Genomic DNA, 139,335 nt, shown 5'->3' with positions numbered 1-139,335 from the left:
ACGTAACTGCTTGTCCTCACCTCATTTCAGTGTGTATTCTAATTAGACCATGAGTGTGCAGGAGCCACCAGAGCAAGCACAGCTCTTAGCACCGCTATGATCTTAGCCATAGAGCCAAGAACACAAATGAACAGGAGTTAAAAAAACAGACTATAGAGTACCTGTTGTACCATGTCCAGATTGTCTGCCATCTTGATTCCTTCTTTTCCTTAGATATGGTTCTCAAAATGCAGACTACATTTCCCATGGTGCCAGAGTCTCACCACCATGCTCTTGTCTAATGGCAGCCAATGACATAGATCTTTTGGCCCCTGATATATACCCAGCAGAATCTCGGTGTATCCATCCTAAGTGATGTATATCCAGCAAAGTCTCGGTTTCCTGCAATGTATATACAGCGGAGCCTCAGCGTCTCCCATGTGATGTATATACAGCGGAGCCTCAGCGTCTCCCATGTGATGTATATACAGCGGAGCCTCAGCGTCTCCCATGTGATGTATATACAGCGGAGCCTCAGCGTCTCCCATGTGATGTATATACAGCAGAGCCTCAGCGTCTCCCATGTGATGTATATATAGCAGTCTCAGCGTCTCCCATGTGATGCATATGCAGCAGTCTCTGCATACTCTATGTACAGTGGGGAAAATAAGTATTTGATACAATGCCGATTTTTCAAGTTTTCCCATCAACAAAGAATGGGTTTCCAATTTTTATCGTAAGTACACTTCACCTGTGACAGAATCACAAAAAAAATTCCAGAAAAATCACATTGTATGATTTTTACATATTTCATACAATAAAATGCAAATTAATTATTTGATACAATAGAAACAAAACTTAATATTTGGTTCAGAAATCTTTGTTAATCATTACAGAGGTCAGACGTTTCCTGTAGTTCTTGACCAAGTCTGCACACACTGCAGCAGGGATTTTGGCCCACTCCTCCATACAGATCTTCTCCAGATCTTTCAGGTTTCGGGGCTGTTGTTGGGCAACATTGAGTTTCAGCTCCCGCCAAAGATTTTCTATTGGGTTCAGGTCTGGAGACTGGCGAGGCCACTCCAGGACCTTGAAATGCTTCTTACGAAGCCACTCCCTAGTTGCCAGGGAGGTGTGTTTCAGGTCATTGTCATGGTGGAAGACCAAGCCACGTCAAATCTTCAATGTTCTTACTGAGGGAAGGAGGTTGTTGGTCAAAATTTCACGATTAGTGTTGAGCAAGTATGTTCTGTCCGAGTATTTACAGCTGCTCGGTGATATGTTTGAATCACTCCTGTGTGCATGATTTGCAACCGTTTGACAGCTTTATTACATGTGAGGAATGTGTAAGAAATAGACATTCCTCACATGTAATAAAACTGTCAAACAGTCACAAATCATGCACACAGGAGTGATTCAAACAAATCACCGAGCAGATGTAAATACTCGGAGCTCGGCCCGAGCATATTCGGCGAAAGGGTTAACAGAACATATTCGCTCAACACTACTCACGATACATGGTCCCATCCATTCTCCCTTCAATATGGTGCAGTCATCCTGTCGCCTTTGCAGAAAAGCACTCCTAAAATATGATGTTTTCCCCACCATGCTTCATGGTTGAGATGGTGTTCTTGGGGTTGTACTCAACCATCTTCCTCCTCCAAATACAGCGAGTGGAGTTGATACCAAAAGAGTTCTATTTTGGTCTCATCTGACCTTCTCCCATGCCTACTCTGGATCATCCAGATGGCCATTGGCAACTTCAAACAGGCCTGGAAATGTGCGGGCGTGAGCAGGAAGACCTTGGGTGCCCTGCAGGATGTCAATGACGGTATAGTGTGTTACTAACAGTAATGTTTGCGTCTGTAGTCCCAACTCTCTTTAGGTCATTGACCAGGTCCTTCGGTGTAGTTCTGGGCTGATTCCTGACCTCTCTCAGAATCATCCTTGGATCCTGCAAGGAGCCCCAGACCAAGGACGATTGACAGTCATCTGGTATTTAAATTTTCTAATAATTGTGCCAACAGTAGTTGCCTTCTCACCACCAAGCTGTTGTGTGGGCCATCCCAGCCTTGCCAGGTCTACAATTTTGTCTCTGGTGTCCTTAGACAGCTCTTTGGTCTTGGCTATGGTGGAGAGGTTGGAGCATGATTGATTGTGCGTGGACAGGTGGCTTTTATACAGGTAACAAGGTCAAACAGGTGCTATTAATACAGGTAATAAGTGCAGAGTAGGAGGGCTTCTTAAATATAAACTAAGAAGTCTGTGGGAGACAGAATTCTTGCTGGTTGGTAGGTGATAAGTTACATGAAATAAGTATTGTAATTATTTAAAAATCATACAAGGTGATGTTCTGCTTTTTATTTTTAGATTCTGTCTCTCACAGTTGAAGTGTACCTACGATAATTACAGAACTCGCCATTCTTTGTAGGTGGGAAAACCTTGCAAAATTGGCAAAGTGTCAAGTACTTACTTTCCCACACTGTATATATGATATATACGGCTGAGTCTCAGCAACAGTACTAACTGTCTGCTTAGAACTACAGCAGCACGTTGGTCACTCACTGGAGGTAGGCTGAGAATGGAGCAGTGGCTGTGCTCTAGCCTTATTTTCATCATTTGTAAATTGGATTTCTTCACATCAAAGCAACTTTTTTTGCGGTAATAAAAAAGGTAAAGATTCATTTCATATAACCCGTTTGTGACTGCTATGAGCAGAGAAGAGTTTTTCTTTTCACCCACATCTTTAGCTTGAATGAGAGAAAATCGAGACATGGAGAGGGGCGCGGAAGGGAAGATGAGAAGTCCCATAGGTGTTAGGAGAAATTTGAAGTCACTTTGAGGGGTCTATATGACAGAAAATACTCAGTGACAACTCTAACTGCACGCCTCAAGATGCTCAAAACCGCATTCAAGAAGTTTATTAACCCTTTACATGCATAACGGGAATTAAAACAATGTGGAAGGGAAGAAAACAAAAAAACCCCTAACATTTCACTTCCCCCCCCCCCCCCCCCCCACAAAAATCTTGCATTAGCCCCTAATGTCTCACTTTTTCCAAAAGGTAACACAAAAGAATGGACCCCACAATTTGTTACCCACATTCTTACAGGCACGGCCATACCCCACATGTAGTTAAAAAGTTCTCTTTGGACAAACGGCAGAGCTCGGAGCGGAAGGAGCAACATTTGAATTTTGGAACACCAATTTGGCTGAAAGACAGCGAACGCCATGTCACATTTGCAGAGCCCCCCCCAAGATGCCTAAACATCAGAAACTCCCACAACTGACCCCATTTTTGGAAACAAAATCCTTCGGGGGGTATAATCAAGGGGTATAGTGAGCATTTTGAACCTAGAGGTATGACAAAATTTGATAATGTCATTAATCTTGAGCACAAGTGCTCGCTACTTGAGTTTGCATCGGGTGCTCAGGTACACGCTTGAGTCCCCGTTGCACATGTTTTTTGCAGCTGTTAGACACCCAAAAGAAAAAAAAAAAATCATGTGGGGATTGCCCATGTATGGCAGGTAATCCTCATGTATTTTTTTGGCTGTATAACAGCCATGAAACATGGGTCGGGGACTCAAACTTCTCACTCGAGAACCCACGATTCTCGATGCATACCGGAGCACCCGATGAAAACTCAAGTAGCGAGCATTTGCCCTTAACATTAGTCGCCATATTGTAGTCTTTTTTTCTTCTTTACTTTTGAAAAAAATCTCTACTCTAATGGCAAAGAATGGAGAAAAAAAAAAAGGGGGGGGGGGGATTTGATTCATTATTTCTTTTGCTTTTGATCACTGAGAATCAATTCCATCACAGTGATCAAAAGAAACGAATAGAAAAATTTCCCTATTGTTGCCGGGTAAGGGGTTTACGGATCCGGTACCTAAAAGGTATCGTGGGGTGGCTCAGGGACCCCATTTCTCTCTTCTCAGATATGTTAGATCATATCAGAGGAGAAAGAAGTGAATTTTAAATCTGACTTTTTTGTGATCGCCGTTATTTGGTTAATAACGGCGATCACATGACAGGGGACCGTTAAAACCGGCCCTGATCATGTTCTCCGGGGTCTCTGCTACCCCTGGTAGCGGAGACGCTGAAGATTTTCCGACGCTGGGGGGTGCTACACTGTTATTCCTCAGAAGCGTGAAAGCAGTGCTGAGGAATAAGTACTCTTAACAGCCGCCGTGAAAATGCATTATGTCGGTAGTTAAGGGGTTAAACAGCCAATTCATGCTGCCCAAACTACAAACAGAGTCAATCAGTCTGGCATGCAAGACTGGTGCTCCTTATAGTTACAAACAAAAGGGAGACCTGTGACTCAAGGACAGAGGGGGTGGGGAGAATCCAAAGGGTACTGGCCTCTTAGACTTAAGACCCCAGCAACACAGTCTCCGGCAGCTTTTAAATATATGTTATGTATGAAGCACTGCAGCTTCACTTCTGTTGGGAGTTGTTGCTTCACCTGGGCTCTTTCCAGCCCCGATTACTGAATCCAAGACAAGTTCTGCTTTATAAATAATCCATTTATTTATAGCACTAGGTGAAAAAAAATAAAACCAGAGCAGTCGTGTGACTGTGGCAGAGTGCAGCCTCAGAGGGGACAGGTGACCCCACATGCCTCCTTCCCCACTAAAAAGGTCACACGAGAGCTACCCGATTGCAATCAGTGCAACTCCAGACACTCTGACCTGAATGAAGATCTGCAATAGGAGAAGTCAGTCTGCCTGGTATTAAATTTCTACAATACCAGACAAGAGTGGTGGGGGTCCAGAGAGGAAGCAGACACGATTTTAGCCCCTTCCCTGACTAGTGGAGCTAAAGAAGACAGCGTTGACAAGGCTTCGGTTAACGGTGGTTAAAACTGCATGAACAGTCACAGGATGACGTTTATTACAAAATTACATTGTACACTAATTCCCCCCCCTCACTTCCCCCCCAAAAAAAGCGCATTTAAAAAAAAAAAAAAAAAAAAAAAAAAAAAAAAGTTAGAAAGTATTTACATCACCCTCCAGCACATTCCCCGTATATAGTACATAGTTTTGTTTTTTTCCTTTTATCCTTCTGCCCCAATATTTTTTTTTTTTTACCATTGGACAAAATGGCATTTATGAATGCAAAATACGTAAAAATGTGAGCTACCAGGCATGGACATCACTTCAGCGGCTAAATATTAAACCGGTCTGAGAACTTAGGAGTTTTGGGCACAGTCAGGGGAACATCACTCGTCTTGACTTCGACCTGCTTGAATTTTTTGACTGGTTGAGCTTTGTGAACCTAAATGGGGGAAGAAGAAAAAAAAAAAACTTACATCCTGATCAGGAACACTCAACCCAGAGTTTCTGTATGCACAAAGCTCCCCCTAGTGTTCAGCCATCATATTTGCACGTGCCCGCAGCAGACACGTTCCCTGTGACATCAACAATGCCGCAAGTAAACAATTGTCAGGGATATGCCTGCCTCGGCTACTTTTTTGGAGGCCACATACCAATTCATGTCTTAGTCTGTTGAGCTCTTCCTTTTCCTGCTCTTCTTGCTGCAGACGTTCTTCCTCTTTCACGAGGCATTTTTGAGCCTCCATATCTGCAAAGCGCTTTTCGAATTCCTGCCTTTCCCTGGCACGTCTTTCTGTAGCCAGCTCAAAGTTTTCTTGAACTATGGAACCAGAAAGGCTCTCTAAGTTTGGAAACAAAGGAGAGAATTGGTGCAAAAAGGAGGAAGGTGAAAGGAGAAATAGCTGGAGGGTCAAGGGCTTCAGGACGCATTCAGTCCCAAGCTTGGCCTGCCAGTGGTGCCCAGTGATAGGACCAAGAGCTATGGTGCAACTCGGTGGAGAAGATACTTTTCAGGACATTTTGTCTTCAGTTTAAAAAAAAAAAAAAAAAAAAAAAAAAAAAAAAAAAAAAAAATTCCCTTCGATGTGACAAGTCTTCAAGAAAAAGTATGCGTACCCCACTCTGAATAGACGTTTTGTGATGGCCGAATAAAGTAGTGGCTGCAAGCATTATTACGGAACACCCATTGAAATGAATGGATGACATTCTCCCCGAGTTGCTCCCCGTGCAGGCTTATAGTTAGATCCACCCATTCGATAACATACATATAGACAAGGGGTTGTGCATGTGGCCATTACCAGTGACCATACCTGACAACATCCGGCTGTCTTTCTTGGGCACAAATGGCTCCTGGTTAGTCACAGTGTTGGGCCGAGCCTTAAAAGAGGTCATTTCCTTTTGCTGCTTCTGCTCTTCTTTAATCTGGAAATGGGAGAGATCGTTATGCTAAATCCAAATTAAACTCTTCGGGATACAGAGGAGATCCTCACCTGCTGCTTCCACCGCTGCAACTTCTGCTCCCCACGTTTATCTATCTGCAAATTAAAGGGTTCTTGGGACGTCACCTCCTTCACCTTCTTCTCGGGAAGGGCGATGTGGTCAAATTGAGGCAGAGGCTGAGCCTTGAATTTCGGAACCTTGGCAGATCACAAGACAAAAAGGCTTAGGATAGTTTCAGACCAGGGAGCAATGATCTCTCACAGGGCCCACACTTACATCTGGATTTCTGAGCTGGTCTAGTTTCTTCTCCTTTTCTTCCATCCTGTGCCGGTCACGCTCATTGAATGAGAAAGGGCAAACCTCTACTTGTTTCTGCTCTACCAACTTGGGCTTAAAGGGCACCCCGTAATGGGGCATTGGGTTGGCTTTTATGATTGGTGGAGGTTCATCCTACAAATGGCAACATATGTTTGGTTATTACAATGCCTATTTCTACATGGGTCAATACATTTTTGCACTGAATAAGTCCTGTATTCTTTTTGTAATTTTTTTATAGTGGTTGTTTGGTAACATGTGGGCTGACACCACTTGCTCCACTACTATGCTTGTGCTGCCTCATTTTCTGTGGTTATTACAATATACAAATTGATGACACAGAAGAGTCCACATGGTTTCTACCAGTAAAATGTTTATGGGATACATAAGTGAACTTGCCTTCATCTCCTCCCAGGTTTGTACACGCACTCTGTTCTTAAGTGCAAAAGCGGGAGACTGCGGCACAGTCGGTGGCAGGGCCTTTTTATCAGGAACCCCCTGAAAAAACCCCCAAAAATATTGTATCAGAAGTTAAAAGCTACAAGGTAATCAAGCAAAGCACGGCAGCTGAAGACCACTGACCACTACGTCTGCTAGGATCTTGCTGGGACAAGGTTTGGAATGGAAGGTGAACGGCTCTTCTTCCTCGCCATTTTTCTTCTCCCGCTGCAGAATTCGCTTCTCAATTTCTAGATTAAAGCCTACAGGTTTGGTGGGTTCTTTGACAGGGGGCTTCTTTGGAAGAAGAAGAGGGCCACCTTCCAAGATCTTTGTATTGAGCTCTTGGGCTTTAAATTTATATCTTAATAAGAAAGAAAAGAAAAGAAAAAAAAATAAATAAAAGATTTGGTGGCATCCTACAAACTGATATTAGAGGAATCTGCTTTTTTTTAATACAGGCGGCTTATCACTAGGACAACACATCAATATTAGACTGGGGGAAGGAGGGGGCCCTAGAGTCTTGTCACATCTGCCAAACCGCTATTTGAAGGTGCAATGTTACATTGTGCCGTCTACTTAGAAGCAGAGCAGCATATTGCAGCATTGTCATATTGAAGCGAATGGGACAATTTTGCAATATCTCATTTACTGGTGTTCAGGAGGATCCCAAATAATTTTTCGAGTCTCCTCTACCATCCATTTAGTGAACCATCAACACTAAAATGGGTCATAATATAAATGCAAGTTCTGACCTATCCACAAGATGGGTGATAATTTGAACGTGCTGATCGGGAGGGGGGGGGGGGGTTGGAGTGCCCCATTTCAATAGAGCAATTGAATAGAGTATTGGTCATAAATGTGCGCAAACAGAACATTGCAGAGGCTCATTCTTGGAATGGTTAGTGGTCCTTGTGGAAAAGTAATATTTTGCATTTATGGACCTCTTCTTAAAAGGGATGGTGTTAAGTTTGGAAGTTATGCAAGAATAAAGATAAGAAAGAAATTCCAAATTGCTGTGTCCGAAGCTCAGTGAAAACTTGACCTCCACTCCAGGGGTTCACAGCTATTGGTAAGTTATCCCACATGCATAGGATTGGGAGTAATTTCCAAATCTAGCAAAAACCCCCTTTACCATCACCCAAACTTATTTTCAGTAATATATACTGATATTGGAGATGGCAGGATATAACATGGGGCAGAACATCCTCCAGATTACTCACTGCTGCAGTTTTGCCAACTCCTCTGCTTCCACTTCTGCAGAACTCTTGCAGGTGACTGGTCTAAGCCGCTGCTTGGTCGTTAATATAGGGGTCCTTGGGTTTGTAATCTTTAATTTCACATTTTTCACAGGCGACGGACCTGTAACAACATTATCATTAAACAGAAGCCACAAAAACATTTAATAACCTTTTAAAACAACTTGATTGCCCGATAGTCCACCAACCTTCCAGCTCCTTCTGCCGGCTTCGCAGGTGGAAGCGTTCCGGTGTCTTTCTGCTGAAAGCCAGGACTTGCTCAGCTGTCGAGACATATTCCCCAGTTGTCTCCTCGTGTTTCCTTTTGTTACTCTGAGACAGGTTAAAAGGTTTGGGAACGGTGCGACCGCCTTTTGGTATATGGGCCTGAAAGAAAGAACAGATATAGTTCCAGTTAACTCAAGTCATGGTGGATATGCGGAACTTCTGTTCTTGAGTTTTTATTTTGTAGGAAGATATTAGTGGGGAGGTCTGTGGATGGGGACATTGAACAGAAAGGCATTCATAGAAGAACAAATTTACTAATAATCAGATTGTTTAACCCAGGTAATCCTCTCACAGAAAAGTCCCTGAAAGGGAAAATTTTGCTTTCCTAAAACCCGGTAAGAGCTGCAAGCGGCCACTATACGAGATATATATTACACGTACGGCATTTGGGGAGGTATTCTTCACATTTAATATGAATCCTCAGATAAAGCCAATTTTCTTTTACTGACTTTACATGTATGCCAAGTCCACTGCTATGTATGAAATAAATGCTTTCATAAAAGCAGCTTGTACCCGCAAGGTTTCCTGTGAATACTTACTGGAGAAGGAGGGTGTTTGCGGAGCTCGGAGGTAAAGTCCACTTGTTTGTACTGCTCCCCACTTGTCTCCTCTTGATGTCGTTTCATACGGTCATCAGTGTGAAAGTGAATGTCTACAGGCTTAGTGGCTTGAATAGGCACCTTCTTCAAGGGCTGACCTATAAGAGTAAGTGAAGAACTTTAATACAATTATTTCTTCAAGTGCTCCTAGACTGTGACACATGGACAACAGCAGGTCCATCTTTGAGCTACTGCGAGTTCATTCCTGCACCTGCTCCAGCCAAGGCAGCTTTCAGGGACTCCTCATTCTTCTTAAGTCTATCAGCAAGCTCCTGTTGAAGCTGTTGCACCTTCTCCAGTTCTTGTTCCTCTGAGTTCTTTACTCTTAAGGGCATATTTCTTCTCCTAGACAGACGAGATACCAGGTTACAAAGCAGAGCTTCTTAAAAATGCTTCAACATCCAATGTGGTCAACAGATATCCCAAATTTAAGGTCAGGCCTTGAGTGGGCAAATATTATACCTCAAAAGATTTGGGCAGGTCTCCCCACGACCACACAGAATGTAAACCAGCTAACCTATCTATACCCATCAATCAAGAGGTTGCTATGGACATACTTGAGTACTGTGGGGGTTGATGGTAAATTCCGCTTGGAGGATGTGTCAGACACACTCTTGGAGTGCCCTTTGTTAATGGTGGAGTCTGCGGATTTGCATTTGACAGCATTCCTGGAAGAAAAATCCCACGTTACAGGCACGGATCACACGAATATAGAATTTTCTTACTGGGTTCCAGGTTTCTGATGGTGGCTAGACACTTACAACCTCTGTCGTTTATAGGGTGGGTGAGCTTCCTGTTTAGAAGGGACCTTCTTTCTTTCGGCTCTGATCTTTGCCATTTGCTTGGTCCTCTGTTGTGCAGATAGGCGTTTCGATGACCTTATGAAAAATACAAAAAAAAAACAAAAAACACACAACTTCATAGCAGAGTCTAGTTTGGTGCATTTTCCCTGCACGGATACACCAAAGCAGCCTGCAGACAAGAACTTTCCCAAATGTAACAACCTGAAACTGAAAGGAAGTGTTAGGTCTGAACATAGACTAAAGTGTTTAAATATGCTGGCTGCAAGCAGAGGTGCAGAGACTGAAAGATTAAAAAAGTTCTAGAACTGCTCAAAGGGAATCTGTCACCAGGGTTGTCATGTAATCTGAGGGCAGCATAATGCAGGGACAGAGACCCAGATTCCAGTGATGTGTCACTTACTGGGCTATTCACTGTCATTTTGATACAATATCCGTTTTATCTGCTACAGAGCTCCCAGTTCTCTGAATGCCGAGCTCTGTATAACCCACACCACAGAATAGCAGCTTTCTGCCTATGCACAGATCTACTAGTCCTTTAGGGATAATTTCCTGCTGATATGGAATTCCTAGCAAAACTAAAGCAATTAGCCCAGTAAGTGACATATCACTAAAATCAGGGTCTCAGCCTCTACTATGCTACTTTCAAATTAGGTGACCAAAATCTGATGACAGATTCCCTTTAAGGCCAGATTAACAGTATTGAAGGAGACAACAACCCTCTTACAGTGGAATTATGTTGTACATGACAAAACATTGTGGAGTCCTTGCAAATACACAGTGAGCTGTTCACTCACAACCAAAGCACACACAGAATGCATTTTTTCCATAGTCATTACCTTCTGGGCTGTGGAGTCTTCTGCTGTTTCTTAGCATCTCCTGGATAACTGCTGCTGACAGCAGCCTCCTCTACAAAAATAAAAAAAGATACATGAAGTACAATTTGATTAGGACTCTAGCTGGCAACCTTTTTTCATGTACTTTTAGGGCAACTGTATGCCACCCTATGGCAATCTGAGAAGGGAACAATCTAGCTGCACCTATGATCTGAAAGGCCATCTACAGTAGCCAAAACTCCAAAGCAACCTCTCATACAGGGTACCTCAACCCCATGGAGTTTATTGAAGAGTGCACCAATTAGGTATATCCTATTAGAACACTAAACTGCAACAAGCAGGTCCTGCACTGGCCGACTCCATTAGTACGGACTCCGACTACTAAAAGCAGAATAGTGAGTGCAGCTCTGGAGCATAATACGGTATGTAACTCAGGATCAGTACAGGATAAGTAATGTATGTACACAGTGACTCCACCAGCAGAATAGTGAGTGCAGCTCTGGAGTATAATACAGGATGTAACTCAGGATCAGTACAGGATAAGAAATGTAATGTATGTACACAGTGACTGCACCAGCAGAATAGTGAGTGCAGCTCTGGAGTATAATACTGAATGTCCATCACTTGGGCTCAGTACCGGAAAAGTAATGTAATGTGTGTACACAGTGGCTCTACCAGTAGAATAGTGAGTGCAGCTCTGGAGTATAATACCGGAGGTAACTCAGGATCACTACAGGATAAATAATGTAATGTATGTACACAATGACTCCACCAGCAGAATAGTGAGTGCAGCTCTGGAGTATAATACAGGATGTAACTCAGGATCAATACAGGATAAGTAATGTATGTACACAGTGACTGAATTCTCTAGGTGAATATCTACACTAATTGTAATATGCTCAAAATGCAGACCCTTTCCATTATTACCTGCTTGTGCCAAAGTTGTGTCCCCAAAGGCAGAACCCTCTGTATTCTGATCTAATGCTGGGGGGACGTTCTCGCCATCAGTCACTTGATCTGCAGAACGATAAAAATTTGACGTTAGCACAGTTTGTTCACCCTTATTTGATTCATAGGCGATGGCCCCGGTTTTAATCGCCTACGAAACCAGGGGAGTGGGCTGAATGCAGTGGAGTGTTTTCAGTATGAGAGTATAAATGTTAAATTAAAAAAAAAACAAAAAACACTACACTCACCAAACCAGGAATCTGCATTATGATCATCATCATGGATAGTACCAAAGTTGATATATGTGGAAGGAGCATCATAAGAGTAGCTTTCCGGTAAGCCCGACATGACCTGCTCCTCCCCCGATAACACGTCTTCTTGGAATCAGTAGCGCTGTATTAGATTATTATCCTGGATGGTAAAGAGGGGAAAAAAGTTCAAATACAATACGACAGTCTCTCCATGGAAAAAAGGAGTGACAGATGTTATAGACTTATTCAATTCAAATGCATCCAGATCCTTTCCAAGAGGAGAAACTCCTACAACCAGTCACTCCCAATGAATTGTGCATCTCAAAGCCACAATGGGCCCCACTCTACCTTTAAAGCAACCCCCCCAAATTCATACACATATCCAGTACTACTGGTGTGCTCATGTATCCCATCTCCCCCTACACGGTCTTCATTTCATTCCTTTTAATACGAAATTTTGTGACTCCCCTTATCCAAAAGTCATCGCCACTACGAGTCTGAATACCAGCACCACAAGTACACTGCTCAAAAAAATAAAGGGAACACTAAAACACAATATAACTCCAAGTAAATCAAACTTCTGTGAAATCAAACTGTCCACTTAGGAAGCAACACTGATAGACAATCAATTTCACATGCTGTTGTGCAAATGGAATAGACAATAGATGGAAATTATTGGCAATTATCAAGACACCCTCAATAAAGGAGTGGTTCTGCAGGTGGGGACCACAGACCACATCTCAGTACCAATGCTTTCTGGCTGATGTTTTGGTCACTTTTGAATGTTGGTTGTGCCTTCACACTCGTGGTAGCATGAGACAGACTCTACAACCCACAGAAGTTGCTCAGGTAGTGCAGCTCATCCAGGATGGCACATCAATGCGAGCTGTGGCAAGAAGGTTTGCTATGTCTGTCAGCGTAGTGTCCAGAGGCTGGAGGTGCTACCAGGAGACAGGCCAGTACACCAGGAGACGTGGAGGGGGCCGTAGGAGGGCAACAACCCAGCAGCAGGACCGCTACCTCCACCTTTGTGCAAGGAGGAACAGGAGGAGCACTGCCAGAACCCTGCAAAATGACCTCCAGCAGGCCACAAATGTGCATGTGTCTGCACAAACGGTTAGAAACCGACTCCATGAGGGTGGTATGAGGGCCCAACACCCAGAGATGGGTGTTGTGCTCACAGCCCAACACCGTGCAGGAAGCTTGGTATTTGCCACAGAACACCAGGATTGGCAAAGTCGCCACTGGCGCCCTGTGCTCTTCACAGATGAAACCAGGGTCACACTGAGCACATGTGACAGAGCCTGGAGACGCCGTGGAGAGCGATCTGCTGCCTGCAACATCCTTCAGCATGACCGGTTTGACAGTGGGTCATTAATGGTGTGTGGTGGCTTTTCTTTGGAGGGCCGCACAGCCCTCAATGTGCTTGCCAGAGGTAGCCTGACTGCCATTAGGTACCGAGATGAGATCCTCAGACGCCTTGTGAGACCATATGCTGGTGCGGTTGGCCCTGGGTTCCTCCTAATGAAGGCAATGCCAGACCTCATGTAGCTGGAGTGTGTCAGCAGTTCCTGCAAGATGAAGGCATTGAAGCTATGGACTGGCCCGCCCGTTCCCCAGACCTGAATCCGATTGAGCACATCTGGGACATCATGTCTCGCTCCATCCACCAACGTCACGTTGCACCACAGACTGTCCAGGAGTTGGAGGATGCTTTAGTCCAGGTCTGGGAGGAGATCCCACAGGAGACCATCCGCAACCTCATCAGGAGCATGCCCAGGCGTTGTAGGGAGGTCCATACAGGCACGTGGAGGCCACACACAATACTGGGCCTCATTTTGACTTGTTTTAAAGACATTAAATCCAAGTTGGATCAGCCTGTAGTGTGTTTTTCCACTTTAATTTTGGGGATGACTCCAAATCCAGGCATCCATTGGTTAATAAATTTGATTTCCATTGATGATTTGAGCAGTGTATATCCCAAGGTTTATGCCACATCAGGAATCCACAATATACCTCCACCTACACAAATGCAGAATTCCATCATCCCACCCTAAAATCTAGTGTAGCCCCTGACTGAAAGAGCATAATACAATGCAGTACTGTCCCCAATAAGCCCCCAACATTTAGACTGAACAGGTCCACAGCAAGCACCCAGCGTACCAAGGCAAGTGCTGAGGACCTCAAGAGCCCATACATGCCCAGCAGATGTGTGCACTTTAAGTATGGAGTGGGGTTAGGAGCCGAGCATGTGCCATACAGTTTGGATCCAGACTAGTCTAGCTAGCTCCAATCTAAGCAGTTTAACCGCTTAGATGCTGCAGTTAATCGTGGTAGTGGCATGTAAGAGGTTGGAAAATTGGGGGTGGGTAGGTCCCTTCCTACAGCCATCACCCTTCAGCCGCAATAGGACTGAAGGCTGCCAATGGCATCATCATGTTGGGCGAGGAGAGAATAAGTGGGCCTATTGGAGGCACACCATGTCTGTAAACCTATAACACCAAACCTGTGCCTGGAGATCAGCAAATTGTCTGAAAAGGAACAACCTCTTCAGTGTTTTGTCCTGGCTGCAGTAAGTTAAACAAACTGCGCTTTACTCACCTTCCCTGGGTCCACTGGCAATTCTCAGCCACTGCTCCAGGTGACTGGCATTGGCTGCGGCGCCAACGTCACACCAAAAGCATGGCAGTGAACTCAGCGGCTCTGCCGGTATAGACGAATATTTAAAGCATTACTCTAGCGGCGTTTCTAACCTAAGGTCCCTGCTCCTACTCATACTTACCTGCCGCCAACTTCACCTTATTTCAGCACCGCTCTGGTACGGTAGTGCCATCTTGAGGCCATAACTTTTGACTATCTGGAAGTCAGAAGTAATGGTAACAAGATCTCAGTGCAAGTCTATAAGAACCAGAACAAGGCTAGAATGAGGCTCCTATAGACCTGCACAGAAAAGTGACCTCCAGTTAGTTCCAGCAAGTCACAAACTGCTGGAGACCGACCAGAGAAGCGGTGATAGAAGCTGAAGGCAGCAGCAGGTGAGTATAATACTCGGGTCAGGGACCTTAGTAAAGAAGCACCACTCCAGCGTTGCAATAAGAAAACACTAATAAAATGCTTGAGGGGTGCATTAAAGGGGGGAGTCCACTACTAGGACAACCCCTTCTCAATCTGAAGGTTTGCCCCCATTAATATAAAAAACACTTATACTCACCTTCGGTTCTGTTCCAGGCGGTGTCAGCGCTCGTGTTCCTGGGGGTCAAGTGAGGTTATGTAACCTAAGATCTGCACCAGTGTCACTGTCTCCGCCTTCGGACTTATTGAACATCAACAGGAAGTCAGGACTGCGGCTGCTCTGACTTCCTGTTCATGTTTGATTTGTCTGAAGGCGGAGACAGTGACACCGGTGCTGAATGGGGGCAGATCTCAGGTAATGTAACAACCTCAGGTGAGCCCCAGGAATGAGAGTGCCGACACAGCTGGAAGGGCACCAGAGGTCAGTATAGGTGTTATTTTAATGGGAGCAAACATACAGATTGAGAAGGGGTCATCCTAGTAGTGGACTCCTCCTCAGGGCTGTGGAGTCAGAGCCCATTTTGGTGGAATAGGAGTCGGTATAAAATGGGCCGACGCCGACTTCTAAAATATATAATAAATTGGGTACAGCAGTTTGTGGGGAATATTTTTTTCATAAGAATTTGTGAAATGTCCTAAAGATGTCTGTCCTATTCCTGATCTAAGGGTCTAGACTTTTAGCTGAGATGAATCTGTGCTACAGTAAATTTATCACTTAAACATGACCCATGTATGAGGGAGTCGAAGTCATGGAAATTGAGGAGTCAGGGGTTTGGCTTACAGACTCCACAGGCCTGATCACCCTTTAATGTCGCTCTTTCTCCCAGAATCTCTCCCTCCTCATTCAAACACACCATTACAAACCCTATTTAAAAAAAAAAAAAAACTCACATGCCTCAACCTTAACTGCACTGCTAACTACAGACCTGTCTCTAATCTTCCTTTTATCTGTAAACTCCTGGAACGCTTGGTCCACTCCAGTTTAATCCGCCATCTCTCAGATAACTCTTCTTGATCATTTACAATCTGGTTTCCGCTCCTTACACTCCACTGAAACTGCCCTCACTAAAGCCTCTAATGATCTACTAACAGCTAAATCTAATGGTCACTACTGGTGATTCTCCTGGATCTCTCTGCAGCATTATACTCCATGGATCACCAGCTCCTCCTCACTATCGCCCTTGAGTACACCATCCTCTCCTGGTTCTCCTCCTACATCTCAGACTGCTCCTCTTCCTGTCAGGATTCCTCAGAGCTCAGTCCAAAGCCCCCTCTTCTCCCTATATATGACCCCACTGGACAAACCATCAGCAGATTTGGATTCCAGTATCATCCCTATGCTGATGACACCCCACACATCTCCTGACATCATCCCTACCTTAATACAAAATACCAGGAATTGTCTGGCTGCTGTCTGACACCACATCCTTACTCTATCTGAAACGGAATATATCCAAACCGGAATTTCTCATGTTTCCTCCCTCCACTAACTATACCAAATTTTGTTCTCGTCTTGGGAGGGTTCAACCAGGGCTGTGGAGTCGATAAGCCAAACCACCGACTCATCCACAGCACGGACTCACTACTGAGCATGTACATAAAGTGCAGCAGATTCATTTCACCTAAATCATTAGATCAGGAATAGAACAGACATTTATAGGTCATTTCACAACTTTCCCAAATTCTTATGAAAACATTTACAGCACATCCTGCACTTAACTATTGAACCCAATTTATTATGTATTGCCGGAGTTGGCAGATAAGGTAATATTTATATCCAGCTGCTTCACCGATGCCCCCACCTTGTACGAGTCATTGCACTGGTTACCCATTTGCCACAGAATACAATATAAACTTCTCTCACCCACAAAGTGCCCCACACTATACAGTGCATTTTGAAAGTACTTGGCCCCCTTGAACTTTTCTACCTTTTGCCACATTTCTGGCTTCAAACAAAGATATTAAATTCTAATTTTTTGGGGAAGAATCAACAACAAGTGGGACACAATCGTGAAGGGGAATGAAGTTTATTGGATATTTTAAACTTTAAACAAATTAAAAACTGAAAAGTGGGACATGCAATATTATTCGGCCCCTTTACTTTCAGCGCAGAAGTTCAGTGCGGATCTCTGAAGGATCCAATGTTGTCCTAAATGACTGGTAATGATAAATAGAATCCACCTGTGTGTATTCACAGGTCTCATATAAATGCACCTGCTCTGTGATAGTCTCAGGGTTCTGTTTCAAGTGCAGAGAGCATCATGAAGACCAAGGAATACACCAGGCAGGTCCGAGATACTGTTGTGGCGAAGTTTAAAGCCGGATTTGGATACAAAAAGAATGGTTCAAAAATAAACGTATTCAGATGTTAGAATGGCCAAGTCAAAGTGCAGACCTGAATCCAATCGAGAATCTGTGGAAAGAGCTGAAAACTGCTGTTCACAAACGCCCTCCATCCAACCTCAATGAGCTCAAGCTGTTTTGCAAGGAAGAATGGGCAAGAATTTCAGCCTCTCAATGTGCAAAACTGATAGAGACATATCCCAAGCGACTTGCAGCTGTAATCGCAGCAAAAACTGGCGCTACAAAGTATTAACTCAAGGGGGTCGAATAATATTGCACGCCCCACTTTTCAGTTTATTAAAGTTTAAAATATCCAATAAATTTCGCTCCTCTTCACGATTGTGTCCCACTTGTTGTTGATTCATTCATCATACTTACACCTTGGGCCAACCTCCCCATGTGATAACTCCAAGAACCCCAATAGCCTTGTAGAGACCCTCAGTTTACCCCCTCACCCCAACCATTCATACACTTCAATTATTCAGTGACCCTCAGAGTGGAGCTACGATGCCTGCTTCCCAGAAGTTAGAGCTTTATCAAGCCCCCCCGCTTATATCAGCGCCATCCCATAATGTCGCACCCTGCGACCCTTCAACCTCCTACGCAAAGGCGCGTCCTCCCTGATAGGCCCGGTACTGCCCGCATTGTCGTTACGCTCCTCAGGCCCTGTTACCCACCGGCTCCGGCCGCTTCCCCGGTCTCAGGAGCTCCACAACGCTCCAGCCGCTGCCGGTGACCAGCCCGCACGTTATCAATTTGAAACTACTCGCAAATTCCAAACTGACCAATCAGAGCGTCCTACGTCAGTGTCTTTTCTGATTGGATCGTCAAATGGGGAGTCGCGATTCCGTGGAATCCTGGGAAATGTAGTAAATGGTTACATGTATAGTGGCTGATGAGACCCAGGAAGAAACTACACGTCCCACAATGCACTGTGATAGTGTTGCGCTTTAGTCAAACAAAGTGTAGACAAGTGTTATGTAATACGCATCATGTACACAGGACACACACACACCACACTTCAGCTGCTGCAGAACCTCTATGTGAAGAGCATTTGCTGCAGCGCTTTCTACATCAAAAGCCAGAATGTTGGCAGGAAAAACGCGTAAGGCTGTGTGCCCACGTAGCATTTTTCAAGCGTTTTTGATGCGGTATTTCCGCAGCGGAAACGCTTGTAAAACGCTTGGTAACACGCACCCCATGGTCCCCAATGGGATTCCGCAAGTTCTATGCACATGCTGCGGATTTTTCCGCAGCGTTTATGCTGCGTTAAAAAATCCGCAGCATGTCATTTAATTTTGCGTTTCCGCAAGCAGAATTGCCTTTGTTCAATGCATAAAAAACGCAAGGCAATTCCGCATGTGGAAAACGCATGATAAACGCGCGAAAAAAGCGCGATAAACGCGTGCGGAATTCCGCATGCGTTTTTCCGGGAGAGGACTTGCATTTATGCAGCAGAAATTTTCTGCTTCATAAATGCAACGTGGGCACATAGCCTAAAATACACACTTTTTTTGTGCAGTGCGTTTTTACTTGTGTGAAAGAAGTGACATGGAAAAAATGCTTTGCTGGTTCAAAGCCGCAAGAAAAAAAGCAGGTATGCAGGAGATTTCAGAAATTCACTTTGCCGGTACAGGACAGCGCAGAGTTTATTACCAGTGAAAATCGCCCTGAAAAAAAAAAAAAACGCAGCAAAACTGCAATTTGTGACCAAGGAAGGAGAGTCGTCCCAACGTCTGTCTTTTCTGAATTGTGTACCATAAGGTTCAGCATGAGGTTATGAGGTTCTGTAGCAGCCGAGTGCACTAAGATGTTCTGCAGCAGCCAAAGTGCAAGTTCTAAGGTTCTCCAACAGCTGTGACGTGTTATGAGGTTCTGCAGCAGCTGTGCGTTATGAGGTTCTGCAGCGGCTGTGGTGTTCGTTATGATGTTCTGCAGCAGCTGTGCTTTCTGAGGTCCTTCAACAGCGGTGGTGTGTATTTAGAGGTTCCGTGGCAGCTGAGGTGCAAGTTCTGAGGTTCTGCAGCAGCTGAGCTGTTCGTTATCAGGTTCTGCAGCAGCACTGGTGTTTGTTATGAGGTCGTGCAGCAGCCATGGTGCGAGTTCTGAAGTTCTGCAGCAGCAGTGGTATTCATTATGAGGTTCTGCAGCAGCTGAGGTATTCGTTATGAGGTTCTGCAATAGTTGTGATGTTTGTTGGTTCTGCAGAAGCTAAGGTGCAAGTTATGAGGTTCTGCAGCAGCTAGGATGTGTGTTAGGATGTTCTGCAGAAGCCACGGTGCGTGTTCTGAAGTCCTTCAACAGCTGTGGTGTGTATTATGAGGTTCTGTAGCAGCTGACGTGCAAGTTCTTAGGTTCTGCAGCAGCTGGGGTGTTCGTTATGAGGTTCTGCAATAGTTGGGGTGTTTGTTATAAGGTTCTGCAGCAGCTAAAGTGCAAGTTCTGAAGTTTTATAGGAGCTGTGGTGTTCATTATGAGGTTCTGCAGCCGTATTGTGCTTTATAAGGTTCTGCAGTAGTTGTGGTGTTCGTTATTCGATTCTGCGGAAACTGCTTTGTGCAATATGAGGTTCACCAGTAGCTGTGGTGTTCATTATGGGGTTCTGCAGTAGCTGTGGTGTTCATTATGAGGTTCTGCAGTAGTTGTGGTGCTCGTTATGAGGTTCTGCAGTAGCTGTGGTGTTCCTTATGAGGTTCTGCAGTAGCTGTGGTGTTCATTATGAGGTTCTGCAGTAGCTGTGGTGTTCCTTATGAGGTTCTGCAGTAGCTGTGGTGTTCGTTACGAGGTTCTGCAGTAGCTGTGGTGTTCGTTATGAGGTTCTGCAGTAGCTGTGGTGTTCGTTATGAGCTTCTGCAGTAGCTGTCGTGTTCATTATGAGGTTCTGCAGCAGCCAGGCTGCATGTTTTCAGCTTTGGCCGTTATGTGCGTAATGGGTTCTGCAGCAGTTGAAATGTGTAATATGAGGTACTGCAGCAGCTAGGGCACAAGACTGTATAATTAATCTTTTGCACTTTATGTCAATCAGACATTGAACTTTCTGCAGTAGTGATCTGTTTCCAACAACTTGTGCAGGAAGAGATAAGCGGTGCCCGTCCATGCCACTCTCTGTATAATACCTGGCATTGGATGCTTGGACAATTATTCGGTGAGGTTTATTACAATGTTCTGTATACACAGAGGGGCCACGAGTGTGTGTCCTCACTGTCACACTGTATGCACCATGTAACCAATCAGATTTCATATTTTATCTTTCTAGTGTAGGTTAGAAGATAAAAACTGACTTCTAATTGGTTGCTACACCTGTCATTCTGTGCTGTATATACAGACCTGTCATCAGTATATATCCTGCACATTACTCAGGTACTTACATATGGTGAACAGCATATTACATGGCATCAGTTTATTTCTTGTCCAGTAATTTTCATCATTATTATCCGTGACTCATAACTTATGATCTGTATTTCTGATATGTTTCCCTTTTTATTTATTCTTAGACTGAATTGCGATGAGAGCCGGGTGTGGTTCTTGTGCTGTGTACGGAGGACAGATAAGTGACTCAGCCGATCCGCTACGTCTGCCGTCCTCGCTCGCTTTCGTATGTACTCTGTAATGTTTCTCACAATGTGTCCTTCCTGAGAACGGTAATGGAGGGTGTATCCAGACTGTCCTACAGGGCAACTCCACCTGTCAACTATGACCCTGCCCCTTATTATGTTGTATTATGGCAATATCCTGACCTGTACAGCCTACGATTTAAGCGAACCCATCTTAGATCACCAAAATACGGTCATGCAATAATCTAGTGGCCCCATATGCATTGGCCCGAGTGGGGTCATGATGCATGGACTGGCCACAGGTCTCCTGACCCAAACTTGACAGTCTCATACTGTATATGCCTATGAAGCTGTCGAGACCCTCGGTCGGTCCGTACATCACGGTTTGTACACAGACAATGTTACACGGAAGTTTGACAAACCTGCCGATTTCTTCGGGACTGACTGACCATCTGATGTGTGTGGTGGTGTCTTCCGACTCTCCCCTGATATCATTTGTCAAGGGAGAGAATTGCAATTTCAAGGCCCAATCCTTTTATTTTCAGGGACGAAAAACCTCTGGCAGGGGCTTCTCCTCATTAAAAACATCTAAATGCTCGACCAATCCCATTGTGTGGGGAGGATGGGAGCTGTCAGCTGTCTGAACGTTCATCCTATCTCGTGTATGGCGTTATTTCAGTCCACTATAACAACAGTGTTTTTGGCTTTTGCACCCAGAGTATGACTGTCCCAATGAGGCGTCAGTAAGATGGATATTGTCATAGTCACATCCATTAACCCCTTCGCCCCCCAAGGCTGTTTTCACCTTCCTAACCAGGCCAAATCTGACCAGTGTCACTTTATGAGGTAATAACTCTGGAATACTTCAAAGGATCCCCCTGATTCTGAGATTGTTTTTCCGTGACATATTGTACTTCATGATAGTGGTAAAATTTGATTGATATTTTTTGAGTTTATATGTGAAAAAAAATGGAATATTGGCAAACAATTAAAAAACTTAATTTTTGTGTCCTTAAATCAGAGAGTTATGTCACACAAAATAGTTCATAAAATAACATTTTTTTTTGTTAGGAAGTTATAAGGGTTAAAAATTGACCAGCGATTTCTCATTTTTCCAACAAAATTTACAAAACCATTTGAAGTGACTATATGACAGAACATACCCAAAAGTGACACTATTCTAAAACTGCACCTCTCAAGGTGCTCAAAACCACATTCAAGAAGTTTATTAACCCTTCTGGTGCTTCACAGGAATTTTTGGAACCTGGAAGAAAAAAATTAACATTTAACTTTTTTTTTCACAAACATTTTACTTCAGGCCCACATTTTTTTATTTTCACAAGAATAACAGGAAAAAATGCACCCCAAAATTTGTTATTCAATTTCTCCTGAGCACGCCAATACCCCATATGTGTGGGAAAACCACTGTTTAGGCGCCCGGCAGGGCTCGGAAGGGAAGGAGCGCCATTTGACTTTTTGAATGCAAAATTTGCAAGAATAATTAGCAGACGCCATGTCGCATTTGGAGATCCCCTGATTTGCCTAAACAGTGGAAACCCCCCACAAGTGACACCATTTTGGAAACTAGGCCCCTCAGGGCAGGGAGCTTATCTAGATGTGTGGTGAGCACCTTGAACCCCCAGATGCTTCACAGAAGTTTATAACAGAGTTGTGAAAATAAAAAAAAATCACATTTTTCCAACAAAAATATACTTTTAGCACCAATTTTTTTGATTTTCCCAACGGTAACAGAAGAAAATGAAACCCAAAATTCATTGTGCAATTTCTCCTGAGTATGCAGATACCCCATATGTTGGGGTAAACTACAGTTTGGGTGCACGGCAGAGCTCAGATAAGAAGGAGTGGCGGTTTGGAATGTAGACTTTGATAGAATAGTCTGTGGGTGTCATGTCCCATTTGGAGAGCCCCTGATGTGCATAAACAGTGGAAAACCTCCACAAGTGATCCCAGTTAGGAAACTAGACCCCTGAAGGAATTTATCTAAGTGTGTGGTGATCACCTTGAACTCACAGGTGCTTCACATAATTTTACAACGTTAATCTGTGAAAATGGGAAAAAAATATTTTTCCCACAAAAATGTTGTTTTAGCCTCCAATTTTTTTCATTTTCACTAGGACAGCAGGAGAAAATGGACCCCAAAATTTGTTATGCAATTTCTCCTGAGTACGCCGATACCCCATATATGGGGTCAAAAAATACTTTTGAGGCACGGGGGAAAGTTCAGAAGGGAAGGAGCGCCATATTAGAGTTCATATTTTGCTGGACTGCTTTGACGATGCCATGTCACATTGGCAGAGCCCCTGAGCTGCCAAAACAGCAGAACCTCACATAAGAGACCCTATTTTACAAACTAGAATTCATCTAGGGATGCAATGAGCATGTTGACACCACATGTGCCTCACAGAGTTTTATACCAATGGGCAGTGAAGAAAGAATAATTACATTTTTACCACCAAAGTTTTGTTTTTAGCCCCAGATGTTACATTTTCACACTAGGAAATGGATAAAAATGGCACCAAAATTTGTCCCACAATTTCTGCTGAATGTAGAAATATCCCAAATCTGGCTGTTCAGTACTACTTTGCCACACGGCAAGGCTCGGGAGTGCTATTTGCCTCCTGGAGCGCAGATTTTCCTAGAATAGTTTGTGGACTCCATACACAGAGCCTCTAAGTGCAAGAAGAGCAAAATCCCCCCTCAAGTGACCCCACTTAGAAAATTATACCTCTTTGGGAATTTATCTACAGATGTGGTGAGGATTTTAACTCCATGGGTCTTTTCCAGAAACAAGCAGCAGTGGATGTTGCTGAGTAAAAATTGCAAACTGCCGTTGTAGTGACCAGTACATTGTAGTGACCAGTACGTTATGCTCAGCTCATGCTTCTGGAGACATGCACCTGTAAATTAGGCGGGCTCTCATCGCTACACAAATGCCAAAAAGTGGACACTAACTGCAGTTTAGGCACACTGGGGCTCAGAAGGGAGGTGGGCATTTGGATTTGGGAGCACAGAATTTTCTAAATTTCTTTTTGGGGAGCAAGAGCCATTTTGCTTTTCCAGAGCCTTTGTGCTATCAGTAACGTGGAAGTCCCCTATATTTCCGTTAACAGATGACAGACCTGAGTGGGGACTTGCATTTTTGTGGATTGAGTCGAAGCTTTTATTGTGATCTAAAATGTTATGTAAAATATTCCCATTTATCCTGTGCTCTACGCTGAGCACTGATATTGGGGTTTCCATTTAAATCTCTGAGTGACGTAATTCAGATGAAACCCCCGAGGGAGCAATTCACTATAGTGAGGCAGCAGAGTTACTCTGGAGACCTTTGTTTTCAGAGGTGCACAAAACTGAGGCCAACGGCACTTTTATGCACGCCTAATAAAAAGACGGACACCGTGGGATCACAGGCCAGATGGCGTCTACAGTGCCTCCATCTGCCTCATTATATGGAATCATCTGCCGGAGGCTCCTTCTGAATCACTTATTTCAGAGATTTACACGGAAACCCCAGTGTAGAGCGCAGGATAAATGTGAGCCGAGCCATACTGCGATCTTTGGGAGGCAGCATTGTAGCGCTGGCGTCCCTGCCCTCTGCTAGGCAGGGACGCTGCTCCCCTCACCGCTCTGCTCCGTGCCCGGCGTCCTCTCCCCGCTCTGCTGTCAGCGCGCGCTCCTTCCCGGCGTCCTCCTCCCGCTCTGCTCTCAGCGCGCGCTCCTTCCCGGCTCCTGTGCTTAGGGCGCGCGCGCGCGCGCTCCCCTCCTCTTAAAGGGGCCGCGCGCGCCGTCCTAAGGAGTCCCCGGCCAATGGCCGGAGGACTTCATCATATATAAGGCACCTCCTCCAAAATGGAGGTGCCCGAGCAATGTTGTTTGCACCTGTGTCTCACCTGTGCTTCAGCCCTCAGGTCCCGTTGCCAGTTACCTGCCAGTTTCCTGCTAGTTACCTGCCAGCTACCTGCCTGCTTGCCTGAGGTCCGACGGTCTGCCTTACTACTCCTGTCAGTCTGTCTAAAGGACCAGCCTGCCCGCTCACCTGGGAGCGCACATCAGCTACCTGCCTGCTTGCCTGAGGTCCGACGGTCTGCCTTACTACTCCAGTCAGTCTGTCTATGGACCAGCTTGCACGCTCACCTGGGAGCGCTTCTCCGTTATCTGCCTGCTTGCCAGCCCGGAGGCTCCGTTGTCACGTGCTGTGACCACCAGCTATCTCAGAGACTCTTGCCCGCTCACCTGGGAGCGCATCTCCGTTACCTGCCTGCTTGCCAGCCCGGAGGTCCCGTTGTCACGTGCGGTGACCACCAGCTATTCCAGAGACTCTTGCCCGCTCACCTGGGAGCGCTTCTCCGTTACCTACCTGCCTGCCAGCCCGGAGGTTCCGCCGTCACGTGCCGTGACCACCTGCTATTCCAGAGACTCTCGCTTGCTCACCTGGGAGCACACATCTACCATCTGCCTGCTAGCCTACCCGGAGGCTCTGCCATCACAGGTCGTACCTACCCCTTACCCAGAGACTGCCCTGATCACTTGCCGTAACTCCCTGTCCGTTCACCCAGAGACTGCCACCCGCTCCCTTACAAGGGCCGCCCCCTTGTATAGTAGCTCAGAGGTTCCGCCTCCCGGACCCGTTACAGTTTGTTCGGGCCATGGAACCCGGTGGCACCCAAGCTCCCTCGCTCACGGACCTGTGTCATGAACTGTCCCGTCAAAGGTCCCAACAGGAGTCCATCCTGGGTCACCTGCGGAATGTCAATACTCGCCTGGACACTCTGACTGCACCACCTGCAGCCACTGCCAGTACCATGACTCGCAACCCGGCAGCTCCGCTACCCACTAATACCATGGTAACCTATCCCGGTCCCCGGCTGTCTGCACCTCCTCGCTTCGGAGGCGACTCCGTCCAGGCTCGGGGCTTCATAAATCAGTGCACCCTGCACTTTGAACTTTTGTCCCATCAGTTTAATTCCGACCGGGCCAAAATTGCCTTTATCATGTCCCATCTCACCGGGGAGGCCCTGGCCTGGCTAAATCCTCTATGGGAGAGAGGAGACCCCCTGGTGTCCAACTTGCCTGCTTTTCTCTCGGCTTTCCGGAAAGTCTTCGACGAACCCGGACGGAAGACCTCATCCGCATCCTCTCTGCTACGCCTCCGTCAGGAGGGTCTCACCGTGGGCCAATATGCCATACGGTTCCGCACCCTTGCCTCGGAGCTGGCCTGGGATAACGACGCTCTGGTATCCGTCTTCTGGGAGGGTCTGTCCGGTCGTATTAAAGATGAACTTGCTGGTCGGGACATTCCTACCTCTCTCGATGATCTAATAACCCTTGCCACCCGGATTGACCTACGGTTCCAGGAGCGTGCCAAAGAGGTCACCCGTGAGAGAAGGATTCCACGTTTAGCTCCTACTTTCCAGAAACCCGTCATTTCCTCCATCTCTCCCCAGGTACACTCTCCTGAGCCTATGCAGGTCGACCAGACCAAGATGGTCAAAACCCGTCAGGACTCACGCCGTGCCGAGGGGAGCTGCTTCTACTGTGGCAGTAAGGAGCACCGGATCCGTGCCTGCCCGGAGAGGTCGGGAAACGCCTGTGTCTAGGTTCGCTCAGAGAGGTCCACCTAGACAAGAATAAATCTTCTCCATCCCTGCTGTTGTCAGTTTCGATCATCTACGGGGAGAACCGTTATTTCGAACTAGCCCAACTTGACTCTGGAGCAGCCGGGAACCTTATTTCACAGTCCCTGGTTGAGAAATACCGCATCCCCACCAAACCTCTGGCTGTACCCTTGTCTGTCGCTGCCGTGGATGGGGGCCTCTTACCTCGCCCCATTCAACTCATCACCGAATCCATTACCCTGCAGGTGGGAATGCTGCATTCTGAAAGTATCTCCTTTCATGTTCTGCCTGGACTCTCTCACGCCCTCTTGCTAGGTCTGCCCTGGCTCCAGAGACATGCACCCGTGCTAGACTGGCAAACCGGAGAGGTCCTTCGCTGGGGACAAGACTGTCATAAAACCTGCCTGGTTCCCGTCCATCCCGTCCGTCCCTCTCCTACCCCAGCTAATCTACCTGGACTTCCGATTCCTTATTGGTCTTATGCAGATGTCTTTAATAAAAAGGAGGCAGAGACATTACCACCACATAGACCATACGACTGTCCCATCGATCTGCTACCCGGTACTACTCCTCCCCGTGGGCGTATCTATCCTTTATCCGCTGCTGAGACCCGGTCAATGTCCGAATATATTGAGGAGAATCTGGCCAGAGGATTCATCCGGAAATCTACCTCCCCGGCGGGAGCAGGCTTCTTTTTCGTCAAAAAGAAGGACGGCTCTCTCCGTCCCTGTATAGACTATAGAGGCCTAAACCTGATCACGGTGAAGAATAAGTACCCCCTTCCGCTCATTCCAGAATTATTTGATCGCCTGAGGGGGGCTAGGATCTTCACCAAACTGGACCTTCGTGGGGCGTACAACCTGGTTCGTATTCGTCAGGGGGATGAATGGAAGACGGCATTCAACACCCGGGACGGCCACTATGAATACCTGGTAATGCCCTTTGGTCTCTGTAACGCTCCTGCCGTCTTTCAAGAGTTGGTCAATGACATCTTCCGGGACCTTCTCTACTCCTGCGTAGTGGTGTACCTGGACGACATCTTGGTCTTCTCTCCGGATCTCCAGACTCACCGGAGGGACGTTCGTCAGGTCCTGCTCAGGCTAAGGCAGAACCATCTCTACGCTAAATTTGAGAAGTGCCTCTTTGAGCAGACCTCGCTTCCGTTTCTGGGCTACATTATCTCTCAGACCGGCCTACAAATGGATCCTGAGAAACTGTCTGCCATCGAGAAATGGCCCCGACCGGAGGGGTTGAAGGCCATTCAGCGATTCCTGGGCTTCGCCAACTACTACCGCCTCTTCATACCACACTTCTCTTCCCGGACGGCCCCAATTTCTGCGCTCACCCGTAAAGGTACTAATCCCAAAGAGTGGCCACCCGAAGCAGAGGAGGCCTTTCTTTCCCTTAAACAGGCCTTCTCTTCCGCCCCGGTGCTGCATCGCCCAGATGGCAACAAGCAGTTCTTCCTGGAAGTTGACGCCTCCTCCTCTGGAGCCGGAGCGGTACTTACTCAAAAATCATCTTCCGGGAGGATGGTAACTTGTGGCTTCTTCTCTAAACTCTTCTCCTCCTCTGAGCGCAACTATTCCATAGGAGACCGAGAGTTATTGGCCATCAAACTGGCATTGGAGGAGTGGCGTTACCTGCTCGAGGGGGCTCTTCACCCGGTAATAATTTACACTGACCACAAGAACTTGGCTTACCTCCAGCATGCCCAGAGACTTAACCCGCGCCAAGCCCGGTGGTCCTTGTTTTTTGCTCGTTTTGATTTTGTCCTTCATTTTCGCCCGGCTGACAAAAACGTCAAGGCGGACGCCTTGTCTCGGTCCTTTCTGGTGTCTGATCTCGAGGAGGATCCGAAACATATCATCGATCCCGCCAGAGTAATGCAGGTGGCTCCCGTGAGTCTAAATCGTCTTCCTCCTGGTAAGACGTTCGTACCAGTACCTGATCGGGAGAAGATCCTACACTGGGGTCATTCGTCTAAACTAGCTGGCCACGCCGGTCAGAAAAAGACCCTCCAGCTTATTACCCGGCACTACTGGTGGCCTAACCTGCACAAGGATGTAATAGACTTTGTTTCTGCCTGTGTGTCCTGCGCCCGCAACAAAGTTCCGAGACACCTGCCGGCCGGCCGCCTCCTACCTCTGCCAGTACCTGCTGCCCCCTGGCAGCATATAGCGATGGACTTCATTACTGATCTACCCGTCTCTGCCGGTTGTACGGTCATTTGGGTGGTCGCTGACCGCTTCTCCAAGATGGCTCACTTCATTCCACTGCCAGGTCTTCCGTCTGCACCCGAGCTGGCTAAAGACTTTATCCGCCACATCTTCCGTCTTCATGGCCTGCCCCGTCACATCGTGTCGGATCGTGGGGTACAGTTCACTTCCCGTTTCTGGAGAGCCACTTGTAAATTGCTGGACGTCACCCTGGACTTCTCCTCCGCTTACCACCCACAGTCTAATGGTCAAGTGGAGCGGATCAATCAGAACCTGACCAGTTACCTTCGGCACTTCGTTAATGCCCACCATTCTGACTGGGTGGATCTCCTGCCATGGGCCGAATTCTCGTACAACAATCACGAGAGCGAGTCTTCCTCCAAATCCCCGTTTTTTGTAGTCTACGGTCAGCATCCTCGGATCCCGTTTCCCGTCTCCACCTCGGCGGACAATCCGGCTGCGGAATCTCTTGTTAACAAATTTTCCTCCATATGGGAGAGTACCCGGTCCGCACTCCTTCTGTCATCCGAGCGTATGAAAAGACACGCTGACAAAAAACGTCTGGACCCTCCTCAATTCCGCCCTGGGGATAAAGTCTGGCTCTCGTCCAAATATGTCCGGCTCAAGATCCCTTCCTATAAGTTAGGGCCTCGGTTCATCGGCCCACTGGAGGTCATCAGTCAGATCAACCCGGTGGCCTATAAATTGAAACTCCCGGCCAACTTACGGATCCCTAACTCCTTCCATGTGTCTCTCCTCAAACCTGTGGTGCTTAACTCTTTTTCCAAGTCTACAGGTACGCCTCCTGCTCCGGTTTCTGCTGAGGACGAGTTTGAGGTAGAGAACATTCTTGCCACCAAAAGGGTAAGAGGAAAGACCTTTTTTCTGGTAGATTGGAAGGGGTTTGGTCCTGAGGAGAGAACGTGGGAGCCCCGGGAGAACATCCATGCCCCTCTCATCCTAGCTAAATTTCTGTCTGGCCTAAAAAAGGGGGGGCCTAAAGGGGGGGGTACTGTAGCGCTGGCGTCCCTGCCCTCTGCTAGGCAGGGACGCTGCTCCCCTCACCGCTCTGCTCCGTGCCCGGCGTCCTCTCCCCGCTCTGCTGTCAGCGCGCGCTCCTTCCCGGCGTCCTCCTCCCGCTCTGCTCTCAGCGCGCGCTCCTTCCCGGCTCCTGTGCTTAGGGCGCGCGCGCGCGCGCTCCCCTCCTCTTAAAGGGGCCGCGCGCGCCGTCCTAAGGAGTCCCCGGCCAATGGACGGAGGACTTCATCATATATAAGGCACCTCCTCCAAAATGGAGGTGCCCGAGCAATGTTGTTTGCACCTGTGTCTCACCTGTGCTTCAGCCCTCAGGTCCCGTTGCCAGTTACCTGCCAGTTTCATGCCAGTTTCCTGCTAGTTACCTGCCAGCTACCTGCCTGCTTGCCTGAGGTCCGACGGTCTGCCTTACTACTCCTGTCAGTCTGTCTAAAGGACCAGCCTGCCCGCTCACCTGGGAGCGCACATCAGCTACCTGCCTGCTTGCCTGAGGTCCGACGGTCTGCCTTACTACTCCGGTCAGTCTGTCTATGGACCAGCTTGCCCGCTCACCTGGGAGCGCTTCTCCGTTATCTGCCTGCTTGCCAGCCCGGAGGCTCCGTTGTCACGTGCTGTGACCACCAGCTATCTCAGAGACTCTTGCCCGCTCACCTGGGAGCGCATCTCCGTTACCTGCCTGCTTGCCAGCCCGGAGGTCCCGTTGTCACGTGCGGTGACCACCAGCTATTCCAGAGACTCTTGCCCGCTCACCTGGGAGCGCTTCTCCGTTACCTACCTGCCTGCCAGCCCGGAGGTTCCGCCGTCACGTGCCGTGACCACCTGCTATTCCAGAGACTCTCGCTTGCTCACCTGGGAGCACACATCTACCATCTGCCTGCTAGCCTACCCGGAGGCTCTGCCATCACAGGTCGTACCTACCCCTTACCCAGAGACTGCCCTGATCACTTGCCGTAACTCCCTGTCCGTTCACCCAGAGACTGCCACCCGCTCCCTTACAAGGGCCGCCCCCTTGTATAGTAGCTCAGAGGTTCCGCCTCCCGGACCCGTTACAAGCATGAACAAATCAACAGCAGGTGAAGAATAGGTTTTATTTATTTTTTACGCCGTTCCTCGTGTAAGTGATTAGATGACCTTTTTCTTCGGGTCTGTGCGATTACAGCGATACCAGATCTATAGTGGGTTTTTATGTATGGCTGCTGTCACACACTAAAAGACCCTTTTTTGTGCAAAAAGTATTGCCATATTTTTAGAGCTATAATTTTTCCATATTTCTGCCGACAGAGTCATGTGATGGCTTGTTTTTTGCATGACGAGTTGACATTTTTATTGGTATCATTTTCGGGCACATGACATTTTTTCGTCACTTTTTATTCCGATTTTTGGGAGGTAAGCGAAAACCAACAATTCAGAAATTGATTTTTTTTTTTTTTATGCAATTCCGCCTGTGGTAAAATTGATAAGGCAGCTTTATTCTTTGGGTCAGTACGATTACAGCGATACCACATTTATATAGTTTTTTTATGTTTTGGCGCTTTTACACAATAAAAACTCTTTTGTATAAAAAATAATTTTTTTGCATCGCTTTATTCTGAGAGCTATAACTTTTTTATTTTTTGGCTGATGGAGCGTTTTCAACAATACGATTATTATTTACATTAATCTTTTTGAGGCTATGTGCCCACGATGCAGAAATGCTCAGGATTTTTTCCTGAGCGTTTCTGCATCTCCCTGGCAGAAAAAACGCATGTGGATTGTACATGCGAATTGTACATGCAGATTGTACATGCGGATTGTACATGCGTTTTCCTGCCAGGGACATGCGGATGTGAAGCGTTCTTCACATGCATTTCCGCATGCGGATTGACAAGCGCTTTCCAAGCGATTTTAGCATCACTTGGAAAGTGCTTGTCAACTTGGTCACACTATATAAATCCATGCAAACGACATGGATTTATATAGTGTGACTGTAAAAGAATGGTAAAAAATAAATATATACTTACCCTCTGATGGCCCCCGGTGTCTTGCTTCCCTCCGTTCTCCCTTGCTGGCAGCGGTACACTGAAAGACCTGCCGACGTCAGCGTTGCGTGACCCGTCACATGACTCTGACGTCTGCGCAGGTCCTTCAGTCCATCGCTAGCTGCCGGCATGAAAGGACGAGTGCAGCGGGGGCCGCCAGAAGGTAAGTATCATATTTATTTTTTATTAAACTGGGTACCATCCGCACATTAGAACGCGTGCATTCCGCATGTCCTTATATAGTGAAGCGGAATCCATGCGTTCTAATGCAAGTCAATGGTGGCGAAAACGCTGCACTTCAGCAAAATAATTGGTAGTGCTGCTTTTTTTCCGCAATGATAATCCGCAGCGGAAATTTCCGCAGCATGTGCACAGCACATGCGAATTATCATTGGGGAACATGACAGGCCTTCTACCATGCGTTTTTTAAGCGTTTCTGTAGCGTTTTTGCCACTGCGGCAACGCTTAAAAAACACATCGTGGGCACACGAATGCCAAGAGTGTGCAAAGCAGTCATCAAAGCAAAAGGTGGCTACTTTGAAGAACCTAGAATATAAGACATATTTTCAGTTGTTTCACACTTTTTTGTTAAGTATATAATTCCACATGTGTTAATTCATAGTTTTGATGCCTTCAGTGTGAATGTACAATTTTCATAGTCATGAAAATACAGAAAAATCTTTAAATGAGAAGGTGTGTCCAAACTTTTGGTCTGTACTGTATATATACACTGCTCAAAAAAATAAAGGGAACACTCAAATAGCACATCCTAGATCTGAATGAATGAAATATTCTCATTGAATACTTTGTTCTGTACAAAGTTGAATGTGCTGACAACAAAATCACACAAAAATCATCAATGGAAATCAAATTTATTAACCAATGGAGGCCTGGATTTGGAGTCACCCCCAAAATTAAAGTGGAAAAACACACTACAGACTGATCCAACTTTGATGTAATGTCCTTAAAACAAGTCAAAATGAGGCTCAGTATTGTGTGTGGCCTCCATGTGCCTGTATGACCTCCCTACAACGCCTGGGCATGCTCCTGATGAAGTTGCGGATGGTCTCCTGTGGGATCTCCTCCCAGACCTGGACTAAAGCATCTGCCAACTCCTGGACAGTCTGTAGTGAAACATGACGTTGGTGGATGGAGCGAGACATGATGTCCCAGATGTGCTCAATCGGATTCAGGTCTGGGGAATGGGAGGCCAGTCCATAGCTTCAATGCCTTCATCTTGCAGGAACTGCTGACACACTCCAGCCACATGAGATCTGGCATTGTCCTGCATTAGGAGGAACCCAGGGCCAACCGCACCAGCATATGGTCTCCTAAGGGGTCTGAGGATCTCATCTCGTACCTAAGGGCAGTCAGGCAACCTCTGTCGAGCACATGGAGGGCTGTGCGGCCCTCCAAAGAAATGCCACCCCACACCATTACTGACCCACTGCCAAACCGGTCATGCTGAAGGATGTTGAAGGCAGCACATCACTCTCCACGGCGTCTCCAGACTCTGTCACGTCTGTCTCATGTGCTCAGTGTGAACCTGCTTTCATCTGTGAAGAGCACAGGGCGCCAGTCGCAACTTTGCCAATCCTGGTGTTCTGTGGCAAATGCTAAGCGTCCTGCACGGTGTTGGGCTGTGAGCACAACCCCCATCTGTGGACGTCGGGCCCTCATACCACCCTCATGGAGTCGGTTTCTAACCGTTTGTGCATACGCATGCACATTTGTGGCCTGCTGGAGGTCATTTTGCAGGGCTCTGGCAGTGCTCCTCCTGTTCCTCCTTCACAAAGGAGGAGGTAACGGTCCTGCTGCTGGGTTGTTGCTCTCCTATGGCTCCCTCCACATGTCCTGGTATGTGCTCCATGCTCTGGACACTGTGCTGACAGACACAGCTACTCTTCTTGCCACAGCTCGCATTGATGTGCCATCCTGGATGAACTGCACTACCTGAGCAACTTCTGTGTGATGTACTGTAGACACCGCCTTATGCTACTGTACCTCTAGGGGTGAGAGCAATGGCAAAATGAAGAAGTGACCAAAACAACAGCCAAAAAGGATGAGAACAGAGAATTGGTCTGTGGTCACCACCTGCAGAACCACACCTTTATAGGGGGTATCTTGCTAATTGCCTATCATTTCTACCAGTTGTCTGTTCCACTTGCACAACAGCAGGATAAATTGATTCACAATCAGTGTTGCTTCATAACTGGACAGGTAGATTTCACAGAAGTGTTATTGACTTGGAGTTACATTGTGTTGTTTAAGTGTTCCTTTTATTTTTTTGAGCAGTGTATATATAGTTGTGCTCAAAAGTTTACATACCCCGGCAGGATTTTTTCTTTCTTGGCCTTGTTCCAGAGAATATGAATGGTAACAAAAAAACACCATTCCTACAGTAAAGCACGGAGGTGGATCGCTGATGTTTTGGGGATGTGTGAGCTACAAAGGCACAGGAAACTTGGTAAAAGTTGAAGGAAAGATAAATGCAGCACGTTATCAGAAAATACTGGAGGCAAATTTGTACTCATCAGCCCAGAGGCTGCGCATGGGACGTACTTGGACGTTCCAAGATGTTCCAACATGACAACGATCCAAAACACAAGGCCAAGTAGACCTGTCATTGGCTACAAAAAAAACAAAGTGAAGGTTCTGGAGTGGCCATCTCAGTCTCCTGACCTCAGTATCATTGAGCCACTCTGGGGAGTGGCGCAGTTCAGGCTAGACAGCCCAAGAATTTACAGGAACTGGAGGCTTTTTGCCAAGAAGAATGGGCAGCTTTACCATCTGAGAAATAAAGAACCTCATCCACAAGTACCACAAAAGACTTTAAGCTGTCATTGATGTTAGAGGGGGCAATATACGGTATTAAGAACTGGGGTATGTGAACTTTTGATCAGGGTCAATTGGAGGTTTTTTGCTGTCATTAAGATTTAAAAAGAGAAAACACAGTAGTTTGACAATAAATGACTTCACCCAACTAATAACCATGAGTGGAGAAAAAGTTTTTTTTGTTATCATTCATATTCTCTGAAACAAGGTCAAAAAAGGAAAACTTCTGCCGGGGTATGTAAACTTTTGAGCACAACTGTATATATATATAGTGTAATGCACAGCCCATAGTAATCCATATACAACCCCTGGCAAAAATTATGGAATCACCGGGCTCGGAGGATGTTCATTCAGTTGTTTAATGTTGAAAAAAAGCAGATCCTGTGATGGCACAAAACCAAAGTCATTTCAAATGGCAACTTTAGGGCTTTAAAAAACACAGAAGTAATCAAGATAGAAAATGTGGTACTCAGTAAGGGTAATTTTTTTCAGACCAAGCAGAGGAAAAAAATTATGGAATCACTCAATTCTGAGGAAAAAATTATGGAATCATGAAAAACAAACCCACAAAAGAACACTCCAATACATCACTAGTATTTTGTTGCACCACCTCTGGCTTTAATAACAGCTTGCAGTCTCTGAGGCATGGACTTAATGAGTGACAAACAGTACTCTTCATCAATCTGGCTCCAACTTTCTCTGATTGCTGTTGCTAGAAAAGCTTTGCAGGTTGGAGCCTTGTCATGGACCATTTTCTTCAACTTCCACCAAGATTTTCAATTGGATTGAGATCCGGACTATTTTCAGGCCATGACATTGACCAGGGGTAGTAGTATAATGCACAGCCCATAGTCATTCATGTAGTATAATACACAGCCTATAGTCATCCATTCAGTAGTATGGCCACAGGCACCGTGCACTCACTGATTTAAAAAAAAGATTATACTCACCTTCCCTGCGCTCCCCTGCCGCGCAGCGTACTCTGCTGAAGCCGGCAGCTGACTGCAGCGTGCAAGTGCTGGGAGTGCATGATGTCACTGCCACGCGCCCCCGGTCACGTGCACGCCGACGTCAGCTGCTGGCCTCTGATTTCCCGCCAGCGTGTATTGCCGAACGGACCCGATGGGTCTGTGCACAGCAATACACTTCAGCTGAATGTGGGTCCGAGGATGCACATCTAGCTGAAGTATTTGCTGGCATCAGCTGTCCTCTCACCTGCCGAGCGGCTACAGCTGCGACAATGGTCATTACGGCCCTGGTTGTAACCATGGTTACCTAAGTTACTGCAATGCCCTGCACATGGGGTAAGCTACATAGCGAATCAGAAGAACTATACTACATTTCTAACTGGAGTATTATTATTATTATTATTATACATACTACATATTGAAATAGGATCTTGGAGATGGGAATGCCCATTTAAGGAGTCTGGCCTAGGGGTCTATATTTGTTTAGGGTTCTGCTCTGAGGTCTATATTTATTTAGGGGTCTGAATCTGTATTTGTATAGGGGTCTGTATTTAGAGGTCTTATCTGGGGTCTGTATTTAGATATCTGTTCTGGATGTATGGATCTGGTCTGGGGTCTGGATTCAGGGTTCCCATGTAGGGTCTTGATTTAGGGTTCTGGTCTAGAATCTGGATTTAGGGTTCAGGTCTAGGGTCAGGATTTAGGGGTATAGTCTAGGGTCTATATTTAACGGTATGGTCTGGGGTCTGGATTTATTTAGTGATCTGGTCTGGAGTCTGGATTTAGGGATCTGGTCTAGGGTCTGGAATTATTTAGGTGTCTGGATTTAGAGGTCTGGTCTGGGGTCTATATTTATTTAGGAGTCTGGTCTGGATTTATTTAGGGGTCTGGTTCTGGGGCAGGTACAACTTTTCGCGCACCGCTACACATGCCCTCAGAATAAAAAATTTATTCTAAATCGCCAGCATTGCCTCGGTATATCTGTGATTTGTCACCACTATTTTCAAATGGTGCTGAAGTTGGTTTCTTATTCAGCAAATTTTTTCAATTTTTTTTACAGGTATAATAACAAAAATAAAAAAAATCACAATAATAAATTACAATGCAGTGAGGTGCCCTGATGTGAATACAGCTGCAAAACATGTGAAACTGGCACAAAAATGGGCATCAACGTAGGCACCAAAGGGTGTTCTTGAAAGGGTTAAATGAGATGGACCACTGATCTCACACTGCAGGCACACAGATAGTGATGGCCGTCATCATATTCAGGTCACTCCAGCCTGGCCCAAATGGGTTCTGGGCATCAGAACTGGCATCACAGTGGGCAATAGCAATTTTTCTTTGGGCCAGGTCAGTGTGAGATCAGTGGCCCAAAGTCATTTAACCCTTTAAAATCACCAGTCACTTATTCAAATGGTCACAATTGACAGCCTACCCACTTTGACGCCAGCTCTGATACCCAGAACCCATTTTGGCCTGGCTGGAGTCACCTGAAGTTGTTGAGGGCCATCACTAGCTGTGTGCATGCTGCGTGATATCAGTGGTCCAAGGTCATTTGTATTTGATCATTGTGATTCTTTGTTTTTGTTATTAAACCTGTAAAAAAATGTTTTAAAAAAATTGCGTAATAAGAAGCCAACTTCAGCCCCAAATGACAAAAAAAAATTGGACAAATACGATATGGCCGTCGCCGAGCATGACGCAGTCCTTTTCTCAGCCTCCCTAGAAGCATTGCATCTCGGGAAATGTAGTTCACTGTCGCTGCGCATGCTCAGAGCTTGCGGGCGCTGCCAGGACAACGGTCCTCTCACTGCCGCACCCCCTGATTGGCTGTGCTCGGTCACTAAGGGAAGGGGTGGAGCTTCGGTGGACAGAGCGTCTCTCGGGGTTGTGAGGGGGACAGAGAGGTGTAGGTGTCCCCGGAGGGACAGACGGAGAGCCCGGCGGGGCCCCTGCTGTGTGAGTATCCCGGACCCGCCTCCTTCCCTGTGTCCGGGGTGTGGACATATTTAGAATGGGTGTGTGTCCTGTCAGAGATTTATAGCTGTTTATTCCAGCTCTCTGCCTCACACCAGGCTGTGCTGTGTGCGGTATGTACCCATCTTCCTACCTGTGGAGTGTAAGGTATTGTCCAATGTGGACTAGTCCATATTGTGGGGGGCCCCATTTGTGATGGCCCCCCTTAATCTGCATTTATCTCAGGGGCTCCTCATTGTAAATTCCCATAAAGCTTTGCAATCTATCGCTCTGCCATTCATCTAAGGGGATGCTGCCTCTTATTCAACTGGATGTTCCCCTTTAAATTCCCCATAGTGGCCTATGGGATCAGGTAGTGTTCCCTGAGCCATGTCTCTGGATCATATTTCATTACCCCATGCCAAGCATCCAGTGGCCACAATGATTTCAGGAGTCCCATTTAATGCTTTTGGGGTCTTTCTTGAGAACAGATGATGGCAGGTGTGGAGCTACAAGTCCCAGCATGCCTGCTGATCCCTCCTGCACACTATACTTCTGCTCTGACTCATGGGCGGTTGTTGTAGAGTTTGTTCAATCTGCAGCTCCTGACCTCCATTGATGTCTGTCAGGAGCCCCTGATCATGTGCTCTCTGGCCGGTGTGTAATACTGTTATTACACTGCAGCTCACTATATTGCCATATTTCCTTTTAGTGCTGCTATATTCCATCATCACAGGATGTCCACTCTCTGAATCACTTTCCTGGAACATGACCTAAAACAACATAGCAAATGTACTCCGCACCCTCCTGTGTGCCGCTGACAATCGGTGGATTGTCTGAGCATTTCTCAGACCACAGGAAGCAAAGCTCACTGCAGATGTAGTCCGAAGCACTCCTCCACTGTCTGAATGTCCAGCGCTACTCACGTGCATCATTGTGTTCTTGTACATAGGGGGCAGTATTAGAGTAGTTATATTCTTGTACATAGGAGGCAGTATTAGAGTAGTTATATTCTTGTACATAGGAGGCAGTATTATAGTAGTTATATTCTTGTACATAGGGGGCAGTATTATAGTAGTTATATTCTTGTACATAGGGGGCAGTATTAGAGTAGTTATATTCTTGTACATATGGGGCAGTATTATAGTAGCTATATTCTTGTACATAGGGCAGTATTATAGTAGTTATATTCTTGTACATAGGGGGCAGTATTAGAGTAGTTATATTCTTGTACATAGGGGACAGTATTAGAGTAATTATATTCGTGTACATGGGAGCTGTATTATAGTAGTTATATTCTTGTATATAGGGGGCAGTATTATAGTAGTTATATTCTTGTACATAGGGGGCAGTATTATAGTAGTTATATTGTTGTACATAGGGGGCAGTATTATAGTAGTTATATTGTTGTACATAGGGGGGCAGTATTATAGTAGTTATATTGTTGTACATAGGGGGGCAGTATTATAGTAGTTATATTGTTGTACATAGGGGGCAGTGTTATAGCAGTTGTGTTCTTGTACATGGGGGGCAGTATTATAGCAGTTGTGTTCTTGTACATGGGGGGCAGTATTATAGCAGTTGTGTTCTTGTACATGGGGGGCAGTATTATAGCAGTTGTGTTCTTGTACATGGGGGGCTGTATTATAGCAGTTGTGTTCTTGTACATGGGGGGCTGTATTATAGCAGTTGTGTTCTTGTACATGGGGGGCTGTATTATAGCAGTTGTGTTCTTGTACATGGGGGGCTGTATTATAGCAGTTGTGTTCTTGTACATGGGGGGCTGTATTATAGCAGTTGTGTTCTTGTACATGGGGGGGCTGTATTATAGCAGTTGTGTTCTTGTGCATGGGGGGCAGTATTATAGCAGTTGTGTTCTTGTCCATGGGGGGCAGTATTATAGCAGTTGTGTTCTTGTCCATGGGGGGCAGTATTATAGCAGTTGTGTTCTTGATAAATGACAGCTTCTATAGAAGCGTAGATCAGGTGTCACTTCTTTCCTCAGTTGTCTTACAGCTCATACGTTGTGGAGTTACAGGAGGATACTCCGCCCAGGGAAGAGAATTTGACATTTGTGCTGTATCCTCCGGTCTTATAGGAGGAACATGTCACATAACATCAGTTTTGCTATAGACAGGAGATGCCGATCGTTCCTTGCTTTCTGTATGAGCTGTTTGTCATTATGTTCCTAGATTCCTCTTTTTGATGCTCTTCCTTCTTTTGCAGATGATCACCATTTTCCCCTCAGTCACCAGTCCATTTGGGTTTATTTCCATCAGGCCTGAGTGATTCCCATTATGTCCTTTCACTGGGAACTCTAGATCCACGTCTCCTACCACCTGACGTCCATCTCTCTGCTTCCATGTGGTGCTGTGGTCAGCTGCGGCCTCTCTATTCCAGGACATGATATGTTCTCACTCCTGAAGATGGACGGAGGCAATAAGAATCTTGTACATAACTTTATATGCAAGAAACTTTCGCAGAAAGGCTTTAACCTGAGCTGCTGCAGTGATGCCGAGCCTGCAGTACTGCTGAATGGATCCTCACCCACTGCCCAGGCCGGTGCCCAAGCTGCTGCACCCCTGCCAGACAGCGTGGCTGAAGATGTGCTGCAGACGCTGCTGGACGCCTCGGTTGAGTTTGAGTTGAGGTATCGCAGGGCATTCAGCGACCTCACCTGCCAGCTGCACATCACCCAGGACACTGCGTATCAGAGCTTCGAGCAGGTGGTGCACGAGCTGTTCAGAGACGGCATAAACTGGGGACGCATTGTAGCTTTTTTCTCTTTTGGGGGGGCGTTGTGCTTTGAAAGTGCAGACAAGGAAATGGAAGATCTGATACCTAGGATTATTGAGTGGATGGCCACCTTTCTGGACACGGCCCTAGGACCATGGATACAAACAAATGGAGGCTGGGTGAGCAGTGGGCTTGGGTGGATGGGCTGTGGGTCACAAGACTTTGAAGGTGGGTGAATAGAGGGTCAGTGAGGGCATGGCTAGTGTTTGAGCAGTTTAGGATCAGTGACTTTATACTGTGGAGAATTGGCAATAAGTGGGGATGAACTGTTGGTCATAGATGGGGGCAAAGAAAATGATTTAGTCATTTGCTCACATCTTCATCATTCCTCTCTCTAGTCTGATGCAAGTCCTCACCCCCCTCGCACCTCGTGGGTGCTTAATGATTTGCTGATTGTTGACCCCCAGTTACTTGCCATAGGACATGTTGAATGTCATCCACCTTAGACTCCAGAATCAGAACCCCTATGTGTTTTAGTATTGATGGTTATAGGGCCTTTTTTAATCACCAGGTCTCTTTGTCAGTCCTGCGCTTTCTGCTCAGGGAACATCACCTGACGAGGGGACTTCTGCTTGCACAGCTATTTACCTAGCTGAGTATTGACTGAGAGAGTCCGCCTGTGGGTGGCATAATGCAGAGAGTCCCTACTTACTGGCAACAGTGCCAGCGACTTCATTTATTCATGTTCCTCATACCTGTGGGGATGTTTTGGTGGAAGAGGGGAATTCCAGACGTCCCATTCACTAAATATATTACTGTAGTTATTGCTCTGAACAGCGCACCCTCCGCAGCCTACTGTTCCTGTATGTCATGTAGCTTAGCATTGAAACCCATCTTCTCCCTCAAAGTACAACTCTCCGGCCCATCCGCCAACTTTCCTCAGCAGCTAAAACCAAATTTATTGGGGACGTGCATATATATGCAACAGTGTGCCAACCCAATATTACCCAGCATCTGTTACTGGGAGAATCTAGGGCAAGAGACTTTATAATTGAACCACCAGTGCAGGAGCTTCCGGTACAGGCGATGGTGCTGGAGGCTAATGTCACCGTGTAGCTCCACCCCAAGTGTAGTGATGTCATTGGAGACTCCTGACCTTGTGTGACCTCCTGGTTCCTGTAGTTTGGAGACCACTGCACTGTTGTGGCGTGAACACTATATCTCCCTCAGTGCTGCACATCAGGGCATGTTCTGTTGGATTTTGCTAGGTGCAGATTGAAATGTGAATTTCTGAGAACTTAGCCCAGGTCCCATAATGCAATGCATTGAGGTGCAGTGTGTTATGGGAAATGCATGCAAGAGCAGTGCTTTGTGGGAGCTGGGACATTAGTGATATAGACAAGCTGTTTGTCACAAGACTGTCCCCGGAGGGATGTTGAATGCATCCAGAAGTCAAGACGGAACCCAGAATCTTGAATTATTTGTGAATCGAGAACTGTGACGTATTGTTCACCCACAATTCACCTCAACAGATCATAAGGCCGCACATATTGGATGTCTGTCAGCTCGTCTGACTGATGGCTGCCAGTCTCGATTTCCCCCCTATACACACGCATGCTTAGCCAAGAGACATGTCAGGAGGCCCCCAAGCACTTTAGATGGCCTACTTAAAGAGGTTGGCCACTACTTTTTATTGACGGCCTGTCCTCAATATCTGATGAGTGGGGGTGCGATACCTGGCACTCCTGTCGATCAGCTGTTACCAGTGGCAGCCATAAGTTCTCGGATGCTCCCAGAACACAGCAGCTCTGTCATTTATGTAGTGACTGTGGCCGGGTATTGAAGGTGCTGATATTGCTCCCCCACCGATCAGATATTGATGGCTTATCCTAAGGATAGGCCATGAATAAAAAAAAAAAGTAATGGCCAACCCCTTTTAAGACACTGAAAAGTAATAGGAGCAAAATTTAAATTGGTTGACGTGCAGCCTGAGAGCTAACAGAAAATCAGCACAGCTCTGTATGTGACTATGGGATAAGACCTAGAGATGATCAATTAGGTTCTTGCTGTCCAGAGTCCGGTTTGGTCCTCCATGGCAGCCAGTCTGCAAATCTGCGCCTGATATCCTGGACCCTACTGGTACTTAATAGGCTCACGTCGTCATTGTAAGTGCAAAAGGCACCCAGGATGCCGGGTGCAGAAGGAAAGACCAGCTGCCATGAAGGACCAGACTGACGTCAGATCAGGGCAGTGTGACTCACATTGCTCATCTCTATGAAGACATATTGTAACAAGACAAGTGAAGTGTTTGCAGAGTTGCTTAATAGGTAAAATAATGTTAAAAGTCATAAAGGTGCACCCGTCTGTGAGCTCATCAGGGTTGTGTTCACCTTTGCTACAGGCTGGTTACTATGGGTGAGTTCACTGATGATGATGAATAGTTGGTGAGCAATGTGAAGAATGTTATTGTCTTCTCCTCACCTCCTACCGGGTACACTCCTGAGAACAGAACTGGGATTCATGCCTGGACTTAGCCGGCCGCTCCACAGATCACAGTTCATTCTTCTGTAGCCGCATGTAAACATGTCGCTGATGCCTGAGACATTCCTGCACAGGGAGAGCTGGCCAGAAGATATGTGGCTTGTGAGGAAATCATCTCCTGTCCTCTTGTTCTGTAAAGGTGGTCACAGTCACACCAGTCTTGTGGGCAGAGCTGAGAGCGGCCTGCAAGTAATATGGGCACTCTTGCCTGGGCAGAAAAATAGAGAGCGATGTGGGTATATGTGCTGACTTGGGGTCTGTGGAGGCAGGTTGTTGACACTCAGTGCACTCTTTAATGGCATTGGTGCCACATTGCATCCTCTCACACGTGTAGCAGCAATCCAGGATAATCCAGAAGTGGTCTGCTGATGGATTCCTCTGGAGGGGCTCCTGTGTCCCTCTGATGTCAGTGCCGGTCATTTTTGTTTTATTAACCTCCTTTTCCTTCCCCACAGGAAGCTTTTGTCAGCCTTTATGGGAGCGATGCCGCAGCCAAATCCAGAGAGAGTCAGGAACGCTTCGGGAAGTGGCTGCTCACTGGAGTGACGCTGGCCGGAGTCGTCCTGTTGGCCTCCTACATGATCCGCAGATAGACCTCCGCCCACCGGACCCAGATAAATCGGAAAGGTGGAGGCAAGGGAGGAGAAGTTTTCACTGTTGACCCAGACAAAGAATGTTTTATCTTCTTCATCGTACAGGATGCAAAAAAAAAAATCTAATAAAAATACTTACGGGCCAACTCCAAACCTTTTTTTTTTTTAAACCCTTTGTTGGCTTGTTTTAAGTCTTTGTTCTGTGGATCAGATCCGTAATCTGTATCTGAATAAATAGGTTTTTCCTTTACCCATTTGTGCTGGATGTCCCATCGTGTCCTTGTCCTGGATGTTTGTTACATCACTGTGAGAGCCACATTGCAGTGCAAGTCCCTGGGGGGGGGTCACGTACCCCTCTAAGTAATAACAAGGCCCTTACTGTGAATTAAAGGGGGCTTCTGTCTTATCCACATGAACCTGTGAATGTGGAGCTGACAGATTGGGGGGTCTCTGTTAGCCAAAGTGGAGATCTGCTCCACCCTGGAGGACTGTCTTGTTCCAGTACAGGGGATGCCTGTTGCTTTATGTGGCAGCTACTCCAGTTGATGGCAAGAGTTTTGGACTGTTGGAAGTCCCTAGTGATCAGCTGATAGTTTACCATTTCAATTCAATAAATTGGGTGGCCATATCATAAATGGTCTTTATTGTCCTCTACGACAAAGGGGATCCCAGGCAGAGGGACTATCCCACTCTGATGTATATACAGGACCGGGGATTTCCTGAGTGGGCAGCCCCTTTTCATTTCTTAGAGACCGGGCACGTGGGTGGATCATCCTCAGGCTATACTGAGTCAAATGACAGACTGGTAGTATATTCTTACAACTTTTAAGGACATGCATACTGTAGGGGGGGGGGACCCTTATCAGTCATAGGATTTTGGGGTTCATCTCACGCCGGCCCCGGCATCCTTTCTCGTAAGGCGGTGCTCTCATCTCCCGTGGCTCTGCATTTTTATAACTGGGAGGGCAGAACTGTCCAGAGGATCTTGTCCTTCCTTGGGACTGAAAAGCTCAACATAAGTCAAGTCTTTATATCCAGGGATAGTGAGGGGTGTTGGTGGGATGGAGTGCACTAGAAGAGGTGGCCATTAGCCTTCAGAGCACCATATTTGATCTCTTACCAGTATATTAAGGAACTGGATCATAACTTTGGATTTTACACTTTAAAGCAGCAGTACTACTTGCTACCTTCTAGGGGGATCTATAAGTAGATTTGTTACCCCTATGTACAGCCTGATATGTGAGTACAGAGTAAAGAAGATGTAAATAGAACTGTATCCTCCAACCTGCGGCTGTCAGAGAATGCTGGGAGTTGTAGTTTTGCAGTAGGTTGGAAACATTTGAAGTATTGGAGGTGAAAGATATTGACCATGACTGCAGGAGACTATAAATTGTATAACTATATATTAGTGTGACTATAGTATGCCAAAAATAATATATAATATATTCAGTCGTAATCCCAGCATCTAATAATGTTTGCTGGGGCTTTACTTATTTTTTGGTATACGGCTAAGATCTTACAGATAACTAACTACCTATCTGTTATGCTTGGTGCTGGCTCAGAGGGGTCACACACCGCTCCTGCAGCGTCCGGTGATGACACATTGACAGTGCGGCTTCTTTTCACATTCTTCTCCGTTGAAGGGGCATCACTGCTGATTGACAGCCAGCTCCTTGCTGCCTAACTGCGGGAAGCAGCATGACATCGGCCGTGACGCCCCATCGACAGAGCAGAGTGGAAGAGAAAGAGCTTCTCTGTTGACGTGTCATCACTGGAAGCTACAGAATGGCCGGCAAAGAGGGACAAGGCAGATGGCGAACAACTACATCTCTGTAAAATCTTAGCTCCATAATATAAAAATAATCAAAATCCTGGATAACTCCTTTAATGATCAAAGCCCTAAAGTCATGCTTAAAGTGAATGTCCACCTATCATAAGGTGTAATAATTTCTGCTGATTAATTTCTTGATATATTTTTATAGGCATCGAAGCGCTATTTTTCTAGTACAGAGCTCCATATCTCCAGCATAGAGGTAAATGATTCTGCCTTCCTGCAGCCACCACCTGGGGGAGCCTACTGTATACTGTGCCTTATTAGTAAGTACTGTGTATGACCAGTGAGCAGGAGGCTCCCTCTAGTGGTGGCTGTAGGTCACGTAACTACATTTATATAGGGGATGGATGGTTGGAGACTTGTGTACACATAATGACCACCTCTATTACTGACATCGATTCAGCTTACACGTCACTAGTGAAATAAAACTACTCCGTCCAACTCTGTGGATTTTATTGATCGATTTCACCTTTAAGATCTGAGTAAGAATCTCTTCACATAAACACAATTCAATTGTGAAAATTAATAAACACATTTTCTGTAATGGATTACTCCTGTTTGGCTGTTTTTTTATTTTTTTTTTTTTTGCTTTCTTATTATTTTGATGATTTTATTATAAAGTTATTGTCCAGGTCCTTACTGTCATATTTGTCAGATTTTCTCTTTATTTATTAGATATTTTTCTTTTTTTTTTCGCAAATAACATGTTGCAATAAAATGGCATTATACAATTTCTTGTTTCCTGAATATTTCACAAGCCGTGGGTATGGCACTAAGTTTTGGGGTACTTCAGTAGGGGAATTAAAGAGATTCTCTAGAATGAGAGTAGAGCATATGGTGGTCTTAGGGGGGGGGTCTATAGCTCTAGTGGCCTAGATGTTTCATTGGGATCCGTGAAATTCCTAATTCATGGGGATGATGATCGATCAGCTGCTTCCTCTGAAGCCGAAGCTGCCAACAGCCCCTGCTTGTTATTTGTCTGCAGAAAACTTACCCTGGCAATTTGGCCTCAACCAGTTTTTTGGCTAAGTGGCCATTACCGATGTGTAAATGACAAAAGCAGGAGGAACAGTCCAGTGTGTACTGGGTGAGAGCCAGAACAGGGTCTGCAGAAACTGGTGAGAGTTGAGAATTGATTCTTCTACAGTACAGACCAAAAGTTTGGACACACCTTCTCATTTAAAGATTTTTCTGTATTTTTATGACTATGAAAATTGTACATTCACACTGAAGGCATCAAAACTATGAATTAACACATGTGGAATTATATACTTAACAAAAAAGTGTGAAACAACTGAAAATATGTCTTATATTCTAGGTTCTTCAAAGTAGCCACCTTTTGCTTTGATGACTGCTTTGCACACTCTTGGCATTCTCTTGATGAGCTTCAAGAGGTAGTCACCGGAAATGGTTTTCACTTCACAGGTGTGCCCTGTCAGGTTTAATAAGTGGGATTTCTTGCCTTATAAATGGGGTTGGGACCATCAGTTGTGTTGTGCAGACGTCTGGTGGATACACAGCTGATGGTCTTACTGAATAGACTGTTAGCTGCTTTTTTCTTGCCATAATACAAATTCTAAGTAAAGAAAAACGAGTGGCCATCATTACTTTAAGAAATGAAGGTCAGTCAGTCCGAAAAATTGGGAAAACTTTGAAAGTGTCCCCAAGTGCAGTTGCAAAAACCATCAAGCGCTACAAAGAAACTGGCTCACATGAGGACCGCCCGAGGAAAGGAAGACCAAGAGTCACCTCTGCTTCTGAGGATAAGTTTATCCGAGTCACCAGCCTCAGAAATCGCAGGTTAACAGCAGCTCAGATTAGAGACCAGGTCAATGCCACACAGAGTTCTAGCAGCAGACACATCTCATCAACAACTGTTAAGAGGAGACTTTGTGCAGCAGGCCTTCATGGTAAAATAGCTGCTAGGAAACCACTGCTAAGGACAGGCAACAAGCAGAAGAGACTTGTTTGGGCTAAAGAACACAAGGAATGGACATTAGACCAGTGGAAATCTGTGCTTTGGTCTGATGAGTCCAAATTTGAGATCTTTGGTTCCAACCACCGTGTCTTTGTGCGACGCAGAAAAGGTGAACGGATGGACTCTACATGCCTGGTTCCCAACGTGAAGCATGGAGAAGGAGGTGTGATGGTGTGGGGGTGCTTTGCTGGTGACACTGTTGGGGATTTATTCAAAATTGAAGGCATACTGAACCAGCATGGCTACCACAGCATCTTGCAGCTGCATGCTATTCCATCCAGTTTGCATTTAGTTGGCCCATCATTTATTTTTCAACAGGACAATGACCCCAAACACACCTCCTGGCTGTGTAAGGGCTATTTGACTAAGAAGGAGAGTGATGGTGTGCTACGCCAGATGACCTGGCCTCCACAGTCACCAGACCTGAACCCAGTTGAGATGGTTTGGGGTGAGCTGGACCGCAGAGTGAAGGCAAAAGGGCCAACAAGTGCTGAGCATCTCTGGGAACTCCTTCAAGATTGTTGGAAGACTATTTCCGGTGACTACCTCTTGAAGCTCATCAAGAGAATGCCAAGAGTGTGCAAAGCAGTCATCAAAGCAAAAGGTGGCTACTTTGAAGAACCTAGAATATAAGACATATTTTCAGTTGTTTCACACTTTTTTGTTAGGTATATAATTCCACATGTGTTAATTCATAGTTTTGATGCCTTCAGTGTGAATGTACAATTTTCATAGTCATGAAAATACAGAAAAATCTCTAAATGAGAAGGTGTGTCCAAACTTTTGGTCTGTACTGTACATGGGTGAAATAAGTATTGAACAAGTCACCAATTTTCTAAGGAAATATATTTCTAAAGGTGCTATTGACATGAAATTTTCACCAGATGTTGGTAACAACCCATCCAATCCACACAGGCAAAGAAATCAAACCGTAGATGTCCAAAAATTAAGATATGTATAATGAGAAATGACAGGATAAAAGTATTGAACACATGAAGAAAGAGGTGCTAAAAGCCAAGGGAAGTCATGATGACACCAGCTGAAATCTGTCAATAATTAGAAAGCAATTCTGCCACTTAGTGAAAAATAATATCAGCTGGTTCAACGGATGGCCTATAAAAAGGTGTCTCATTACCAAGGCAACACACAAGAAACATCTCATGATGGATAAAACCAGTGAGTAGTCTCAAGACCTTCACAACCTTATTGTTGCAAAACATACTGATGATATTGGTTACAGAAGAATTTCTAAACTACTACATCCTTGTATAATATGCCCCATTCTTGTATATATTTGTCCCGTCCAGATATAATATGCCCCATCCTTGTATACACTAACTGGCAAAAGGGTAACAATGTTTTGAACTTATGACTTCAGGCTCTATATATCACCATCCACTCAGCTCGAGTTTGCAAAAAAGTATGAAAAGTGGACAGTAGAAGATTGGAAACGGGTGATTTGGAGCGATGAGACCAAAGTCAATAGACTGGGCTCTGATGGGTGCAAATGGATCTGGAAGAAACAAGGGAAAAAAAGGGGCTTATGGATCGAGAAATTATTGGAACTGTGAAGGAAGTCTGATGCTATAGGGTTGTTTCACAGCCAAAGGCGTTGGATACTTGACCAGAATCGAAGTCGGTCTCAATGCTGAACTCTATGTGAGTATCCTACAAGGTGAGTTGCTTCGTACACTCGTGTATTATGGGTATGAAAAAGATGACATTGTGTTGCAGCAGTTGAGATTGGTGTAGAAATAGTTCAATGACAATGAAGTAGAGGTGCTGGATTGGCCCCCACAGTCCAAAAACCTCAACCCAATCGAACACTTGTGGATAGAGTTAAAGAAAAAGCTGCATACATACTCAAGTGAGTCGACCAGTATGCTCCATCTTTGGGAACGTGTAGAAGAGACCTGGGATCAGATTTAGCTCGAGACATGCTTGAATCTGTTCGAGGGCATTCCCACAAGGATTCAGTAGTGTTGAAAGCCTAAGGTGGATTTATAACATGTTAAAAATTTAAATTTAGATTTTTAAGAGCAAAACCGTAACAATGCAGTGACATGACAAGAATCTGCATAACTAATCATATGCTAAATAGCTGCAAGTCAAATTTATGTATGAGATAGCCAAGATGAAGGTCTATAAAATGATGGTAGTCTCATGTTAAAAGCTCTAGTGGATGGTGAGATATGGAGCCTGAAAGTCAAAAGTTCAAAACATTGTTACCCTTTTCTCATCACTGTATATGTGCCCCATCCTCGTATATATATATATATATATACACTGCTCAAAAAATAAAAGGAACACTCAAATAACACATCCTAGATCTGAATGAATGAAATATTCTCATTGAATACTTTGTTCTGTACAAAGCTGAATGTGCTGACAACAAAATCACACAAAAATCATCAATGGAAATCAAATTTATTAACCAATGGAGGCCTGGATTTGGAGTCACCCCCAAAATTAAAGTGGAAAAACACACTACAGGCTGATCCAACTTTGATGTAATGTCCTTAAAACAAGTTAAAATGAGGCTCAGTATTGTGTGTGGTCTCCACGTGTCTGTATGACCTCCCTACAATGCCTGGGCATGCTCCTGATGAGGTTGCGGATGGTCTCCTGTGGGATCTCCTCCCAGACCTGGACTAAAGCATCCGCCAACTCCTGGACAGTCTGTGTTGCAACGTGACGTTGGTGGATGGAGCGAATCATGATGTCCCAGATGTGCTCAATCGGATTCAGTTCTGGGGAACGGTGGCCAGTCCATAGCTTCAATGCCTTCATCTTGCAGGAACTGCTGACATTCTCCAGCCACATGAGGTCTGGCATTGTCCTGCATTAGGAGGAACCCAGGGCGAACATATGGTCTCACAAGGGGTCTGAGGATCTCATCTCGGTACCTAGTGGCTGTCAGGCTACCTCTGATGTGGTCTGTGGTCCCCACCTGCAGAACCACTCCTTTATTGAGGGTGTCTTGATAATTGCCAATAATTTCCTTCTATTGTCTATTCCATTTACACAACAGCATGTGAAATTGATTATCAATCAGTGTTGCTTCCTAAGTGGACAGTTTGATTTCACAGAAGTTTGGTTTGCTTGGAGTTATATTGTGTTGTTTAAGTGTTCCCTTTATTTTTTTGAGCAGTGTATATGCCCCATCCTGGTATAATGTGCTCCATCCAAATATATATGTGTCCCAGCAACGTATATATGTGCCTCATCCTGGCATAATCTGCCCCATCCTGCTATAATGTGCCCTGGTTTACATTATAAACAATCAATGCTACTCACTTTCTCCCACGCCGTGCGGTGTTCTCTTCCATAACCGTTGCGGGAGCCAGCAGCTGACTTTGGCGTCCCCATCATAGCGCATGATGTCACTGATGAAGTCAGCTGCTGGTGTCTGATTGGCTGTTGGTGTGTATTGCAGTGCAGGGAGCCAGCGGGTTCTAGCATTGCAATACATTTCATCTGAATGTGCGTCTTTTGACGCACATCCAACTGAAATAGTCACTGGTACTGTGGGGTGTCCTCCTCCACCTCCGGGCCTCTATGCAGTTGCACCGGCGATATGTCCAGCCCTGGGCACTAACAAACTTCATGTAATTGAAGGAAGGATGAATGGACAAACGTACAAAGACATTCTTGATAAAAATCTGCTGCCATCTACCAGGATGATGAAAATGAAACAAGGGTGGAATTTCAGCAAGACAATGATCCTAAACACACAGTCAAGGAAACTCTCAATTGGTTTCAGAGAAAGAAAATAAAACTGCTAGAATGGCCCAACCAATCACCCGAACTGAATCCAATAGAAAATGTATGGAAGGAACTACAGCTCAGACTTCATAGAAGGAGCCCATTGAATCTTCAGGATTTGAAGAGTGTTTGTGTGGAAGAATGGACCAATATCACACCTGAGCAATGCCTGCGACTGGTTTCTCCATACAGGAGGCGTCTTGAAGCTGTCATCACCAACAAAGCTTTTGTACGAAGTATTAAATAAATCTCATTATTATACATAACTTAATTTTATGGACATCTATAGTTTGATTTCTTTGCCTTGTGGATTGGATGCGTTGTGCTGACATCTGCTGAGAATTTCATGTGAAGAGCACCTTTAGAAATATATCTAATTAGGAAATTGGTGACGTGTTTAATACTTGTTTCACCTACTATATTTTCTTATTTTTTGCCGACTGTGGCATTACAGCATTTATATTCCCTAGAAAACCCATTTAAATGCTGTCCTTTATTAAGTGCTAATGTAATTTACACATTTAGTGATTCCACCAGCAGAATAGTGAGTGCAGCTCTGGAGTATAATACAGGATATAACTCAGAATCATTACAGGAATAGTAATGTGTGCAGTACGCTGCTGCATAATAGGTGGTAATATACGTAAACAGTGAATACACCAGCAGAATAGTGTTGCAGTTCTGAAGTATAATAATGGATAAGTAAGTACATCTTGCCAGAGCTTCTCTGGACTAGGGTCTATAGTTTTTTTTTCTTCCAACTGTTATGGGGGAATAGACTGAACCTGGTCGAGAGAGGTTACTTACCATACGAGGAGACTAGGAGGGTTGGGTATGGTCAACCCTATGGTATTCCTTGTGAATATCTTCATTAAAATCAATATTACAAACCTCTGGAAAGAGAGGGCTCCTCCGTGTGTATTCTCCTGTAGATGATTGTTTCAGCCTTTCTTCCAGGAATGGGAGAACTGAGGGCTAGTGAAGAAATACCGCATGAACATCTTCCGACATACAACACTCTGGTTCTACAGGTAATTCGCCGGTGGGGTCTGGGAATGTGGGAGATCAAGACTCTGCCGAGGAAGCTCCTTGACAAAAGGGTTCTGTTGATGGATTTTCAGAAGCCTCTGGCGCTCAGGGATTGCCCAACTCAGGATCTTGGGGTGGGTTTACATCCTTTGAATTCTATCAGGATCTTCTTGAAGTTTTTGGACTTGGCGCTGCTTCCATGTGAAACTGTGAGAGACCACCTGAAGTGGAGTGTGGTTTCCTGCTTCATTGTTCACTTAACACAGATGTGTACAACAGGGTGGGCGTCTCCATTGGCTGGCCAGTCTCCCTTATGCAGAATGGGTCTATGGATCATTCGGGGACCTGGGTGGTCGGGATCGCTGCACCTTAATTCTAGTTAGCATAGTGGTTAGGTAGCACACGTGGAACCTACATTGCTTACTATTGGAAAATCCTCCCAGTAGACGATGTGTTTAGTACCATACTTGGTGACCGGGTAAAGATGCACTTTCTGGAGTATCAGAGAGATGGGCACACGTAGGGCCACTCTCCTCTGGAGGGGCTTTTCTTTTAGTGTCCCCTAATCTAGTCACCTCATTTCCTGGTGGGTGCTGCTGCTGACACTGTAATGTTTTGTTTTGGTTAGTACACAGTGAGATAGGGCTGCAGGTACCAAACTTGGGGTTTGCTGGTTGTGGTTTTTGTGTTGTGTTTCTGTATATAGGGATATAGATATGGGTGCAGATGTTAGGTTGGGTGGTGGGAAAAGGGGCAGAGTTTGGTTCCTCTTGTGGGACACTGGGGTGTATGGGTGAAAAACTATGGAGGTTGGACCAGCCCTCAGGTTGGTGCAAGAGTTGGGAATGGTAATGTCATGACTCTGTTGTCAGATATTCCAGGGCCAAGTGCTGCTTCCCAGTCCCTAACACTATGGGTGCCCTAGCTATCCATGCTACCCAGATTACTTCTAATGGTGAAGACGCCGGGGCCACGTACCTTGCTGAACTCCTGAATCCACCCTCAGTCTGTTCCCTCCCCCAACCCAGAGAAGAGGGGAGTAGTAGTATATGGCAACCAGACTAAGAAGGTAATACGAACAGGGATAAAGGAAAATACCAATCATACCACTATGCTCTCATAAAACAAATGGGAACATCGGGGAGTGAAGGATGGGCAAAACCAAAAGTAGGAGAAGGAGAGAATTTGCACACAACCAAAAACCAAGCAACAGTCTTAGATAAATCGACAAACAATGAAGCCAATTCTGGCAATGACTGCTTGCCAGAGTCCAGTATACAGGTGCATCTCACTAAACTAGAATATCATCAAAAAGTTAATTTATTTCAGTTCTTCAATACAAAGAGTGAAAAGTGAAAAAACCAAGAGTGTGCAAAGCAGTCATCAAAGCAAAAGGTGGCTACTTTGAAGAACCTAGAATATAAGACATTTTCAGTTGTTTCACACTTTTTTGTTAAGTATATAATTCCACATGTGTTAATTCATAGTTTTGATGCCTTCAGTGTGAATGTACAATTTTCATAGTCATGAAAATACAGAAAAATCATTAAATGAGGTGTGTCCAAACTTTTGGTCTGTACTGTATGTGCTGATAGAATGAGCGGCTGGACCAGTTTTCATAATATTGATTATCATTTTCATGATTGATATTTTATTATTGTTATATTTTTTAATTTTTGTAATAAAAGATCTGCAGGCTGTAACTCAGGATCAGTACAGGATAAGTAATGTAATGTGTGTACACAGTGACTGCACCAGCAGAATAGTGAGTGCAGCTCTGGAGTATAATACAGGATGTAACTCAGGATCAGTACAGGATAAGTAATGTAATGTATGTACACAGTGACTGCACCAGCAGAATAGTGAGTGCAGCTCTGGAGTATAATACAGGATGTAACTCAGGATCAGTACAGGATAAGTAATGTAATGTATGTACACAGTGACTCTAACCAGTAGAATAGTGAGTGCAGCTCTGGAGTATAATACAGGATGTAACTCAGGATCAGTACTGTAATGTATGTACACAGTGACTGCAGCAGCAGAATAGTGAGTGCAGCTCTAGAGTATAATACAGGATGTAACTCAGGATCAGTACAGGGCAAGTAATGTAATGCATGAACACTATACTCTAGAGCTGCACTCCTAATTCTGCTGGTGGAGTCAAACACTTGCAAGCAGCCATGAGTTGCTTGTAGTTTATCATTAGCTGTGGGGCTACCAGCATGGAATAGAAATTGACCCCAATAGGACTGTCAGTGACAGAAGACACGTGCACACCTGATCTTGTGGATTACTGACAGAGTTTATTTGCAGACTGTTGGTGAAATAGTACATGGACTGTTAGCTGTTTACAGAGGGTTTGTTGTGGCTCCTATCTTTTCTTATTTCTTCCAGTCATTCTTTTCGTAGTCCCATTTGGAGGAGAAGCCTTCAATGGGCCCCACACGCATGTCCAGCATTCTGCGAATCTGCATTGCTATCCAGTCTTCCTGCAGGGTGTGTGGGAGAGGGGGGAACACTACATGGACAGAAAACATGGTATCAGTCCCACTATAAACAGTTCCTACAAAGCCCAGTCTCCCATATTATTCTCACCATGTACTCTCTGCCACCACACTATCAGTCCTGTTATACCAAAGAAGAAGAATAGGGCACCAAATACAGTTTTCCACTCGTTGGATGGTTTATTCAACTCCGCGTACGTGAGGTTAAACTTGATGCGGTAAACTATAGGGGAAAATGAGAAAAAAAAGGGTTAGAGCAGCACCAAAAAAGGATCAACTTTACCCCAATGAGGTACGCACCATAGCAAGGGTCAAAACAGTCCTTGACTGTCTGTTACCTTAGGTTTATCACAACAAGAAGACTCTTCAAACCAAGCACAGGCGCTCGGTGCACCCTTGGTGCAGCCAGACAGTTGTGTGCATTGTCCCACCTACATGCTTTACATCCTTCTCTAACTCCTGTAAAGTCAGAGCTGTCAATCAAGAAGAGATAGATGCAAAACAAGTAGGTGGGAAGATGCATTGACCTTCTCAGCCACACCGAGGGTGCACTGAGCACCTGTGCTTGGTTTGAACAGTCATTTTGTGCTGATAGACTCCCTTTAAATTCAACACTTGTGCCATTTTTAGCTTTAGCAATATAGATTTATTTTTTTAAACCAAACTGGAGCACCCTAATGGTGACTGTCAGGTATGGCAAGGCAAGTGCATGAAGGGCAAATTCAACCACAATTATCGCCTCATATACCATAGAAGCATATCAGCAGATCAGAACTGTGGTCTTTGAGCTTGGACCTGTATCTATTTTTAAAGCTACAGATCATGTAAACCATGTCCACAACAACCACAGATTTCCATCACTGGTCCAATTCCAGTCACATCAAGAGTCCCAGTAATGGGAACCAGTAGAGAACAGATCCTGATCACACTGTACATTACGTGATATCTTGTCTTCTGGACTCAGCTGCTTCCAAGGTCCTTTTTCCTTTTCCTTAAGAGCCTTGTCCTGAGAGCCAAGACCATCTTGGAAGGGAATATCAGGTAATGGTAAAGTTCGGTGGTCAAAATATGCCGGCTTTGTGTAATATGGTACCGCATCTAATGATCAAAAAAATATGTCACAATATTGTAAAAATGTTTTTACATAGGAGGCAGTATTATAGTAGTTATATTCTTGTACATAGGGGGCAGTATTATAGTAGTTATATTCTTGTACATAGGGGGCAGTATTATAGTAGTTATATTCTTGTACATTAGAAGCAGTATTATAGTAGTTATATCCTTGTACATAGGGGGCAGTATTATAGTATTTATATTCTTGTATATAGTTTTATAGTAGTAGTTTGTTTCTTGTAAATGTCATGCCCTTTCTGCTTTCTATCTGAGAGGCTGTGGCTTGGTTTATCATTACCTATAAAGATAGGCTTGTGAGGCTTTTTGATCTAGGATTTTCCCATCCGGCTATTGTCAACCCATGATGCTTTATGTCCGGTGTTTTTAGGGGGTTTTGATGGAGGAACTGTTGTCATTGGTAGTAACCTAGAATTAGAGAAACTCCTGACAACCCTTTTTGGTTTGGGATCTGAGGTTCACACACTTGTACATGTCGTTTGTTAGTGACTCTAGGTGCAGGAGCCTCGCGCCTCGTTCTGTGCTCTTCTCACTTCGGACACTCATTACAGGCGTCTTATGGCTCATTCTGGGCCCGTCACAATTCCTCTCCTCAGTCTCAATTCATGCATTATATTGGATGTACCTCATGCCTCATTCTGTATGATAAGCTGTTCCTACAGACGCCTCACGTTTGTGTCCTTGTTATTTACAGCTGTCTCATTAACTGATTTTATTAAAGGTGCCTGATTCTATGGGATATCCACAGGAGCCTCCCGCCTCATTCTGCACCGCAATGCTAGGTACAGGCACGCCACTTCTTATTTCAGGAAGCTCTTACATTCCGAATATTATTTATGATCCCTCATGCCTCATTCCCAAACATTCCTTGTTCAAGAGCCATTCTGGAGTTATATGTGGCTCATTTCGGGCTCCCACTCCTGTTAATTTGCCTCTCAGGTCATCTTCACCCAGTTTCGTATGATTTTACTTACCACTGTCCCCATGGCCGTGGGCTGCCCTCACGCTGACAGCTCCTAGTATCCTCATTTTAGCCAAAAGTGGCGACCTCTGTGCCAGAAGCGACAACATCTGTAATGGAAATTATCATACGTCAACATATGCACCCTTATAGGCACCCAACCCTCTCGTGCCCCCCTGTACTGTGGAATGAGGGTCATGTCCTATGAGGTACGGCCATAGAGTGGCGCTGTGTGGATCGCCCTGGCACGGCCAGTTGGCACCTGTGTTGAGCATGCTTCTGACCTCTGGGAACTAAGAAAGGTCGAAACGTCTCATCCTGTGTCAGTCTATGTGGATACAATTAGATTGTCAGCTTTTTGGTACAAGCTACTACTTGCGAACTAGGAGAGGTATTTGGAGTCCAGCTTGGAAGACGTGAGAAGTTACTACATGCACCGGCATAGCCGGTAGACTGCCAGGGCCTTCTTGTCCTCACTGCCCTGGCAGCAGCCGGTCTTTAATCCATGGCACAGAAATATCTTTATCCCCCTCCCCCCATGTGCCGAGCAGCACCCACATTTTGGAAGATGGCAGCACAGGCCTTTTGCAGTACTCACAGTGAAGGGGAAGGGAGCCGAGTTGCAGACTCTGTAAAATGGAGAGAAACTGAGGGACAAGGTCTGGGATCACAGCCAAACAAAGATTTTGAGAAAAAGCCAGGAGCAGTGCATTCTGGGATAGAGAGAGCAAGGGACGCCTTAATCCACCCCCCCCTCCCCAGCAGATGTGGCAAGAAATCAGAAAAGGAGGGGTACACACTGTCACCACCTCCTCCTCCTCTCATTTTGAGTCCTTCCGCCTTTCATTGTGCCACCAGCCATGAAAGACCCTACAGTTTACCCCCTTCCCCCGTCTGTTTCCTCCTCCGGCCTTTATATAAGGGCTTTTTTAAAGTCCCAGTTACCAATCTATTTTTACCTGTGTAATATCAAGAAGGTCATATGTGCAATAGAAGCTGAGCCCATTATATAAGGGCCTACGGAAGGGGGCATAGATCATATTCTGTCCCCTTACTGAACATTGGTGTGAATCTGTAGTGTCTCTTCTCTACAAAAGAACCAAAACAAGACCACGAGACCCATAAAAAAAAAAAATAATCTACTTCAATTTCAGAACACTAAGGAGTACAGAGCACCTAGAATTCTACAGTACTCTACAAAGTACTAGTCGGCCAAAAACAATTTAAATTAACTTTCAGCATTTTAAACTATCAAATTTTAAAGGTTTAATAATGCAAAATATTCCACAAACAAGTGCCAAAAAAATTGGCACTTGTTTGTTGTTAGCTGTTAGTTGTTTTTTTTTAAAAAGCAACCCAATTAAAATCCATGTAGTCACATTAGAGTATGTGCACACTAAGGGACTGATTCATTATTGCATTTCTGCCAGTTTTTCATCGCAAATACCTCTCAAATAGGGACTCTAATTTGCAGCAATTCATGGTTTTAGTGGCATACCTGGAAATCCCAGGGCCCCATCGCAAAATATCTAATTGCATCCCCCCCCCCCCCCCACCTCAACCAAAAAAAAGCAGTGTGTGTAAAATACATACATACCATTTATTGCTTCACGTACATACACAGTAATTATGCCTGTATTGAAACTCCTTATTCTCACCAGCAATACCCCTTTTATGGTCATTCGAGTATAATGCTCCCACCAAAACACACAGGGTATGGTATCCCCACAGTTTCCCCCCACAAGTACAGCGTAGAACGTGAGGACTCCACAGTGCCACCAAAACCGTGTAATACCCTCAAAGCATGATGCCCCTCTATAGTATGATAGCCCCAAATTCCCTCACATCCATACAGTATCATGGCCTGTTAGTATGATGCCCCTACAGCCCCCTAGCCAGTATGAGGGCCCGCACAGTATGAGGGCCCCCACAGACTCCAACTCAAAATGGGGGCCCTTACAGTCCCCCATAGCCCCTCTCACAGTACTGTGACCCCCATTAGCCCACCTTCCACTCAATATGATTGCCCCCCACAATTACTGACAAAAAAAAACAAAACACACTACTCACCTCTCCCCGTTCCCCTGATGCGCCCTCCCATCTGTGCAGTGTGAGTGCTGAGGCTTGAACACAGCAGGTGCAATGTAGTGACGTCATTACGCCAGCACTGCACAGAGTCTCTGACTCACCGGCACAGGCTGAATGGTGGATCACGGATCCACAGCATTTCAGAGTCACATATACATGGCTGAAATCATGCAGCCAGTGCCTGATACATTCGGCTTTGCTCAAAATTTGTGAATGGCGTGCGCCATTTAGATGAATTTGGAGCGAAAGATGTCAACGAAATCCAAAAGTAAAAAAAGTGACTAAAAACCCCACAAATAATGTATCCGGACTAGAGTCTTTTTGCTTTTGTGTTTGGAGCAGAAAGTGGCTGTGTGCACAAGTCGTCTCTTTCAGGCTGATTCCAGTCCAGAATCCGCCTTAAAATGTATGGAAAAAACGCTGAAAAAAAAAAAAAAAAAAAAGGACATAATGCGCAGCAAAGTCAAAACAAGTTGCCATGCACACATTCAATATTTTGTTACTTCATTTAACCCACTGGAGGGCACAGACAGAAAAGGGCCCCCTGTGCAAGAACAATATATGGCCCCTTTACAAAAGTGCAAAGGCTTTGGAGGTAGAAATTGGCCCCTTACCTCTTAGTTGCACCAATGATATGTCCGACCTTGTTTTAACCGCTTCAGGGATCGATAACCCTGGAGTGCTTAAAAGAAGTGACAGGTTCATCTTTCGGGCGGCTTCATTTGAAAACTACACGAATCTCCATAGCGATTCACCATCTGTATGACCCATACATCATACAGGAATTAAATAAAAAACTCTCCAAACACCATAAAATATATTCTAAGTGCAAAGAAATACACAAAAAGTAATCATAACGTTCACATTAGGACTTCACAATTCTATTGCTACAGCCAAGTGCTATGCACCTTCTGTGTAGACCACAAGCCATCGAGACCTTAAAGCCCCAATCCAGCGATTCATTTTTGTTTTTTGTCCCTTTATTAGGGATCATGTATGTGAATGTAATGCCTGGAGTTCCATACTCACCGTAGCCATCTCCACCCGTTTTCTGACACCACGTGACTGCAGTTGTGACCGGCCCAACCACACAGTGCTTCATGAGTGAAGCGGCGGAGGTCCCTTTTTAAAAGCTTCTCTATGGGAATTCAGAATGAGACTTTGTAGCCTCGTTCTGAGTCCCATTGACTTGAATTGAAAAAAGTGACTTCCGGTACACACAGAACAACAGAAAAACAGATGGAGAGGCCAACTGGTGAGTATGTAACTACATTCAATACGTGGTCCCTAACAAAGGGAACAAAAAAAAAGGCTGAAGTGGGGCTATAAATATGATGCGCACCTAACGCCACATTAGTGGACCACATGACCCACATGGGAAAGAGACAAAATATATTGGGACTGGGTAGAGGTGTTGGTAGACTCTGAAGATTCATGGGCACAACTTGTTGTTGTGTCCATTAGGCCACGGCCCCACTATCAGTATTTGGTCAGTATTCGGTCAGTATTTTTTCTCAGGAGTGGGAGCCAAAACCAGGTGAGGAACAATCAGAGAAAAGGTATAATAGAAATAAGTCACCAATTCTGCATTTATCACCCACTCCTGGTTTTGGCTCCCACTCCTGAGAAAAAATACTGACCGAATACTGATAGTGGGGCCGTGGGCTTACTCCTGAAATCTGAAATACTAGCCTTCCAACCACGAAAACCAGGTGAGGAACAATCAGAGGAAAAGTATAATACAAACAAGTCACCAATTCTGTATTTATCACCCACTCCTGGTTTTGGTTACAAATACTGATGGAAAATACTGACCAAATACTGAACATGTGAACATGGCCTAAGGAGTCCTGACTGATGACATGGGCTGATGTGGCTTTACTGATTATTTCACATTTAGAAGACTCATAGATTAAAGGAGGAATCTATTTTTTTCAGACTTTGCAACTTTGGATGGATAGACATATATATTTCACATGCTGCTCTCATCTTCATGGAATTTACAGAAATCAATGCATTTTTCAGCATAGAACCATAATACCGCAATGTACAGTTTCATCTGCTATGCGGCCTCCCAAAATGTCAAGCTGAAAAGAGAAAAAAAAATAAAAAAAATGGCTTCTTTCTCAAAGGCATGTTTTGATTATTTTTTTCTATTTTATTTTTATTTATTTTTTTTAGGCCAGAAAAAAGCATTTTTCAGTAACAGCAAAATAAATATAATTAATTAATAAATTCTTTTTTTTTACTGCAGTTTTTACCTATTGAGGTTAAAGAAACTTAGCTGAAAATAAATGCACTAAATAAAACACTAAATTAAGCACCAAAACCGCATGGATTTTTTTATGCGGTTTTCCAGCTAGAGTCTATATTTTTTATAAAAAAAAAAAAAAAAACAAAACATGAAAACACTGTGTGAAAATACCCTTAGGCCTCGTTCACACATTCAGTATTTTACCTCAGTATTTGTAGCCAAAACCAGGAGTGGGTGATAAATCCAGAAGTGGTGACGTGTTTCTATTATACTTTTCCTCTGATTGTTCCACTCCTAATTTTGGTTTATAAATACTGAGGTAAAAAACTGACCAAATACTGAATATGTGCACGTGGCCTTAGGGTGTATGTGTGTCACCCCAGGCCTGGATGCCACAAACTTGTAAGGCTGTGTCTGAGAGCAGGAGGGAGGTTCCCTGGTCAGGGACCATTTGCATGCAGCACATCCTGTCCCAGGCCAGTAGGGGGAGCAGGCTGCCCCTATAAAAACTGGTACTGAGGGCAGGGTTAGTGAGACCAGGACCCACTTCTGAAGTATCCAAAAGGGTTCCCAGAAGAGAGGGACAGGTCAGCTGCAGCTGAGGAGTCCAGGAGGCAAAGGAGGAACAGAAAGCCAGGGACAGAGGCGACGAGAGCCGGTCCTGGCAGAGAGAAACTACATATCGGACACTGGGGTCCGAGGCTGTCAGGGTTGCAGGCCCTGCAGCAGATAACCTACCCACAAGGGATTTCAGGTCCCTTGGCCTAAGAAGCCTGGAGGCTCCGCCACACAGAGGGACCGGTACAGCACGGAGAAGCAAAAGGTACCTAAGGCCCGAGTCGCAAGCCATACAGGCGTAGTACACGGCAAGCTCAGGGACGTGGACTATCATACCACTAAAAGGGGGATAGTCAGCAAGGGCAGAGAGAGAACGGTAGGCCTACACACTCACCCTGACCAGCGGAGCTCGCCCGAATGCCCTCAGACACCCAGGTCCATTCCTACCCTGTACTCCTGGTGGGTCTGTGATAAGATCTGCAGTAAAAGACCCTGGACTGCATTATTGGACTCTGTGTGGTTACTGCTGCGCCTGCACCATCACCCCCAGCATCCTATTACACTGCCCTGAGGCTACACTCCTCCCGTGGGGAGTTGTACTATTCCCTGCTGCATCCCCAACACCAGCCTCAGCGGTCTGCCTTGCAGCGGCGGTCCTCCCTGACCACAATCCACGGGTGGCGTAGTCAGACATTACCTAAAACATATAAAGGGCTGCCACTGGTCTGACCACCCTGAGCCACGGGACCGGGTCTCCACTACTACTCCCAGCATTGCCCTGAAGTCCGATCTTGAGTGCCCCACTGCCCTTGCTGACTATCTCCCCTTTTAGTGGTATAATAGTCCACGTCCCTGAGCTTGCCGTGTACTACGCCTGTATGGCTTGCGACTCGGGCCTTAGGTACCTGTAGCTTCTCCGTGCTGTACTGGTCCCTCTGTGTGGCGGAGCCTCCAGGCTTCTCAGGCCAAGGGACCTGAAATCCCTTGCGGGTAGGTTATCTGCTGCAGGGCCTGCAACCCTGACAGCCTCGGACCCCAGTGTCCGGTTGTGTAGTCTCTCTCTGCCAGGACCGGCTCTTGTCGCCTCTGTCCCTGGCTTTCTGTTCCTCCTTTGCCTCCTGGACTCCTCAGCTTCGGCTGACCTGTCCCTCTCTTCTGGGAACCCTTCTGGATGCTTCAGAAGTGGGTCCTGGTCTCTCTAACCCTGCCCTCAGTACCAGCTTTTATAGGGGCAGCCTGCTCCCCCTACTGGCCTGGGACAGGAGGTGCTGCATGCAAATGGTCCATGACCAGAGAACCTCCCTCCTGCTCTCAGACACAGCCTTACAAGTTTGTGGCATCCAGGCCTGGGGTGACACATATGCACACTGAGGTTTTTTTTGGGGGGTGAGTTTTCAAAATAGACGCTCTGAGAGTATGTTCACACAGCATCTTTATCAGGTGGATTCCGCCTGGAACCCACCTGAAAAAGGCGCTAAGAAAACACTGTAAAGAATGAACATAATGCACAGTAATGTAAAAATGTCATTGCTGTGCACATGTTCCTTTTTTGGCACTTCTTCTAACCTTTTAGGCACCAAAAGCCGGTAAGCGGTTAAAAAAAGTAGCATGATTATTCTTTGGGCGGTTTCTGTATGGAAGCTGCTCACTGGTTACATTTTAAATTACAAAAAAAAAAGAATCTGGAAGCCGAGCCACGGCAAAAATTACATAAAAAAAACAAAGCAACGAAGATGCTGTACAAATAACACCTCCGGCGGTTTCCTGAAGTGTCTTTGTCCTGGAAAACTTGGTGGGTAGACCGGTGTCTAAGGCCACATGCATACATTCAGTTTTTGGTCAGTTTTTTACCTCAGTATTTGGAAGCCAAAACCAGGAGTGGAACAATCAGAGGAAAAGTATAACAGAAACACATCACCACTTCTGTATTATCACCCACTCCTGGTTTTGGCTTACAGATACTGAGGAAAAATACTGAAAAAGGGACTTATAGTTATTTAAAGGTCTACTATCTATCTATCTATCTATCTATCCACAGTGGTGCTTGACAATTTGTGAACCTTAGAAAATTCTCCATAAAGTGAATAAAGAGAATCAAATCTAACCAATGAGACAAACATATTAGACTTTGTTGTTTTTTAATTGAGGAAAATGATTCATTATCACATGTCCGTGAGTAGCAAAAATCTGTGATCCTTTGCTTCACTTTTAGTATCTGGAGTGATTTCCTCCCCCCAGTGCAGTGATAACTGCATCCAAACAATTCAGGTATTATTGATTAGTCCTGAACGTCGGCTTGGAGGAATTTTAGCCCATTCTTCTCTACAAAACAGCTGCAGCCCATGAGCTGCTCGCTTCAGGTCTTTTGCAACATTTTTACAGGATTAAGGTCAGGACTTTGACTTTCTCAATCAAAAACTTTATTCTTCTTTAATCATTCTTTTGTATGATGACTTGCATCTTTCGGTCATTGTTTTGCTGCATGACCCATGTGCTCTTGACATTCAGCTCATGGCCCAAATGCTGCAAAACAGGCCTAAACTACAATACTATCACCACTGTGTTTCACAGATGGTATAAGGTTTTTATGCTGTCATTTCCCCCCCCCCCCCTTCTCATTTAAAGGGAACGAGAAAAGTCAAAACCTGTCATGTCAAAAAACACTATTAACCTGCAGATATGGGGTTAAACTTCAGGCTAATAGCACTGTGAAGCCATCTGGCCGCTCCACTGAAAGCCCCTCTGCCGGGAGGAAATTAACTTTATTCCTCCCAGCTGCCTCCGGCTTTCAGTCATAGAGGCTCGGCTGTCACGGCTTCAGTCACAGCTCAAGTGTATAGTGAATGACTGCTGTAACCACGCCCCGGCACTGACTGATAGTCGGCTCAGTGGTGCATCGGCACAGAGCCGGCTGTCAGTCAGTGCCGGGGAGTGTGGTTTTACAGCGGCCACTCACTATGTACTGGTCAGTGACTGAAGCCGGGACTCTATAACTGAAAGCCCGAGGCTGCTGGGGGAAAAAAAAGTTAATTTCCTCTCAGTAGTTGGACACACAGCTTCAGAACACTATTAACCTGCAGATTAACCCCATGTCAATAGCATTTTTTGACTAGACAGGTTCCCTTTAAATCAAAAAGCTCTTTTTTGGTCTCATCCGTTCACAAGAAATTCTTCCAATAGCCTTTGGGCTTGTCCAGGTGATCTTTAGAAAACTGCAGACCGATAACAATGTTAATTTTGAAAAGCAGTGGCCTCATTACGATCCTGCCATGAACACCATGGTTGTTCAGTGACCTTCTGATGGGGAACTTATGAACAATTACATCAGTGAATGTGAGAGAGGCCTTTAGTTGCTTAGAGGTTACCTTGGGTTCCTTTGTGACTTCGCAGACTATAATACACCTTGCTCTTGCTGTGATCATTGTTGGTTGAACACTTCTGGGGAAGGTAATAATAGCCTTGAATTTCCTCCATTTGTGTACAATCTGTCTGACTGTGGATTTTTGGAGGCCGAACTCTTTATATATGGTTTTGTAACCTTTTCCAGCCTGATGAGCATCACCATCTCTTCTTCATAGCCTCTCAGAAATCTTTTATTGTTTTGTGCCATGATACATTCCACAAATATGTGTTGTGTAAGTCAGAAATTGATAGATTCCTGTTCTTTAAATAAAACAGGTTGCGCACTCGCACCTGATTGTGATACCACTGATTGATTGAAAACACTATGGTCTAATCAGAGGTGTACATAAAATTCACGAGACCTCATAGCAAATGTTGTAATTGGGCCCTCCTTACCTCTTAAAATTAAAAATATATATTCGGCTCCCTGATCCACCATTCTATTCAATGGTGTCTATGTCCTGAGGATGTACATGCCGCTGAAATCGTGATGACGGGTGGGGGAGGCGACTGAGTGTCACGCCGCCACTATGGGCATACCACGCAGCCGCTCCGGGCATATAAGTAAGCCCCTGGCTTTAATTTCACCTTCAAATTTTATGCTTATCCTAAAGGTTCACATACTCACAGACATGGGCTAATGGATAATTTTTTCCTGATTTAAAAAATGACAAAGTCTAATATTTTTGCCTCGTCTGATTTGGCTCTTTTTCAGCTTTCAGACCTTGTGTAAAAATCTGATAAATTTAGATCAAATTTATGTAGAAATCTAGAAAATTCTGGAGGGTTCACAAACTTTGTCTCGTAACAGGATCGCAGGTCATCGTGGCTATGGATATGAGGGCGGCCGTCGCTCCTACCCGGGTGAAGCTGCAGTTTATTGACCGTCATAGACTGATACAATCTCACATGATTATGAGTAGTAAAAATAAAAGAGGCAATTATATCTGGTAGTTTCCAGGCGGCTTTATTACCGCGAGCAGTTTATCAATCAGGGCTGTTTTTGGCCACATCTCAACTTTCTGCTTCCGCTTTGATCAATTGCACGCTGGTATTTCCATAAAATTTCCATAGGACTTTAGGAACCCTGTTATAATTCATGATGAGCAGGTTTATAGCATTAAAGGAAGTTTCCAAAATTGTGTGGGATTCTTAAATCACTGACACTGTCTGAGAATACGACATTTACTGTCTGGATGAAGTGACCTGTCATGTAGGTATTTTTTACATGATTTAACATCAGATTATACATTCACAGACAAATCAAAGTACAATAATTTCCAATGAATTTTATTATAGATTTATTACAGTGTAAAAAAAAATCTACATTGTGCATTATTGTTCTCTGTCACCACCTGGTGGCTATTTGTAGTACTGCATTTGTGAGTTCAATTTCATCTTCTTGGTTACTTTAAATACCACCACCAATAGATTTTCACCAGTTCATGAAGATTTTGCCATCCCAACATACTTGGGCTCATTAAAAAGTTTCATAGTTCTAGGTACATTGTGAATATTTGCTGGGGGTTCCAGCTTGACCCCCACAATTATGAGAACACAGATCCAGTGTTCCCTGATTAAATGGAATGGTGGTCAGCATGCACCATCCTGATTAATCATGAATTGTCTATGGGACTAATGGAGTGCGGCACTTGACTATCATCTAGTGGCAAAATGTGAAACTACATCACACCGCAGTTCTGTCGGCAACACGTTTCGAAAAACTAGGAAACCTTCTCTCATGACCGACCCCTGTATAAAGAACCAATGTAATGCACAAAGTATCACTCACCTAGTCCCAAGAGCTCACGATCTAACTTGCAGCGAACATGCATACTCAGATGATGAATAATGGCCGGAGGAATATCCCCCCTTCCACTTATGTCTTTTTCATATATGACCTTATTGGTACATGTGCTATCTGATATTTTTTGCCGATAGATCCTGGATCCATTACAATAATGCACCTTCCACTTGTCTTTTTTTTTTCTAACCGATTGTTCGTAAAAAAATAATTAAAAAAAAATGGAGTCATATCTCACTTTGCTCCATGTTTTGGGTAAAAATTTGTCAATGGACCCCATAAAAAGAAAAAAACGGAAAGCGCACAGATGTCATCCGTATTTTACTATTTGACATTTTTTATTTTATATGAGAAAAACGGATGCAACAAGGATTGAAAAAGAGCTGACACACGGATCAAAAACGGATCCAGCATATGGAAAAATATGTTTTTTTACATAATATTATTAGATTGTGTCATAGATCGCACAGCAAACCTCAAAATTATGTGGCACACCATGCTTTACACTGCCGCTCTGCTTGCTTATTTTGACATCTGTGTATAGAGAGCTGATTTGCACGCCAGCTGATAACAGAGAACAATAGATACAATTACGGTAGGCTTTATCTGATGATCACATCGGCTATACATGGATTTCACGTTGATTTCACGTCTCCGCAGGCTGAGATCAGAGCACAGCGAGCGGCTCCCTGTAGGGCGGATTCTCAGACTTCATAGTACGGTGAGAGGACGGAGTCACTTGGAGATCAGTCATGATAATTAAATATCCCTGAGGAGAGAGGAGAACCTGGTGATCATCCATGGGGATGATGGAAGGAGGGGACGAGCCAGGTATCTAAGCCCATCGTGTATAATACTGTATAATGAGACCTCATCCTATCATGTGTGATGTTGTCTGCTGCACCTAAGCCTATTATGTGTGATACTGTGTATCTAATTCTCTTGATTTACTGCATATTGTCAGTGTATCTAAGCCACTCATGTGTAATAATATATTCTAAGCTGGTGTATCTAAACCAATTATGTGTGATACTATTTGCTCCTATATTCAAAATATTCAATATTGACTGCTAAGATGGAATATTTATCCCTTCATGTGTGATACAGTCTGAGGTGTCACTGTATCTAAGCCTATTGTGTGATCTTGTCTGCCAATCTGGTGTATCTAAGCCTATTGTATGATATTGTCTTCTTTGCTTCTGTATCTAAACCTATAATGTGTGATACAGTCTTCTGAGATGCAGTAGTTAAGCCATTTGTGTGATACCATCTGGTTAGCTGCGGTATCTAAGTTTATTAGGTGTGATACTGTCTGCTGAGCTCGTGTATCTAAGCCTATCATATGCAATACTTTTTGCCGAGCTAGTGACTTAATAAAGTGGTCTTCACCTGCAGCACACGAACGATGGGGTCTTGGAGCCGGACCAGAGGTGTTGGCAGTGGGAACATTTTCTTGAGTCGCTCTGTGGACAGATGATAGAGGTGAGAGGCGCTGCAGTGTTCATCACAGGGGTTCATCATTAATAAATCCTCTGCCCCTGGGGGAAGCTATCGGGCTCCTTGGGCTACGTCCTTTGTAGCTGGGTGGACTCAAGATGACTGGTAAAACATTTTAAGATGGGCTGAGTAATGGATGGCTGAGGACCCGCTATGACCCACTGTATTATAACTCATGTTAAAAGACCCTTACCATTCAGGAATGGGGTCATTATTTTCAGGCCAACGTTAAGAGTTTTCTGCAGAGAGTCCATCTAATAGAAAAATACATGAAACATTGATCATATAAGGTTCACATATTGTATATTTATAATGAAGCAACGCTGTAATGTAAAGTATGAAGGTGGGAGAGATCAGCAGCCTGAGGCAGGAGATGGACTCCAAACAATATAACTAAGGGCTCATAACCATATGTGTGAAAAAAAAGTTCCGATATCGGGACTGAAAAAAAATGGACGAGTACCATGCGATTTTCATTCGAGTACCATGTGATTTTCTCACTTAGCATCCGATTTACATCCGATTGTCATGCATATGCGATCCGATTACAATGCGATTTTAACATGGGCTTTTACGTACAGGATTTCTCTCATTTACACATATTTCTCTCTCTCTCTCTCTCATAGATATATATACAGAGATAGATACATAAAAACAGAAATGTATATACATACAGTGCATTGTGAAAGTATTTGGCCCCCTTGAACTTTTCTACCTTTTGCCACATTTCTGGCTTCAAACATCTATCTATATAATTGTCTTATCCCGTCTGTCTGTCTTTCTGTCTGTCTTCCGATGCGTTAGAATCGGGCCACCATCTAGTAATGTATAATGGCCCCATATAGCTTTCTATATAGTATAATGCACTCCCCATGGTCCTCTATAGAATATAATGCACCCCCCATGGTCTTCCATACAATATAATGCACCCCCATGGTTCTGCATACAATAATATGCTCTCCCCATTGTCCTCCATACCATATAATGTGCCACCCATGGTCCTCCATACAATATAATGCACCCCCCATGGTCCCCATACAATATAATGCACCGACCATGGTCCTCCATACAGTATAATGCTCTCCCCATGGTCCTCTATAGAATATAATGCACCCCCCATGGTCTTCCATACAATATAATGCACCCCCATGGTCCTCCATACAATAATATGCTCTCCCCATTGTCCTCCATACCATATAATGTGCCACCCATGGTCCTCCATACAATATAATGCACCCCCCATGGTCCCCATACAATATAATGCACCGACCATGGTCCTCCATACAATATAATGCACCCCCATGGTCTTCCATACAATAAAATGCTCTCCCCATGGTCCTCCATACAATATAATGCCCTTCCCCATGGTCCTCCATACAGTATAATGCACCCTCATGGTCCTCCATACAGTATAATGCACCTCCCATGATCATCCATACACTATAATGAACCCCCCATGGTCCTCCATACACTGTAATGCAACCCCCCATGGTCCTCCATATAGTATAATGCACTCCTCATGGTCCTCCATACAATATAATGCACTCTCTCATGGTCCTCCATATAGTATAATGCACCCCCATGGTCCTCCATATAGTATAAAGCACCCCCATGGTCCTGTACACAATATAATGCACCCATGGTCCTCCATACAGTATAATGCACCCCCATGGTCCTCCACACAATATAATGCACCCCCATGATCCTCCATACAATATAATGCACCCCCAATGGTCCTCCATACAGTATAATGCACCGCCCATGGTCCTCCATACAATATAATGCACCCCTTGGTCCTCCACACAATATAATGCACCCCCATGGTCCTCCACACAATATAATGCACCCCCATACTGTATTATGGCCACCGGTCACTGATTTAAAAAAATAAATACAGTACTCCTCTCTCCTGGTTCCACCCGATGCTCCAGTCTCCTTAGCGTGCAGTGTGAAGCGCTGGACATCTCAGAGCAGCGGCAGCCCTGTAATGATGTCATCACGCCCGCTGCTCTGACACGTCAGATGCCAAGGAAGAATGATGGGAGTGGAAGTGTCTGCTGGTGCTCCCTCCTCCATCATCATTGCCTGCAGCAGGCCCTCCCTCTGGCAGTCAGTGCGAGCAATAATGATGGAGGAGGGAGCTTCAGCACACGTCTCCACCCCCATCATTCTGTACGGGCGTCCGGGCAGTGCGGGTGTTGACGGGCAGAGGCGGGGCACAGCGCGGGCCCCCCCGGGCTCACAGGCACCATAGCAGTGGCGCGGCCTGTCACCATTGGCGGTACGCCACTGACTAGAGGGATCCAGCTCCTGTACATCATACCACTCCACACCATAATCCTGGGAGTAGGACCAGTATGACGTTCCCTCGTGATGGCGTTGGCTGCATGGTCTCCAGACCAATCTCAGACTTTCATTGTGTCTAAGTCAACAGCAGGACTCCTCACTGAATATCTCCATTCCTGCCTCCATTGCTCTCTTGCTCTGCACCTTGATTGCCTTTGAGATCGGTGGTGTGAGATCAATGGGGCCCCTGTAGCTGGATGTCTGTCTCGGAGCCCAATGTCATGCAGATGTCTTCTGATGGTCTCTGTAGACACTGTTTGGTGCCTTAGGCTGATTATGTGACGTTCAATTTCATACAAGGGAATGGATCAATCGTTGAACCACTGGTGCGGCCATTTCTTCAGATTGTCTCAGGAGCCATTTTTTATCCTGACAACACCAGGCCGCATGTTGCTCGTACTACTGCGAGCAGCCTGCATGGCCTTAAATGTGCTATCATGGCCTGTAGCGTCTCCAGTCTTGTCTCCCATCGAGCACATCTGGGACGTCATTGGTCGGCAATCGCACAAGGAGCTGCCAGCAGCGGATCTTGATGATTTCCCCACGTGCATTCAGCGTAGCAGAACATTCCTCAGACAACCATCAATAACCTCACTGATAGCAGCCAAGACATGTAAGTGCGGGGATTTCTGCACGTGGTGCTCATAATTCGATACTGAATAAATCAAGATATTTTTGAAAATGTTGATTCCATTTTTTCACCATTTGGAGATCAGTAACCTGTCTATCCATCCTGTCATTTCTATAATTCCTCAACTTTTCCTTCTTAACGCTCATTCAGATGTTGGTGCCAATCGGTCAGAGCACGTACGGCTAATGCACGGATGCACTTTCCCGATCCAATAGTGTCCGGTTTATGTATTTCTATGAGGCTGTCACGCTCGGGTCGGGAGAGCTGTGGCCAATCCGTGCATTGACGGTCCGTGCTCTGACTGATTAGCACAGACATCTGATCGAACACTTAGTGTAGCAATTTCAATGTTGAGTGTAGGATACAAACTAAATTCCAGTAATGACCAATAGGTGGCAGGCTTTCCATTGAAAGGAATCACAGGAGGTACATTACTAAATTCTAGATAGATGGATAACGGCACTCACCTTCACAGGACCCACATCAGAATGTACCAGCGTCAGCGAAAAACTAAGAAGAAAAACTGGAGTCATCTGCCAGAGAATGACACATCTCATCTTCACTTTGTTTCTGTAGAGCAGCAGTCTACAACCTATAACCACTTTGTTCATCAATTACTTGTTTCTTGTACTGATGGTATTTACACACTCATTCCACCAGCAGAATAGTGAGTGCTGCTCTGGAGTATAATACAGGATGTAACTCAGGATCAGTACAGGATAAGTAATGTAATGTATTTACACACTCATTCCACCAGCAGAATAGTGAGTGCAGCTCTGGAGTATAATACAGAATGTAACTCAGGATCAGTACAGGATAAGTAATGTAATGTATGTACACAGTGACTGCACCAGCAGAATAGTGAGTGCAGCCCTGGAGTATAATACAGAATGTAACTCAGGATCAGTACAGGATAAGTAATGTAATGTATGTACACAGTGACTGCACCAGCAGAATAGCGAGTGCAGCTCTGGAGTATAATACAGGATGTAACTCAGGATCAGTACAGGATAAGTAATGTAATGTATGTACACAGTGACTCCAGCAGCAGAATAGTGAGTGCAGCTCTGGGTATAATACAGAATGTAACTCAGGATCAGTACAGGATCAGTAATGTAATGTATGTACACAGTGATTGCACCAGCAGAATAGTGAGTGCAGCCCTGGAGTATAATACAGAATGTAACTCAGGATCAGTACAGGATAAGTAATGTAATGTATGTACACAGTGACTCCACCAGCAGAATAGTGAGTGCAGCTCTGGAGTATAATACAGGATGTAACTCAGGATCAGTACAGGATAAGTAATGTAATGTATGTACACAGTGACACCACCAGCAGAATAGTGAGTGCAGCTGTGGAGTATAATACAGAATGTAACTCAGGATCAGTACAGGATAAGTAATGTAATGTATGTACACAGTGACTCCACCAGCAGAATAGTGAATGCAGCTCTGGAGTATAATACAGGATGTAACTCAGGATCAGTACAGGATAAGTAATGTAATGTGTGTATGTGGCACCCCAGGGGTCTGGTTTCCACAGTAATAGCAATATTACGTCTGAGAGCAGGTGGGAGGTCTCCTGGTCAGGAATCCTAAGCATGCCACACCTCCTGCCCAGTCCTGGGAGGGGAAGAACTTCCCCTATATAAACTGGGGCTGAGGCAGGGTTAGGGAGGAGAGAAAGAGAAGAGGAGTCCCAGACAGAGACACAGCCTGGTCTGGAGTGAGGCAGCTATAGGGAAAGAGAGATCAGGAGCTCTGTGGGAGCCGTGCTAAAAGAGGTCAGGGGCTGGAAGCTGTAGAGCTCGCCCTGATTGAAGAGTTCTCACCGGACCTGGAGTCCGAGGCTGTGGGGACTAATCCTTACCCAGCAGCAGAAGCCGACCGGCAGGGGATTTCAGGTCCTCTGGCCAAGAAACCCGAAGGCACGGTCACACGCAAGGGACCAGCACCACCGTCGTGAAGCGGAAGCTACCAGAAGGCCCCGAGTCACCGGCCATACGGATGAGCACCACACGGTACACTCAGGGACGTGGGCTACTTTTACCCGCCTCTAGCAAGGTAGCCAGAAGAGTACAATTAGTTGGGGAGGCCTACAACTCCGCCTGGCCAGGGGAGATCCCATCTGCTCACGGACTGACCAGGCCCCGATCGCTAGCCAGTACTCCGGGAGGGTCTATCTTTGCCACCAGTAAAGACCCTGAATTACACCGCACCGTCTCTGAGTGTTTCATCATCCACGTCCGCTGCCCTGAGGCCATACCCCTCCCGTTGGGGGTTATACCATCCACGCTGCACGACCGTACCACCGGCCTCAGCGGTCTGCCCTGCAGCGGCGGTTTCGTAACCGCATTCAACGGGTGGCGTAGTCGAACAATATCACATCTGCCACTAAAAACATCGCCACTTAGTTTGACACCCTGGGCACGGACCGGGTCACCGCCACGAGGACTACTATCCCCAACAGATCCGGCTCCGGGTATTCCCCTAACATGGCCCAGGGGGCGCGTCAACTTTTGGCGTAGTCGGCAGGATTTCGTGCCCGCAACCACCGGGTACTGCGTGCCTGAAAAAGACTGTTCAAACTTACCTGTGGTGAAGATTCCCGCCATCCGACGCCATCTTCTGCCTTCTTCCCGCCATCCGTGGAGTTTTCCCGCCATCCGACGCCATCTTCTGCCTTCTTCCCGCCATCCGTGGAGTTTTCCCGCCATTGGACGCCATCTTGAGGACGCCGCGCGGGAAGAAGAGGGGCGTGGACTCCGAAAGCGCGCGAGAACTGAAGCTCCGCCTCACGTCCGGACGTTGCGTAAGGTCCTGGAAGGAGCCCAGCAGACGCCGACGTCACAGGAGCGCGACGGAAGGTCCTCGACCCTGACGATCCACTGCGGAGCCGCGGCCTACGGAAGAGGATCATCGCAAGGTAGGCCACGGTCCACTAGGGGGGAGGAGGATGTCGGATATGGAGGAGAGCTTCACTGCCACAGCCACCGCCAGCGCCACCGCTGCGGCGGTCATGCCTTTCACCATGCCCTACATCCCGGGGGCAGCCTGGCTACCCCAGTACTCAGGGGAGTCACATACCCTAAATGACTTCAGAGAAAGGCTGGATAGCCTCTTCCAGGTGTACCCCCTCACAGAGGAGCAAAAAGTGAGCATCCTGGTGGCTCAATTAACAGGGGCAGCCCAAAGGGAGGTAAAGTCCTGGCCACTTGGGAGGAGGAGGACTGTCGCAGAGATACTAGCCCGGCTGAAGGACACCTTTGATACCCGTACCTCAGCCGAGATCAAGCTTAGATTCTACGGGTGCAAGCAGCGAGCACATGAGAATATAAGGGACTATGCACTAAACCTACAAGAGGCCCTGAGAGCCATTAAGCAGGCCGACCCTGACGGCCTGGGAAACGAAGACAAGTTGTTGACTGAACAATTTATAGAGGGTCTACATTGCAATGCCCACCGAACCCAGTTGCGGGCAATGGCCTTACAGGACCCTGACCTGGACTTTGCACAGTTCAAGGACAGAGCCATCCGGGTGCTTCGAGAACCGGCACCAGGTGGCGCTGTGACCCACAGACGCCCTACTACCACTTACCACCAGGAGACGGCGCCCTTGTCGGCAGGGCCTGTGGGAGCTGATGCGCAGGCTTTAAACAATGACCCAGATACAGACCTGCACCATCAGGTCCAAGAGCTAACTAAAAGCGTTGCTGCGCTAACCCGAACTGTGCAGTCTTTACAGGTTTCTACTCCAGGGAAGATTCAGCTGGCATCCGGACCGGAGGATATCCCGTGGCGCCGACCAAGGAGGACCCCACCGGCCAGAGGAAGACCCAGCGACCGATACAACGAGGACGGACAACCCATCTGCCGCCGCTGCAATCAACCCGGACATATGGCAAGGTACTGTCCTTTAAACTGGCACAACCTGGGGTAGAGGGCCAACCCCTAGGAATAAGATCACCAGGCCCATCGAACTGGCGTGACAAATATGTGGGAGGACGTCCAGTCTTGCCTGTGGTACTGGATGGCATTCCTATGAGTGCCCTACTGGACACCGGGTCACAGGTCACCACCATCCCGTACGTGCTCTTCAAGCAGTACTGGAATGACTCGGATATAACCCGCTACCCTGACGACGACTTGAGTATCATCGCCAGCAATGGTCAGCCCGTGCCACAGATCGGATTTAAAGAGGTGACCATTAAAATCGGTAAAGTCGAACTGGCAGCACAGGGACTGATCATTGTGGACATTGACAAGCGCGAGAGTCACCCAAAGATAACTCTAGGAACTAATGTGATTGAAAATTGTCTTGCAGAGGTGATTCTCATTTTACAGCAGGTTGCCAAGAACGCCAGCTCCGGTCAGCAGCGAGTGCTCCAAAAAGAGATCCGGGCACTGATGCGACGGCAACAGGTGGAACTCTCCGGTGGTGAGATTGGTAGCGTGAGAATGTGTGACCCTTTCCCTATTGCCATGCCCCCGAAAAGTGAAATGATGATTTGGTGCCGGGCAGCTATTGGTCTGAGAGGTAGAGATTACCAGGCAATGGTAGAACCAGTCTACTCAGATAGTAGGCCCACCATTTTGACGGCACGGGGGGTGGTTGATGTACGCCATGGGAGGGTGCCCGTTCGCATAATAAATATCGGGAAGAGGGAAGTGTACCTGCCCCGGTATGCTACGCTAGCCAAATTGTATACCATCAACCAAAATTCTGTACAGTCCGTGGAACCCTTGCCTCCATCTCATCCAGAGGAAGCTAACGGCTCTAAACAACAAATGGAGGACTGGTGTCAGCAATTGCATTTGGGTACTGACTCCACACCCGCTCACCAAAAGCAGGGAGTCTACCGGGTGATCCAGGAATACGAGAGAGTGTTCAGTAAACACCCGCTAGACTTCGGGCGAGTGAAGGGAGTGGAACATCACATCCCCACGGGAGACCATCCTCCCATAAAGGAGAGGTATCGTCCCGTACCCCCTGCACACTACCAACACGCCAAGGGGATGCTTAGAGACATGAAGGAGGCTGGGGTAATCAGGGATAGCTGTAGCCCCTGGGCAGCTCCACTAGTCTTGGTTAAAAAGAAAGACAACACCATGAGAATGTGTGTAGATTACCGGAAAATCAACCGTATCACACACAAAGATGCGTACCCCTTACCAAGGATAGAGGAGTCTTTGGCTGCTTTAAAATCTGCTAACTTCTTCTCCACTTTGGATCTCACTAGTGGGTACTGGCAGGTTCCTGTAGCAGAGGCGGACCGGGAGAAGACCGCATTCACCACCCCGATGGGACTTAGTGAGTTTACCTGCATGCCGTTCGGACTCTGCAACGCACTAGGAACCTTCCAACGATTGATGGAATGCTGTCTGGGACACCGGAACTTTGTGACGGTCCTGCTGTACCTGGACGATGTTATAGTTTATTCCAAAACCTACGAGGACCACCTGAAACACCTGGCAGAAGTGTTTGAAGCCCTGGCAAACTACGGTCTGAAGGTGAAACCGTCGAAGTGTCACCTGCTAAAACCAAAAGTGCAGTACCTGGGACACGTGGTGAGTGCTGACGGAGTGGCTCCCGACCCTGATAAGATCACCGCGATTAAGGAATGGCCAAGACCCTCCAGCGTAAAGGAAGTGCGGCAGTTCCTCGGGTTGGTAGGCTACTACCGAAGGTTCATTCCCGGTTTCACCAAAAAGGCAGCTCCTATGCAGGACCTCCTGATAGGCCAGTCCAGGAAGGCCAAGAACCAGAAGCCGCCCTTCAGATGGGAGAAGCTGGAAGAAGAGTCCTTCCGCCAGCTGAAGATGGCCCTCACGGGGGATGAAATCCTGGCGTACCCTGATTACAGCCAGCCCTTTATCCTCTACACCGACGCAAGTAACATCGGGCTAGGAGCCGTACTGTCCCAGATCCAGCAGGGGAAAGAACGGGTAATTGCTTACGCCAGCCGAAAACTACGACCCACCGAAAGAAACCCTGAGAATTACAGCTCATTCAAGCTAGAGTTCCTGGCAGTGGTGTGGGCAGTCACCGAACGCTTTAGGCACTACCTCGCCTCTTCCCGGTTCACCGTGTACACGGATAACAACCCGTTGACACATCTGGACACTGCAAGACTCGGTGCCCTGGAGCAGAGATGGATGGCCCGTCTGTCCAACTATGAATTTACGATCAAATACCGGGCAGGACGCTCCAATACCAACGCGGATGCCTTGTCCAGAATGCCAAACCTACCGGACGTAGGGGAAGATCCAGAGGAACTGGAAGAAGTTGAACTCCCCGCGTTCCACCGTCATGGGACTATCCAGTATTCCCACCGTGTAAGGCGTAAGCAATCCGCTACGTTTAACCCCTTACCTCATTACAACTGGGCGTAAGTGCAGGACAGTGACCCCGCTGTCCGACTGGTGAAGGAGATGCTGACTCAGCCAGATGCCCGCCTTGACCCAGACGCTCCGGAGGAAACCAAGCAACTGTGGGTTGAGAAGAGTCGACTGTTCCTTTACAGGGGGAAGTTGTGCTGCAGAATGGTTAACTCCCGGACGCATGAACTGATCTGGCAAGTGGTGGTGCCGAGAAGAGACGCGGCTATGGTACTGGAGGCATACCATGACGGAGCTGGGCACTTCGGATGGAAGAAGCTGGAGTTCCTGCTGCGCGGGCGGTTCCACTGGGTAGGCATGAGAGGAACCATCGAGAGGTGGTGCAGAGACTGTGGCCCATGCAACCTCAGAAGGAAGGACCGTGCCAGCCAGAAGACTCCCCTGCAGTCCATCGTCACCAGGCAGCCGTTGGAACTGGTAGCCTTGGACCATGTAAAACTGACCCCCAGCAGAAGTGGCTACGTCTATGCGTTAACCATCGTGGATCACTAGTCCCGGTTCTTGGTTGTAGTCCCCGTCAAGGACTTAACGGCTCAAACAGCAGCTAGAGCCTTCCAGCAGCACTTCTGCCGTCCACACGGATACCCAGAGCAGGTGCTGACGGACCAAGGACCTGCCTTTGAAGCGGAAGTCTTCCAGGAGTTCTGCACCCTGTATGGCTGCCGGAAGATAAGAACAACACCCTATCATCCGCAAACCAATGGACTCTGCGAGAAGATGAACCAGGTGGTGATAGACCTTCTGAAAACATTGCCCCTGGAAGAACGCAGTCTGTGGCCTGAGAAACTGCCTGATCTGGTGGACCTATACAACCACATCCCTGTAGGTTCTACCAACTGTACCCCGGCTTACCTAATGAGAGCAAGACCTGGTAAGCTGCCTGTTGATCTGGATATGGGAGTCCTGACACCCGAGGACACTTCACCAGAAGCAGACTGGGACACAGAGAGGCAGCAGCGGTACCGGAAAGTACAGGAGAGCGTTGAGCGAAGTCTCTGTCAAGCAAGAGAAAGACAGGAGAAGATTTACAACCAGTATGCTCCCGCTGTTCCCCTGGTACCTGGAGAGCAGGTCTTGAAGAGGAAGAGACGGCTCCACAAGTTGGACGACCAGTGGGAAAAGGACCCGTACACCGTACTGCCCTCAAGCCATGAAAACCCGAAAGTCTGCACAATCAGTAAGGATGGAGGAGAAACCACAGCCACTGTCTCCCGAGATCACCTGAAGAAGTGTCCCGAGCAGCTACGAAACCCTGAAGAAGATCAAGAAAACCCTCAACCCGCAGAGGAAAGGGAAGAGATGGTCAGTACTGTACTCGGAGACTTCCCTCGGTCTTGGACACAAGTAAATGGCGCTGTTGTGGTACCCGTCCTCACCTTCCTCCAGCCAGAATCCCAAGTGCCTACGGAAAAACAGGTAGAGCTGGAAGAGCAGCCGGTCCAGGAGGCAGAAGACCCCACACAAGCAGACCAGGAGAATCGACCCTCTGCTTATAGTGAGCCTGCCGTGCCCCTAGTGAGCCAAAGAGTCCGTAGACAGCTGCCCAGCTTACCTTCAACAGCTCCTACACCCTGTAGTGCAGGACCAGTTAGTGAGCTCCGTAGGTCTACTAGGGCCACTAAAGGCCAGTTGCCCGTACGTTGGAGGATCTAAAGTGTTTAGACTGTTTTATTTGTATGTACCTGTTTATAGTTGCTTGTAAATAATTATGTATTTCTAGTTGTTTTATAGGTGTCTTTTATGGATTATCCGGAATCCTTTGTATATATGTTTGGAGCGTAACCCAGGAAAGGACTAAGACTGTTAAAGACTCGGGGTAGGACAGACCCCTACCTGGTTACGGCTCCCTGTTCTTTGGTGAAATGGACACCCTTGTTTTCTTCAAAAACTGCACCCGGTTGCGGACACGCCGTGACCATCCTAATGTGGTTTTCTTTATTGTACTGTTTCTGTTTATAACTTGTTATGTTTAAAAAAAAAAAAATGTTAGTCCCGGAGTACTAAATTTTACTAGGGGGGAATGTGGCACCCCAGGGGTCTGGTTTCCACAGTAATAGCAATATTACGTCTGAGAGCAGGTGGGAGGTCTCCTGGTCAGGAATCCTAAGCATGCCACACCTCCTGCCCAGTCCTGGGAGGGGAAGAACTTCCCCTATATAAACTGGGGCTGAGGCAGGGTTAGGGAGGAGAGAAAGAGAAGAAGAGGAGTCCCAGACAGAGACACAGCCTGGTCTGGAGTGAGGCAGCTATAGGGAAAGAGAGATCAGGAGCTCTGTGGGAGCCGTGCTAAAAGAGGTCAGGGGCTGGAAGCTGTAGAGCTCGCCCTGATTGAAGAGTTCTCACCGGACCCGGAGTCCGAGGCTGTGGGGACTAATCCTTACCCAGCAGCAGAAGCCGACCGGCAGGGGATTTCAGGTCCTCTGGCCAAGAAACCCGAAGGCACGGTCACACGCAAGGGACCAGCACCGCCGTCGTGAAGCGGAAGCTACCAGAAGGCCCCGAGTCACCGGCCATACGGGTGAGCACCACACGGTACACTCAGGGACGTGGGCTACTTTTACCCGCCTCTAGCAAGGTAGCCAGAAGAGTACAATTAGTTGGGGAGGCCTACAACTCCGCCTGGCCAGGGGAGATCCCATCTGCTCACGGACTGACCAGGCCCCGATCGCTAGCCAGTACTCCGGGAGGGTCTATCTTTGCCACCAGTAAAGACCCTGAATTACACCGCACCGTCTCTGAGTGTTTCATCATCCACGTCCGCTGCCCTGAGGCCATACCCCTCCCGTTGGGGGTTATACCATCCACGCTGCACGACCGTACCACCGGCCTCAGCGGTCTGCCCTGCAGCGGCGGTTTCGTAACCGCATTCAACGGGTGGCGTAGTCGAACAATATCACATCTGCCACTAAAAACATCGCCACTTAGTTTGACACCCTGGGCACGGACCGGGTCACCGCCACGAGGACTACTATCCCCAACAGATCCGGCTCCGGGTATTCCCCTAACATGGCCCAGGGGGCGCGTCATGTACACAGTGACTCCACCAGCAGAATAGTGAATGCAGCTCTGGAGTATAATATAGGATGTAACCCAGGATCAGTACAGGATAAGTAATGTAATGTGTGTACACAGTGACCCCACCAGCAGAATAGTGAGTGCAGCTCTGGAGTATAATACACGATTTAATGGATTTAAAAGTAGAATGACCTTTTTAAAGGTGTTTAAATGAAGGCTTATCCTTTCAGCAAGTTGGTAAAGGAAATTTGCAGTGTCACAATTTGACTATTGACTAATATTGAATTTTGGCGACTTACTTCATTATGGATATAGTTGCTCCCACTGTCTCTTCAGATAAGATCACATTTACTGCCGTCTCTGAGTCCTGTGCAGAGAATACTGGGATCATTACATGGATCATTGGTAAAAGACCTACGCCATCTCTTCGAACAGCAACTCACGGCCTGCATCTGGAAAACCGGGAACCACGTCTGGTTCGGATACACAGCAAAGGCCTGGATATCGGCAGACACCTGCACTGTTAGAGAATTCACCTGGCAGCTAACTGACGGGGCTGATCGGGCAGAGACCTGGAGGACTAGTGGTGGGCAGTCCGGGAAATGGCTGGGGAGCTGTGGATGGAGGGGAGGATATCAGGAGGCGCTTCTCTTGACATTTGCACAATTAACGTTTTAAATTAATCTTTAAAAATCATCCCCATTGTATCAATGCAAGAAAAGACATCAGTTTTGCGCTCATAGCTACAATTAGTTTATGTTCACATATGGCATTTTTGCAACATTTGTTTTTTTGGTGCAGAAAAGAGAGTGTTGGCAGGAAAAATGCTATGTTTTTGCAGAAAAAAACCCCACAAAAATAAAAAGAACACTGCAAAAAAGCTACGTGTGAACGACTTACACAATGCCATTCGGTTAGTAAATTATTATTATTATTATTATTTATTATTATAGCGCCATTTATTCCATGGCGCTTTACATGTGAAAAGGGGTATACATAGCAAAACAATTACAATAATCTTGAACAAAACGTGACGGTGACTGTTACAGGAGGAGAGAGGACTCTGCCCGCGAGGGCTCACAGTCTACAAGTAATGGGTGAGGATACAGTAGGTGAGGGTAGGGCTGGTCGTGGAGCGTTATGGTGGTGGGATGGTTAATGCAGGTTGTAGGCTTGTCGGAAGAGGTGGGTCTTCAGGTTCCTTTTGAAGGTTTCCACGATAGACGAGAGTCTGACGTGTTGGGGTAGAGAGTTCCAGAGTAGGGGGGGATGCACGGGAGAAATCTTGTATGTGATTGTGGGAAGAGGAGATAAGAGGGGAGTAGAGCAGGAGATCTTGTGAGGATCGGAGGTTGCGTGCAGGTAAGTACAGGGGGACTAAGTCACAGATGTATGGAGGAGACAGGCTGTGGATGGCTTTGTATGCCGTGGTTAGGGTTTTGAACTGAAGTCTCTGGGCAATGGGGAGCCAGTGAAGGGATTGGCAGAGGGGAGAGGCCGGGGAATAGGGGGGGGGGGGACAGGTGGATTAGTCGAGCAGCAGAGTTTAGGATAGATTGGAGGGGTGCAAGAGTGTTGGAAGAGAGGCCACAGAGCATGAGGTTGCAGTAGTCGAGGCGGGAGATGATGAGGGCGTGCACTAGTGTTTTTGCAGATCCATGGTTGAGGAATGTGCAGATCCGGGAGTTATTTTTAAGTTGGAGTCGGCAGGAAGTGGAAAGGGCTTGGATATGTGGTTTGAAGGAGAATCACAATCAATGAAATCACCACATACAATAATGACAAGCAGATGGACAGGAGACTCTTACCTCCGGCACAAACATGGCGAGACTCTTCACATTCAGGCGGAGAGGAGATTGCCTTGGGATCTAAAACAAGAGTTTCAATAATCCTCATCGAGTCAGAGACAATTCCCTCCCAAAATAAAAAATCCCAGTAAAGATCCGTCCTTGTTAGTGAAGTTTCTGCGGAGATCGTCGCCCATCTCCTCCCCTGTGTTAGATTAATATTCTTCATGAATTTGGAGTCTATATTTATTAAAGGGGTCTGGCCTGTGGTCTGAGTCATTTAGAGGTCTAGTCTGGGTCTGTATTTGTTTATGGGGTCTGGTCTCGATTCTAAATAATTTTAGTGGTCTGATCTAGGGCTAAATTTGTTTTTGGGGGAGAATTTACTCAAGGTGTCTGATTCAGTTAGGGGTCTGGTCTAGGGTCTGTATTTGTTTAGGACCTTCGGTTTAGGGAGCATATTTATTTAGATGGCCTGATTTGGGGTTTGTATTTGCTTAGCAGTCCTCAACTGGGGTCTGTATTTGCTTAGGGGTCTGGTCTGGGGTCTATATTTCCTTAGAACATCTTGCCTGGGGTCTGTATTTGCTTAGGAGGTCTCAACTGGTGTCTGTATTTATTTATGGGGCCTAGTTTGGATTTTATATTTGCTTAGGAGGTCTGATCTGGGGTCTAAATTGGCTTGGGAGGTCTCAACTGGGGTCTATATTAATGTAGGGTGCCTGCCTAAAGTCTGATTAAGTTATGGGTCTGATCTGGGGTCTGTATTTGTTTAGGAGTTCTGGTTTAGGGTCTGTTTTTATTTAAGTGGTCTAGTCGGCCGGGGGTCTGTATTTATGTAGGAGGTCTGGTTTAGGATCTGTATTTATTTAGGTGATTAGGTCCGGGATATGAATTTATTTGGGGGGGCCTAGATTGGGGTTTGTATTTGCTTAGAAGTTCTCAACTGGGGTCTGTATTTGCTTTAGGATCAGGTCTGGGGTCAGTATTTATTTTGTAGACTGGTCTACCGTCTATATTTGCTTAGGAGCTTTAGTCTGGTTTCAGTATTTATTTAGGGGGCTTGGTTTGGGGTTTGTATTTGCTTAAAAGGTCTCGTCTGGAGTTTATATTTATTAAGGGTAATTAGAAGTCTCCTCCCATTGGTCCCCGCTGCCTTTTTAAACTGAGGCCGTGTATTGGATGCCACACCCCCTGACGAGGGAGCAGTATCCGAAATGCGCGTCGGGGTTTTGGCGTGCCACACACAGGCCTCTGGACGGCCAAGTAATCCATCAATCTTCTATATATGACTACTCTTCTATATAGTGGATGTGAATCTGGTATTTCATGCATACATGCAGTGGATGTGAATCTGGTATTTCATTCTTATATACAGTGATGTGAATCTGGTATTCCGTATACTGGGCTACAAGTCCTATGACCTTTATGTTACCTCAAGCCCCATTGCATGTTAGTTTAATATAGCACCCCCCTTTTTACTTAAAAACTGACATAGGACATAACTATTGATCTTATTTATTGGTTGTTAGTGAAATAATCCATGATGGGAAATATTTATATTAATGTACTATATCTTTGGGGTAGTAACGTTATGTGCATATCAGAATGATGGTCACTGTCCATGATTACATGGTCATGTAGAGGGTATTTTGTACTATTGTGTATACATATCTCCTAATCCATGATTTAATGTTATACCTGATTTGCTATTTAGTCATTAGGTTCCTCTATATATGATATGGCCTAGGTCAGGTTGGTTTTTAATAATTCTTAATTTTGATTTATTTGTGTGTGCCCTCCTCAGTGCAGTGCCATTTAATAACCACTGGTTGTACAAATAAAAGCTTTTTATTGAACATCTATAGTCCCGTCCTTAAATGACCAATTTGTTCGGCTTTTACTTGTAGGTTTTTGTATTTATTAAGGGTGCCTGCATAAAGTCTGATTCGGTTAGGGGTCTGGTCTGGGGTCTATATTTGCTTAGGGGTTTGGTCTTTCAGGAACTTGGACATCTATTTTTAAAGTACGAGGCACCTCTGCTTACCATGTCATCAGTGACGTTAATCCCTAGTATCCCCGCTTTATAGTGCACAAATCCGGCGGAGTTTGCCATGACCTCGGACAACGCCAAGAGCAGCATGTGGGAGTCGACATCAGGCAGGACAAGATTCTCCGGAGGAAACGGTAGATCCCAGTGCTGATACCGACCATCAAATTCACCCTAGTGGGAAAGAAAAGTAATGATGGGGCCATATGTTCACTGGCCACTGACCCATCCAACATGTCACTTACTTTCACCAGGAGATCAAAGCTGTTTTCTGTGATGAGCGGAGGACCCAGCAACGTGACCTCAAATATGGAAACTTGGTCCACTAGTAAGGAAACTGCAGATATAAACAAGATGTGAAGCGCCACTGTTCTGAGATGTGCGGCGCTTCACACCACACGCTCAGGAGACCAGAGCATCCGGTGAAATGAGGAGAGGTGAGTATTTGTATTTTCTTTTTTAATCAGTGACTGGTGGCCATAATAGAGTATGGAGGACCATTGCGGGTGCATTATATTGTATGGAAGATTGTGGGGGTGCATTATATTGTATGGAAGATTGTGGGGGTGCATTATATTGTATGGAAGATTGTGGGGGTGCATTATATTGTATAGAGGACCATGGGGGGCATTATATTGTATGGAAGTCCATGGGGGGCATTATATTGTATGGAGGACCATGGGGGTGCATACTACTGTATGGAGGACCTAGGAGGGCGCATTATAGTGTGTGGAGGACCATGGGGGCGCATTATATTGTGTGGAGTACCATGGGGGTGCATTATACTATATGGAGGCCTATGGGGGTGCATTATACTTGTATAGAGGACCATGAGGGGAGTGCATTATACTGTATGGAGGACCATGGGGAGAGCATTTTATTATATGGAGAACCATGGAGGGTGCACTATATTTTATGGAGTACCATGGGGAGTGCACTATATGTTCTGGAGGACCATGGGGAGAGCATTATATTCTATGGAGGACCATATGGAGTGCATTATACTATATGGAGGCCTATGGGGGTGCATTATACTTGTATAGAGGACCATGAGGGGAGTGCATTATACTGTATGGAGGACCATGGGGAGAGCATTTTATTATATGGAGAACCATGGAGGGTGCACTATATTTTATGGAGTACCATGGGGAGTGCACTATATGTTCTGGAGGACCATGGGGAGAGCATTATATTCTATGGAGGACCATATGGAGTGCATTATACTATATGGAGGGTTATGGGGGGAGAATTATACTATATGAAAGGCTATGTGGGGCCTTCATAAAATGTGGGGGTCCATTATACTGTATGCAAGCAATTATACAGTGTGAAGGTTTGTGTGGGTCCATCATACTGTGTGGGGGCCATTATACTGTATGTAGGCCCATTACACTGCATGGAGGGCTGTGTGGGGGTCACCATACTTTGCCTTGGGAGTTGAGGTGGGGAACAGTAGGGTCATTATACTGTGCGTGTGGAGGAATTCACCATGGGGGTATCATACTGTGTTTGTGGGGGGCACTTTTTTTTGTTTGCATAATAATTTTTGGGGGCAATGTAAGAAGAATCTGGGACTTCAGCAGGAGGAAAATTACTATGTAAAGGCTGAAAAGTTGTGAGATCTGCTCTTCTGTGAACCCGACATTTATTTAAAAAAAAAATTTTTTTGGGGGGGGGCAATTAGACAGGAATTCACCATGGGGATATCATACTGTGTTTGGGAGGCACTTTTGTTGCCAACATACTTTATGGGGGCAATGAAAGAGGAATTTAAGACTTCAGCAGGAGGAAAATTAGTATGTAAAGGATGGAAAGTTGTGAGATCTGCTCTTCTGTGACCCCGACAATTATTTTATTTATTTTTTTGGGGGTGAGGGGGCCCAATTAGAACTTCTGCTATAGGGCCCCTGGCACGAGTACATAGAAATATGGGAGGACATCCTTCCCGGAGCGGGCACTGGAGCGGGCACATCAGTTGGGGCAGTGGACTATACAGGTAGGTGTCATTGCAGACTGGTTACCTGGTAAGCTGCTCAGCATTTCCTCCATATTTTGAACTGCTTTTGAAAACTCGGGACAAATCTAAAGGAAACAAAGAAGTCATGAAGAATTCCTCACCTACCCTGACCCTGACGTGAACATCCATGTTCTTACCCGTGTGCGTAGAGCATCATGAATGGGTCCCATTATTGAGCCTTTAAACATGCTTAGTAGCCACCTGTGGATAGGTAAAGTTTCAAGAAAAAGTAAGTGAATCCCTAGGAACTACCCATATTCATGCATTGATCACTACAAAAAATTGGTCTGATTGTGTTTATTTGTAATTGTGACTTGGATACAATCTAAGTCACATCCACAGTTCACAGAGGAAAAGTAAGTGAACCTGTCAACCATTTCTTCTCTAATTAATCGGAAAAATGTTTTTCAATTACAAGTGTGGAATGGATTTTACAGGTGCTTTGACCATTAAATAAAGGCACACAAAGCCTGTTTACTGCTGCAGATCTGTTCTTTCAAAAAAAGATTAGCATGAACAATGCCCCGAGGCAAACAATAGTAAAAACCCATTTATACAAGCAGACAATCATTGAGATTCAAACGCCTACAAGTCATCATTCACGATAAATCTGTAGGGTAAATTGGTCAAGGAACAGAACGATACGTGCAAAAACGCGAACTAAAGAAATAATCACTGCAGATTTGTTGATTGTGCAATGTAAATGGAAATTGTTTGCTTGATATAGCTTGTGCTTTCCCAATTATCTACCAGTGTCAACTTGGAAAACGATGTTTGATGTAGAGGTTAAATGATCGTACAACGATCTATGACACGCTTCTTGTTAAAAGTAAATACTTGTCTGCCATTGGGTGCAGATCATTTATTCCTATCGTATTGTCAATGGCTTACATGATCATCTTCTCGTGTTAATGGGCTCTTTGAACACTTTAAGACTACGTTCACATGATGAGCTTTTGGTGGGTTTTTTATGTTGCAGATTTTCTGCACCTTTTTAAGTAAAATAGGGTACTTAGATTTTTTTGAAAATATACAGCATCAAAGAATCACCAAAAAATTATCAGGGTAATGTAGCCCAAGAAGGAGTTAGGATATGTGCACACAATGTCTTTTTCAGGCGGATTCTGCCTGGGACCTACCTGAAAAACCGCAAAAATAACGCCAAACAGAATGGATATTTGCACTGCAATGTCAATACGACTTGCTGTGCACATGCTATGGCTTTTTTCACTTCTTTTATCTTTGAAAGCCATGAAGCGGCTAAAAGAAGTGACCTGACCATTCTTTAGGCGGCAAGCCCCCAATTTTATTATATATAAAATAAAAAAAATCCATAGCAAAAACGATGCAAAAGATGGCAAAGATGCAGCCGAAAAAAATAAATGTGCACAAACTCTTATAGGGAGTCATACATCTGAAAAATGCAATAGAGCATTGCTAAAGACCTGGCTGTACATCAATTCATGATTAGATTAATGGTCTACAAATGGAGAAACGTCAGGACTGTTGTTTCTCTCTCTAGGAGCAGCTGTTCTGTTAAAATTATGGCAGGAGCACAACTGGCAATCCTGAAAGAGGCAGGAAAGAACCCGCAGGTATCAGCAAAAGACCTACAAACTGCAAAACACTCTGTTCATGTATCCATGATGGATAGATAGATAGATAATAGATAGGTAAGTAGATCTTTCACTGACCCAGCTCCTCCATGAAACCACAAGTTGACATCTCTGGCATCGGAGGAGCACCCGGCGTTCCATACGGCTCCATGCCCGTTGTCGTCACACGTGATCCCCAGAACTGCACTGAGGGTCAGACCTTGGACGCTGAGCTCCAGCTGGGTGGATGCGGAACTATGGAGAAGAATATCCAATTGTTCTTAGTTCTGTCTTTGGGAAAGCCAGGTGCTGACATCATGTTGCTGTCATGGTGGCTTGTCAGTCACCCAAAATTTCCAGAACTAGTTATAATTAATAAATTATTATTATTTTTTTTAATAAAAGAGAAGCCCCTGGCTACTATCTTTTCCCCACCTTACAGGCATTATAGTTCTCCCTTCCCCTAAACACTTACAAGAGAACTGTGTGGATGTACAGGAGTCCGGTCATGTGGATTTGCCCATCATTAATGGAGACTTTAACTCCGGTGTCGGGAGAGAATGAGATATCTGAAGAGGAGAGATCCACGTTCTGTATCTTTAAACTGCAGGAGAAGCAATGACATAAACAATGTGAAGCGGCAAGTCAGGTCAGCTGCATTACATGTTCTTCTCCAGAATTCAGTTTTCTGTTAGATCTCAAACTGCTGTATTGTAAGGTACTGTTCACACCTGGCACACTAACATAGAGACGAGACTACAACACTGACTGTTAGCACCTTCATTGTAACATATGGGGTCATGTCACAGACGTAAAGCCATCTCTGCGGCAAGGGACCATGGCCTATGGCTAGTTTCAATCCTGCACTATAAACTCTGTATAACTGTTCGTTATAGGAGCAGAAAAACAGAATTCATAGCTGTAACTGATCTGTCCCATGATGAACATCAAAAGCACCCAACAACACCACTGTCTATAATAGGGCCAGTCGAATTTAAAAAAAAAGCTAAACCTGTGCTGCAGTTGAGTGAAATCTTTTGGCCCCTATAATCAACCATCAAAAAATCCTCTAATACAGACCAGGGCAAAGTGTGGCCTCCTGGGTGTTCCAGTGTGGCCCTCGGACAAGGACAGCCAAACAGGACCAGGAGAGCAGATGCGTGCCGCACCACGTGGCCGTTCTCCGTCCGGCATCTCACTTTCTATGATACTAGTGAATATAATGGAAGCTGTCAGCTTCTTGTTATACGTATCATTGAACCTGTGCATCTGAGAGAACAGCAGGCGTAATGGTGTCACTACATCATGCCAGCAGTGCCCCAGTACACAACACAGACCAGAGGGATTAGATGAGTATCTTTTTTTTTTTTTTAACAACATTCTGCATGGTGGTAGGGGGCTGTGTGGGGACATAATACTGTGTAGAGGGGCTGTTTGGGGACATCATTCTAAGAGCGGGTTGTATGGGGACATAATACTGTGTAAGTGGGTTGTATGGGGAGGGGACATAATACTGTGTAGAGGGCTGTTTGGGGACATTATTCTAAGTGGGGGGCTGTATGGGGACATAATACTGTGCAAGAGGGCTGTATGGGGACATAATACTGTGTAGAGGGGCTGTTTGGGGACATCATTCTAAGTGGGGGGCTGTATGGGGACATAATACTGTGTAAGCGGGCTGTATGGGGACATAATACTGTGTAGAGGGCTGTATGGGAACATAATACTGTGTAAGGGGGCTGTATGGGGACATAACACTGTGTAAGGGGGCTGTGTCGGGACATAATATTGTGTAGAGGGGCTGTTTGGGGACATCATTCTAAGTGAGGGGCAGTATGGGGACATAATACTGCGTAAGGGGGCTGTATGGGGATATAATACTGTGTAGAGGGCTGTTTTGGGACATTATTCTAAGTGGGGGATTGTATGGGGACATAATACTGTGTAAGGGGGCTGTATGGGAACATAATAGTGTAAGGGAGCTGTGTCAAGACATAATAATGTGTAGAGGGGCTGTTTGGGGACATCATTTTAAGTGGGGGGCTGTATGGGAACATAATACTGTGTAAGGAGGCTGTGTGGGGACATAATACTGTGTAGAGGGGCTGTTTGGGGACATCATTCTAAGAGCGGGTTGTATGGGGACATAATACTGTGTAAGTGGGCTGTATGGGGAGGGGACATAATACTGTGTAGAGGGCTGTTTGGGGACATTATTCTAAGTGGGGGGCTGTATGGGGACATAATACTGTGCAAGAGGGCTGTATGGGGACATAATACTGTGTAGAGGGGCTGTTTGGGGACATCATTCTAAGTGGGGGGCTGTATGGGGACATAATACTGTGTAAGCGGGCTGTATGGGGACATAATACTGTGTAGAGGGCTGTATGGGAACATAATACTGTGTAAGGGGGCTGTATGGGGACATAACACTGTGTAAGGGGGCTGTGTCGGGACATAATATTGTGTAGAGGGGCTGTTTGGGGACATCATTCTAAGTGAGGGGCAGTATGGGGACATAATACTGCATAAGGGGGCTGTATGGGGACATAATACTGTGTAGAGGGCTGTTTTGGGACATTATTCTAAGTGGGGGATTGTATGGGGACATAATACTCTGTAAGGGGGCTGTATGGGAACATAATAGTGTAAGGGAGCTGTGTCAGGACATAATAATGTGTAGAGGGGCTGTTTGGGGACATCATTTTAAGTGGGGGGCTGTATGGGAACATAATACTGTGTAAGGGGGCTGTGTGGGGACATAATACTGTGTAGAGGGGCTGTTTGGGGACATCATTTTAAGTGGGGGGCTGTATGGGAACATAATACTGTATAAGCGGGCTGTATGGGGACATAATACTGTGTAGAGGGCTGTTTGGGGACATTATTCTAAGTGGGGGGCTGTATGGGGACACAATACTGTGTAAGGGGGCTGTATGGGGACATAGTACTGTGTAGAGGGCTGTATGGGAACATAATACTGTGTAAGGGGGCTGTATGGGGACATGATACTGCGTAAAGGGGGCTGTATGGGGACATAATACTGTGTAGAGGGCTGTTTTGGGACATTATTCTAAGTGGGGGGTTGTATGGGGACATAATACTGTGTAAGGGGGCTGTATGGGAACATAATAGTGTAAGGGAGCTGTGTCGGGACATAATAATGTGTAGAGGGGCTGTTTGGGGACATCATTTTAAGTGGGGGGCTGTATGGGAACATAATACTGTGTAAGGGGGCTGTGTGGGGACATCATTTTAAGTGGGGGGCTGTATGGGAACATAATACTGTGTAAGCGGGCTGTATGGGGACATAATACTGTGTAGAGGGCTGTTTGGGGACATTATTCTAAGTGGGGGGCTGTATGGGGACACAATACTGTGTAAGGGGGCTGTATGGGGACATAGTACTGTGTAGAGGGCTGTTTGGGAACATTATTCTAAGTGGGGGGCTGTATGGAGACATAATACTGTGTAAAGGGGTTATTTGGGGACATCATTCTGAGTGGGGGGCTGTGCGGAGACATAATACTTTGTGGGGACATCATTTTGTGTGTGGTGCTTTGTGATGATATCATTGTGTGTGAGGGATTTGTAGGGACATCATACTGTTGGAAGGGACATCATATTGTGTGGAGACTGTGGAGGCATCATATTGTACTGGAAGCTGTTGATCAAGGTACAAAGGCTGAATAACAGGAGCAGTATGATTTACTGCTTTTTATATACTTTCTAAAAAAAAAACCTGTAAATCATATAGTTTTTATTAGCTGCTACAGGTAAGAATACAAGCTATAATAAGCCGTATGCTCATATGTGTTAACAATAGCAGCTAGTCATCCTTAAGTCTGCTCAATATTAAGTGATATAATTTAATATAAAATAATAATAATAAACAGATTTAAGGTCAGCATGTTGGTTCAGCCCTCCACTACAGTCACCATATCATGTAGCCCCTTGAGAAAATTAATTGCCCACCCCTGACCTAATAGTTACATGATAAAGTTATGGCTACCTGCAGCTACCTCTAGGGGGAGCTTACTATGTACAATTATACGTTGAACTCAATAATAAGACATGGAGGGAGCTCCCTCTTGTGGTGGCTGCAAGGAGACAGGATTTTATCATGTAGAACTATATCTTTGCTGGGTATTTTGAGCTCTGTACCAGAAAAAAATAGCTACGACTAACTTTACAACTTTAAAGAATGGTGGACACCTGAGGAAGCGGAGCATGGGATTCTCTATTCCTGTGCCAAGCTCTGCCTGGTACCAGGCACAGTGTGTCCCTATAAGGATAAGGATGAGTGATTCCCCGTCCATCGCACCAGAACTTACCCTGAGACATAATAGGAAATCCGACCAAGAACGGCAACAGAGACGGAGCCGCTGACGTCAGGGATTTTAATGGTTTCGAGTCTCTTGTGCATCTCCTTTAACCCTACCTGCCAACCTGAGGAGCAAAAATAAGTACAAGAACTGCCATGAAACTCATTACTGTTGCCGCATTTTGTACCTGAAAGACAGAGGCCGCATAGAGCTGCCTGATAGAACAGCGCCATTTTATTTTATGGGTGGGTGACTATTCTACATTTCCAGGCATTGTTCCTCACGTTCAGTTAAAGGTGCTGGTGGGGCAAATGCCTATTCCGAATCTTGGCGGCCAAAGAAAGGCATGAGGGAATGGACTACCTAGACTGATACATTGTAACAAAACTCAGCTGTGTAAACAGTTTCAGTTATACTGTATGATTAAAGAGACATTACAGCATTAAATGTGACTCTACGATGAAGAGGAGACGAGGTTCAGACTTTTAACAGTGATCCCCATTGCTATGTGGTGGCCGATTTGGAGATAAAGAAATCGAAACAGCAGCAAAATGGAGACGATATGGTTATTATAAATCAGAATGCATAGCCACATTTATGCCTTTCATCACTGGATATTTTTTTATTTTTTGCACTTTTGTTTTTAGAGCCATAACTTTTTTATTTTTCAGCCAACACAGCCGTATGGACTCTTTCAGACGAGCGTATTATACGTACTTGTGCCGCCGTGTGTTGAAATCGGCTAGCTCCCAGACAGCACACGGACTAAGGGCTGCTCAGATGACAGTTATTTTTGTACTGACCAAAAGTCTGTGTGAAAAAAATTGCGAGATGCACTAGTTGCTTCCGTAATCCTGGAGGAGACGCGCTCATTCAAGTCTATAGGTGCGCAAAAAATAAATATTGGATCACCTCCAGATCATGCGTTTTGTATCTGATTTTAATGGCTACGTTGAGCTTCTTAACATATTAAACGGTGTCACGGAGGACACCTGGAGGATCATGTAGATCTCACCGCTAGCCATCTGTTTGTCACAGGTAACATTGAGGATGTCACACAAATCCTACCGCCGTCACCAGTTTCTCAGTGGAAGTGTAGCACCCTGAGGATTCGGCTGCTACAGGGGTATTGCACCTCAGCCAGAGGTGTGGTATTCCACTCCCGGGTAAGGATGGAGTGTGGAACTGAGCTCAGTTAGCTGCATGCACTACACACATCCCATTTCCGAGGAACAGACCGATGGTACTCCCACTAGAGAAATGTGCAGGTACGACAGAGTCTGTTCCTGGCTGGAGTGGGAGGGGGGTGGAACATCCCAGTAGTGTAGGGGCAGATAGGGGGAGCAGTCTGGGTAGTGCTAGGAGCTCATTGGGTGCTGGTCACCTGAGCTCACACATAGAGGGAGTATATAAGGTGGGAACCATCTTAGATCAGGGTCAGTCTGTCAGTCTTTTGTCAGAGCAGAGCAGAGGAAGAGAGCAGAGGAGAAGAGCAGCTCCAAGGCCAAGAGAGAGAGAGAGGAGAAAGAAAGACCCAGAGGGGGAGAAAGAAGGAACTCCAAGAGCCCAAATTAGACCAGAGGGTGAAGAGTTGGCAACAGGGTACCGGATCCCAAGCTGGCAGAGGCTACAGCACACCTTAGCCAGGAACCGGAGGTCGTGGGCAGGATCGATCTGCCACGATCACCCACTAAATCCACCCGGAAGGCAGACCAGGAATAGGGTCAGGGAACCCAGAAACAAGGGTTTACCACCAAGAGGCCCGAGGGAGCCGGACATAGGTGGATCCCTGGTGGGGAAGGCCAGAGAAGAGGACAGGACAGAAAGGGAGCTCAGGACCACGCTCCAGAATCACCTGGGGGTTGGCCGAGTCCAGGACCTGGTGGACGCAGCACGGCTCGGGTGGTCACTTAAGGCCGGAGTGACCAGAACAACTGCAGTAAGTAAACAAACCCTGAACTGCACAGCCCGACTCTGAGTCTCATTTCCATCCTCGCTGCACCACCACAACCCCCATCCTCTGCAACTGACCCCCTGAGGCTATACCCCTCCCGTTGGGGGTTATACTACCTAAGCTGCACACACCTCACCAGCCTCAGTGGACCCTGCTGCAGCGGCGGCCGTACTGACCGCAATTCAACGGGTGGCGTAGTCGACACAAAAGAACATCTAGTAACATCATAAGGACTGCCACACACTGAGCTTGACACCCTGGGCACGGACCGGGTCACAGCCACTCGGAGACTACAACCCCCATCTGATCCGGCTCCGGGTATCCCCAACAACACTGGCCCAGGGGGCGCGTCAACTTTGGCGTAGTCGGCAGGATAACGTGCCCGCAACAACCGGGTACTGCGTGCCTGAAGAAAAGTTCACCGTTACCTCAAAAAGAAGTCTCCTGCCGGTTCCGGAGGGTCCCCGCCAACGGACCCCATCACAGGTCGTTTCCCGCCGGGTGTCCGCCATTTGCAGCCTTTTCCCGCCATCCATGGAGTTTCCCGCCACTGGGAGACGATTCCCGCCATTTCCAAAGATTTCCCGCCTTGGAAGAGCGGACGCCATTATGGGCGTGCCAGAGGGTGGCAAGAGGTCACCTCCCATCGTGGGCCAGGTCGAAGAATGGCGCCAAAAGCGGAAACTGCGCCCACCAACAGAGACTGTGATGCTGGAAGTGTCCATCAGCGTGAGAGAACTGCCCCTGGAACTGACAATCACAAAGTTGCCCCGGGACCACCCTCGATGTGGGCGGAGACAGAAGAAGAGAACAAAGATGGGTGTCGCCTGGAGCAGTCTGGAGAGAGCGCACCCGGAGACAAGACGTCTGGAAGAGAGTCCAGAGAGAGCCTACCCGGAGATGGAGGGAGAGCCAGGCAGCACCGACCCAACGGTCAGGAGCCTGATGCGGGCCGCCACTCCAGGCAGCACCGACCCAGTGGTCAGGAGCCTGTTGCAGGTCGCCACTCCAGAAGGCCTGCTGGAGATCCTAACACAGCTCCCCCGAGACCGGGAGTGTGCACAGACCGCGCTGGAGGGCCTCGCACAGAGGTTGGCCCGGGTGCAACGAGAGACGTTGGCGGAGTGGAGCCGAGAGATGGCCCAGCAGACCGAGACTCGTCAGCGGAGCACGCCACCCGAGACGAGGAGACAGACCGCCTCTGAGGATGGCGCAGGAGGACTGAAGGCCGGAGACGGCGCCGAGAAGGGAGCCGAACGAATGGAGGCAGGTAAAGGGGACGTCACTACCCCGAGCCGGGAAACCGCGTGCCTGCCCCAGCTCCCCGTCGCAGAGCCCGAAGTACCCCCTGCCGTGCCCGTCGCTGCATCGTCACCGCCGCCGACTAGGCCTCAACCGGAAACTGCGGCCGCGACCCCTGTGACGTCACACGCCTCGACCCTGAGCGTGGCCAAGCAGGAAATACCACCGGCCTGGTCGCAAGGCCTAGTACCTCCGGGCGCCGCAATACCAACAGTGCCCCCTACCTCCGCGGAGCCACCGGCCTGGCTGCAGGGCCGAGTAACCACGGGCGCCGCTGTTCTTACGGTGCCCTTTGCCTTTAGGGTGCCCCAAGCCTGGTCGCAAGGCCTGGTCGACCCGGGCGCCGCTACCATCAACGCGCCCTCAACATCTAGAGTGCCGCACCTGGGTGAAAATCTATTTGCCCAGCATACGTGCCCGGACGGGTCTGAAACTGAAACCAACCAACAAGAAAGAGCAGGAGGACGCTGTCGTTGAGTACGGTAGAGAGAGACTGTATAAAGTTGCCCGTCGGGGTACCAAAAACTGTTACTTAGTTAAAATATAGTCCCCGTTGGGACCAGCCAAGAGTGAACTGTTAATCCCGTGTGTCCCTATTCCCACTGACCGAGGACTGAGAGCGGTCAATCCTCCCTAATACCTGGCCGAGGACTGAGAGCGGCCATATCCCCTTGTATATAGTTGCGCTTCCTAAAGCGCCCCCACCGGTTTTATAGAGAACTGTTTTATTCCAAGAGAGACTGTCGCACTTTACCCGGTCACAAGTTGCACCGTGACCGGAGGAACCAGAAACAAGAATGTTTATATGAAAAGTTTATTGCTGCTGATGATGTATATGATGTTTTATATGTTTTATATGTTTATGAAAAAAAAAATTGTATGTTTGTGGATGTTTGTATCTTACAGCCCGAGGGCGTGCTGTGATTTACCAGGGGGGAATGTAGCACCCTGAGGATTCGGCTGCTACAGGGGTATTGCACCTCAGCCAGAGGTGTGGTATTCCACTCCCGGGTAAGGATGGAGTGTGGAACTGAGCTCAGTTAGCTGCATGCACTACACACATCCCATTTCCGAGGAACAGACCGATGGTACTCCCACTAGAGAAATGTGCAGGTACGACAGAGTCTGTTCCTGGCTGGAGTGGGAGGGGGGTGGAACATCCCAGTAGTGTAGGGGCAGATAGGGGGAGCAGTCTGGGTAGTGCTAGGAGCTCATTGGGTGCTGGTCACCTGAGCTCACACATAGAGGGAGTATATAAGGTGGGAACCATCTTAGATCAGGGTCAGTCTGTCAGTCTTTTGTCAGAGCAGAGCAGAGGAAGAGAGCAGAGGAGAAGAGCAGCTCCAAGGCCAAGAGAGAGAGAGAGGAGAAAGAAAGACCCAGAGGGGGAGAAAGAAGGAACTCCAAGAGCCCAAATTAGACCAGAGGGTGAAGAGTTGGCAACAGGGTACCGGATCCCAAGCTGGCAGAGGCTACAGCACACCTTAGCCAGGAACCGGAGGTCGTGGGCAGGATCGATCTGCCACGATCACCCACTAAATCCACCCGGAAGGCAGACCAGGAATAGGGTCAGGGAACCCAGAAACAAGGGTTTACCACCAAGAGGCCCGAGGGAGCAGGACATAGGTGGATCCCTGGTGGGGAAGGCCAGAGAAGAGGACAGGACAGAAAGGGAGCTCAGGACCACGCTCCAGAATCACCTGGGGGTTGGCCGAGTCCAGGACCTGGTGGACGCAGCACGGCTCGGGTGGTCACTTAAGGCCGGAGTGACCAGAACAACTGCAGTAAGTAAACAAACCCTGAACTGCACAGCCCGACTCTGAGTCTCATTTCCATCCTCGCTGCACCACCACAACCCCCATCCTCTGCAACTGACCCCCTGAGGCTATACCCCTCCCGTTGGGGGTTATACTACCTAAGCTGCACACACCTCACCAGCCTCAGTGGACCCTGCTGCAGCGGCGGCCGTACTGACCGCAATTCAACGGGTGGCGTAGTCGACACAAAAGAACATCTAGTAACATCATAAGGACTGCCACACACTGAGTTTGACACCCTGGGCACGGACCGGGTCACAGCCACTCGGAGACTACAACCCCCATCTGATCCGGCTCCGGGTATCCCCAACAACACTGGCCCAGGGGGCGCGTCAGAAGCAACTAAGCAGCCTCAAATCGTCAGGACAATTACGCAATTGGACGAAGCTGCTTCCACTACTAGGCCGGTCATTGGGGAAATTACAGTGAGCGTATGGTATATACACCTCCGATTCCAACGCATGGAATATATATATACCGTATGTATATATGGTATGGTCACTGCCAACGCCATAAGAACAAAAAGAAATACTAGCTGCCACAACCAATCTTTTATACAGGCCAACTGGACACCCGTTACAGGTAGCATATGGCTTCAGGGGTGCGATTTACGGAGCAAGAGGAACAGAGCTATTAAAATTTATAAATTTATAAATTTAATCCAGAAAGATAGGCAGTGTTTATAAAAAATATACAAAAATTATATAAAAAAAAGAACCAAACAATACAATGTATACAATCAGGGTCGGACTGGGGCACCGGGACATCAGAAAATTCTCCGGTGGGCCTGGGTCCTCAGCGGGCCCCCGAGCAGGACGCACAGGGGCCCCTGGTTAACATGGTCGCCCATGGCCAGATTACCCTTATCCTGTGCAGTGGGCAGGGAGCGATCCCTCCAGCTCTGCTGCCGACAGGAGGAAAATGGCAGCGGAGCTGCAGGGATCCGTCCTCACCTCTGCTTCCTGCCCGGCGCTTCCTCCCTCACACAGGCTCGCGCTGCTTGATGACGTCATCATGCAGCGCGGGCATGTGTCAGGGAGACAGATGCCGGGCAAGAAGCAGAGGACAGTGCTGCGGGGGAATGTGCTGAGAGGTAATTTTTTTTTTTTTTTTTTTGAGGGAGAGCAATGATGATTGAGGAAGTGGGGGGAGATATGACATGGTGGGGGATATATGACATGGCAATGGGGGAGGTGGGGGAGATATGCATGGCATGGTGATGGAGGAGGTAGGGGGAGATATGACATGGAACTAGTGATAGAGGAGGTGGGGGAGATATGGCAATTATAATGGAGAAGGTGGGGGGAGATATGGCAATGATGATGGAGTAGGTGGGGCGAGATAAGGCAATGATGACGGAGCAGGTGGGGGGAGATATGGCAATGATGATGGAGGTGATGGGGGGAGATATGGCAATGATGGAGAAGGTGGGGGAGATATGACAATGTTGGAGAATGTGGGGGAGAGCAATGATTAGGATGGGAGGGAGCAATGATGGAGGAGGTGGGGGGAGAGCAATGATGGGGATGGGGGAGAGCAATTATGGAGGTGGGGGAGAGAAACAATGGGGAATTATTTGGACGCTATATGCTGTTAATATCTGGTCTGGTCATGGCGTGGTGGTATTTCTCCCTTGTATGTAGTATTATTCGGTCACTATGTGGTGTTAATATCTGGTCTGGTCAAGGTGTGATGGTATTTCTCCCTTGTATGTAGTATTATTCGGTCACTATGTGGTGGTAATATGTGGTCTGGTCATGGTGTAGTGGTATTTGTCCCTTGTATGTGGTATTATTCGGTCAGTATGTGGTGGTAATATGTGGTCTGGTCATGGTGTGGTGGTATTTCTCTCTTGCATGTAGTATTATTCGGTCACTATGTGGTGGTAATATGTAAAACCAAAAACAAGCAAAATACCCAAATATCTGGAAGTAAATGAATAAATCGCACAGTGCATAAAATAATAAAGGGTATTTAGTGAACATAATTTTGATCAAAATAATGTAAAAGCCATCCCGCCACATCACGGCAACCCTTATGGGACAGTCCTAACTCTAATATTAAAACCTTACCATTTGTCAAGTGATATACATATGGATAAGGGCAGAGAGACTGAACCCCTAGTAGAAGCATAGACCTGAGGCAGAATGAACCTTTCAGCTCAGACAAAGGGCGGCCACACCCTTATATGCACTGAAGCACACTAAACTACAAAGAAAAAACCTGGGAGTCTAAACTGAAATGTAAATTGATGTGCATGCAAAATGTAAATGCATGTTCACATAAGGCCACTAGACAGAGAAAAACCGAAAACAAGCAAAATACCCAAATATCTGGAAGTAAATGAATAAATCACACAGTGCATATAAAGGGTGTGGTCGCCCTTTGTCTGAGCTGAAAGGTTCATTCTGCCTCAGGTCTATGCTTCTACTAGTGGTTCAGTCTCTCTGTACTTATCCATATGTATGTCACTTGACAAATGGTAAGATTTTAATATTAGAGTTAGGACTGTCCCATAAGGGTTGCCGTGACGTGGCGGGATGGCTTTTACATTATTTTGATCAAAATTATGTTAACTAAATACCCTTTATTATTTATCATTATTTTTATGCACTGTGCGATTTATTTATTTACTTCCAGATATTTGGGTATTTTGCTTGTTTTTGTTTTTTCTCTGTCTAGTGGCCTTATGTGAACATGCATTTACATTTTGCATGCACATCAATTTACGTTTCAGTTCAGACTCCCAGGCTTTTTCGTGGTGGTAATATGTAGTCCAGTCATGGTATGGCCATATTTCTCCCTTGTATGTGGTACTATTTGTGTTGGTACAGTGGATTGTGTTGTGTATGGCGGTCATTTGTTCTCTCTGATATTAATTAGGAGAAGATTCTTTATTTCCATTAGTGATTAAATACTTGGAACAAGATGCACTTACAGGGGTTCTCCGATGAAAACAAGTAATCACCTCTCCACAGGATAAGTGATAAGTTATTGATTATCGGGGGTCTGACTACTGGGACCCGACCCGATTGGTAGAATGTGGAGCTTTTATCCCCATTAGACTGGAGCTCATGTGCGACTTGACCACTGATCCATTCATTCCCTCAGTGGCTATTCTTGTTTTTTTTCTGGAAACCCCAAAGAGAATGAATGGAGCTGCTGTCAGACGTCCCATCTGCCGCTGCATTTTAAAATGGGGATAAGTGTCCTGTCAGGGATAAAACTTCCCCATTCTTCCGATCGGTGCTGTTTCCAATGTTCGGACCCAAACGATCAGTAAGTTATCACTATCCTGTGGAGCCCTTGGATCGGTGATAACTTGTTTTAACCAAAGAACCCCTTTAATGCAAACTACCTTAATTGTACATCCCCGCTATAGTGACACACAGTAGATGTGCAGGAGCCGCCTGTGATTTACAGCAGACGCTCCACTATAACGGGGATATCGGCTATCAGGTATTTGCATATTGCTGTAGGGTGGGCCCTGATGATCAATTCCTCCTGTGGGCCCCAGACACCCCAGTCCGACACTGTATACAATTAGATAATATAAAAAGTAATAACGAAAGAAAATTACTAAACCTAATGTTGCAGGAATGGCTGTTTATCTTTATGGAGAAAAGCCCTCCAATTAGGAGAATGGAACAATCTCACAGCAAACTATGTCTTCCAGAATGAACAATGATAAACAGCCAAATTCTCATTTTATAAGATCAAGGTTATGCTCACATACCTCACCTTGGTGAGCTCATATGGGGGCTAGTTGTGGGATATGCTAAGTATGTTAGAATTTTCTGAGATCCCTAACTTTCAGAATATCTTTGCCCCTCGAGGTCCCAGGCGGTAGATATTGTCATGTTTCATACCGTGATTTTACCTTTCTATAGTGATGAAACATGGCATCATGGATAGCATTGGACCAATATTAAGTTGGAGGCGTTAGAATGGCCTTATAGTGATGTGAGGGAATGCATTATGTCCGTCCCTTTGCTACGATGCCAAAGATATATCTCCCATAAATATCGAATTGATGCAAACCACAATATTCATCACTGACCTCTGGTTTCAAAAAGTCTGGAACATGTGCTTTGATCAGAGGAAGCTCGTGCCCAGAAAGTGTACTTCTGTACTAAATTTTATATATTTAATCCAGAAAGATAGGCAGTGTTTATAAAAAAAAAAATCTATAAAGATTATATTAAATGGGAACAAAACAATACAATATATACAATTACATAATATAAAAAGTAATAACAAAAGAAAATTACTAAACCTAATGTTGCAGGAATGGCTTCTATCTTTATGGAAGGAAGCGCTCTGATTAGGAAATTGGAACACTCCCACAGTGAACTAAGTCTTCCAGAATGATCAATGACAGATAGCCAAACTCTTATTTTTATAAAATCAAGGCTACGCTTAGAATTTTATGAGATCCCTAACTTTCAGAATATCTTTGCCCCTGAAGGTCCCAGATGGTAGATATTGTCATCATGTTTCATACTGCGATTTTACCTTTCTATAGTGATGAAACATGGCATCATGGATAGCATCATCCATTGGACCAATATTAAGTTGCAGGAATTAGAATGACCTTACGGTGAAGTGAATGAATGCGTTCTGTGTGTCTCTTAGCTAAGACGCCGAAAATATATCTCCTATCAATATCGAATTGATGCAAACCCCAATACTCATCACTGACCACTGGCTCCAAAAAGTCTCACTTCCCCAATTATAATTAGTTTCCCACTTCCCAATCCCATATGTTCAATGTGAAGTCCTACTTCAATGAAGGTTGAATTATCCGCGCTCTCACTTCCCCAGTAGTAATTAGTTTCTCACTTCCCCAGTTATAATTAATCCCATATGTGCAATGTTGGGGGGATAGGTCCCCTCTCTGGAGATGTCTTTAAGGATTTTGATTTTCTCTATGACAAACTGTATTTGTTTTTGTATATTTTATTTACTGCCGATGTATAAAAACGGATGTCACACGGATCTCAAAAAAGTACCCACGGATAACAATATGGATGAAAATCGACGATTTTTCATACAATCATCCTTTAAGGGCTTTTTTTTACAGAATGAGTTGTAGTTTTTTTATGTCACCATTTATTTTAACGTATAATGTACTTAAAAATTAGAAATAAAATTCTAAATATGGTGAAATAGCATAAAAAACTCACAAAAAATGCAGCACTATTCCAAGAGGTAAGGATGCTTTATTATTATTATTATTTTATGCCACACATTGGGGTCATTTAACATCGATTGTCCAGTAGTGAACAACCCCTTTAAAGACACATTCAGTATTTGGTCAGTATTTTCCATCAGTATTTATAGCCAAAACCAGGAGTGGGTGATAAATACAGAAGTGGTGACGTGTTTCTATTATACTTTTTCTCTGAATGTTCCACTCCTGATTTTGGGTTATAAATACTGATGTAAAATACTAAAATGCTGACCACATACTCAATGTGTGAACGTCGCCTAAGGCAAAAAATAGGCTGCGTCCTTAAAGGGTTATTACCATTTTACTGCCATGCACTCACCATACTGCAGTCCTTTTAGGGTCAGCCGGCCCTTTATTCCAGGATCTTCGGCTTTGGTACCAGAAGCAATTAAACCAAAAGTGAGAAGGATCAGACTGATCTCCATTATCTGAAGGAGAGAAATATACAGATATACAGAAAACATTGTACCATGGAGATAACTTTATGTTCCATTTCTTCCTTTCTTGCTGTCATCCAGAAGCTGACCTACTGTATATCATTCACAGCTGAGGGTTTGTTACATCTGTATCCAGTCTAGACAATCCTCTGTGAGCTACACATATCAGCCACACAAATCTCTCCAGCTCTGATAGCTGCTACAATGTATCAGTACAAGCAAAATATTAAAGACTGGAGCACCCAGAGGATTGTCCAGACTGGATACAATTGTAAAAGCCCACAGCTGTGAGATGTACTAGGTCTGTGGGGGCTGCGGAAAATCCATTTGGAAAAACAGGTTGGAGATAAACCTACTGCATCTTATTGTATCTTCCTGAGCCGTGCTGTACATATCTGATTTGCCATCTATTACATATTTTATTCTCTATTATTTGTATGGCTCCAACATATTCTGTAGCGCTGTACACGGATTGTGTTCCCTCAGTCCCTGTCCCATGGGGACAATAATTCACTGATTCACAAGAATCAGTGAATTATTATTTGGGGGAAGGAAATGGGAAAACCCAGGGGAAAACCCAGGTTCTTGGCACAAAAACAACATAAAACTTGTAGAGGAAGAAATAGTTAGAGGATCCTGCATTACATGTAATGACGGTGCCCCTAATACATCTCTTTACCCCCTCAGTGAATCTATGACCCTTGCATTCTATAGCTGTCATCCTTCACATTTATATCTTCAAGACTTCTCTTGTGCTGCAGCTGTATGCTTGAATGCTCTCCCATTGGCAGTCACATTCTGGTCATACACAGTCAATCTGTCCTTAATCCAGCCATCTTTTTAGTATTTGTTAAATAGCAAAACACAGCATAATATCTGCAACGACTAGAATGGTTTACCGTATGCATTGTAGTTCATGTATTTCCTTGTACAATACATTGACTCTGGGCAGCAACAACCTAGAAAAATCTCAAGCAAGCCCTTCATAGGGATGATGGTTGTCGCTGACTAGCTACATAATAATATTCAGCAGAGGAGTTAAAGCTACAAGGTCAATACAGTGTATTATCAGGAGAAAGAAAAAAAAAGGCATCCATAAGTTGTCAGGGATTGTCAAGAGTTGTCAGGGAACACTAACCTGGTGGCAGCGCTGTCAGTGATCTCAGCCCCGTCTGTTCTAGGTGTTATGGCTGCAGCTGGTAGACACTTGTCAATGGCACAAATACACTAAAAATGAAAGAAGGAACTGCACGAGGGAGGAGTCGCAGCACAAAAGTATTGAAAAAAAAAATCCAAAACATGATCACAATCTGCACTGACACACAGGAAGAATACAGGTGACTTCTCGTAATAAACCAGTTTATTCAGTTTCTTCGCTGTGAATATATATACTGTACCTAAAGAAAGCAAGATAAAATGGGGGCCCTGATCCCGTCCTTACCAAAGTTGTCACTAAAGTGTCCAGGATTCAAGGAGACCATTCTATGAGGTGCAAATGAGAAGAAATGTTCTGCCGGACGCTTGTGGGGTATCAAAATCATGTGTGATACTATTTTCTAAACCTATTACATACATTAATGTGTACCAAACTGCTAGATCTAAGCTTGGCATGTGTGATACCGTATGCGGAGCTGCAGTATCAAAGCCTACACTGTGTAAAGTGGAGTATCTAAACCAATCATTTGTAGTACTGACTTTTAAGCTACAGTATCTAAGCCTATTCTTTCTGATTCTGTCTGCTAAACTAGTGCATCTAAGGTTATTATGTGTGATACTGTGCAGCTGTTGCTGCACAGATTAAACTAATTGATAAATGGCAGGAATCAGGGTCTCTGCCCCTACATTATCCTGCTCTCAGATGAGGTAACAAAAATCTGGTTACAGATTTCCTTTAAAGGGAAGTGATCATCAGAAAATGACCTAATGTTTAAATTAAGTATTTGTGTTAGGCTGAGTGCCACGATGCGTTTTTCAAGCGTTTATGCTGCGGAATTTCCGCAGCATAAACACTTCAAAAACGCATGGTAATCCGCCCCCCATGGTCCCCAATGACAAGCCGCACTTTCAATGCCCATGCTGCGTTTTTTTCCACAGCGTTTATGCTGCGCTCAAAAATCCGCAGCATGTCCATTAATTTTGCGGAAGCGCGGCGTAATCGCCGCCATTGACTTGCATTGAGACGCATATAATCCGTGTCAGTACATTTGTACTCCCGGATTATATGCGTTTCAATGTGCGGATGGTACCCAAGTCTGGAGGAGAGGAGACTCTCCTCCAGACCTGGGTACCATTATACCTGTAAAAAAAAGAATAAAATAAAAAAAAAAGATTATATTCACCTTCCGACGGCCCTCGGTCTCCTTCCCTGTGCTTGCGGGCAGGACTGAAGGACCTGCGGTGACATCACAGTCATGTGACCGCAGGCCCTTCAGTGCAGTGTCCCACGATCAGCTGGCAGCCAGGAACGAGCGCAACAACACACGCCGGGCCATCGGAGGGTAAGTATAGGTTTATTTTTTTATTTTTAAACATTCTTACGGTCACACTATATAAATCCATGCCGGTTGCATGGATTTATATAGTGTGACCTAGTTGTCAAGCACTTTCCAAGTAATGCTAAAATCGCCTGGAAAGTGCAGAAACGCATGTGAATAAGCTTCAAATCCGCATGTATTTGGCAGGAAAAACACATTCACAATCTGCATGCGTTTTTTCTGCCAGGGAGATGCAGAAATGCTGCAGAAATTTTCTGCTTCATTTCTGCATCGTGGGCACATAGCCTTAAATGGATTTCTTAAAAATGTTAGCAATGTTTTTTTTTGCCAGACCATAATCTGTATTAAAAAAAAAAAAAAAAATTAGAAATCCTGCAGTTTTCACTCTTTCACTGGAGCTTTATTAGTCACATACTCCTGTTGTTTCAGGAAACAACACATGTACATAGCAGCAATAAACAGACTCTGACTAGAGTTGGTGAAAATAGTTTGCAGGATCCAGCCCATCGGCCATGTCAGTAATGTGCGGCTGCTGGACGAGTGCCCTGAGAACAGCCTCAACAACCTCAACAACCTCATACACTATCCATAGCCATTAATATGGAGCTGGCCCCTGTGCAGCTATAACATCTTCCTCTCTTCTGGGAAGAGTTTCTACAATATTTTGGAGGTTTCCATGGGAATTTTTGCCCCTTCTTCCAGAAGAGCATTTGTGAGGTCAGACCCTGATGTTGGCGGAGAGGAGCGGGCTCATAGTCTCCATTTTACGTCATCCCAAAGGTGTTGGATGAATTTGAGGACTGGGCTCTGTGTGGTCGGTCATGTTCTTCTCACCAAACTCCCCCAACCATGTCTTGATGGACCTTGCTATGTGCACTGGGACACATGGGGAACAGAAAAAGTCTTTCCCCAAACTATTCCCACAAAGTCATAAACTGCAATTGTCCAAAAGGTCTTGTATGCTGAAGCATTAAGTTTTCCCTTCACTGGAAGAAAGGAGACTAGGCCAACCTCTGAAAAGCACCCCCATGGCATCATCTCCCCATTACCAAACTCTACAGCTGGCACAACGCAGTCAGGCAGGTAACGTTCTCCTGGTATTCACCAAACCCAGACTCATCCATCAGATGCCAGATAGAAGTGTGATCCGTCACTGCACAGCACACGTCTCCACAGCTCCAGAGTCCAGTGGTGACTGCTTTACACCACTCCATCCGACGCTTAGCATTGTGCTTGGTGATGTAAGGCTGCATGCAGCTGTTTGGTTATGAAGCCCTCGGGGCACAGTTTTTGTGCTGATGATATATCAGAGGAGGTCTGGACTCTGCAGTTATGGAGTCAGCAGAGCGTTGATGATTTTTCTGCCCTCTGCTCCTCAGCACTCGGTGACCCCACTCTGTAACGTTACAGGGTCTCCACTTCGTGGCTGAGTCGCTGCGGTTCCTTCCAGTTCCCAATAATATCACTCACAGCTGATGGGGGAATATTTAGGAGGAAATAAATGGCATTTACTGACTTGTTAGACTGGTGGCTCCTATTTCAGGACCATGCTGGTATCAGGGAGCTCTGCACAACATGCCATTCTGTAACACATGTTAGTAATGGCTGACGGCATGGCGAAGGGATGATCATACACTTGTGACAATGGGACTAAATGAAAAAACTGAATTCAATGAGTAAGGTGTGTGCCCCAATACTTTTCTGCATACAGTGTATGAAGCTGATTAGTTCCTGACAGGAGACTCACGGCCAGTCTGGACATCGATGCTAAAAACATGAAAGTCAGATACATAAATCCGACCTTAGTTTCTCCTCATATGACGAATCAGGTAATGTAATGTTGGTGCAGATAATTCCTTTTTACCACCACCAAGACCAACAAAGCAGAAACTTCCCAGCTGCAGCACTTTAAGCGGAAGCCTCATTGTTCACAGAACAAGGAACAGAAACTCAAAAGCATAAATAGCAGAAAAAAGACAAATGGAGACTAAATAGCCCCAGAATATATGTTTATAAAAGGCTAGGGCAGAAATCACTAAAAGACATTCCGCCTCATACACAACATTTAGTCCACCCAATGTCTACCCCAGTTAACTGAAACTGTTTATCAGTAGTGATGAGCGAGTATGTTCGGTTGACCCTTTCGGCAAGTATACTCGGGCGAGTACCGAGTATCTTCAGCGTGCTCGGTGATATGTTTGAATCACTCCCGTGTGTATTTTTTGCGACTGTTTGACAACTTTAATACATGTGAGGAATGCTTGTTTCTTAGGCATTCCTCACATGTAGGTATGTAGGCAAAATAGCTATGTAGGGCGTGATTTTTGAATTTACATATATATATATATGTTATATAAATTTTCCTCAAGAATAAACTGTACCATAATGCTACCCACTGTGTATAGAAAAATACAACTACTATAATACTGCCTCTATGTACAAGAATATAACTACTGTAATACTGACTCTATGTAGAAGACTATAACTACTATAATACTAAAAATGTTTACATTTCTGTTTTTTTTTCAGTCAAGATGGGGTGCAGAGTGTACTTTAATGAGAAAAAAAATTAACTTTTTAGAATTTACCAATTGGCTGCAATGAAACAAAGAGTGAAAAATTTAAAGGGGTCTGAATACTTTCCGTACCAACTGTATAATACTGCCCCCTATGTACAAGAATATAACTAATATAATACTGCCCCCTATGTACAAGAATATAACTAATATAATACTGCTCACTATGTACAAGAATATAACTACTATAATACTGCTCCCTATGTACAAGAATATAACTACTATAATACTGCCTCTATGTACAAGAATATAACTACTATAATACTGCCCCCTATGTATAAGAATATAACTACTATAATACTGCCCCCTATGTACAAGAATATAACTACTATAATACTGCCCCCTATGTACAAGAATATAACTACTATAATACTGCTCCTATGTACAAGAATATAACTACTATAATACTGCCTCCTATGTACAAGAATATAACTAAGATAATACTGTTCTTGTGTACAAGAATACGACTACTATTATGCTGCCTCTATGTACAAGAATATAACTACTATAATACTGCCCCCTATGTACAAGAATATAACTACTATAATACTAAAAATGTTTACATTTCTGTTTTTTTTCAGTCAAGATGGGGTGCAGAGTGTACTTTAATGAGAAAAAAAATTAACTTTTTAGAATTTACCAATTGGCTGCAATGAAACAAAGAGTGAAAAATTTAAAGGGGTCTGAATACTTTCCGTACCAACTGTATAATACTGCCCCCTATGTACAAGAATATAACTAATATAATACTGCTCACTATGTCCAAGAATATAACTACTATAATACTGCTCCCTATATACAAGAATATAACTACTATAATACTGCCTCTAAGTACAAGAATATAACTACTATAATACTGCCCCCTATGTACAAGAATATAACTACTATAATACTGCCCCCTATGTACAAGAATATAACTACTATAATACTGCCCCCTATGTACAAGAATATAACTACTATAATACTGCCCCCTATGTACAAGAATATCACTACTATAATACTGCTCCCTATGTACAAAAATATAGCTACTACAGTGGGTACGGAAAGAATTCAGACCTCTTTAAATTTTTCACTCTTTGTTTCATTGCAGCCATTTGGTAAATTCTAAAAAGTTCATTTTTTTTCTCATTAAAGTACACTCTGCACCCCATCTTGACTGAAAAAAACCCCCATAATTGTAGACATTTTTGCAAATGTATTAAAAAAGAAAAACTGAAATATCACATGGTCATAAGTATTCAGACCCTTTGCTCAGACACTCATACTTAAGTCATGTGGTGTCCATTTCCTTGTGATCCTTCTTGAGATGGTTCTACTCCTCATTGGAGTCCAGCTGTGTTTAATTAAACTGATGACAGAATTGTGGCAAGACACAGATCTGGCCAAGGTTACAAAATAATTTCTGCATTACTCAAGGTTCCTAAGAGCAAAGTGGCCTCCATAATCCTTAAATGGAAGAAGTTTGGGACCACCAGAAGTCTTCCTAGACCTGGCTGTCCAGCCAAACTGAGCAATCGTGAGAGAAGAGCCTTGGTGAGAGAGTTAAAGAAGAACCCCTAGATCACTGTGGCTGAGCTCCAGAGATGCAGTAGGGAGATGGGAGAAAGTTCCACAAAGTCAACTATCACAGCAGCCCTCCACCAGTTGTGCCTTTATGGAAGAGTGGCCCGACGGAAGCCTCTCCTCAGTGCAAGACATATGAAAGCCCGCATAGAGTTTGCTCAAAAACACATGAAGGACTCCCAGACTATGAGAAATAAGATTCTCTGGTCTGATGAGACGAAGATAGGACTTTTTGGGGATAATTCTAAGCGGTATGTGTGGAGAAAACCAGGCACTGCTCATCACCTGCCCAATACAATCCCAACAGTGAAACATGGTGGTGGCAGCACCATGCTATGGGGGTGTTTTTCAGCTGCTGGGACAGGACGACTGGTTGCAATTGAAGGAAACATAAATGCAGCCAAGTACAGAGATATCCTGGATGAAAACCTCTTTCAGAGTGCTCTGGACCTCAGACTTGGCTGAAGGTTCACCTTCCAACAAGACAATGACCCTAAGCACACAGCTAAAATAACAAAGGAGTGGCTTCAGAACAACTCTGTGACCATTCTTGACTGGCCCAGCCAGAGCCCTGAGCTAAACCCAATTGAGCATCTCTGGAGAGACCTGAAAATGGCTGTCCACCAACATTCACCATCCAACCTGATGGAACTGGAGAGGATCTGCAAGGAAGAATGGCAGAGTATCCCCAAATCCTGGTGTGAAAAACTTGTTGCCTCATTCCCAAGAAGACTCATGGCTGTACTAGCTCAAAAGGGTGCTTCTACTCAATACTGAGCAAAGGGTCTGAATACTTATGACCATGTGATATTTCAGTTTTTCTTTTTTTAATGTAAAAGAATATAGCTACTATAATACTGCCTTCTATGTACAAGAATATAACTACTATAATACTGCTCCCTATGGACAAGAATATAGCTACTATAATACTCTTCCTATGTACAAGAATATAACTACTATAATACGGTTCCTATGTGCAAGAATACAACTACTATTATACTGCCCCTATGTACAAGAATATAATTACTATAATACTGCCCCCTATGTACAAGAATATAACTTCTATAATACAGCCCCTATGTACAAGAATGTAACTACTATTATACTGCCCCTATGTACAAGAATATAACTACTATCATACTGCCTCCTATGTACAAGAATATAACTACTATAATACTGCTCCTATGTACAAGAATATAACTACTACAATACTGCCCCTATGTACAAGAATATACCGTATTTTTCGGACTATAAGACACACCTAGGTTTTAGAGGAGGAAAATAGAAAAAAAATTAAGCAAACAATGTGGTCATGATGCTCTGTTAAGGGGGAGGGGGTCTGCTGCTTACACTGTTATAGGAGTAATGTCCCCCAATTCTGTTAATATCCCCCATCCTGGTATATATGGCCGCCTCTTTCCTTTTATACGTGGCCCTCATCCCCATCCTGATATGCATGGCACCCCAATCTACCATCCTGGTATGCATTGCACCCCAATCCCCCATCCTGGTATGCATAGCCCCCCTCATCCCTCTTCCTGGTATGTATGGCACTCTTCATCCCTGTATGTATGGCTCCCCTCATCCTGGCATGAATCGCCCCTTCATCCCTGTATGTATGGCACTCTTCATCCCTGTATATATGGCCCCCCTCATCCTGGTATGTATGGCCCCCTTCATGCCTCATCCCTGTATGTATGGCCCCCCTCATCCTTGTATGCATGGCCCCCCTCATCCCTGTATGTATGGCAACCCTCATCCCCATATGTATGGCCCCCCTCATCCCTCTTCCTGGTATGTATGGCACCCTTTATCCTGGTATGCTTAGCATCCCCTGATCCCCGTCACGCTGCACAGAATTAAAAATAAACAATTATGCTCACCTCCTCTCTCCTCCATCGCTGTGTCCCACTCTGTTGCCAACAGAGTTCTCACTTTGTGAGCCATGCATGGTGAAACTGCCATGCACCCTCACACAGCGAGATGCTCTGCCGGAATAGTCACTGCTCCCCATGCCAGGACTGTGTGCGTGGGGAGCAGTGACCATTCATTCTCCCTAATAGCATGCACACTGTAGCCGCAGCGCGGCTCCTGCTGCGCTCAGCTGTCAACATGCCCGCTATTAAATTCCATGAATATTCAGCACACCCATGGGAGTGGTGAATATTCATGAACTTTAATAGCGGGCACACTGACAGCCGAGCGCAGCAGGAGTCGTGCTGCAGGTACAGTGTGTGCTCAATTAGGGAGAATGAATGGTCACAGTGACTATTCCGGCACAGAGCGGGACACAGCGCTGGAGGAGAGAGGAGGTGAGTATGATTGTTTATTTTTTTTCTGTGCAGCGTGACGGGGATCAGGGGGTGCCAAGCATACGAGGATGAGGGAGGGCATACATACAGGGATGAAGGGTGCCATACATAACGGGATGAGGGATGAGGGGGGCCATACATACAGGAATGAAGGGTGCCATACATACCAGGAACCGCGCTGCAGGCACAGTGTGCCGGCTATTAAGAAAAATGAATATTCACTGCTCCCCACGCCCAGTGTAGGCTGCCTCCTGTTCCCCTCTACTCAGCCGCTGTTGCTTCCCCCACATCCCCCACCACCCACAGCCACAATATTTATGTACATCGGACTATAAGACGCACCCCCCACTTTCCTACAAAATTTTGGAGGAAAAAAGTGCGTCTTATAGTCTGAAAAATACGATAACTACTATAATACTGCTCCTATGTACAAGGATATAACTACTATAATACTGCCCCCTATGTACAAGAATATAACTGCTATAATACTGCCCCCCTACGTATAAAAATATAACTGCTATTCCATTAATATTCATATTTCAGCTTTGATTTACCTTTTGAGAAGGGAGATATCAGGCACTGCAGACATTTGTTTATTGTTTCTAGGAAGATCTGTGCTCATTTTAGCTTTCTGCCCTGGAGGGGGTATAAAAGTTAAGCTTTAGACAAAGAAGGGTGGAGTCAAAATGGAGCTGCAGGATGTGAAGTCTACTCTTGTTCCTGGGTCTACTATGGACGGAAGGAGACTATTCCAGTTGAAATCATGAAGGCCAAGTATAAGGCTGGAGTCACACGATCGTATAAAAAAATCACTCCGATTTTCAGCCTTGAGAGTTGTCCGAGTTAAATCCGTTTTTTATGGCGTGTGTAATGCAAATGCAATCCAAGTATGCAATTTTTTCCTCACATGCATGGCGTATGCAATCCGTTTTTAACATTTATTCTGAGATGCTTCATAGGTCACTTCCGGTCATGTATCACAAGCGATGATGTCAGTTGCCGATTCCCGCGAGACCCTGGAGCTCTGAACAGCGGTGACATCAGTGGCTACACCACTCATCAGAGTCGCCGAGTCACGCTGCTCTCTATGAGACTCTGCGACTCTGATGAGCGGTGTAGTTACTGATGTCACCCGGAGTCGGCAACTTTGGTTCTGCACTGCAACCATAGGTCACTCCCGGTAATGTCACATTAGCGATGGCGGTACTGAGTTACTGACGTCATAGTTTGTGAGATATGACCGGGAGTGACCTATGAAGCGTTGTTCTCAGAATGTTGCTCCATAAGTTGCAGGACAGAATCGGTGGACGTCGTAGGATCGCCATGGATTACGTCGTAGCTGCGTTTTTTTTTTTTTTTTAATAATAAATTGGTGAATGAGGGACTGTCTCTTGCTTTTATTTCTTTACCTCTCTCTTTTTATGTCTTTCAGGTTCCCATTTTTGGACAACTTTGGATTGGGTGGACAATGTCGAATCTTCATGTTTTTTTTGTTTTTTTTTTAATAAATTGGTGAACAAGGTGTGGGGGAGTGTTTTTTAACCCCTTAATGACCGCCAATACGCCTTTTCATGGCGGTCGTTAAGGGTACTTATCTCTCAGCACCGCTGTTTAATGTCACTGTGGAATAACAGTGTAGCGCCCCCCAGTGTCAGGCAATCTCCGGGGACTCAGGTATCGAATAACGGCGATCACATAAAAAAAAAAAGTCTGATTTAAAATTCATTTCTCTCTCCTCTGATATGATCTAACACAGGGTTCCCCAACTCCAGTCCTCAAGGCCCACCAACAGGTCATGTTTTCAGGATTTCCTTAGTATTGCACAGGTGATGGAATTATTGCCTGTGCAGGTGATGGAATTATCACCTGTGTAATACTAAGGAAATCCTGAAAACATGACCTGTTGGTGGGCCTTGAGGACTGGAGTTGGGGAACCCTGATCTAACATATCAGAGAGGAGAGAAATGGGGTCCCCGAGCCCCCTACTATACTTTAGGTACTGGCGCTCCTCCTTCTTCTGTCAAAAGAAAATGGTGGGCGCATAAGCAGTGCGCCCGCCAAGATCTGCCTCCCTGCATCCGGCAACAGCAAGGATTTTCCTCATTGGCTGATGGCTTTTGATAACTGTGATAGGGTCTACTACAGTGATCCAAAGCCCCCAATAATAATTTCAGTAAATCTAAACGTCATTGATCACCCCCCTCGTTCTGTGCCATTCCCCTTGTCAAATTACATTTTTTTATTTTTCTATAATTTGTATTTTTTTCATTATTTGCAGTTAGGGTTAGGGTTACTTAGGGTTAGGGTTGTGAGAGCAGGAGTTATTTTATCTATCCTGACTCCATTTTGATTTTTGTACGTGTATTTTCTGCTTACCAGAATGGCGTTTGAACCAGTATATGTGTTTTGTCCATGTACTTTGCTCACAAAGAGAAGCCTGTGATCCCATCCCACCTCCTCCCCAACCTCACCCCCACACTTATCCCATCCCTAACCCATCTCTTCAAGCTATCACTACTTCTGTTACATTTCCCTCTGCTTTCAAAAATGACACAATCACACCCATCCTCAAAAAGCCATCCCTCGACCCAACCGCTTTGTCCAGCTATTGCCCCATATCGCTTCTCCCATTTGCCTTCAAACTCCTTGAGAAACGTGTTCACCCTGAACTCTCCTCTCACCTCTCATCAAACTCTCTCTTCGACACCCAATAATCTGGCTTCCGTCCCTACCATTCCACCGAAACTGCCCTTACCAAAATTACTAATGACTTATTTACAGCCAAAGCTAACAGACAATTCTCCATACTCCTTCTTCTAGACCTGTCCTCTGCCTTTGACACAGTTGTCCACTGCCTCCTACTACAGATCCTCTCTTCCTTTGGTGTCAAAGACCTTGCCCTATCCTGGATCTCCTCATACTTTTCCAACCACACATTTAGCGTCTCACACTCCCACACTACCTCCTCATCCTGCCCTCTCTCTGTTGGAGTCCCTCAAGGCTCCATCCTAGGACCCCTACTCTTCTCCATCTATACCCTTGGCCTGGGATAGCTCATAAAGTTCCATGGTTTCCAGTACCACCTGTATGCCAATGACACTCAGATCTGCCTCTCTGGCCCAGACGTCACCTCTCTGTTGTCCAGAATCCCAGCATGTCTATCAGACATATCCTCCTTCTTCTCCTCTCGCTTCCTCGAACTCAATGTGGGCAAATCTGAACTTATCATCTTTCCTCCATCTCGTATATCTTCCCCATCTGATCTATCTATCTCAATAAATGACATCACTCTTTCCCCTGTACCAGAAATCCACTGCCTCGGCATAACCCTTGACTCTGCTCTGTCCTTCAAACCACACATCCAAGCCCTCGCCACCTCCTGTCTCCTCCAGCTCAAAAATATTTCCAGAATCCATCCTTTCCTCAACCCTCAATCTACTAAACTGCTTGTGCATGCCCTCATCATCTCCCGCCTTAACTACTGCAACATCCTCCTCTGTGGCCTAACTGCTAACACTCTCGCACCTCTCCAGTTTGTCCTTAACTCTGCTGCCCGCCTAGTTCATCTCTCTCCTCAGTACTCCTCTGCTACCCCCTTTGCAAATCTCTTCACTGGCTCCCAATTGCCCAGTGTTTCCAGTTCAAACTAACACTGACCTACAAAGCCATCCATAACCTCGCTCCTCCGTACATCTCTGAACTAATCTCCCAATATATTCCTTTACGTAATCTCCGGTCCTCCCAAGACCACCTCCTCTCCGCCACACTTATTCGTTCCTCACCCAATCGCCCCCAAGACTTCTCCCGAATATCCCCCATCCTATGGAATTCTGTGCCTCAACATGTCCTATTATCCGCCACATTCAGATCCTTCAGACGGAACCTGAAAACCCATCTCTTCGAGAAAGCTTACAGCCTGCAATGACCATGCTGCCACCTCAACAGCATCGGAGCTACTGCAACCCTCCAACCAATCCTGTATAATGTAAGCCGGCAAGGGCAGGGTCCTCTTCTCTCTGTACCAGTCTATCATAGTTAGTCATTTACTGTAAGTGATATCAGTATTTGGTATGTAACCCCTTCTCATGTACAGCACCATGGAATCAATGATGCTATATAAATAAATAATAATAATAATAATAATAATAAAAGATAAGAAGGTCTAAGGAATGTTTTTGTTTAAAGATTTCCTAAGTTTCCTAGTTTCCTAAGCTCGGTGTCAATAGTGTTAACTTAGCCAATTAAAAGTATGTATGCCAATGCCAGCACATATTTAGAGATAAGGTGATTCAATTATATTGTTTTAAAGTCTGAATACTAATAACCTATTTAAACCTTGACCACATGAAGTAATAAAAGGAGTTCTATTCTGATACTGAGAGTGTCAGTGTGGTCCTCTCTCTCTGTACATGTACCTTGATTTTACTATTTAATTTGGAGCAGGCACGTCTCAGAACGTCCCACATTATGTGGCGACGACAGGGTTAGGGTTATTAGGTTTAGGGTTACTAGGGTTAGGCTTATTAGCGTTAAGCTTATTAGGGCTAGGCTTGTTACGGTTAGGCTTATTAGGGCTAAGATTGTTACACTTAGGCTTATTAGGGTTAGGCTCGTTACGGTAAGGCTTATTAGGGTTAGGCTTGTTATGGTCAGGCTTATTAGGGTTAGGCGTACAGTTTTTTCAAAAGTAAAACAAATATATAAATATTGTGGTAGGTCGACTCGCTCGGCTGCTTCCGAAAGTAGACTCAGGAACCGGGTTTTCTCTGCAGGCTTTATTATATGGCATAAAGCCCTGCAACTCCAGCAAAAATAAACACTGCCTTAGGCTGCGTGCCCACGATGCTTTTTTCATGCGTTTCCGCTGCGGAATTTTCGCAGCGGAAACGCATCAAAAACGCTTGGTAATCCGCACCCCATGGTCCCCAATGGCATTCCGCAATGTCAATGCACATGCTGCGGATTTTTCCGCAGCGTTTCTGCAGCGCTCATAAATCCGCAGCATGTTCATTAATTTTGCGAAAGCGCAGCGGAATTGCCGCCATTGACTTGCATTGAGACGCATATAATTCGTGTCTGTACATTTGTGCTCACGAATTATATGCGGTTCAATGTGCGGATGGTACCCAGTTCTGGAGGAGAAAAGACTCTCATCCAGACCTGGGTACCATTGTACCTGTAAAAAAAAGAATAAAATAATAAATAAAGTTTATATTCACCTGTCCGGCGGCCCCTGCAGCGCTTATCTTCCAGGACCTGAGATGATGTCGCGGTCATGTGACCGCAGGCTGTCTCGCGATATGCCGGCAACCAGGAAGAAGCCAGGACGAGCGCGACAGCACACGCGGCGGGGGATTGGAGGTAAGTATAGCTTTATTTTTTTATTTTTACGGTCACACTATATAAATCCATGCTGTTTGCATGGATTTATACAGTGTGACCTAGTTGTCAAGCACTTTCCCAGTGATGCTAATCGCCTGGAAAGTGCTTGTCAGTCCGCATGCGGAAACGCATGCGTTAACGCATGTGAATCCGCATGTATTCTGCAGGAAAAACGCATGCAGAATCCGCATGCGTTTTTTCTGGCAAGGGAGATGCAGAAACGATGCAGAAATTTTCTGCTTCATTTCTGCATCGTGGTCACATAGCCTTACTGGCAAAGCAACAAAACAAAATATAAACAATAGCACAGTCCATATATGTGTGTGCAGTTCACCCACACAGATTATGTCCAGCCTCCAACTCCTTCCTGAGCCATGGCTGTCCAGTCTGGAGACCTTGCCTCTCCAAACACAACACAGAGAAAAAAACAAAACATGACTGAACATTTAGGCTGTGTGCCCACGTAGCATTTTTCAAGCGTATATGCTGCGGAATTTCCACAGCGTAAACGCTTGAAAAACGCATGTATATCCGCACCCCATGGTCCCCAATGGGATTCCGCAAGTTCTATGCACATGCTGCGGATTTTTCCGCAGCGTTTATGCCGCGTTCAAAAATCCGCAGCATGTCATTTAATTTTGCGTTTCCGCAAGCGGAATTGCCTTTGTCCAATGCATAAAAAATGCAAGGCAATTCCGCATGTGGAAAACGCGTGATAAACGCGCGAAAAATGCGCGATAAACGCGTGCGGAATTCCGCATGCGTTTTTCCGGGAGAGGACTTGCATTTATGCAGCAGAAATTTTCTGCTTCATAAATGCAACGTGGGCACATAGCCTCAAAGCTTGCTCAGCCACACCCTGAGATGTGACTTCCCTCCCATCTCTACCGTTATTCCCATAAAACTACACCCTTTAAAAGAGTTAACCCCCAGCATATAACATGCTGGAAGAAATTCAGTGGGTCTCAGTTCATACAGGAGAGCATCCTGAGTGACACATACATCCCCTTGCATACAATACCAGTGACTCTGTCACTATATATAAAAAAAACATACTAGTGTTAGATTAGGTTTAGGTCTAGTAGTGTTAGGTTTAGGTCTAGTAGTGTTAGATTAGGTTTAGGAGTTTTTGTTAGGCAGGCATATAGAAAATACTAATGCTGCGGAGAACATTCAGCGTGGAGCAGGTGTACACCACCCTGCTTTGCTCCTTCCACTCCTAGCCCTGCCATTTGTCCAAACAGAACTTTTTGAATGCATGTGGGGTATTGCCGCGCTCATAAGAAAGTGGGTAACAAATTGTGGGGTCCATATTTTGGTGTTACTGTAAGGTGCCCAAGTCATGGGTGAGCTGTCGCTTCCACTCGGTTTGGCACCCCACAGACAAAGTGTGCGCCCGTCCTAGAGTGCTGCTGTGTATGTGGTGTTTCCCACTTACTTCTGACCTGCAGGCCTCTTCTGACTCCAGGAATTCTTCTCCTGGAACCAGGGCAGCTATCAATCCAGGGGACACAAGGTTCATAAAAACAACTAAACCTTTACTTGGTGTCTGGCAGTATTTACAGGCAGGTATAAAGGATAAGGCCCAAAGGGTTGTCATCTTTCCCACAGGTACTGGATACAACTTCAGGCCTAGTTCCCGTTCTAGGTAGAGCATCCCCCCAGGCCCTGACGTCTATCTCGATGTTCCTGGGCTGGCAAAGGGGACTCGTACGGAGGGGTTCTCTGGCAATCCACTGCCTAGGATTCTAGGCCCACGTTGTCCCTAGCAGCCCTTAACTAGAGCCTGCTGCTTGTTACTTGTCACTACACTGCTCAACACTGACTGTCTGTCTCTCCCTGCACTGGACACCAGCACTCAGTTCTCCCTCTCTCTACAGGGCTGGCTGCTACAGTTAACCCTACCCAGGCCAAAGTGCAGCCACAGAGGATTCTATTTTCAGAAACGCACATTTAACCCTTTAGAGGGTTGGGGGACCATCACCTCCACCACTACTACATTTCCTCTGGCAAAAGTGAGAAATTTGGGGATAAAGCAAGATTGGTAAAAAAAAAAAAATGAACTTTTTCAATATGACAACCTAATCTTATCAAATTCTGTGTTGTACCTGTGGGTTCAAAATGCTCATTATACCCCAGGATAAAATCCTTGAGGGGTGTAGTTTCCAAAATGGGGTCACTTGTGGGGGGTTTCCACTGATAGGCACATCAAGGGCTTCCAAAACCCAACATGACGTCCTCTCTTGATTCCAAACAATTTTGCGTTCAAAAAGTCAAATGGTGCTGCTTCCCTTCTGAGCTCAGCTGTGCACCTAAACAGTGGTTTCTCCCCACATATGGGGCATCGACGTGCTCAGGATAAATTGCACAACAAATTTTGTGGTCCATTTTCTCTTGTTACCCTTGAGAAAATAAAACAATTTGGGTAAAAATTTTCTGAAAAAAAGTTAAATGTTTATTTTTTCCTTCCACATTGCTTCAGTTCCTATGAAGCACGTGAAGGGTTAATAAACTTCTTCACTGTGGATTTGAGGGGTGCAGGTTTTAGAATGGTGTCACTTTTGGGTATTTTCTGTCATATAGACCCCTCAAAGTCACTTCAAATGTGATGTGGTCCCTAAAAAAATGGTTTTGTAATTGTGAGGACCTGGCCACTTTCTAAATACTTTTCCAGCACTGAGCACCCCTTTTCGTCAATCTTAATTTTGTGTTTTGTTAGAAATTTGCTTGCTGTGTTTTGTTAGTGATTTGTTTGCTCATCAGTTCAACCTCAGGTATCTATTCCATTCAGTGACCATATCTCCGAGACCTTGGTACATTGTTCTGTCCATCACCACAGGTAATCTCACATGCAAACCCAGGGGATGGGTTCCACCTGAGAAAATATCTCCACTAAGGCACAATTAGCTGGGGGAGGGAGGGGTGAGCTCTTCTGCCGATTCAGGGGGCTGAACCCTGTGCAGGAGAAAGGGAAGATTCATTGCTAGTCGGACTGAGAGCTGGGTGGTATCACGGGCTACGGTCGTGATAGCCATCATCCGAAGGAGCATATGCTGTGACTGCCAATATACCGGCAAGAGATACAAAAAGCTATGTGTGATGAACCTGTAGCCGCCATCTTGGTAATGATAAATCATATCCAGGGATGGCCACACTTCAGCAGCCCCCACCCTTGGGACCTTCTGTTAAAACGTCAACTAGATAGTTTCCCCCCATCCAGGCTCCTGTAAGATAAGAAGCCTACTTAACACTTGAATGCTAGGAGCTTCAAAGACTTCGAGAGGAAACACAGCCAGCAGGGGGGGGTGCTTCGTCTATCTGTACCTGACCATTTGTCCCATAGGACTAGTTTCTTTGTCTGTCACAAGCATTGAGGCATAAGATATAGAAACATGAATAGTACACGCATGTTGCGTGGGATGGGCCAATAAAAAAATATCACGGCGTCCCGGAGCCATTGCGCACACAAGCCTCCGCGGTAGACGTTTGTACGTGCTCTGGAAGCCAAGATATAGCGCGGAGCCATTCCTGAGGACCGTATGGTATCATAATTGATATCAAAAGGTCGGTTGCGGCGGCCCGAATCCATGGGAACCCCTGGGGGTATCATGAGACCATCCCAGAAGAAGTTATTGGGTTCCATAGAATTTGGGCTTCTGATCGAAGTTAGACCTGAGGGTGGAGACTGAGTCAGCTGACCTCACCAGCAGTGGGCGGGACGGGGCAGGTAAGATAGCAGGACAGACAAGAGATAAGTCAGTCTTGACCCAAGAGTGGTGTGCTGAACATCTGAGCACCAGCTGAGGCCACCAAGGGGAGGAGCAGTTTGACCATGCGGTGGTAGGCCTCAGCCTGTAACAAAGAACCGTGCCTGCGATCGCAGAATCCTCTCCCTGCGTCACAAGAGAATCAAGAAACCGGTAACTGATATGCTGTGGTGATTCTGTGTGTTGTATTCCATTGTTGTATAGTTTAGCCTGACCTTATACCTGTGTATATTTAGTTGTATATCGTGTATCTAGTGTATTATTATAATCAATTACCTCAAGTAATTGTGGGCCTGCCTTTTATTCTGCATAACGAACGCACGTCCGTGTGAGCTCGGCTCAAGCCAAAACGCTACCCAGGGTTGGTTCCTGACCCGATATAGGCCCATTCACAGACTGGGCGTATATCTAAAATAGGGACTGGTGGCAGCATACCAACTGGGGATTGGGGAAGGCTGGTAGTGACGGTCGGAGGTTCAGATATATATATTCCTGGCGCGGCCAAGGAAGATATATATACCGCCCTCACTACAGAGGGCCCCGATACCCAGTAGGTTACAGGACAGTCTCCCTGGCGACCGCTTATCCTAGGTGCAGTTCCTTGACTGACCTGAGGCTAAGAGGGCGCTAGCGAGTTGTGCTGTGTAGTGACGTTACGGTTTAGTGACGTTGAAGGGATAACACACTACCGTGTTCCCTGCGCTGGTTGCAGCTACCTGGCACTACTTTCTCTAGGTGCAGTACCTTGACTGACCTGAGAGGTAAGGGGGCGCCAGAGAGCTGCACCCACCGGCCGGCTTTCATCACATTGGTGGCAGAGCGGTGGGATTGCAGAATAATAGTGTTGTGGGACCCCTACTCCCAGGCACTAAAGACTGCCAGTGGTAACTTCCACTGCTGGAGTCTTAAGGTCAGCCCAACGTTAGACGGTCAGGCTAAAAGTATAACAAGGTGTGTGCAAACTCAGGGTTGCAGCGGTGTCAGTTACCAAGATGGCAGACGGCACCAGGAGCAAGACCCTGCAGGAGGCTAATGCTACGGTCCGTGTGGCAGGAGGGGAGGACATTGTTACTCATGGCGAGGAGGAGTCCAGCCCGGGCACCTCAGGGAGCCAGTCCCCAGTATACGGTCCCGCAGTGGGCTGCCCACCACCTACCCAGCCCAGCCTGTCCAGATCACAAGCCCTTTTACAAGCGGCTATGGCAAGTCTCCAGTCTCATGGCGATGCCGTCTACAAAACCCTCCTGGCAGCATCAGAGAAGGCAGCGGAGGAGGAGCGTGCAGAGCGGGCTGCGGAGCGGGCTGCGGAGCGGGCTACGGAGCGTGAAGCTGCAGAGCGCCGGGAGGCTGCGGAGCGTGCAGAGCGAGCTGCGGAGCGCCAGCACCAACTGGACCTGGCCCAGCGGGGGCTTCCGCTAGAGCAACCAACCCATCAGGAGACCAAGTCGTCCAAAGTCCGAGCTGAGGACTTCCCTCTACTGGAGAAGGATGGGGACCTGGACTCCTTTCTGGTGGCATTTGAACGGACCTGTCTTCAGCACCATCTGGCCCGGGATCAGTGGGCCAGATACCTGACCCCCCGTTTGAGGGGTAAGTCCCTGGATGCCTTGGGGGACTTACCTGCCGGGGAGGTACAGAACTACGACTGCATCAAGCGGGCCCTGATCCGGCAGTACAACCTCACTCCCGAGTCGTACCGCCAGAAGTTCCGGAGCCTGCTGCGTGGCCCCAAGGACACCTGGACCGATCATATGCGGGCGCTGTTGAGAGCCGCAGAGCACTGGACCTCGGGTCTAGCGCTTACTACCCGCCAGGAGGTCCAGGAACTGTTCGTCACGGAGCAGTTCTTGTGGAACTGCCCAGAGGACCTCCGACAGTTCCTCCGTGACCGAAAACCAACAGGGGCTTCTGCTACAGCCGCCCTGGCAGACGAGTATGCCAATAACAGGGCGCCTGAGCTGAAGAAGTCTGCCAGCAGCACCTGGAGAGGGGATAAGCCCAGTCATGCCCCTGTTTCCCCGGCCCCTAGAACACAAGGGGTGTATCCCCCTGTTGCCCTCTCCAGGCAAGGACCAGACGTAAGACGTTGTCATCTATGCAACAAACCAGGACACTTTAGGGCTGAGTGTCCCCAGCGCCAAAAGACCCCATCCCAGTCCCAGAGAGCGCCCAATGTTTTGTGTGTGGGAGGGGGTGGTGGTAGGTCCCTGGACAACATCCAACCCGTCACCATAGGCCGTTCTGCGGTCATGGGACTGCGGGACACTGGCGCTGAACGAACACTGGTACGGCCTGAGGTGGTGTCCCCCCAGGACTTGGTACCAGGAAAGACTCTTTCCGTCTCCGGGGTTGGAGGCGTGGAGCCGGCACTTCCCGTTGCCATGGTGTATTTGGACTGGGGTGCCGGAAGGGGGATGCGGGAGGTGGGAGTAACGCCAAATATTCCCGCAAATGTTTTATTAGGGACCGACTTGGGGCGTCTAGTATCGCAGTATGTACCCTCTGAACTCCCAAGTTCGGCCCCCCAAGAGTGTATTGATTTGTCTGCTGCTAATGCCAACCATGTTGTATGTAGTGTGTGTCCTGCTGAGGAGGAGGGAGTGAAACCTGAGGGTAACACCTGCACAGACACAACACAAACAGGGTTAGTGAAAGCAGGTGGGGAGTGTGGGGATGCCCGCAGAGGTGCTCAGCCGGCGTGCCGTGACCTCTTGTCCTCCGGTGAGGGAGGGGGCGGGCAGGATTCTGTAGAGGGAAGCTCAGGGATGGAGAGGGGGGCAGCTACCGGCAGTGTAGGGCTCCCAGGGGTATCCAGGCTGCTGAGTATAGGCCCACTGCAGGGGGAGGAACAGGCCATGGGAGGTGGGGGTGTCCCAAGAGAGGAGCCGCCAGGTAAGACCCCAGGGCAGGAGTTCCCCACATCCGAGATGTCCAAAGGCCTAGGAAGCCTGCCTGATCGGGCGGCTTGGTCAGAAACAGAGGGGAAGCAGGCACTACCCACGGTCACAGCGGTCATAGCCGCTGTCACCAGGAGTGGGAGCGCCGGAGCCCAAGGAGCCTTGCAGAGGTCCGACGGCTTCCCCACTTCTGACCAAGTGTCTGCCGGGTCAGACAGCGGCCAGGTGACATGCCCGGAGGGGCTGACAGAGGATGTGGCAGTTTCGTCGATTCTGGCCACATCAAGTCAGGAATTTCAGGCTGCGTTGGAAGCAGACGACAGCCTGAAAGCTCTCAAGGAACAGGCGGCACAGCCTCCCATGGAGTCAGACTGCGAGCGTGTGGTCTGGGACCAGGGACGGCTGTACCGGGTAACGGTCCAGCAGGGTTCACCGGAGGCGTGGCCCAGGGACCGACAGTTAGTGGTACCCTATCCGTTCAGGGCGGAATTGTTGCGGATCGCACACGAGATTCCGATGGCCGGACACCTAGGGATCGCTAAAACCAAGGCCAGGATAGCTCAGCATTTCTACTGGCCTGGGATGGGAGCCGCGGTGGGTGCCTACTGCCGTTCGTGTGACACCTGTCAGAGGGTGGGGAAGGCGGGGCCGCGCCCCAAAGCCCCACTGGTAACTCTGCCAATCATCGAAGAGCCTTTCTCGAGGGTCGCTGTGGATCTTATTGGACCTCTGTCCACTCCCAGCCACTCCGGGAAATGCTTCATACTCACGGTAGTGGACTATGCCACCCGGTACCCGGAAGCGGTAGCTTTGTCGTCCATTCGGGCCGACAAGGTGGCTACCGCCTTACTGGAGATCTTCTCCAGAGTGGGTTTCCCCCAGGAAATGCTCACCGACCGAGGGACCCAGTTCATGTCGCGGCTGATGGAGTCCCTCTGTAAGCAAATGCAGGTGCAACATCTGGTGGCCAGCCCGTATCACCCACAGACTAATGGCCTGTGTGAGCGGTTCAATGGCACCTTAAAGCAGATGCTTAAGATGTTGGTCGACTCCCACGGGAGAGACTGGGAGCGTTACCTCCCACACCTCCTATTTGCTTACCGTGAGGTTCCGCAGGCCTCAACGGGGTTCTCCCCCTTTGAGCTCCTGTACGGGCGACGGGTACGGGGCCCCCTGGCTCTGGTGAAGGAAGCATGGGAAGGGGATTTGGCCACCCCCGAGGTGTCGGTCATCGAGTATGTCGTGCGCCACCGGGACAGGATGATGGCCTTGGCAAAGCTGGTGCAGGACAATATGGCCCAGGCCCAGGCCGACCAGAAGCGGTGGTACGACCAGAATGCTTGTGAGAGGACCTACCAGGTGGGTCAAAAGGTGTGGGTACTGGTCCCCGTACCACAGAACAAGCTTCAGGCAGCCTGGGAAGGTCCCTACTTCGTGCACCAGAAACTCAATGCCGTCACCTATCTGGTCACCCTGGATCACGCCCGTGGAAGGAGGAAGGCCTTCCACGTGAACATGATGAAGGCTCATCATGAGCGGGAAGCGACTGCCCACCCAGTGTGCAACCTTCCCGAGGAAGGAGAGGTAGAAACCCTCCTGGATCTGCTCACCCAAGCCAAGGCGGGTGGGTCCATCGAGGATGTGGGGGTTGGCCACCAGCTCACGGAGGACCAACGGTCCCAGCTGGGGACCACCCTGCACCCCTTCCGGGGGCTGTTCAGCAGCCTGCCCGGAAGGACTGAGATGGCTGTCCACGACGTGGACACTGGCGATCACCCGCCGATCCGGCGTTCAGCATATCGGGTCTCTTTCGAGGTGCAGGGAAACATGCGCCAAGAGATAGACGAGATGCTGAAGCTGGGGGTGATCCAGGCATCCAGCAGCGCGTGGGCCTCGCCTGTAGTCCTCGTACCAAAGAAGGACCGAACTACACGGTTCTGCGTGGACTACCGGGGGCTCAACGCTGTAACGGCCACCGATGCGTTCCCCATACCACGCATCGATGACCTGCTCGATCGGATGGCCGGGGCTAAGTACCTGACCATCATGGATCTGAGCCGGGGGTACTGGCAGATTCCTCTGACCCCCGCGGCAAGGGAACGCTCTGCCTTTATCACCCCTTTTGGACTGTACGAGTCCACAGTGATGCCATTCGGCATGAAGAATGCCCCTGCCACTTTTCAGCGGATGGTCAATACGCTGCTTGAGGGACTTGAAGGGTACGCGGCTGCGTACTTGGACGATATTGCAGTCTTCAGTCCCACTTGGGAGGATCACCTAGAGCACCTGCGGCAGGTGCTCGGTCGGATCCACCGGGCAGGCTTGACCATCAAGCCGGAAAAGTGCCAGCTGGGCATGAGTGAGGTCCTCTACCTGGGTCACCGGGTAGGCGGGGGGGTTCTGAAGCCAGAACCGGGGAAAGTGGATGCCATCGCATCCTGGCCCACTCCTAGGACCAAAAAGCAGGTGATGTCCTTCTTGGGGACCGCCGGGTACTATAGGAGGTTCGTCCCACACTATAGCACCCTGGCCAAGCCCCTGACGGACCTCACCAAGAAGAAGCTGCCCGTCGCAGTCGACTGGACAGTCGCCTGCGAGACAGCTTTCGGGGCACTCAAGGCCGCCCTAAGTAGCTCCCCTGTACTGCAAGCTGCCGACTTCGACCGGCCGTTTGTGGTACAGACCGACGCCAGTGACTTTGGCCTCGGTGCTGTGCTAAGTCAGGTCAACACGACAGGCCAGGAACATCCTGTCTTGTACCTGAGCAGGAAGCTACTGCCCCGGGAGGTGGCTTACTCCACGGTGGAAAAAGAATGCCTGGCAATTGTATGGGCCCTGCAGCGTCTGCAGCCCTACTTGTACGGGAGCCATTTCACCGTAATGTGATGAAAGCCGGCCGGTGGGTGCAGCTCTCTGGCGCCCCCTTACCTCTCAGGTCAGTCAAGGTACTGCACCTAGAGAAAGTAGTGCCAAGTAGCTGCAACCAGCGCAGGGAACACGGTAGTGTGTTATCCCTTCAACGTCACTAAACCGTAACGTCACTACACAGCACAACTCGCTAGCGCCCTCTTAGCCTCAGGTCAGTCAAGGAACTGCACCTAGGATAAGCGGTCGCCAGGGAGACTGTCCTGTAACCTACTGGGTATCGGGGCCCTCTGTAGTGAGGGCGGTATATATATCTTCCTTGGCCGCGCCAGGAATATATATATCTGAACCTCCGACCGTCACTACCAGCCTTCCCCAATCCCCAGTTGGTATGCTGCCACCAGTCCCTATTTTAGATATACGCCCAGTCCGTGAATGGGCCTATATCGGGTCAGGAACCAACCCTGGGTAGCGTTTTGGCTTGAGCCGAGCTCACACGGACGTGCGTTCGTTATGCAGAATAAAAGGCAGGCCCACAATTACTTGAGGTAATTGATTATAATAATACACTAGATACACGATATACAACTAAATATACACAGGTATAAGGTCAGGCTAAACTATACAACAATGGAATACAACACACAGAATCACCACAGCATATCAGTTACCGGTTTCTTGATTCTCTTGTGACGCAGGGAGAGGATTCTGCGATCGCAGGCACGGTTCTTTGTTACAGGCTGAGGCCTACCACCGCATGGTCAAACTGCTCCTCCCCTTGGTGGCCTCAGCTGGTGCTCAGATGTTCAGCACACCACTCTTGGGTCAAGACTGACTTATCTCTTGTCTGTCCTGCTATCTTACCTGCCCCGTCCCGCCCACTGCTGGTGAGGTCAGCTGACTCAGTCTCCACCCTCAGGTCTAACTTCGATCAGAAGCCCAAATTCTATGGAACCCAATAACTTCTTCTGGGATGGTCTCATGATACCCCCAGGGGTTCCCATGGATTCGGGCCGCCGCAACCGACCTTTTGATATCAATTATGATACCATACGGTCCTCAGGAATGGCTCCGCGCTATATCTTGGCTTCCAGAGCACGTACAAACGTCTACCGCGGAGGCTTGTGTGCGCAATGGCTCCGGGACGCCGTGATATTTTTTTATTGGCCCATCCCACGCAACATGCGTGTACTATTCATGTTTCTATATCTTATGCCTCCATGCTTGTGACAGACAAAGAAACTAGTCCTATGGGACAAATGGTCAGGTACAGATAGACGAAGCACCCCCCCCTGCTGGCTGTGTTTCCTCTCGAAGTCTTTGAAGCTCCTAGCATTCAAGTGTTAAGTAGGCTTCTTATCTTACAGGAGCCTGGATGGGGGGAAACTATCTAGTTGACGTTTTAACAGAAGGTCCCAAGGGTGGGGGCTGCTGAAGTGTGGCCATCCCTGGATATGATTTATCATTACCAAGATGGCGGCTACAGGTTCATCACACTATGGGTCAACCAAAAGTTGGGGGACAGTGGGTATCACCTGGTACAAGGCAGTGGAACTACTGATCCAGGTTGGAAACTCAAGGACTAAGAGAATTGCCTGTTGGACATTTACCTGGAATTGCTGTTTACCGTGGTCGGAAGGAATAAAACTAATTGCATCGATGACCCGCCTAGGTGATTATTAAAATCCACAACCGCACATCTTTACAGTAATTTTTGTTGGAAAAATGAGAAATCGCTGATCAACTTTTAAACCTTATAACCTCCTACCCAAAAAAAAAATTGTTTAAAAAATTGTGCTGATGTAAAGTAGACATGTGGGAAATGTTATTTATTAACTATTTTGTATGACATAACGCTGATTTAAGGGAATAAGAATTCAAAGTTTGAAAATTGCTACATTTTCACCAAATTAGTTTTTTTCATAAGTAAACGGAAGTAATATCGAAGTAATTTTGCCACTATCACAAAGTACAATATGTCACGAAAAAACAATCTCAGAATCAGGGGGATCCGTTGAAGTGTTCCAGAGTTATTACCTCATAAAGTGGCACTAGTCAGAATTGTAAAATTTGAATTGCTCATTAAGACCAAAATTGGCTCCGTCACTAAGGAGTTAAAATAAACTATTTTTTTCTGTGTGTGTTTTTATTTTTGATTACTGGGTTAGCAATGGTGGTATATGATAGACAGCTGACATTACAAAGCTGACATCAACCCCGTAAACTATTACCCCGATTGCCACCGCACCAGGGCAATTGGGAAGAGCTGGGGCGAAATGCCAGATTTGGCACATCTGTGATGCGCCAATTCTGGGGCAGCTGTTGGCTTGTATTTTTAGGCTGGGAAGAACCCAATAGCCAGGGACATTCCCAGCCTGATAATATAAGCCCATAGGCTGTCTGCTTTACCTTGGCTGGTTATCAAAAATAGGGAAGGGGGGGCACATCATTTATTTAAATTATTTACATAATAGGTTAAATAAGGCTAAAAACACCCTTTAGTGCCATACAAATGAATGGGAAAAAACACAAGTAAAACATAATTAGAAACAAACAAAAAAAAGCCAGTCAAAAATACATTTTAGGCTGTGTGCCCACGATGCGTTTTTTAAGCGTTTCCGCAGCGGAAAAAACGCTGCAGAAACGCTTAAAAAAACGCATGGTAGAAGGCCTGCCATGTTCCCCAATGATAATCCGCATGTGCTTTTCACATGCTGCAGAAATTTCCGCTGCGGATTATCATTGCAGAAAAAAACACAGCACTACCTATTATTTTGTGGAAGTGCTGCGTTTTCGCCGCCATTGACTTGCATTAGATCGCATGGATTACGCATCACTGTATATGTAGATGCGCATTCCATGCGTTCCAATGTGCGGATGGTATCCAGGTCTAGAGAAGAGGAGACTCTCCTCCGGACCTGGGTACCATTGAAAACTGTAAAAAAAAAGAATAAAATAAAAAATAAAGATTATATTTACCTTCTGGCGGGCCCCGGTCTCCTTGTCTGTGCTTACCGGCAGCTAGCAATGGACTGGAGGACCTGCGCTGACGTCATAGTCATGTGACTGGTCAAGCGACGCTGACGTCGGCCGGTCCTTCAGTGTACCGCTATCTGCCGGCTGCCTGGACGGAGGGAAACAAGACACCGGGGGCCATTGGAAGGTAAGTATAGATTTATTTTTTTACCATTCTTTCGGTCACAGTATATAAATCCATGCTGTTTGCATGGATTTATATAGTGTGACCAAGTTGTCAAGCACTTTCCAAGTGCTGCTAAAATCGCTTGGAAAGCGCTTGTCAACCCGCATGCGGAAATGCATGTGAAAAACGCTTCACATCCGCTTGTCCCTGGCAGGAAAAACGCATGTACAATCCGCATATACAATCCGCATGTACAATCCACATATACAATCCGCATGTACAACCCGCATGTACAATCAGCATGCGGAAATGCATGTGTAGAACGCTTCACATCCGCATGTCCCTGGCAGGAAAACGCATGTACAATCCGCATGTACAACCCGCATGTACAATCAGCATGCGGAAATGCATGTGTAGAACGCTTCACATCCGCATGTCCCTGGCAGGAAAAATGCATGTACAATCCGCATGTACAATCCGCATGCGTTTTTTTTCTGCCAGGGAGATGCAGAAACGCTCAGGAAAAAATCAGGATCGTGTTTTTTTCCTGCCAACACTCTGGGTTTTGCTGCAGAAAAGTCTGCTGCAAATAATCAATGTGTGGACATAGCCAAAAGGGCTGAGAGTAGCATAGGTCTAACACATTTCTTTTGGGTTAGCTTACATCTGGAATAGGCATAAGAATTAGTTTTCTAAATCCCGGCTACTTTATTGCATGGGATGTGCGTAATGACAGTTTGCAAGACCCTGCAAGCTGTTGTGCTTTATCTCTTAGGCGAAGGCCACACGACAGCATTGAGATCGTAGTGTCACATTGTGACATAGCATCTAATGCTTTCCTATGGTGTTGCATTGTGACCTGTGACCATTTGCACAGTTGCAAATGTGTTGGATTTTCTAATGCTGGTCGCATGCGACTCACTTACCATAGACTGCAATGCAAATTACACACGACCTACAACGCCTGGGCATGCTCCTGATGAGGTTGCGGATGGTCTCCTGTGGGATCTCCTCCCAGACCTGGACTAAAGCATCCACCAACTCCTGGACAGTCTGTGGTGCAACGTGACGGTGTATGGAGCGAGACATGATGTCCCAGATGTGCTCAATCGGATTCAGGTCTGGGGAACGGGCGGGCCAGTCCATAGCTTCAATGCCTTCATCTTGCAGGAACTGCTGACACACTCCAGCCATATGAGGTCTGGCATTGTCCTGCATTAGGAGGAACCCAGGGCCAACCGCACCAGCATATGGTCTCACAAGGGGTCTGAGGATCTCATCTCGGTACCTAATGGCAGTCAGGCTACCTCTGGCGAGCACATGGAGAGCTGTGCGGCCCTCCAAAGAAATCCCACCCCACACCATTACTGACCCACTGCCAAACCGTTCATGCTGAAGGATGTTGCAGGCAGCAGATCGCTCTCCACGGCGTCTCCAGACTCTGTCACGTCTGTCACATGTGCTCAGTGTGAACCTGCTTTCATCTGTGAAGAGCACAGGGCGCCAGTGGCGACTTTGTCAATCCTGGTGTTCTGTGGCAAATGCCAAGCGTCTTGCACTACAGCATTGAGATCGTAGTGTCACATTGCGACATAGCATCTAATGCTTTCCTATGGTGTTGCATTGTGACCTGTGACCATTTGCACAGTTGCAAATGTTTCCCAATGTGTTGGATTTTCTGACGCTGGTCGCATGCGACTCACTTACCATAGACTTCAATGCAAATTACACACGACTACAAACATAAAAATTAAAATTGGCTGTGGAGGCAAGAGGTTAAGAGATAAAAAGAAACAGAATATATAATTTTTGGGGCTCAGAACCAGGAGTTTATAAGATTTAGGGTGGGTTCTTATGAGATAAAATAATTTTTTGCGTTAACAGGAGTAACTGGAGAGCCCTCCACCTCATTATGATGGCCCGAGCACCCCCCAACTCACGGGCACCATATTGGCTGTGTGGGCTACCACTGTGTATGGTACGCCTCTGCATGTGGTGTAATTGCAGAGTTATTACTGCATATTTTAAGCAGGGAATCTTGGTACATTACCAGCAAAATGAATCAGATTTCTGAATCTCATGCACATGTTGCTTATTTTTTTCTTGCCTGCTTTAACTAAATCTGCAGTATGTCAATTATTTCAGTGTTTTTGCACCATTTTTCACCCATTCAAACCACCCCCCTAAAAAAACACACATAAAAATACATCCAAATACATCAAAAACCCTCATATTGTATAAAGCGCTCTTCCTGCCTACTCTCTTTTTTGTTGCAGGAAAATCCACTGTAATTGTGCAATGTGTGAACATATCCTTTAGGTTTAATCAAAACCGCAGCTCAACAAATTGTTTGCAGATCAACGTTCATTTAACAGCCTGATTACACAAAAAGGCCGCTCTTACCAATGTGCACTGAACATTCTGTAATACATTGCTCTGTATGCCATTATTCTCTGCAGCACGAGTCCTGTTTACACAGGACAATGCGCTGCCGAGAGCGATGATCATTTGTGCAGCACAAAAGGTTACTTCATCCGATGCTCATCAGTAGCCTGATTAGACTACCAGACATACGTGATATATATCATTTATTTATATACTGTACATTATGTCTTTCAGGGTTAGGTGGTTTTTATACACACTCACTTTATGTGACCTATATTGTCCATCTACACATTCTATTAATCTGATGTATGTACTCACTTTTTGACTAATCTTTATTGTTAGTTTCATATTATCATTGAACACGGTTTGTCTTTATTGCTGTTGTTTTACATATCCAGCACTGAGCACTTTATTTAAGTGTTTTTACCAATTTTTTGCTCTTGGTTAACCATGTGCTTGTTTGATAGGGCAGAATTAAACTCTATTATGGTTTTATGTGATCAACAATTATTTTTTTTTTTAAGTGTTTTTATTGTTGTTTTTGGTATCATGTACTATAAACATCAATTATTTTAGATGATCCCTCTACTATCCAATAGTCTGTTCACTTTCTCTGAAAGGAATGTGTTAAGTCAGTTTATTGTGACTTTTTGATGAATTGATGGAAAAAAAAGAGAAGCCTAATAATTTTTATGTGAATTGGCATGTTTAAGATAACAAAGGATGAGATTCTCTGTGTGTGTGTCTATACATACAGTTAAACCAGAAGTTTACATACACTATATAAAAAAGACACATATACATGTTTTTCTCAATATCTGACATGAAATCAGAATAAACCTTTCCCGTTTTAGGTCAATTAGGATTACCATAATTTTTAATATTTGCCAAATGCCAGAATAATGAGAGAGAGAGAATGTTTTAAGGTATTTTTATTACTTACTGCAAAGTCAAAAAATTACATACATTTCATTAGTATTTGGTACCATTACCCTTAAACTGAATGACTTGGGTCAAACGTTTGTGATATCCTTCCACAAGCTTCTCACAATAGTTGGTGGAATTTGGGCCCATTCCTCCTGACAAAACTGGTGTAACTGATCCAGGTTTGTAGGTCGCCTTGCTCGCACCTGCCTTTTCAGCTTTGCCCAAAAATGTTCAATAGGATTGAGATCAGGGCTTTGTGACGGCCACTGCAAAACATTGACTTTGTTACAGTTAGGGCCATATATATTTGAACAGACAACATTTTTCTAATTTTGGTTCTAGACATTACCACAATGAATTTTAAACAAAACAATTCAGATGCAGTTGAAGTTCAGACTTTCAGCTTTCATTTGAGGGTATCCACATTAAAATTGGATGAAGGGTTTAGGAGTTTCAGCTCCTTAACATGTGCCACCCTGTTTTTAAAGGGACCAAAAGTAATTGAACAATTGACTCCAAGGCTATTTCATGGACAGGTGTGGGCAATCCCTTCATTATGTCATTCTCAATTAAGCAGATAAAAGGCCTGGAGTTGATTTGAGGTGTGGTGCTTGCATTTGGAAGGTTTTGCTGTGAAGTAAACATGCAGTCAAAGGAGCTCTCCATGCAGGTGAAACAAGCCATCCTTAAGCTGCAAAAACAGAAAAAACCCATCCGAGAAATTGCTACAATATTAGGAGTGGCAAAATCTACAGTTTGGTACATCGTAAGAAAGATAGAAAGAACTGGTGAACTCATCAATGCAAAAAGACCTGGGCGCCCACAGAATACAACAGTGGTGGATGATCGCAGAATAAACTCCATGGTGAAGAGAAACCTCTTCACAACAGCCAACCAAGTGAACAACACTCTCCAGGAGGTAGGCGTATCAATATCCAAATCTACCATAAAGAGAAGACTGCATGAAAGTAAATACAGAGGGTTCACTGCACGGTGCAAGCCACTCATAAGCATCAAGAATAAAAAGGCTAGACTGGACGTTCCTAAAAAACATCTAAAAAAGCCAGCACAGTTCTGGAAGAACATTATTTGGACAGATGAAACCAAGATCAACCTCTACCAGAATGATGGAAAGAGAAAAGTATGGCGAAGGCGTGGTACAGCTCATGAACACGGTGGAGGCAGTGTGATGGCTTGGACATGCATGGCTGCCAGTGGCACTGGGTCACTAGTGTTTATTGATGATGTGACAAAGGACAGAAGCAGCCGAATGAATTCTGATGTATTCAGAACCATACTGTGTGCTCAGATCCAGCCAAATGCAGCCAAACTGATTGTCCATCTGTAGTATGAAACGACGACCAATGACCCAAAACATAAAGCCAAAGCAACCCAGGAGTTTATTAAAGCAAAGAAGTGGAATATTCTTGAATGGCCAAGTCAGTCACCTGATCTCAACCCAATTGAGCATGCATTTCACTTGTTAAAGCATAAACTTCAGACAGAAAGGCCCACAAACAAACAGCAACTGAAAACCACCGCAGTGAAGGCCTGGCAGAGCATCAAAAAGGAGGAAACACAGCGTCTGGTGATGTCCATGAGTTCAAGACTTCAGGAAGTCATTGCCAACAAAGGGTTTTCAACCAAGTACTAGAAATGAACATTTCATTTACAATTATTTAATTTGTCCAATTACTTTTGGTCCCTTTAAAAACAGGGTGGCACATGTTAAGGAGCTGAAACTCCTAAACCATTCATCCAATTTTAATGTGGATACCCTCAAATGAAAGCTGAAAGTCTGAACTTCCACTGCATCTGAATTGTTTTGTTTAAAATTCATTCTGGTAATGTCTAGAACCAAAATTAGAAAAATGTTGTCTCTGTCCAAATATATATGGACCTAACTGTATCCTTAAGCCACTTTGTTACCATTTTGGTAGTATACTTCAGGTCATTGTCCATTTGGAAGACCCATTTCCGCCCAAGCTTTAACTTCCTGGATGATGTCTTGAGATGTTGCTTCAGTATTGCCACATAATCTTCTTTTCTCATGATGCCACCTATTTTGTGAAGTGCACCAGTCCCTCCTGCAGCAAAACCACACAACATGATGCTGCCACCCCCGTGTTCCACAGTTGGGATGGTGTTCTTAGGTTTCCAAGCTTCTCCCTTTTTCCTCCAAACGTAATGATGGTCATTATGCCCAAAAAGTTTAATCTTAGTTTCATCAGACCAGAGGACATGTCTCCAAAAATTAAGGTCTTTGTTCCTGTGTGCATTTGCAAACATTAATCTGGCTTTTTTATGTTTATTTTGGAGTAATGGCTTCTTCCTGGCAGAGAGGCCTTTCAGCTCATGTTGATACAGTACTCGTTTCACTGTGATTATTGACACAATCTTACCAGCTTCCGCCATCATCTTCACATGGTCTTTTGCTTTTGTCCTTGGGTTGATATACACGTCAGACCAAAGCACATTCATCTCTGGGACACAGAACCCGTCTCCTTCCTGAGCGGTATGATGGCTGGACATTCCCATCTTGTTTGTACTTGCGTATAATTGTTTGTACAGATGAACGAGGCACCTTCAGGGATCTTGAAATCTTGAAAGGTTGAGCCAGACTTGTGCAAGTCCACAATTCTCTTCCTGATATTTTGGCTGATTTCTTTGGATTTTCCCATGATGCTACACAAAGAAGCAGTGTGTTTCAGGTGTGCATTAAAATACATCCACCGGTGTGTCTCTAATTAACTCAGATGTTGCCAAAAAAACAACAGAAGCTTCCAAACACATGACATCATCATATGGGCAGTCCAGAATTGTATAAAGGCATGGTAATCTAAGTGTATGTAAACTTTTAACTTTGCAGTAAGTAATAAAAATGCCTTAAAACATTCCCTCTCTATCATTATTCTGGCATTTGGCAAATATTAAAAATTATGGTAATCCTAATTGACCTAAAACAAGAAATGTTTACTCTGATTTCATGTCAGATATTGAGAAAAACATGCATATGTGTCTTTTTATATAGTGTATGTAAACTTCTCGTTTTTACTGTATATACTCTGATTTGTGATAGTGATTTTTTTTTCTGTGTGATCGTTCACATGAAGCTTCATGAAGTGTGTAAATGTAATGATTCCTTTGTATTTTTCTTTGGTTTTATGTTTATGCAGATATTGGTGTGCTGGAATAGATAACCTGAAAAACTGGTTTAAATTGAGCTAATTAACGTTTGATTATTGTGTTTGGGAACCTAATGATTGTGATGAACCGTTTCCCGCAATTGTGGACAATGAATGTAAAGAACATCTGGTATTCAACCGGAGTAATCATTTGTTTTACTTGTGGCAAAGAAAAAACCTTGATCTAACTTTACTTCAGTGCTGACAAGTGGAAAAGAAGAAAGCACCTAAATTGTTAGATAATGATGTATTTGATTATGAAAAATCGTGTAAATATGTCTTCCATTTCTGTTTGTCTGGAGCTCCAGGGAAATTTTTTTGTGTGAATGGAAAAGAAATTGTGACTTTCTGACAAGTACATGATAGGCCCTTGTCTGTTTGGGAGGTTTATAAAATGTCCCTCTTATCGTGTGTTTTTTTCCTATCCTTTGTATGATGGGGTGTGGATATAGGATTTTTTTTCTTATCTGTAGGATGGGGTGTAAATGTAGGATGTGTTTTGCATGTTGGCTTTTTGTATGCTTTTGTTTCAATTTATTATGTTGAACTTCCTTGTTTGATCTGGGAAATATATGTGTGTTGTTAACTCTATGCAAGTTTCTCTTTCTGTGTATTTTTTTTTTTTTGCTGCCCTTAACCCCTTCTGGACTTTGTGACTTTCCGTTTATGCAGATTAGTTTTTCCCCTCCCTTGGGGTGAGCGCCACACCAGTAGCAGGAACATCCAGCCTAGAGCCTGCTCAACACGACTATGCCTCACAAACTAGGTACGAACTACCAGTATACTACATAGTAACACATATACAGGTGCGTCTCACTAAATTAGAATATCATCAAAAAGTTTATTTATTTCAGTTCTTCAATACAAAAAGTGAAACTCATATATTATATAGAGTCATTACAAACAGAGTGATCTATTTCATGTGTTTATTTCTGTTAATGTTGATGATTATGGCTTACAGCCAATGAAAACACAAAAGTCATTATCTCAGTAAATTAGAATACTTTATAACAACAGCTTAAAAAATGATTTTAAGATCCGAAATGTTGTCCTACTGAAATGTATGCTCAGTAAATGCATTCAATGCTTGGTCGGGGCTCCTTTTGCATCAATTACTGCATCAATGCAGCGTGGCATGGAGGCGATCAGCCTGTGGCACTGCTGAGCTGTTATGGAAGCCCAGGTTGCTTTGATAGCAGCCTTCAGCTTGTCTGCATTGTTGGGTCTGGAGTCTCATCTTCCTCTTGACAATACCCCATAGATTCTCTATAATAGATTCTCTATGGGGTTAAGGTCAGGCGAGTTTGCTGCCAATCAAGCACAGTAATACTGTTGTGTGTAAACCAGGTATTGGTACTTTTGGCAGTGTGGACAGGTGCCAAGTTCTGCTGGAGAATGAAATTTCCATCTCCAAAAAGCTTGTCGGCAGAGGGAAGCATGAAGTGCTCTAAAATTACCTGGTAGACGGCTGCGCTGACTTTGGTCTTGATAAAACACAGTGGACCTACACCAGCAGATGACATGGCTCCCCAAACCATCACTGATTGTGGAAACTTCACACTAGACCTCAAGCAGCTTGGATTGTGGCCTCTCCACTCTTCCTCCAGACTCTGGGACCTTGATTTCCAAACGAAAATTGAAAATCTGGGACCTTGTGGAGTGTGTCAATGACTGCCTTCTGGACATCTGTCAAGTCAGCAGTCTTCCCCATGATTGTGGAGCCTACTGAAACAGACTAAGGGACATTTTTAAACGCTTAGGAAGCCTTTGCAGGTGTTTTTTGTTTATTATTCAAATTTACTGAGATAATGACTTTTGTGTTTTCATTGGCTGCAAGCCATAATCATCAACATTAACAGAAATAAACACTTGAAATAGATCACTGTTTGTAATGACTCTATATAATATATGAGTTTCACTTTTTGTATTGAAGAACTGAAATAAATTAACTTTTTGATGATATTCTAATTTAGTGAGACGCACCTGTATATGTGTTACTATGTAGTATACTGGTAGTTCGTACCTAGTTTGTGAGGCATAGTCGTGTTGAGCAGGCTCTAGGCTGGATGTTCCTGCTACTGGTGTGGCGCTCACCCCAAGGGAGGGGAAAAACTAATCTGCATAAACGGAAAGTCGCAAAGTCAAGAAGGGGTTAAGGGCAGCAAAAAAAAAAAAAAACACAGAAAGAGAAACTTGCATAGAGTTAACAACACACATATATTTCCCAGATCAAACAAGGAAGTTCAACATAATAAATTGAAACAAAAGCATACAAAAAGCCAACATGCAAAACACATCCTACATTTACACCCCATCCTACAGATATGTATGTGTATAGTTAGTATAGTGAGCATACAGTGTAACTCATCACTAACTATAGATGCCTTTTCTTATTAATTTATATTCAAATCTTGGATAAATTGTAATTGGCCTATGGATATGTGCATATACTTACAGTCACCATCTTTTCTATACCTATACCTGGCCTTAATCTGACACTCTTATGCAATCTTGAATTTATATTTTTACCATTGCATTGGCTTGGATTTATTATTGCCATTTATATTGCATCTATAACTATAACTTAGTTGTTATCGAGCTCTGGTGTCCTCTCTGCACTTTATGTATATAATTATTTTTATCTTTAA

General features: G+C 45.8%; 4 protein-coding genes across 6 annotated transcripts; 1 reads left to right on the top strand and 3 right to left on the bottom strand.

The window, feature by feature from the left end:
- Positions 1–4,943: 4,943 nt before the first annotated feature.
- Positions 4,944–18,200, bottom strand: TPX2 (TPX2 microtubule nucleation factor). 2 transcript variants are annotated; one of them, XM_073682813.1, is made up of 17 exons: positions 18,066–18,200; positions 11,971–12,133; positions 11,702–11,791; positions 10,778–10,847; positions 9,900–10,016; positions 9,696–9,806; positions 9,350–9,483; positions 9,079–9,236; positions 8,461–8,638; positions 8,237–8,375; positions 7,158–7,377; positions 6,975–7,073; positions 6,537–6,710; positions 6,311–6,457; positions 6,131–6,242; positions 5,474–5,640; positions 4,944–5,262 (listed from the first exon to the last, which is right to left on the bottom strand). In XM_073682813.1, the coding sequence occupies exons 2-17, from the start codon at positions 12,068–12,070 to the stop codon at positions 5,152–5,154; spliced, it is 2,127 nt and encodes a 708-aa protein (XP_073538914.1). In that variant the 5' UTR covers positions 12,071–12,133; positions 18,066–18,200; the 3' UTR covers positions 4,944–5,151. The 2 variants fall into 2 exon arrangements, with proteins under 2 accessions (XP_073538914.1, XP_073538913.1); XM_073682812.1 differs by having other exon boundaries at positions 4,946–5,262; positions 5,474–5,661.
- Positions 18,201–37,440: 19,240 nt separating this feature from the next.
- Positions 37,441–46,041, top strand: BCL2L1 (BCL2 like 1). Of its 2 annotated transcripts, none has more exons than XM_073682810.1 (3): positions 37,441–37,609; positions 39,833–40,521; positions 43,339–46,041. In XM_073682810.1, exons 2-3 carry the CDS (start codon positions 40,015–40,017, stop codon positions 43,474–43,476), a joined length of 645 nt encoding a protein of 214 aa, XP_073538911.1. In that variant the 5' UTR covers positions 37,441–37,609; positions 39,833–40,014; the 3' UTR covers positions 43,477–46,041. The 2 variants fall into 2 exon arrangements, with proteins under 2 accessions (XP_073538911.1, XP_073538912.1); XM_073682811.1 differs by having other exon boundaries at positions 37,608–37,740.
- An 8,324-nt stretch (positions 46,042–54,365) lies between these two features.
- Positions 54,366–57,436, bottom strand: COX4I2 (cytochrome c oxidase subunit 4I2). The gene is made up of 5 exons (XM_073682809.1): positions 57,277–57,436; positions 56,692–56,788; positions 55,526–55,684; positions 54,678–54,809; positions 54,366–54,600 (listed from the first exon to the last, which is right to left on the bottom strand). Exons 2-5 carry the CDS (start codon positions 56,786–56,788, stop codon positions 54,464–54,466), a joined length of 525 nt encoding a protein of 174 aa, XP_073538910.1. The 5' UTR covers positions 57,277–57,436; the 3' UTR covers positions 54,366–54,463.
- An 8,817-nt stretch (positions 57,437–66,253) lies between these two features.
- Positions 66,254–104,447, bottom strand: LOC141270933 (bactericidal permeability-increasing protein-like). The gene is made up of 16 exons (XM_073681029.1): positions 104,330–104,447; positions 103,074–103,182; positions 92,458–92,572; positions 88,599–88,727; positions 88,223–88,378; positions 86,666–86,729; positions 86,533–86,593; positions 84,757–84,848; positions 84,509–84,685; positions 82,483–82,542; positions 81,118–81,288; positions 80,974–81,041; positions 71,726–71,768; positions 68,475–68,535; positions 68,174–68,247; positions 66,254–67,553 (listed from the first exon to the last, which is right to left on the bottom strand). Exons 2-16 carry the CDS (start codon positions 103,177–103,179, stop codon positions 67,452–67,454), a joined length of 1,479 nt encoding a protein of 492 aa, XP_073537130.1. The 5' UTR covers positions 103,180–103,182; positions 104,330–104,447; the 3' UTR covers positions 66,254–67,451.
- Positions 104,448–139,335: the final 34,888 nt, after the last annotated feature.

The sequence above is a fragment of the Phyllobates terribilis genome, unplaced genomic scaffold (genome assembly GCF_046119375.1).
Source record: "Phyllobates terribilis strain yellow unplaced genomic scaffold, ASM4611937v1 Scaffold_5__5_contigs__length_657084704, whole genome shotgun sequence".
NCBI lineage: Eukaryota > Metazoa > Chordata > Amphibia > Anura > Dendrobatidae > Phyllobates > Phyllobates terribilis.
The sequence above is the reverse complement of the archived record's forward strand: the minus strand, read 5'-3'. Positions and strand labels throughout refer to the sequence as shown.

Excerpts from the sequence above, each read along its gene's own strand:
- TPX2 (XM_073682812.1), bottom strand. The coding sequence starts at position 12,070 with ATGTCGGGCTTACCGGAAAGCTACTCTTATGATGCTCCTTCCACATAT. Across the intron at positions 10,017-10,777 it reads AAGACTCCACAGCCCAGAAG|GTCATCGAAACGCCTATCTG; the intron begins GTAATGACTATG and ends ATTTTTCATAAG. Across the intron at positions 9,237-9,349 it reads AGCTGCCTTGGCTGGAGCAG|GTCAGCCCTTGAAGAAGGTG; the intron begins GTGCAGGAATGA and ends TTACTCTTATAG.
- COX4I2 (XM_073682809.1), bottom strand. The coding sequence starts at position 56,788 with ATGTTGTCGCTTCTGGCACAGAGGTCGCCACTTTTGGCTAAAATGAGG. Across the intron at positions 55,685-56,691 it reads CCACGGCCATGGGGACAGTG|ATGCGGTACCATATTACACA; the intron begins GTAAGTAAAATC and ends TTTGATCATTAG. Across the intron at positions 54,601-54,677 it reads GTGGTGGCAGAGAGTACATG|TGTTCCCCCCTCTCCCACAC; the intron begins GTGAGAATAATA and ends CTGTCCATGTAG.
- BCL2L1 (XM_073682810.1), top strand. The coding sequence starts at position 40,015 with ATGTTCTCACTCCTGAAGATGGACGGAGGCAATAAGAATCTTGTACAT. Across the intron at positions 40,522-43,338 it reads TACAAACAAATGGAGGCTGG|GAAGCTTTTGTCAGCCTTTA; the intron begins GTGAGCAGTGGG and ends CCTTCCCCACAG.
- LOC141270933 (XM_073681029.1), bottom strand. The coding sequence starts at position 103,179 with ATGGAGATCAGTCTGATCCTTCTCACTTTTGGTTTAATTGCTTCTGGT. Across the intron at positions 82,543-84,508 it reads TTAACGTCACTGATGACATG|ATCCCAAGGCAATCTCCTCT; the intron begins GTAAGCAGAGGT and ends CTCTTGTTTTAG. Across the intron at positions 81,042-81,117 it reads CGGTTTTCCAGATGCAGGCC|GACTCAGAGACGGCAGTAAA; the intron begins GTGAGTTGCTGT and ends TTCTCTGCACAG.